We start from the raw sequence: 144,179 nt of genomic DNA, 5'->3' as shown, positions 1-144,179 counted from the left end.
CTTGCCTTTTTTGTATCTTCAGTATTTAACATGGTGCCTCGCACATATAAGGCACTAAATAAATGCTTATGGACTGACTGACTGAGTGATCAGAAGCTTAATGAGGGCAGAGTCTGTGTTTTATCTCAACTTTGTATGCCTTCCCACATTTTAGTCATTATTCTACACATGATAATAAATCATTTAGTTATTTGGAAAATAATAATGATTATTAACCCTGAATAAAGGAAGTGAAAAAGGAAAATCTCCCATTCTTATCTGAAAACATAGCAACACTGGGAACACCATGTGCATTTCTCAGAGATTTAAAAGAGCCCAGAAAGTCCAGAAAAATCACAGCTAAAGGGACTGAGGGTATGACATTAACATCCATTTAAATAGTCAAAACGTTAATCTGGAAACAAAGAGACTGAAAGGGGGAGATGAGCAAAAGTTTATAAAAATCAGAGGGGGAAAGTATAGATATCCTAAATACAACTTATTCACAAAACTCTTGGATCTCAAAACAAAAGGCTTCCATGAACAGTGAAAGAAGTCAAGTCAATTTAGAATAAATGAGGAAATGTATGCAGTCATATCCAATAATTTCAGGATGACGAGTTAAGACAGTATTTCAAAGACCTTTGATTTCATTTGGCGTGGATGTGTCTTGTAGATGGTCTTGTAGTCGCTCTGGTCCATCTGCTAGTGTTGAGCCTCTCTTTCCAAACTTGAGCTGGCCTCATTGTTGCTCGAGAGGTACCCCACTCCAGCTTTTGTTCAACTGGCTTAGTCTTTAAGAATCCAGACGTCACCTCCATGCTTTAATTAAAATCTTAGAGGAAGACTTTAGTCAAAACTTTAAGGGAAGACCTAATATTTAGGGTGTGTTACATTCCTAATATTTTTAAAGTATATATATATATATGTATATATATATATATGTATATGATTATGTGTCTGTGTGTGTGTGTGTTGTTCATCCTTCATTTCAAAGTGGACCTATGACATCATGGGGTGATATCTTAACTCACAAGCGAATTGAATTTAAGTGAAGCAGAGTTGTACAAAGTCGTCAGACTCATTCTTTCTCTTCTAGAGTCATCGAAGTCCAGTGGCAAGACAAAAGTCAGGAAAACTGGCTACAACCCGGTATACAGTGGATGACCTCGGCCTCTTTGAGCCCTAAGTGCTCTACAGCACCTATTTCAGCTGCCTTCATGGCAGGTGGACAGAATTGTGCTTATCTTCCCATTCCACTGAGGATGTCTCAACATGCTTAAATATATAGATATAGATAAACATACAGAGATATATGTATATATACATATATATATTTATATTTCTACCAGAGAAGATAATTATACCCTACTGCAGTATATCATGGGATACCATAGTAAGATGAATGTCATTGGATTTGTCCCTTTGGGATATATTATTTATTTAATCTCAATTGTCAATTTTTTTCCAAAAAAAAAGCACTCTAAATCACTATCTAATTTAGGAATAGAGGTTGGTTTGTTGAATTAAAATGCAATAAATATCAATATTGCCTTTTTAAGAAATATTATATAATATATTACATTATTATATAATATAATTCACATTATATTAGGCTAGCTAAAGGCTTAAGTTTGGTTGATCAGCTTCTAATGAGGTCCTTAGATAGGGGTTGGAAATCAATAATTGAAGAGTGTAAACAACTTAATAGTTTTAGACCTTGCACCTAGAGATAATGGGAGGTGATAATTATTATAAATTGATTCATTTAATTCCTGAGGCAAAAGAATGAATTAAGCAATTCAATTGTGTGGCTATGCTTTTACAGTATGAATTCTTCATAATAATATTTACTATGTCAGTACTCAGTGAGATAACCATTACTTGGCATATACACCAAGAAGGCCAAAGACTAAAAAAGTCATACGTGTGAGTGTGTTTATGTTCACAACAGATAAGGATTGGGCTTTTTATTGGATTATTATAAGAGAGAAGAAACTTCTACTAAATCAGGTCAACACTTCTCTACAATTTATGATCTCAGAGGGTTGCCTAAAGCAGAAATGTCACTCTCAAGTTTGGTGGAATCAGATTAAAATGTAATTGGGAAAGTAGCAAAATAAATAAAAATGCAATAAAACATAAATAATATGTTTAAATTAAGGCAATCTGCAGCCTGCATGGATTCTTATGTATGGAGTATAGAGGTCCCCATTTCTATTTGAGTTTGACACTGAGGGACAAGAGAACTAACAGGTTAAGTAACGTGTCCTTAGTCACACAATCAGTACATAAAGAATGAAATAAGTATGCAGGTGTCTCAAGTTCCAATGCCAGTTTTCTGCCATGTCATGGTGATTCTCACACTAATTCATAGAAGCACTTTCTCTGGGAGCAAAGAATTAGGACTTAAGTCAATGCCCATTGACTGGAAATGGATAAACAAATTGTGGTGCATGAATGTAATGAATTATTATTGAAGTTCTCAATACAATAGAACAGGCTGAATGAAGGCAGTTCTTGAAACTCAGCCCAGGACTGATGGTTAGACACTGTAGAGCTAAGCTTTACCTCCCACCCTGGGCTGCACAGCCTCAGCCAGATGTTACCTGGACCAGACGAAATGGTCTCCAAATGCCTGTGATGATTGATGATGGAACTATCTATTTCATGGAGAGGAAGTAGAGAAATCTGAAGAAGTTGCCAAGTAGATATATAAGCATGTAGAAAGAGTAAGTATAGGCCTTCCATCTCCTTAGGGTATGACATTCCTAAATCAGATATAACTTAGCTTGAAGTGGGGAGTGGGAGAAGAGTCATTCATCAGAAGTTGGGACAACAAGGAGAAAAGAGATCTAGCAATCACCTCCAGCAATAAACAGATCCAAATAGCAGAAATACTTCACTAATCCTACTTTCTAAATCATAATACTCATTTTATAATGTATTCACTAATTTTACAAAGTTTTCATTGAAAATCAGCTCTGATAATGTCACTCTCTTACTCAATAAATTTCAGACTCCCTGTCGCCTCTAGTATAAAATGCAAACTTCTGTGTTTGGCTTTTAAAGTCATCCTCCACCCGGTCCCTACCCATCCTTCCAGCCTGGTTGTGCCATTCTCTTCTTCCTGTTTTCTATGATTCGAACAAGTAGGCTTTTTCTTGGTTCCTTCATCCATTCATCTCATTTCCATGCCTTTGTACTGGTCATTCCACATGCCTGGAATTCATTCCCTACTCATTTCTTCTTCTTCTTTCTTCTTCTTCCTTCTTCTTCTTCTTCTTCTTCTTCTTCTTCTTCTTCTTCTTCTTCTTCTTCTTCTTCTTCTTCTTCTTCTTCTTCTTCTTCTTCTTCTTCTTCTTCTTCTTCTTCTCCTTCTCCTTCTCCTTCTCCTTCTCCTTCTCCTTCTCCTTCTCCTTCTCCTTCTCCTTCTCCTTCTCCTTCTCCTTCTTCTTCTTCTTCTTCTCCTTCTTCTCCTTCTTCTCCTTCTTCTCCTTCTTCTCCTTCTTCTCCTTCTTCTCCTTCTTCTCCTTCTTCTCCTTCTTCTCCTTCTCCTTCTCCTTCTCCTTCTCCTTCTCCTTCTTCTTCTCCTTCTTCTTCTTCTTCTTCTTCTTCTTCTTCTTCTTCTTCTTCTTCTTCTTCTTCTTCTTCTTCTTCTTCTTCTTCTTCTTCTTCTTCACCTTCTATCTTGGAATTGATATTAGATATCAGTTTCAAGGCAGAAGTGGGGTTAGGCAATTAGGGTTAAGTGAATTGCCCCGGCTCACAGAGCTAGGAAGTATCTGAGTTCATATTTGAACCCAGAATAGACTTGGCTTTCTATCCACTAAGTCACTCAACTGCCTTTACCTCTTTACTTCTGACTCAAAGTCCCTCCATCCTTCAAAATGCAGCTCAGGTACCAAGGTTTAAAGATTTGTTCCCTTTGGTTAATGTAAGAACTTCTGATGACCTCTTCGACTGAAAGGTTTTGAACCACTGTAGTGTTTAAGTGTAACGTAACAAACTTTGTAAATTCAAATTCTCTATGCTACAATAAGCTGAATAAAGCAGTTAGTCTTCACAACACTGTGAGGATGCTGTACAAAAAAGTAATATTTGAGTGAAGAAAGCAAAATTAAAAAATTAAAAAGCCTTTCTTGACCATCTCAACTGTTGGTACCTCATCTCCCTAAATATTTTGTATTAATTTGGTTTTATTCCATATGTTCATGTGGTTTCTCCTAGTAGAATCTGAGTAAATATTATTTCATGTATAGATTTCTTTAGTTACAACTAAGATTCATATGCCATTTGTCTTTTGTTCCCCTTCACTTAAAAAAAAAAAAGCTTTCCTAGTAATCAGTGGTTTAAAGGGAAACCACTGAGGGAAACCACATAAGAAGATTGGATTTGCCAAAAAAATAAAAATAAAAAACATGGGAAATCCCAATGGGCCAGAGGGAAGTGGCAACAGCTCTATTGGCCACAATAACATCTTATTTTATCAAAAGCTGAACTATTTCTCCATCCCTTCTTCTATGAAGAGCATGTCCTCTATTTCTTCCATTCCAGAGTTATAGGAAGCTTAGTTGAGTCCCATCCTTTTGGGTCATTAGCCTCCTTCACTGCTCAAGGGCTCCACTAGGCAAAGAGCCCAGATCCACCTCCATGGCGCTAGTAGCATTCTAACTCCTACCTCACTGCAATTCCTTTTAAATCCTTACCTGTTCCTTTCCCTGTCACCTTTGTTGTCAATGAAGTAGAATTCAGGGGGAGAAATAGAAGGAGCACGCTAGCATATTCTAAGGAAATATCCTCAGATTTAAATCTAGACTTTTTTTCTCTTTTTCATTTTCTTTACTGTGCCACATTGCCTTTTTATTTCATAAGATTTTAGAACTAGAAGAGTCTTAAAGATCATTTAATTCAATTCTGTCATTTTATAAATGAGGAAACTGAGGCAGGTCAAAAGATTTGCCCAAGGTCACATAAGTAGTTTAGTAGCAAAGCCAGGATTTGACCCAGGTCTTCTGAGTACAAATCACAAATTAAAAAATGTTTTGCTTATTGGTATTAACTTTATTAAATTAACCAGACTATAGTAGTAGTAAAAATTGTGTCCTATCTGTATGTGAATAACTTTGATAAAATTGAGAGCTACAAATATAAACTACCATAGGTATTAAAAAAGACTTTTTCTGCTTAATTATCAGTTTAAAAGATGACCTCTGAAGTCTTTTAACATAAATCCTACAATCATAATAATAATTAACTTTTTTGCATTTTTAATGTTTATAAAACTTTGTATATATGTACTCTCATTTGACCTTCAGAACCTTGTGAAGTATTATTTTTGTCTCCATTTTACAGATGAGGAAACTGAGGCAAATCAAGGTTAACCGACTTGCTCAGATTCACACAGCTAGTCAGTGTCTGAGACAAGATTTGGTGTTCTTGACTCTGATGAGTCCAGCACTCTTAATCACCATCACCTAGCAGCAGCCTCCAACAATCATTTCTTAATTTCAAAACCTTAGCATGAACAACAGAGGCTAGAGAAGGCTTCCTATAATAAGAGAGAAGTGGCCTGGGTTCAGAAGGATGGTAAGGAGTTGGATTATCAAGTAAGAGAATGGAGAGACATCCAGGAAGGGGTGAAACATGAGCAAAGACACAGAGAAATAGAAGAGAACCAGGTGTTCAGAAGATAATGATTCCATTCTTTTCTATTCAATTCTACAAGAACTTGTTTGTTCCTGGCTAAACAAGGGGCTTTGGGAAAGGTATTGGGGATTCAAAACTTATAGAAGCTGGAGGCTTGCTAGGTTAAAAGTGTTGGACTCGGGATCAGAAAGACCTGAGTTCAAATCCTATGTCAGATGCTAACTGCATGACCCCGAGCAAGTGATTTTCATGGATATGAAGAGAGCAAAAGAGAAAGTCATTTCACAGGTGTTATTGGAGGAAAAGAAATCCAAGTGACCTGGTATAAGAAATTTATACAGAAAAATTCCTTTCTTTTAGGAAGAAAAGGGTTTGGGGGTGAGGTGGGGGGGAAGTTATGTTTGATTCTTTGGGGTTTTGGTAGCAGTTCTCTTTGTGGTGGAAAGAACTAGAAATTCAAGGTGCATCCATCAGTTGGGGAATGGCTAAACAAGTTGTGACACATGATTGTGATAGGATATTACTGTGCTATAAGAAATGACAAACAAACTAATTTTAGAAAAACATGATATTGGGGAATGGCTAAATAAATTGTGACATATTTGTGATGGAATACTACTGAGCCAAAAGAAATGAGCAGATTAATTTTTTTTAAGTTGGAAAGAACTATGAGATAATGAAATGTGAAACAAGTAGAACCAAGGGAACATTATATACAAGTATAGATTTAATATTTGAAGAATAACTTGTGAATGTTCACCTCCAGAGAATGAACTGAAAAAATGTAAACACAAAAGACAGAATCTAAATATATTTATCTCCTTGCAAGATGATGTCTTCTATGGATTGGGGAAGTGAAGGAAGACCTGAGATATCTGGAAATAAATTATATTAATAAAGATTTTTAAAAGAATGAAAAAAGGATAATATGGAAAGATCTATATGAAATGATGAAGAGTGAAATGAGCAGGACCAAAAGAACATTATATATAGCAACAGAAATATTGTTTGAAAAATGACTTCAGTATGTCTACCTCAAAAGAAAGAACTGAGAAGTAGATATAAGCAAGACAGAGTTTATATATTTTTTAAATGATGCCATTTCTAGTGTAGGGAAAAGAGGGGGAGCAGGAAATACCTGGGAATTTTCACATAATAAAAAATTATTTAATTTTTATAAAGAAAGAGCTAGAAGTTCAGTGGATTGAGAGCTAAGCCTAGAGACAGGAGGTACTGAGTTCAAAATTGGCATCAAGCACTTCCTAAATATATGCTCCTGAACTAGTCACTTACCTCCATTGCTCAGTCTTTTCCACTCTTCTGCTGCGGAACCAATATTGATTCTAGGACAGAAGGTAAAGATTTTATTTTAAAAAAATCTCAAACAGTGCATTGGTGAGTTCGTGATCATATTTTTATATTAAATTTTTATTTTAATTACATGTAAAAACAATTTTTGACAATTGTTTTCTGACATTTTGTGATTCAGATTCTCTACCTTCTTCTATGTCCACTTCTTCCCAAGAAGGTCTTTTGTAGGTTTTATCAGTACTTTCATGTTTTATATATTTTCATATTCCCAATATCATGACTGAAGATATCTATCACATATATATAACAAAAAAACTCATAAAGGAAATAATGTAAAGGATGGCATATTTTGATCTGCAATCAAATTTCATTAGTCCCTCTTTTGCCTATGGATAGTGTTTTTTGTTTTTTAATCATGAGTCCTTTGGGGTTGTATTGATCATCATATAATACTTCTGTTACTGTATACACTGTTCTTCTGATTTTACCCACTTCACTTTGTATCACTTCATATAAATAATTCCAGGTTTTTTGGAACTCATCCTGTTCATTTCTCATGGCACAAAAGTTCTCCATTACCACCATATATCCTACAGCTTGTTCAACCATTCCCCAATAGAGGGACACTCCTAGAGTTTCCTGTTCTTTGCTACTATAAAGATAGTAGCTAAAAATACTTTTGTATAAATAGATCCCTTTCCTAATCTCTGCTATCTTTGGAATACAGACCCAGCAGTGGTATTGCTAGGTCAATGGGTATGCATAGTTTTATGACTCTTTGAGTGTGGTTCCAGATTGCTCTCCAAAAAGGCTATATCAGTTCAGAATTCCACCAATCGGGCATTAGTGTCTCAATTTTCCCACACCTCTTCCAACCTTTATCATTTTCCTTTTGGGCCATATTAGCCTCTCTGATGGGTGTAAGGTGGAATCTAAGAGTTGTTTTAATTTGCATTTCTCTAATCAATAGTTACTTGGAGCATTTCCTCATATGATTATACATAGTCTTTATTTCTTCATCAGAGAACTGTTTGTTCATATTCTTTGACCATTTATCAATTGGGGAATGCTTGTATTTTTATAAATTTGACTTAATTCTCTATATATTTGAGAAACAAGACCTTTGTCAGAGACACTTGCTATAAAAATGTTTTCTCAATTTGTTGTTTTCCTTCTAATCTTGGTTACATTGGTTTTATTTGTACATCAACTTTCTAATTCAGTGTAATCAAAATTATCTATTTCATTTTTTATAATGTTCTCTAAGTCTTGTTTCATCATAAATGTTCCATTATCCATAAATCTGACAGTCAAACTTTTCCATGTTCCCTTAATTTGTTTATATTATCTCTATTTTGAGATCAAGTATTTATTTTGACTTTATCTTGGTAGTTGTATGATTAGTTTCCGCCATATTGCTAGTTTTCCTAGAAGTTTTTGTCAAATCATGAGTTCTTCCTCCAAGAGCTTAGATCTTTCAATTTATTGAACACTGGGTTACTATAGTCATTAACTACGATGTGTTGATTTCCTAACCTAGTCTATTGATCCACTACTCTATTTTGTAGCCAGGACCAGATTCTTTTGATGATCACAGCTTTATAGCATGGTTTGAGATCTGGTATGGTTAGGCCTCCTTCCTTCACATTTTTTTTATTAATTCCCTTGATATTCTTGACCTTTTGTTCTTCCAGGGGAATTTTGTCATTATTTTTTCAAGTTCTATTCAATAATTTTGGAGTAGTTTGATTGGTATGGCACTGAATAGATGATTTAATTTAGTTAGAATTCTCATTTTTATTACATTGACTTGTCATATCCATAAGCAATCAATATTTTTCCAATTGTTAATGTCTGATTTTATTTGTGGGAAAAGTGTTTTGAAAGTTCATATACTTGTTGGGCTTATTTTGGTAAGTATATCCTTAGGTATTTTATATTGTTCATAGTGTTTGTAAATGGAATTTCCTTTTCCATCTCTTGCTGTTGTACTTTATCGGTGATAAATAGAAATGCTGAAGATTTATGTGGGTTTGTTTTGCATTCTACAACTTTGCTAACTTTGTTGTTTCTGTTAGTTTTTTTGATTGATTCTCTTAGATTCTCTATACATACCATCATATCATCTGCAAAGAGTGATAGTTTTTTTCTTCATTGCCTATTCAAATTCCTTCCATTTCTTTTCTGTTCTTATTGTTATTTCTAGCATTTCTAGCATAATATTAAATAGAAGTGGTGATAATGGACATCCTTGCTTCACCTCTGACCTTATTGAAAAGAATTCTAGTTTAGCTCCCTTATACCTAATGATTGCTCATGGTTTTAGATCGATGCCCTTTACTATTTTAAGGAAAGCTACTTTTATTCCAATGTTTTCTAGTGTTTTTAAGTGTTATATTTTGTCAAAGGCTTTTTCTGAATCTGATGAAATAATAATATATCTTCTGTTGGTATTGTTATCAATATAGTCAATTATGCTAATAGTTTTCCTAATATTGAACCAACTCTACTTTCCTAGTATAAAACCTACCTGATGATGGTGTATGATTCTTGTGATATAATACTGTAATATCTTTGCTAGTATTTTATTTAAAAATTTTGCATCAATATTCATTAGGGGAATTGGTATATAGTTTTCTTTCTCTGTTTTTGCCCTTCCCAATTTAAGTATCAATGCTGGATATGTGAGATAAAAGGAATTTGGAAAAATTCCTTCTTCCTCTATTTTTCCAAATAGTATATAGTATTGAAGTTCACTGTTTTTTGAATACTTGGTAGAATTCACTTGTGAATCCGTCACTGGCGTCTTTTTCTTAGGAAATTTTTAAATGGTTCATTCCATTTCTTTTTCTGTGATGGGGTTATTTAAGTATTTTATTTCCTCTTTTGTTAACTGAGGCAAGTTATATTTTTGTAAATAGTGTAAACCTCAAAATTTCTTAGACTTATAAATGTTGGAAATTTCACCATTGGGAAATTTCATACTTGAAAAATTTCCTATTGATAGTGGGTCTTGGCTATTGGAATGTGAACCCCATTGGCATGAGAGTTTCCCCCTCCTCCCTTCTTAAGATTACTTTAGGACAGAAACCTTTTGCTGAACAATGGAAAGGGCTTTGACCTATGCTTAAGCATAGAACAGGAATTTCTTTGAGTCATGATTGATTTTAGAATTGATACAATGGAGATACTTGGAATCAATCTCCACCCTACTCAATCCTAACAGGATTGAGGAAGGGCTGCAGCCTAGATCAAAATTTAATTATTCCAATCTCTATCCTACTCAGGTTAACAGGATTTAGGAAGGGCTGTAGCAAAGGATCAAAGATTTAATTATTTGAAAATATGACCTTCAACAGACCTTGTAGTTCTAAATTCACTTCTAACTAAAGATATACACAATATTCAATTTTCTAAGAGAAATTAGAATAGTGAGAGAGGAAATAGAAAAGAAAAGAAAGCAAAACCAATGTTTTGCTAGGCGCATTGACAGAAAGCCAATTTAGGAGCAGTCCCTTTTGGCATAAATGTGTACAGTTACAATAAATGTTCAATCAAAAGTTCAGTCCAATCAATCACATCCAAAGTTCATTCTTGATCTTCTTGATGAAGTGTAGGTTTTCGGCATCTTTCTGCAACAGTTCATTCTTTGGATATAAAAATTTCAAGCTTCTTTCTTGAAGATCTTTTCTCAAACAGAATCAAAATCTTTGAATTTTTTTTTATAAAAGTAAAATCTTAAACAAAATTCTTGGATTTTTATAAAAATACAATCTCAAACAACAAAAAAAAATTCAAAAATTCTTAGATTTTAAATTAAAATACAATCCCCCCTGAAGTAAGTATTAAAAAAAATATCAAGTTTAGCTCAGAATGCAATGTTCAGTTATGGGGGTGTATGTGTCAATTATCAAAAGAATAGAAAAATAATCAAAAACATAAGAAAAATTCAAAATAGACGTTCTATAGGTCCAGTTCAAAGTAATTTCTATCCCACAAGTATGTAGGACAGAATGCAATAATATTTCACTTAGCCATTTGTAGCCAAGACTACAGGAAGTTGCCATAATATAAGAAGAAAAGAATTAGAATTCTATTTTGATGGGGAAATGTCATTCCCTTGTCTGATTTTTTTTCCTTCAGAGATATAGGGAGCCAGCATGATAGTCAAGCTTTATACTTGTTTGAGTATTTCGAAAAGAGTGTAGATACAAGGAAGTCCTACGACTTAAACATAAGTTAAGTGTCGCAACCTCGAGTCTCACTTTAATATTTCTTGTGTGCTCTATTGGCACTATTCAGGTTTAGTCTGTGCTCCTTGTTTTTATCCCTTTTCCTGGAATCAGAAACAAACATTAATCACAGTCCTATAATATTTTATCAATAAATGGCAGGTTCCCATAGTTTAAAGCTTTTAGGCATATATTGATATTATAGCAAGAGTATATATATTAACTTGTATTACTGCAGGGAAAAATAATATTAATATTAATTATGTGTACCTTCAGTACAAAAAATGAGAAAAAAATCAAATATTCTGATCAAAAAAGAAAAGAAAAGAAATAAGAAAAATAAGAAAAAAAATCAGTAATTCAATATATTCTTGAAAAAAAAACATCCATTTGTCTATGGATTATTATCTCCAATTCATATGATAAGATAGAGTCACAATTCATATGATAGGATAGAGTCAATCAGTCTCAGCAGAAGATGCTTTCTTCACATGTGAGCAGTGAATCCAAGAGTCTCTTTCTCCAATCTTTATAGATGTTGGAGTAGTTAATAATATTTGGAATGGTCCTTCCCATGAAGGTTGAGTTGCTCCAGTTCGCTTGAAATTCTTGATATAAACTTTATCTCCTGGGTTCAGGTCATGCAGAGAAAAGTCTAATGGTCCAGCTTGTACTGCAGCTCCGGATTCATGAAGTTCACGTAGTTTGTGCTGTAACTCCTGTATATAGGAAGCAATAGTAATATCTCCCCCTAATAGCGATGTATAAGCCGGGGAGAAAGGCTTAGCCTGTATAGGCGGATGTCCAAAAAGCATCTCAAATGGTGAAATATGTAAGTCTAGGCCTGCTTCTAAGATAAAATAGGGCCAGAGGGAGAATTTCAGGCCATTTTAAATGGGTCTCAGTGCATAATTTGCCAATCATAGTCTTAAGTTCTTTATTCATCCTCTCCACTTGGCCTGAGCTCTGGGGGTGATATGGAACATGGAATTTTGGAGTTATTCCCAAGCAAGAATATATTTGATTTAAGACAGAATCGGTAAAATGACTCCCTCTATCGGAGTCAATACATGCTGGTAGGCCAAAACGAGGAATAATTTCTTTTAAAAGTATCTTTGCAACAAAATCTGCTGTGGCTCGGGTTGTAGGAAATGCTTCCGGCCATCTGGTTAGTTGATCTACAATTACTAGACAGGTCTGTTGAAGGTCATATTTTCAAATAATTAAATCTTTGATCCTTTGCTACAGCCCTTCCTAAATCCTGTTAACCTGAGTAGGATAGAGATTGGAATAATTAAATTTTGATCTAGGCTGCAGCCCTTCCTCAATCCTGTTAGGACTGAGTAGGGTGGAGATTGATTCCAAGTATCTCCATTGTATCAATTCTAAAATCAATCATGACTCAAAGAAATTCCTGTTCTATGCTTAAGCATAGGTCAAAGCCCTTTCCATTGTTCAGCAAAAGGTTTCTGTCCTAAAGTAATCTTAAGAAGGGAGGAGGGGGAAACTCTCATGCCAATGGGGTTCACATTCCAATAGCCAAGACCCACTATCAATAGGAAATTTTTCAAGTATGAAATTTCCCAATGGTGAAATTTCCAACATTTATAAGTCTAAGAAATTTTGAGGTTTACAATAGTCATCTATTTTATGTAGATTGTCAGATTTATTGACATATAGTTGGGTATAATAACTCATTAATTACTTTAATTTCTTCTTCATTGTTTATGATTTTGCCTTTTTCATTTTTGATACTAACTTGGTTTTCTTCTTTCCTTTTTTAAATCAAATTAGCCAATGGCTTATCTTTTTTTTTCCATAAAGCCAGCTCCTTGTCTTATATATTAGTTCAATGATCTTTTTACTTTTAATTTTATTTATCTCTCCTTTGATTTTCATAATTTGCAACTTAGTGCTCAATTGTGGATTTTTAATTTGTTCTTTTTCTGGTTATTTTTAGTTGCATGCACAATAGATTGATCTACTCTTTCCCTATTTTATTGATGTAAGCATTCAGAGAAATGAATTCCCCTGCTTAGTAGAACTGACTGCATCCCATGAATTCTGAAATGTTGTTTCCTCATTGTCATTCTCTTTATTAAAACTATTGATTGTTTCTATGATTTGTTCTTTGACTCGTTCTTTCTTTAGTATAAGATTATTTAGTTTCCAATTAATTTTTAGTCTTTCTGCTGCCCTTTGTTGAATGTAATATTTATTGCATTATAGTCTGAAAAGGTTGCATTAACTATTTCTGCTTTTCTGCAGTCTTTTAAAGCCCTTTGGGCATAATTCTAAATTGTCTTCCAGAATGGCTGGATTAATTAATTAATTAATTCACAACTCCACCAGCAATGCATTAGTGTCCTGATTTTGCCATATCTCCTCCAATATTATTATTTTTCTTTACTGTCATATTGGTTAATCTACTAGGTGTCAGATAATACCTCAGCATTGTTTTGATTTGTATTTCTCTAATTATGAGAGATTTAGAACACTTTTTCATGTGTTTATTAATAGTTTTGATGTCTTTATCTGAAAACTGCCTATTCATGTCCCTTGCCCATTTATCAGTTGGGGAATGGCTTGATTTTTTGTTCAATTGACTTAGTTCCTTATGAATTTGAGAAATGAGACCTTTCTCTAGAATGTCCTAGATGGTAAGACAGATATATCTTATGTGCTTCGGAAATATGCCTTATATGGCATTTCTGCTTTTAGAGCATCTACTCATAGGTTATGATTCATAGGCCTTTCACTGAGAAGATGCTCACCTTCCCACAAATGAGTCACACCCATCCACTTAGGGTACACAGACCTTCTTCCTGGGTGAGGTCACACCTTATGGAAAAACACTAGCTTATAGAGAGTTACAGAAAATAAGCTAAAAATATTGTACTCAGTTTGCTTAATAACCTATAAAATATAGTTACTATAATTCTACTAGTCACTTAATCACTTCCTTTGGCTAAATACCAATGGATTCAAATATCAGGGATTGTATTTAAAAGGATCAGGAGATTCTCATTCTCTTCAATATCAGCCCATTCTGTTCCACTTATTCCCTTACTTCCTTCTACATATAATTCCTTATGTCATAAGTGATAAAATTCTTAAGAATCTTAAGTACTTTAAGTACCTTGAATGCTCTAAGTACTTTACATGACTCAAGTATGCTATATATCTAAGTATCTTAATTATCACCTTCCCAAGTATGAATGCATTCAATTCAACCTCACTAAAATCCTTAAGGGTTTTCGTGTTTCTGTTTGCCTTTTTATGCTTTTCTTGACTGTCAAATTTGGTCAATGAATTCTCTTTTTAGCTCTGGATTTTTTTGTCAGTAATGTCTAGAAGTCTTCTATTTTTTAAATGCCACTTTTTTTCCTTAGAGAGATATTCTCAGTTTCACAGGGCATGTGATTCCTGATTGTAGGCCTATGTCTTTTGCCTTTCAGAAAATAATATTCCATGCTGTCTAGTACTTTAACGGAGAAGCTGCCAGGTCTTGTGTGTAATCCTGGCTATGGCTCCATGATATTTGAATTAATTCCTTCTGTCTGCTTATAGTACTTTTTCCTTGGTCTGGGAGTTTTTAAATTTTTCTATAATAGTCCTTGGCTATTTAATATTTGGGTCTCTTAAGTGATCAGTTGATTCTTTCAATTTCTATTTTCCTCTCTTGCTCAAGGATATCAGGACAGTTTTCCTTTATTATTTCTTAAAATATGGTGTCCAAGCTCTTTTTTTTTAATCATAGCTTTCAGGTATTCTGATGAGTCTTAAATCATCTCTCCTGAATCTATTTTTCAGGTCAGTTGTTTTTATTAGTAAGGTATTTCAGATTTTCTTCTACATTTTTTTTATTCTTTTGATTTTGTCATAGTCTCTCCTAATGCCTTACAGAGGCATTAGCTTCCATTTCTTCAGTTCTCATTTTTAGGGAGTTGTTTTCTTCAGTGGTTTCTTTTTTTTTTTGGTCCCCATTTACATTTGATCCATTCTAGTTTCCAAGTTGTTCAATCCTTCTATCATTTTTTAAATTATTTGATTTTTTAATGTCTTTCCATTTTCTTCCAAGAGGTCTTTTAGGGCCTAACATCCTTTTTCCTTTCCTTTCAGGCTTCAAATAGTTCCTTTTTGTCATTGTCCTCTTCTTGAGTTTATATTTTGATTTTCCCTGTCACTAAAGTAACTTTCTATGGTTAGATTTTTTTTTGTCTTGTGCTCATTTTTCTAGTTATTATTCTACCCCCAATCTTCATTATCTTGTCTACCTATTGAGATTCTGACCTTCTCCTGGGGTGGAGGAAGCACTGTTCCACTGTTTCTCTGGTGCTTGGGATAAGTCCAGCTGTCTGGGTCCTTCAGTGGTCACTTCCAGAGAGTAGACCAGTTGACTCCTTGTATTGAGGTTTGAAGCAGTATTTCTTAGACAGATTCTTCTTCCCCTACATTTGATTTCTGTGTTGTCTCTTGTATTGGGTTTTTCCCCACCCTGCTCTTTTCTCTCCTTAGACCCTATGGAAGCAGGCAAGGTTGGCACTGAACACCTCCCCCTCTGATATCTCATTGCCTCAGGCTGATTAGCAAAGCAACGGGTTTCTCCTAAATCTGCTTTTTTTTGTTTGTTTCTTCAGTCTCAATGGCAGCTCCTAGAGCTATTCAAAGCTGAATATTTTTGTTATTTGAGGCCTTAGTAAATTTGGTTAGATCTGCTCCCCACCTCCGCCTCAAGTTACAAGTAGGGCTCCTCATGACTTAGAAGTGCACTTTTCTCAGGCCTTCTTAGAGATAAACTTGGGCTTCTCCTTCTCTGCTGTTTTGCTTCCTCAGACCACTTGACCCAAGTAGGGTTGAGTCTCATGTACAAGCTCTCCCTATGTGCCTTTTTTAAAAATTTATTTATTTTCTTTTTTATTGTTATGCAAAACACACTTCCATACTGGTCATTGTTGTAAGAGCAAAGTCATACATAACCAAAACCCCCAGATAAAACCAAAAACCAAAAAATACACTGATATGAAAGATGACTCCAACTGTTCTTTCTCTGCTAGCATTCCCTGTCATAAGTCTTTCAGGATTGTCCCAGATCATCGCATTGCAGAAAGTAGTCAAGTTTTCATAAATAATCATCATATAATATTGTTCTTATTGTGTACAATGTTCTCCCAGTTCTGCTTATTTTTCTCTGCTTCAGTTTCCACAGATCTTTCCAGATTTTTCTGAAATCATCTTGCACATCACTTCTTATAGCACAATAGTATTCCATCACCAACATTTACTACAATTTGTTCAGCCATTTCCCAATGGATGGGCATCCCCCCAATTTCCGATTCTTTGACACTACCAAAATAGCAGCTATAAATATTTTTGTACAAGTAGGCCCTTTCCCCTTTTTTATTATCTCTGAGTTACAGATTCAGGAATGGTACTACCAGAATAAAGGATGTGCACAGTTTTATAGCCCTTTGGGTATAATTCCAAATTGCCCTCCAGAAGAGTTGGACTAATTCATGACTCCACCCCAAGCTTTCCAGGATGTAGCACTCATTGAGCTACATTTCCTTGGCATCTCAATGAGATGCCTCCATCCTGCTTTCCTTTGTTTTGAAGCATATTTTCTCTTTTTTGTGTATTTAGAGGTTTGGGGCAAGTTGAGCATCACTTACTCCACCATCATACCTCCCAGTGTGCCTCTGACCAATCATTTTATAAGTGTCTGCTGCGTCAGGAACTGAGCATGGGAAAACATTGACAAAAAAAAAGAAAAAGAAAACAGTCCTTGCCCTCCAGGAACTCACCTCTCACTGGGCCGGAGAGAAGTAAACAATGGGGAGAAGGAAGACTAAATACACACAATTAAGTAAATAAAATATATACTTAAAGTAATTTGAGGGAGAGCTTCATCAGCCTCATCACTCACAAGGGAGCAGAACTGAGGACCAGAGAAGCTGTGGCTGTCCAAGATGACAAAGCACATTAGTAGAAGAGCTGGGAATAGAATAAGGGTCTCCTGAGTCTATCTAGTATGCTCTCCACAATCCCATGCTGACTCTCCCAATTAAAGGAGAATGTCAAAAGAAGATCCTTTTCTGTCATTAGTCCCAAAAGAAAGGCAAACTGTTCTACCTTTTGCTATTAGGCAATATTTAATTGCTCCTTTCTTTGAGCTACATTAATAAAGAAGGTACATAATATTATGAGGTAATAGCACTTCCTTCTCCAGCTCCCCTATTCCTCAAGGTATGCTTGACATTTACTTTGGAAAAACACCTAGAGTCTAGAAATGTTTTATTCAGTTCTAATTATTGTGGTCTTAAGAAAACAATCCACAGAAGTCATCGACAAACACCAAGCCCATGATTAATGAATTTTAGCTATGTAGACTAGATCTGGCTCAAACAAAAGCAAGTTTGAATCTTTCACATATTTGTGGCTTCATAGACTTAGAGCTAAGGAAATCTGTTTTGCCTAAAGTCCCCCATCCAGTTTATAGAAGAGTCTGATGGTCTAATGGTTAGATTCTGCTATTTCACTTGGTGATCCAAGTTTGTTCCAAACAGAAAAGGTCTTTTGAGAGGCAAATGGTGAAATAGATTAGAGTTGAAATAGATTGCAATTGATTGATAATTAGAGATAAACAAATAAAACAATTATGAAAACAGGAGATGTTGGAAAGGATGGAGGGAAATAGTCATATTGATATAATTTGGTGAAGCTATGGACTAATCTGACTATTCTGAGAAGCAATTTGGACCTTTACCATGAAAGTTACTAATCTGTGCATACCCTCTGAACCAGTGAAAATACCACTAAGCCTATATCCCAAAGAGATCAAAGAAAGAAGAAAAGGCCCATATTTATATATCTCTTTTTTGTGATGGCAAAGAAGTGGAAACGATGGGGATGCACAATACCAGGTATATAGCTGAACAAATTATATAACATGACTATAATGGAATGTTATTTTACCATACAAAATAAGAGGGATGATTTCACAAAAACTTGGGAAGGCCTGTATAAAGCTAGTAGAGTGAAGTAATCAGAACCAGAACCAGAACAATTTATGCAGTAATAGCACCATTTTAAAGACAAGTAATTTCAAAAGACTTAAGAACATCGACCCACACAATGGCCAATCACAATTCCAGAGGACATATGATACCACCCGCCTGTTGACAGTAAGATGATCAACCCAAGGTGAAGAATGAGACATAAACCATTTGGAAATAGCCAATGTAGGGATTGGTTTTACTTGACTATGAGTATTTGCAATAAGGCTTGGTTTGTTTTTGTTGGGGGGAGGGGGTGTTCCAAGTTTGTGGGTGAGAAATTCCCTACCCTCTTTCTTAATTGTTTTATTGGTAAGAGTAAGGCTTGTTTTAACTAAATTATAAGTTTGGTATAATTAATCATTGTTAACATAGGCCTCACTTTTAGCCATAGCCTTAAACTTGCTATATCATGCACCCTCGACAATTATGGTCTTGAATTTGTAACCTTCATTAGGATTAGGCTTTTGCCTCCCCTTCACCTTGGTCACCCTAGTAAACATCATTAATTACATCATGAGGCTGAGAAAATAGGATTTAGGCTCCCAGCTCCCCCTTGTCTCTCAAGTAATATCTTCTACCACTGAGAAATACTTCTGACTGCCTCAACCAAAGAACATTTATCCAGTGTGCCTCTATTTTTAGCCAGGTATAACTATTGTCTTAGATTATTTTTAAACTGGGATATTAATTGTGATATTCTTTAGGATATAAAGGAAGGCCTCTCACAGGGCTGTGGGTCTTTGGGCTTTATTGTGAGACCTGCCCTCTCTCAATAAACTTATTTCTTTTTGGCTTGGAATTTGAGACTTTGTTTCTCTGATTTGCGTTCCTGTTGTTAGACATTAAGCCACAGTTGGGGGTTGGGAACAAAAAAAAAATAGATTTTTGTTCACTGAAGAAAATTTAATTAAATTTTAAAAATAAAAATATGAGGTCATTTTTTAGTTGTCAAAGATTTATTCATATTTTAAAATATATAAAACATTTTAAAGATACTAAAATATTATAAATTTTCACTTTATTATCCCACCACTATGCATATACCCCAGAAAAGTCAAAGATAGGAGGAAAGGCTCAACATATAGCAAAATATTTATAACAGCACTTCTTTTTATAGCAAAGAAGGTGAAACAAGATAAGTAGTCATGCACTGGAGAAGAGTTGAACAACTCATAGTTTTGTTTTTTTAATCAGAAAACTGTAGAGAATTAGGTGGCACACTAAATAGAGCTCTCAGCCTCAATTCGAGAAGTCCTAGTTCAGATCTGACCTCAGACACTAATTGTGTAATTCAAGGCAATTCACTTAACTTCTGTCTGCCTCAGTTTCCTACACAATGAAATGGGGATGATAATAGAACCTACCTTCCAAGTTGTTGTAAGGATCAAACAAGATAATAACTTTCTTATTTTTATTTTATTTTTCCTCAATTACATGTAAAAACAGTTTTTAACATTTTCAAAGATTATTGAGTCTCAAATTTTCTCTGTCCCTCTCTTCCTCCAACCCCAATCCACCCTGAGCTGGTAAGCAATCTCATTTGGATTTGCCACATACAGTGAGTTAATATTTTAAAAGCCCCTAGGGAATACTAGGCACTTAATAAATGTTTTCTTATCTTCTATTGAGCAGCAAGGAATGATAAATATAATAGCTAATATTTATATAGTGGTTTAAATTATATAAAGCACTTTATATATAGTATCTCATTTGACCCTGAATTATGGGAGGTAGATGCTATCTACCACTCATCCCACAACCAAGATAACTGAGGCTGACAGGTTAAATAAGGTGGTGCTGTAAATGGAGTACTGGACTTGGAGTCAAGAAGAACTTGGGTTCAAATATGGCTTCAGTCATTTAACTTCTATTTGCCTCTGTATTCTCAACTGTAAAATGGGAATAACAGCAACTACTCTTCAAGATTGTTTTGAGAATCAAATGAGATTATATGTGTAAAGCTCCTTGCAAATCTATACTGACCCCCAAGTCCAGTGCTCTATCTGCTTCAAAAAACAGATTTATTTTTGTCCCAAATCTGGGACTGATTTGTATGAGAAGTAAAATGATCAGAACCAGGAAAAGATACACAATGACTACAATCATGCAAATGAAAAGGTTGTTAAAAGGAAGGCAGACTTGGAGTAACAATAATAACTAACTTGGTTTGAGAAAACAGAAAATGAAACATATCTATCTGCTTCCTCTCCAAAGAGAGGAAGTAAACTTAAGGGAAGTTTGCTGCCTCCATCCTCAGATATTTGGGATTCAAAGTTTGGTTCTTTGTTGGGGAGGCAGGTTGGGGGGGAGGGATTTGCTTAAATGTTTTTCTTTTGTTACAAAGGAGGGTTAAGTTCTGGAATTAGTGACATAATATTCAAAAATCACTGCAATGTAAAAAGAAAGGGACTTGGTGAGATTAATTTGTTTGTATTTCACTGAGTGTAATTTATGTCCATGCTGGGAGCTCCCAGTGAAGAATTTCTTCTATGCCTAGGAATAGAAACCTGCTGGGCAATTTATGGTTTTAGAAAAATTCTTGAAGTAAAGTACTAAGAGCTAAAGGACATGCCCAAGGTCATACAGTCAGCATATAGCAAAGGAAGGACTTGACCCCAGGTCTCCCTGATTCTGAAGCCAGTTTTCAATGCCATGTTGCCTCATAGATAAATCATAGAAAAATAAACTATAGGCATTGGTGTAAGGTAGTCCCAAACAGAAAAAGTTGCAATGATTGCCAGCATAGACTGCTCAAAATATCCTACTACATTTCTCCTGCTTTATAAAATGGGCATCCGCACGCTCTTTGTGGTAGCAAAACATTGGAAAAAGAGGGGATACCCTCCAACTGGGGAATGGCTGAACAAATTGTGGTATTTGATGGTGATGGAATACTATTGCGCTCAAAGGAATAATAAAGTGGAGGAATTCCATGGAGACTGGAACAACCTCCAGGAAGTGAAGCAGAGTGAAAGGAGCAGAACCAGGAGAACATTGTACACAGAGACTGATACACTGTGGCACAATTAAATGTAATAGACTTTTCTATAGTAGCAATGCAATGACTCAGGACAATTCAGAGGAACTTATGAGAAAGAACGCTATCCATATCCAGAGAAAGAACTGTGGGAGTAGAAATGCAGAAGAAAAACATATGATTGATCACTGGTTTATATGAGTATATGATTTGTGGTTTTGGTCTTAAAAGATTATTCTATTATAAAAATGAATAATATGGAAATAGCTGTTGAATGATAACACATGTATAACCCAGTGCAATTGCTTGTCAGCTCTGGGAGGGGGGAAGGGAAAAGAGGAGGGAGACAACAAAAATCATGTAACCATGGAAAAATATTTAAAAATAAAAAAAATTTTAATGGGCATTTGGGGCTCATTTGAATCATACTATTTTTTACATGGAGTGGGGGAGGTGGGGTGGAATAAGCATTCATATAGCACTGATGAGTACTTTACAAATATTATTTCATTTAATCCTCACAACAGTCTTGCAAGATAGGGGCTGTTATTATCCCCCTTTTGCAGTTGAGGAAACTAAGACAGAGGATAAATGTGCACACAGCTAATAAGTTTCTGAGGCTGGATTTGAACTCAGGTCTTCCCAACTGTTAGCAAAGCTCTCTAGCCACTATGCCACCTACCTGCTTTTTGAGATATAAGGAGGGATCATTAAGCCATCTAGTGCCTAGTAGCACTTAGTTTGTTTTTATTAATTACTTAGGAGACTTCTCCTAAAACTTTTCATTGTTTTAGAAAGTGATATATAAATTCCATTTGTTGTTTAACGTGTTTAATGTTAAAAAAATAGTGTTTCTGAAATTCTTCCACAAATTCAGAGGAAAAACTAAAAACAGCTGTTGGATATATTAAGTGGTTTTCATGCTACATTATTAAGCTTCAGGTCAATTTGGAACTTAGAGCAGTTTCTTTAATCCAACCTGAAGTTGACAGTTTCCTCATCAATGGAATCATAAGCCCAGGATCTATATCTACTTCATTGGTTTCAGTTTATTTTGCAAAGAACAAGGTAGTAAAGGGCATGGTTATGAATTTATTATTTATTATGGGCTAGATACTGGGTATACAAATACAAAGTGAGAAAGTCCTTACCCTTGAGGATAATCCATTCCAATGGAGGAAACAATAAATAAAAGAAAATGGTGGCCAGGTCTAACTACTATTAAGTGATTTGTTCTGGGGTCATAGATAGTAACTGAAGCAGGATTCAAACTAAGATTTTCCTGACCCAATGTCCCATGCTCCCTCCACTATACCATGGGAATATTTGTATAAGTAGTAAAATAAATAGCACAATATCAAGTTTTGGTCAAAAGAATCACAAGGATGGTAATTGATGTATAAGTCAATCAATTGGTATGACCTCTCCAGTAACAATGGTACTACTGATTTAATTACTATTTCTAGAACCAGATGTAGAATGTGGTAAGGTGGAGGGTAGCCACACATGCAGGGTGGCAGCAAAAATGGTGAGATGCCAGGATAGGCCAAGGAATCTGGTGCATGGATGCACAGGATATGATACAGAGCAGTCATATCCACTTTTTAAAAGAAGAAACAAAGGCAACAATTATATTTGTCACAAGTTGGCATGTAGTCATCCTCATGCGTTTGATTTAATGAAAGTTTATGAACACCATTTAAGATGGCTTATTTAGCAGATTCTCCCAAGCTAAAAGCATTCTCTGTTTCTTCCAATCCTCATAAAGCATCCCTTTTGAACCTCTAACTGCCTCTATCACAGTACAGGGTTCATAGTTTGTAATTAATAAATGTTTGTTGCCTGTCTGTTTTCTGCCTGACTATGGTACAAAGAGGGCTAGATTTGGAGTGAGAGAACCAGGGTTCAAATCCCAGTTTTTCTAATAGGTCCCTATGTGACCCTGGTCAAGACACTTGGGCTTATTTCCCAAGCAGGCTTCAGTTTGCTTGATTGCACAAAGGAAAGATTGGGCAGGATGGCCTCTTGGCACCCTTTTGGCTCTAAATCTATAATCTAGGATCCATTTCCTAATAGGATGCATTTTGATGGACAGAGTTTACAGATTTCACATGAAAGGAATGTTTCTGTTTTCTGTAACTTATGAGACTAGAAAAGCAAACAGAATTTGTGGAAGTTTTCTCAACTGTGATTCATATGAAACCAGTTAAAAATAGCATCATATTGTTTTATGTAGGTTTATTTAATATATCACAATTTAGAGTAGCTTGTAAGGCAGGACAATTTCTTAAAGGACTGAATATGCCAGCCATAATTACTTTAGGAAACTCAATATTCTCTACCTCTGAAAGAAAGAATTGTGTTATCTCTTGATAGATTTCATGAATATGTCCTTCAATATGAGAATACTCCGGTCCCAGAACTGGAAAAGGAGTTGAAGATATCAATCCCAAAATCTGCTCCTGAGAGGAATCCTGACTATCTTGTACTCTCTGCTAGTTACTACCAGTTTCATGTAATTTTCTTTAAATATTTGATCTGTAGTGTTCAATACAGGATCCTTTAGAAAATGTATGTTCCGTCAAATGAGATGACCAGTAATATGCTTTGCACTGCAGAACTAGCTCTAGAAAAATCCATCTTGGGATTCCATTCTCACATACCTTGCAAATAGGCATTCATGTTTCAAAGCAATGGACTACCAGAGAGGAATTATTTTAAATTCAGTCTTATTTTCTATTTACTTCAATTTTGGGTATAAATTTAATCATAAGTTCCTTAGCAGTAGACATTGTTTCTTTGGATCTATAGCACCAATTCCTGTGGCAGGCAAATAGTAGGTGCTTAAAGCACTTGACACAATGCCTGGCACGTAGTAGGTTCTGTATAAATGCTAGCTATTATTATGATGAAGAAGAAAAAGAAGAAATGCTTATTGGTGTTCTTAGTTGATTGATAGATGATTTCACAAACAATATGGGTAAGTAATTGTTTTTAATCCATAACATCTTGACTCAGAGTTAGCTCTCTATCCACTGTACCTCTCTTCCACTAATCGCTATTAATTATAAGTATAAATATAATGTAGTTGTATATGCAGTGACCACATGAATGGTTTGCCTTAATTATTGGTATGGTAAGTAAAGTAACCCTATTCAGTCAGTTGTGTTGTATTGTTGGGTCGCTGACTGAGATTCCTAAGAAGGAAATACAAAACCCCCAGAGTCACGTAAGTAGTCAAATAACTTAAAGTCTCTGGTCCTCAGTTTCTATCTGTCAACTTCCCCAAGGAAAAGCATAAACTTTTGGACATCCCTAGATGGGAAGATTTGAACACAGGCTCCAGAACTCCTAAACTCCCATACTTTCCAATGAACCACTTTATAGAGACCTGATCACAGTACAGAACCATCTCATTTACCCTGTTCTGACTCATCCAAACTTTGGGAGTGTAGGAAGAAGGGAGAAGTGTTCTTTATCTCTGAACTATTTCTTATTTTTAGACAGTGGATTTTCACATATCCATAGACAGTCCCCATTCATTTGAGCATGCTTTGAAAAAATATATATAATTTTTCTCTACTTTGTTCTTAACATGTGGACTTACCCCCCACTTCTATACTAAAACACACTTTTTTTCTGAGTAGATATATGCCCTTTGTGTTACTTTGCATGCTACTTTTGTGAAACCCTAAGCGTCTTGCTTTCTTCTGATGTTTAGCTTGCAATAGCTCCAAAAAATTAATCAAGAAAAGGGTATTTCTCATTTTTTTAAGTAAAATGTGAACATACTTAACCCTTTTGACAATGCAACTTTAAAAAAATAGAGAATATATATAGTATATATCAGTGATGGCAAACCTTTTAGAGGGGCAGGTGATGTGAGAAATGTCCTCAGGCAAGGGGGAGGGAAGCAGTCTAGTTCCACATCCCTCTAACGTTCTAGTAATGAATACTGTACAACTCTGTGCTGGAGCAACCATTCATATGCCCATAGAGAGGGCTCTGAGTGCCCCCTATGACATGTGTACCATAGGTTTGCCATCACAGGAGTGTGGTAGATAGATAGACAGATGAACAGACAGAAATAAGTAGAGATAGAAATATATAGATATAAATATATATGGAGAAAAAGAGAGCCTGATAATATCATCTAGAATTTTATAGTACTTTATATTTTTATTTTTATAAATTTTTGTTTATAATTTTATGTTATATTTATTTTATATTATTTATAATTGTTATAATACTTTAAGGTTTAAAAATGCTATATATGTATTATTTAATTTGATTGTTATGGAAATCTTGAGAGTAGATGCTATTATTAACTCCTTTTACAGAGGAGGAAATTGAGGCAGCTCAACTAAGTTAAGTGACTTTTTCCAGGGCCATATGATTAGTAAGTTTGGAGGCTGGATTTGAACTTGGGTTTTTCCTAACTCCAAGTTTAACATTATAACTACTGTGCCCCATAGTTGGTTGTCACCCATGGGATAGTGTAAAAATTTTATATTTAAAAAAAAATTTTTAATGAAAAAATCTGGGAAAAGGATCCTCATACAAAAATGTTGGAAACCACTGATGCAGAAGAAGAAACACTGAGTTAGGCATCAGAAGACTTCTGTTCTAGCTCCATTACAAATTATTTATTTATCTTTTTTTTAACCCCTTACATTCAGTCTTAGAATTGCTACTAAGTGTTCTTGGTTCCAAGGCAGAGGAGTGGCAAGGGCTAGATAACGGGGTTAAATAACCTAACCAGTTCACATATCTAGGAAATGTCTAAGGCTAGATTTGAGTCCAGAACCTCTTGTCTTCTAGGCCTGGCTCTCAATCCCCTTAATCACCTACATGACCCTCACACTAATTACCTATCTTTAAGCAAGCCATTTCACTTCATGTGGCTCAGAACTTAATCTGTACAACAAGGATCACACATATTCCTTTTTCACAAGGTTGTTTAGAGGATGAGATAATTAAGGCTTTGAAAAGTATAATACTAAATATCTTCATCTGTAAGAGTATTCTCTCTGTCCCAGAATATATATATATATTGCTTTAGAGAAGAATTGTACAATGAATATACAATTTAAAAATGCCTAATCTCTTTAATTTATAGAGTGCAGGTATCAGTAATCTGTATACACAAATAAATTCGGTTTAATCTCTGCTCTAATGAGGGGATAAAAACAAGACAAGGAAGGCACTTCAGAAAGACCAATACTATTAGTTCCAAAGCAGAAGAATAGTAAGGACTTAGGTACTAAGGTTATGTGATTTACCCATGGCCACACCACTCTAGAAGAGGGAAGAGGAACCGGGAAAAATGAGAAAATCTGGGAAAAGATTCAGTTGACAATTTGTGCAACCCTATATACAAGATAGGGCACATGTTCCATTAAAATGTTAGCTGCTAAAGACCAGGGACTATATTTTGAGCATTTTCTTTATCTAAAGTTAGTATATTCTAATTGCACTGTACATTTTAATAACTTACTGTACATTGTGAGCTACTTGTTGTTGTTGTTGTTGTTGTTGTTCAGCTGTGCCTAACTATGATCTATGGACCATACTGTCCATGGGGTTTTCTTGGCAAAGACACAGGAGTGGTTAGCCATTTTCTTCTTCAATGGATTAAGACAAAACAGTTGTTAAGGGATTTGACCAGGGCCACACAGCTAAGTGCCTGAGACTAGATTTGGATTCAGGTCTCCCTGAAGCCAGGGCAATGCTCTATCCACTTAGCCACCAAGCTGCCTCTTATGACTTATTTTAGTTCCCTTTTTCAGTTTCCTTCTGATGCTTAGCTTGCAAATAACTCCCAAAACCTAACTGAGACATATTTAGAAGGAAACCAGTAGTCCCTTTACTGGCCAAAAGAAGAATGCAAAATGAATTGGGGGAAAAAAAAGATGCTATATCTTTATTGTCATTTTGATTTGTTAGATTGATAGGTTTGCCCATGGTAGGACCAACCAGCAAATAAGTTACTTTAAAGGGAAAGAAGAAAGAAAGAAAGAAAGAAAGAAAGGAAGGAAGGAAAGAAAGGAAAGAAAGGAAGGAAGGAAGGAAGGAAGGAAGGAAGGAAGGAAGGAAGGAAGGAAGGAAGGAAGGAAGGAAGGAAGGAAGGAAGGAAGGAAGGAAGGAAGGAAGGAAGGAAGGAAGGAAGGAAGGAAGGAAGGAAGGAAAGAAGGAAGGAAGGAAGGAAGGAAGGAAGGAAGGAAGGAAGGAAGGAAGGAAGGAAGGAAGGAAGGAAGGAAGGAAAGAAGGAAGGAAGGAAGGAAGGAAGGAAGGAAGGAAGGAAGGAAGGAAAGAGGGAGGGAGGGAGGGAGGGAGGAAGGGAGAAACGACCAAAAAAAGGCAAGAAATATTTTAATCACAGAAGATGGTAAAATGTTTTATATATGAACAAAGTCCAACAACATCAGTGCCAGTCCACAACCATAGTCACATTTCCCCAGTCCCTTACCTTACATATCTTTCCATGGCTATCATTTGTTTTTAGGCTTTATTTGACTACAAGTGGAAGGCAATAATGATTCTGATGATGCACTCATTTTTTCTCATGGGGATTCAGGGTTTTCTCCATAACTTCCATTCCCATTAATGGGAAATGAGGTTGACCATCTCTTTTAAGGGTAAAAAATCTCCTCTCTCTGAGACTTAAAATAAAAGAGATTAACCAAGGTAAAGTGGGTGGATATTGGATTTTGTTTTGTTTCCTTTTGTTTTTCTAAGAGATGAAAGGGCATACAAATTAAAAGATAAATAAGAAGCAAAAACAAAGACATAGGCCACTGTTGGCTAGCAGCAGGGGAAGAAAAATACTGTCTCTTTGTTATGTGGTTCTGTGGTCTTCTTTCCGTGTCTATATCTTCCTGTCTCTCTCTCTCTCTTTCTCTTTCCCCCTTCCACACCCCAAAACCAAGCAGAACAGAAAGAGAAAATAATTATTTAAGTCAGAGATAAGGACACTGAGAGAGGCTCCCTTTAATAAATTGGGGGACAGGGGTGAGGCTGGAAAACCAAGAAATTCCACTGCCCTGCCATTCACTCTCACCCATTACAAATCATTCAGACTCCCAGCCCCTTGGCTTGACCAAGAGGGACAAAGATTTTCTTTGTACGCTCTCCAGCATCTTGAACACCAAGGTCACTGTTAAAAATCTTAAGAACTCTAGGTAAAAGCCTGCTGAGTTGCCATAGTTACCTCTAGCATTCTGGTTCTCCCTGGCAACCAAGCTGGGACTGCACTTGGGTATCAAAAGTTTCATAAGAAACTAAATTTAATCACAAAATGCATTGATTCATCACCCATATGACTGGCAAAGCACTATGTTTGATGCTTGGAGAGTGGGAGGGTAGAGGGGGAGGGAAGAAAAGAAAAGAAAAAATCCCTTTTCTACATAGTAAAATGCATGCATCTTGAGGATGAGTACTGTGTCTACCTTTGTATTACCCATACTCAGTACAGAGGCAAACACATAGTAGATGTTTAATAAATGCTTTTCAAGTATAATTGAATTCATCTTCTGTCTTAGAATCGATAGTATGTATTGGTTCCAGGGAAGAAGAGTGGTAAAGGCTAGGCAATAGGGATTAACTGATCTGCCCAGGGTTACATGGCTAAGAAGTATCTGAGGCCAGATTTGTACCCAGGACTCCCCATCTCCAGACCCACTTTCTCTCACTGAGCCACTTCACTTCACTACAAGTGAATTTTGAGAAAGTGTTGTACAAGTCATTTGGCAGACTTTCTTTCATCTTTTCCCAAAGACTTTCAGAGTTTATGGAAAGTAATTATACAGCCAAATGAAGCTTTAAAGTTAAATCTAAGAGGTATTGCATGACTTCCAGGTCATGTAACCAACAAGACAGAAGACAATCCCCATGACCTCTCATACTTCTCCAAAATGAAGATTATGTGTCAGAGATAAAGCAACCTCAACTATCTCTACAACCCAAGGCAACACAAATAAAAAAGAAGAAAAAAATCCCATCTGACTCCTTCTACCCACAGTACTCTCCACAGCAAAGTTTTTACTACTTACCAACCCACTAACTTACAAAAAGAATTCACACTCACTTCCCAGCTTCTGCCTCCCTCCTAATTCTGTGCAATTCCAAACACAAAACTGCAGAAATTTACTATCATGGAAAGAGAACAGAAGATCTGAAGGAATGGGACATGACATAAGTCTAATAGAAAGACCAGAGAGATGAACCAGCTAAGGATAGCGACAGCTATAGAGGGACGACAAAGAGACCATTAATAAATGAACATAAGAAGCCAGGGATGAAGATAGAACTTAGGTAGAAATGATGATGGAGAGGCAGGGCTGGGGTATTATGGACTGAACATCACAACACTCTACCTTTAAGGGAAAAAATGGTTTGGGAAGGGAGTTTTGTTCATTTGTTTAAATTTTTGTTTTTAAGTAAAGATAAATCAAATATGCATATTTAAAACAGTTTTATCCCAAGTTTGCCTTTTTCCACCTTGGCAACAAAAGTCACTAATTTTGGACCTAGGATATTGCCACCCCAGCATTGGCAGATGTCATATCTGTCATTGTAAATGGTTCTGATGGTGTCCACCAGCTTTGCAAGAGTTCTTTTGTCTTAAGGTTATATCCTGTGGAAAGACAATACTTGTGCAGATTTTTCTGCTAACTAAGCCATCCAGTATAACTTTACTTTTGGTAATATGATAAGGAAGCCATATTTTTTCAGCACAAGGAAGATAGCAAGATCTAAACTAACAGAAGAGATATATTACTATGCTAATAGTAGAAAATGAGGAAAATCATAACAAAAAAAATTAGAGATAAATGGAGTAAACTATAAACCTAACTCACTACTTCAAATATGACTAGAATAAAAATTCAATAAAATGAAAAAAAGAGTAACAGAAGGAATATGAAATGAAAACTCTACACTCAATGGATTACAAGAAAAACTTTTAAAAAGACATATACAGAATAAAACTGAAGGGCTGAAGAAAAAAAAGTACTATGCATCAGGTAAATCAAAAAAAGCAGAAGTTGCAATCATGATGACAAAGCAAAACCAAACATTCAAAAAATAAAAAAGAGATAACAAGGAAACTAAATTATGCTGATAAGAACCATAAGATAACAAACCAATGTCAGTACTAAAATTATATGCTCTTGTGGATATTATTTTAGTTGTTCCAATTACTGACTTTCCTGGAGATTGGAACAAAGAACTCAAAAGACTGAATGGGCTGAATTGACTATGAATAGGTTTCACCTAGTTCCTACAATTTGCCCCTCTGCCATGAAGAAGTGAATTCATAAGAAGATATTATATTTGACTCTAAGGTATACCTCAATCACCCTAGATAAGATTAGCTGAAATAATCTAATCTCAAGTATTCTTTGTCTTCTTAGCCTCTCCAGTTGTATTTAGGTCACTCCCAAGTACCCTATACCCCCCTGACTATATCCCCTTTCCCAAGCATTTAAGTGGAGCCTAAATCTGTCTGCTTCTCAATAGATTCTTGATGTTAATTAATTAGCAGTAACTGCTCTTTTTCACATATCACTGTCCAATTGTCAGGATTTCTGAGTAGTCAGCAGTCTTTTATCACTGTTCTTTGAAATGCAAATGAGGTGATTAGCCCCTGATCACAAATCTCCCAAGTCTCTTCATCAGGAAAGCTTTAGCAACACAATTCTGAATGGAATGACCACTGCAGTAATCAATAGTGGAAGGATTATTTTCTTTCTTTTAAGTGAATACTCTTTTAAATACATCAGAAGGAACAGTTCTCCTACTTAACTTTCAGTAAGGTATAACAATTTTTCTGTAAGATATAAGCAATTTTTCTCTGGGTCCAAGTCTTACTAGTTATTTCCACCTAACAAGAATTTGTTAGTCTCTGATTATGTTGAAGGCACTGTGCTGAACACTGGGGACACAAAGATAAAGCAAAACAAAACAGCCAAAAAAACAAAACCAATCCCAATCCCTCCTAAAAACAAAATTGTACTGGGGGGGACACAACATATAAATAAATACATGCTCATTTGAGAAAGGAAAGAGCAGCAACATCTATCGAGATCAGAAAAAGAAAATTAAAGATTCTCACCGGTGGAGATGAAAAAGGAAAGCATTCTGGGAATGAGGAACAGAGGGAAAGAAGCAGAAAATCAGCCATTTCGGCTGGAATGGAGAGTGCATAAAGGAGAGTAATGTGTAATAAACCTGGGACGGTGTGCTAGAGGAAGATTTAAATGTCAAACCAATTATAGCTTATCATAGTATTAATAGGGGACAACTGAACGCCTTGGGCACAAGAATGACTTGGTTGGACTTGTGCTTCAGGAAGATTGACACCTAGATAGGAGATGGATTAGAAACAGGAGAAGTTGGAATCTGGTAATCCTATTAGAAGGTTGTTATAATAGTGCAACAAGGAGGGATGAAGTCCTGGACTGGGGTGGCATTGACATTTTTCTTCTGTTGTTAAGCCTTGCTAGTTATTTTCCAATTTGGTCTTGCAATGGCAATTAATTGGAAAGCAACTCAGTTGATATATTTCATTGTCAGGGAGATGTCCATTGACCCCCCAGGCAAGGGAAAAGTCAGTCAATCAGTAAGTATTAAGAATCTACCCTAAGGAACAGCTAGGTGGTTTCAGTGGATAGAGAGCCAGGTCTGGAGATGGAAGGTCTTGAGTTCAAATGTGACTTCAGATAATTCCTATCTATGTGACCTTGGACAAGTCATTTAACTCCATTTGCCTAGCCTTGGAATTGATATTTAGCATCAATTCTGAGACAGAAGGTAAGGGTTTAATTTTTTTTTTTTAGCAAAAACCTACTATAGTCAAATACTAAGTATGCTGTGTCAGGAATATAAAAAGAGACAAAAGACAGTTCTTATCCTCAAGGAGCTCACAATCTAATAGAGGAGACACAAAAGAAAGAAATATGTACCACCAAGCTATATATAAGGAAAATATGAACTAATTTATAGAGGGGAAGCACTATAATTGAGGAGCTGGGAAAGGCTTTCTATAAAAGGGAAAGTTTTGGGTAAAACTTGAAGAAAGCAAGAGAAATGAGAAGGTATAGCATTCTACTGAGAAAGTGAAAGGAATACTGACTATAATAATTGGTTGGATTTACTCAAGCCTTCATTCGTCCAGGGGTTTCTGATACATAACAATAATCCTTTGCTGCTATAAGCTAAGCTTGAGAAATGGGGATTTACCAGCCGAACTCTGCCCTAACTACACCAACTGGGCCTGAACGAAGAACAATCCCAGGAACCTCTCCTGGTATGATGATCATTATCTCAACAGGAAGGGCTCCAGAGATTTTCAGGTAACTCAGCCTATCCCCTCAAGACCCCAAAAGTCACTCCAAGGAGTTACCGTGAAGAATTTGCTATTTACATCCATCCCTCCAGCAATAATTTTGTTTTTTTCTTTTTTTTCCTCCCACATCTTTTGAGCAATGAAAGCTGACTAATTTCTGTATCTAAAGGGATCCTCAAAAAACACACATAAATAAATAAATAAATAAGTAAATAAATAAACAAACGAATAAATGAATGAATGACTAAATAGAATAAATAAATAAAATAAAGGGCTCCTCTACTCAGGAGAAGGGTTCCCACATGCATGCTCGTTCTGCTGAGACTACATTAAAATACCCTTTGCTTCTTCCTCAGTTTCTAGTGTCTTTTTCTAACTCAGTTCCACTCCAATCCAGTGGGGTCAGACACTCAGGAAGACAGTGGGTTGACACGAGGTATGGGGAAAATGCCCTGAGCAAATAGATAGAATGTATTGCTTCTGGAACATCAAGAAGGCCAGTGTCACTGAATGGAAGAGTATGTGCTGGGGAGTAAGGCATAAGAAAATTGGAAAGGTTTTAAGTTAGGTTAAGAAGGGCTTTGAAGACCAAATAGAGGGCTTTGTTTTTGATCCTGGTGGTAATAAAGAGCCCCTGATGATGTGATGCCCTTGCCGGTAATTGAGAGATTTGGAAGTGTTTATGGATAAAGACAATAAGTCTGGTTTTGGACTTGTTGAGTTTAAGATGTCTACTGGACATCCAATTTACCATGTATGAAAAGGCAGTTGAAAATGTGAGACTGAGGTCAACAGAGAGGTAATCAGCCACAGATTCAACCCAAGCCCAAGAGTGGGGAATAAAAAGGCTTCTCTTGTCTCTGTGAAAGTGACCCAAGGGAACAGTACAGAAGCTCTTTTTGAGCTCTTTTGGATCCACTATTCTATTTCTATTACCTGACAAACTCAACAAGATGCAGAAACAGATCTCCAAGGAGACTTTCTTCCCTGAAAATAAGGTTAGTTCTGATTTATTCTACCCTACTTCAGCCAATAGAATAGACACTCATAAGGGACATCTCTAGAGGCAAAGAAAAGATCTCACCAGGGTTAAACATAAAAGGAAAAAGAAATCTTAATTTTCTCATTTGGTATACCATTGCTATATCTCAGCATCCACAGCTTTCATCATGGCTGCTTCATTCCTAGCTCATGCTAGGAATCTAGCCTGAGGGCTGATTTAAATGAATACCCCAGTTATTACCTCTTTTGCTTATAATTGAATATATTTGCCTTGTTTAGCCCATGAACACCAAAAAATAAATATCAAGTGTTGGGTAGAGAGAAGATCTGAATTCTTAATTAGTAGCATGATAATTAATTAACATTATGCCATGTTTCATATAACATAAACAAAATTCACAAAACAATAAATTAAAAATCAATAGTACGTTTAGACTTTCATCTCATACTTCACTTTTCCATATTGAAAAGCCTGAAATTGGATAAAAAGTATACTTTTTGAGCATAAAGATAATTTTAGTAAATAATACTCAAGTAATTTGGGTTGAGTTTGGGGGAGAGGTTGGGATTTTACCTTAAAAAATAAAAACTATTCATTTTTTATTGTAAATAGCTTGGAGGATAACTTTCAGTAGCAATAATATTTCATAGCTGGGGGGGTGGGGGATAGTCTCATTTTAATTTAAAGAGCTTGCTAGGTATTTAATGAGGTCATCCTTTCACATAGCCAAGCTTCATTTTATCCTACACACACACACACACACACACACACACACACACACACAAATCTGTTGAGTCTTGTAGCAAATGCAAATGACCTTTTGTACTTGTCACAAAATATTTCTGAGTTGTGCAAGCATGCTTCAGAAATGAGAACACATTCTTCAAACTAAAGAAACTTCATTTTTAAAAATTGACTGAGCTGTTGGGTCTTGAAAAGTCTTGTTAACATATATTTAGCATTAGTTCATGAAATATCAGCTATTGTGTAGGTCTTGAAGAAAAAAATGATCTCAGGACAAACTAAAAATAATTTCATCTACAAACTAAGAAATTATTACAATTAAATCCAGGTACTATTAGGACAATGATTCATTATTAAACTCTTAAGTAAAGCACATAAGAGTTAGTTGTATGGCTGTAAGTCTAAGGAACTCCAAGGAATTGAAATTGTTGTTGTTTAGTTTTTCATGGACCCTTCTATCCTCCACAGTCTCTTGACGTCTGTCCAAGTTCGTGTTCGTTGCTTCCATGACACTATCCCTCTCCTCCTCTGCCTTCCCCTTCTCCTTTTGCCTTCAATCTTGCCCAACTTCAGGGTCTTTTCCATTGAGTCCTGTCTTTTCATTTTATGTGGTCAAAGTATTTAAGCTTCAACTTCAGCATTTGACATTCCAGTGAATAGTCTTAATTACGTTTTAACTGATATGATTTCTTTGCTGTCCAAAGGACTCTCCAAAGTCTTCTCCAGTGGCACATTTCAAAAGCATCCATTCTGCAGCACTCGGCTTTCCTTACAGTATAACTTTCACATCCACCCATTGCTATTGGAAAAACCATACCTTAAACTATATAGACCTTTGTCAGCAAAGTGATGTCTCTGCTTTTTAGTATGCTGTCCAGATTGGCCGTAGCCTTCCTTTCAAGGAACAAGCATCTTTTCATTTCATGGCTGTGGTTGCCATCTGCAATGATCTTTGAGCCCAAGCATATAAAATCTGACATTGCTTCCATTTTTTTCTCCCCCTATTTGTCAGGAAGTTACAGGACCTGTAGCCATGATCTTAGAGGTTTTTGTTGTGGTGGTTGTGGTTGTTTTTAATATTAAACTTCAAGCAAGCTTTTACATTCTCCTCATCAAAAAGCTTCTTAATTCTTTTTTATTTTCTGCCATCAGAGTGGTATATCTGTATATCTGAGACTGTTATAAAATGAGAGTGTGATGAACTCATCTATATAAAAAATATAAATTTTAAGGAGAGATCATATGAGTTAACTCTTCCTTTAACATCAATTTGAAAACATTTCACTAATCAAACAGAAATTATATATATGTAGAGTTTTGATAGAAATGTTTTTGTCTCACCTCGAGTATGAAAAATAATGTTGTAGCTCACAGAGACTTAAATTCCTCAGAATTATAGTACTATGATGAGGAAATTGATGTCATAATGCATTATCTAGAATAAGAATAAATCAACAAGCATTTCGTATGATTATTATGTGTCAGACACTGTGCTAAGCACTAGGATACAAATACAAAAATGAGACAGTCCTGCCTTCAGGGACCTTACATTCTACTGTGATACAGAGAATGCATTCTAATAACATAGTCTTAGTGAAGATACATGGTTTGGTTTTAACCCTAATTCCTGTCAGTTCAATTCAACAAACATTTAGTAATTAAATGAAATAATGTATGTAAAGCACTTTGCAAATCATGAAGCATTACATAAATGCTGGTGATGATAATAATGATGCGGCAGACAGGGTTTTAGGGATACAAAGACAAAAAAACTAAGATGGGGCTATCCTCAAGGAGCTACGTTACTGGAAGAAGCTACAGAAATCAAAATATGTAAAGTTGGGGGCAGCTGGGTGGTTCAGTAGGTAGAGTGCCAGGCCTAGAGACAGGAGGTCCAAGGTCTAATTCTGGCCTCAAACACTTCCCACCTGTGTGACCCTGGGCAAGTCACTTAACCCCAATTGCCTAGCCCTTACCACTCTTCTGCCTTGGAACCAATGCTTACTATTGATTCTCAGGTGGAAAAATACGGATTTTTATACATATGCAAAATTAAGTAGAAATTAATTTGGGGGAGAGAGGAAAACACTAAAATATGGAGGAATAAGGAAGGTAACCTGTCTCCCAGAAAGTGTGGGAAATGGCAAGTGGATAGGAAGGAAGAGGCAAGGGACATTGGAGAAGACATATCAGAAGATGATTGCCTGTAGCTCTTCTGTTGTCCCATTGGGAAGCTTTTAAAATTCAAAGAGTATCTTGTCCAGACATAGTAGCAACTTCTGCAGAACAACAGTAAATAATATGGAATAGAATCATTTTCCCAAAATATATTTATTTCATTCATGTCATCATGGTGTAGATGAGACACCTTAGTTCTCAAAGGCTACCCCAATAAGCACAAACTTGGATTATGCATGAGGGCAAGGAGGGAAGGCATGCCTAAAGAAGCTGAAAAAACTTTTTAAATTGTTCTCAGTTGACAAAAATCTATTATCTTTTCATCCACCACCATTGGAAAACCAAAACAAAACCTTTAACAAATTTGCATCATTAAATAAGCAAATTCACACATTGATCATGTCTAAATATGTAAATCTCATTCTGGACCCTGAAATGTGCATTCATCATTAGTTCTCTGGAATCATGTAGTTTGTCATTACAGTTTATAATTTCTAAATCTTTCAATGTTATAATATTTGTAATGTTGCTATTATAGAAATTATTTTCCGGGTTCTGCCCACTTTACTCTGCATCAATTCATATGTCTTCCCAGGTTTCTCTGAAATAATCCCTTTTATTATTCATTATGACATAATAGCATTCAATTATAATTCAATTATATTTTCAACCATTCCCTAATTAAGGAACAACCACTTAGTCACCATAAAAAAAGACTACTCTAAATATTTTTTGTACATATAGATCATTTTTCTCTTGGAAAGACATTTAGTACAGGCCTGATGGCAATTTAGAGACTCTCACCACCAAAAGGTTACCTGTGAAGCACCCAAATTTTTTTCTTTTTAAAGTTTTAATTTATTTTTAATTAATAAGTATTTTCTCTCCTTTCTACTACATCCCAATTTAAAAAAAACAAACAAACAAACCCTTGCCTTCCATATTAGAATCAGTACTGTATATTGATTCCAAGGCCTGAAGAATGGTAAGGGCTAGGCAATGGGGGTTAAGTGAATTAACCAGGTCACACAGCTAGAAAGTATGAGGTCACATTTGAATCTAGGACCTCCAATCTCTAGGTCTGGCTCTCAATCTACTGTGCCACCTAGCTGTACCCCCCATCCCAATTTAAAGGAAAAAAATAAATAAAAGCAAAACCTTATTAAAAATTGTGTATAACAAAACAAATATCTATATCATAAAAGTTTAAAATGAAAAAACAAAAATGAAAATTTAAAAATGGAAGTTTAAGAATGTATCTCTTTTTGCACCCTGAGTCTATCACCTATTTGTTAGGAAGTAGGTAGCCTACATCATCATCCATCAGTCCTCTAGTATTATGGTTGAGCAAGATATTGATCTTTCTAGGTCTTTCAAAATGCAACAAGTTTTTTTCCAAAAAGAAAAGCTTATGAAAAAGAGCTAATAAAAAAATTAAAATTAAAGAGGCTTCAGTTTGGAATGGAAATATCACAGATTCATCCTTCTTTTAGGAAGCATTCTTTAAGCGCCTACTATGTGTCAGGATTTATGCTAGACATTGGGGTAAGGCAGTTGTGACTGAACCAACTTATTCACAAAAGTCCCCAAACTTTTATATATTGATAAAGAAGGTTTTCCTGTGGAGAAGGACATTTTATTTAATATCAGTAATTTTTTTTAGACTAGCTAGGTGGTGCAGTGGATAGAATATAAGGCCTAAAGTCAGGAAGACTCATCTCCCTGAGTTCAAATCTAGCCTAAGATACTTCCTAACTTTGTGACCCCTAGCAAATTATTTAACCTTGTTGGCCTCAGTTACCTCATCTGTAAAATGAGCTGAAAGAGGAAATGGCAAACTACTACAATATTTTTGCCAAGAAAACCTCAAATGGGATCACCAAGAGCCAGAAACAATTAAACAAAAATAGTTAAGATTAATTAATGTTTTATTATATTTCCCAGATGGCCTTACCTTTCTCTGACCTTTGTGACAAGGAAATCACTTTAAAAGACTGATATATATTAATTTAAGGTTGCCAAGGAATTCAGCTATGTAATTCCTAAATGAAAACTCAAGTCAGCAGTCAACCTTTTATGGAGTTTAATTACAAACAGGAGGAAGAAAGGAATTAGAAATAGAGAGAGAGAGAGAGGGAGAGAGAAAGGGGAGAGAAGGGAATAGGGCTTAAATACCCCTTCTGTTTAGGCTGGGCCAAAAGGCCCAAGCCCTTAGATAGCTGGGGCAAAGAAAAGAGATCAGTCCCTATTACTCACGTGACCAAAATGGAGAAACAGTCTCAGAGGCCCCCACCTTCAGCTTCCTTCAGAGCAAGCTTCTCAGAGCACACTCCAACCACTCAGACAAACTCCTCAACCACCCCCCTTGAGTCTTCAGACCCCTCTATCTTTAAGGAAACCATCCAAGTTCCCTCCCCTCAGTTCTCACATCTACCAATCACTGTCCATCAATTTCCCTGTGCCAATGGAGGCTCTAGCTTAACCCAGGACCTCCCAGAGGTCTCTGGCTTTGCACATGTCTGTTGAAGGTCATATTTTCAAATAATTAAATCTTTGATCCTTTGCTACAGCCCTTCCTAAATCCTGTTAACCTGAGTAGGGTAGAGATTGGAATAATTAAATTTTGATCTAGGCTGCAGCCCTTCCTCAATCCTGTTAGGACTGAATAGGGTGGAGATTGATTCCAAGTATCTCCATTGTATCAATTCTAAAATCAATCATGACTCAAAGAAATTCCTGTTCTATGCTTAAGCATAGGTCAAAGTCCTTTCCATTGTTCAGCAAAAGGTTTCTGTCCTAAAGTAATCTTAAGAAGGGAGGAGGAGGAACCTCCCATGCCAATGGGGTTCACATTCCAATAGACTATCAGTAAGAAATTTTCCAAGTATGAAATTTCCCAGTGGTGAAATTTCCAACATTTATAAGTCTAAGGAATTTTAAGGTTTACACCTTGTTTTTTCATCTCCCCAAATCTTGTCCAATTCAATATCTGTACTTAAGCCTCACATCTCATTCCTTTCAAAGCTGCCCCTTGGACTTCCTCCACTATGTCCTGGCACTTCATCCTGAAGCTTTGCTGTAGCCCTGAAATTCACACCATGAAATTCACATCTCCACCTCCATAGCAATGGCTTCCTCTGAACCAAAGGCTCCTCCCATACCCTCCATATCTCATTTCTCTCTAGGCTGCCCTGCAAACTTTCTCTGCCATCATCCACCTGCTTTTTTACCTTCTTTTAAGGAATTACCCAGAGAATGCAAGCTCCTTGAAGGCAGAGACTGTCTTTATATTTGTTTTCAGTTTGCATTCTCAGCCCTTAGCACTGTGCCTGGCACATAGGAATGTATTAATAAATATTATTTTATCATAATTATTATATATTTTAAAATTATATTTTAATAAAATACATAATTATTCTAAATACTTACAATGTTAACTGACTGACATTTCTTAGCTTCCCTGCATTAACTTCTCAAAGAGGGAGTTTACTGAACTTGTCTACATTTCAGAATAATTCGATTCTCTGCAGCTGCCCCAGATATCAGGAAAGCAACAGAGGAGAGGATCAATCAGAAAACAATGGGGCCAACTGATCCAAATATTATTCTTGGACTCTGTTGCCACTACAAGAACAAGAGGAAGCAAAAGATGATGGTGAAGATGTCTGGCAGGAAGCATTTGTGGTTGAAACAACTTATTTGCAGATACTCCAGATGTAGTCCTGCTGCTTTCACTCAAGCACTTTGCTCTATCCTGGAGGTGGTGGGTTAGTTAGTGGAGAAGAGAAGTTGGAAAATTGACTTTAGAAGGAGGCACAAGGATGCCACAATGTGCCTATTTGTCACCTGTAGTTCTGGGAAGTCTCCCTGGTCCAAAACTAACTGTTTCACAGGAGGCATACATGCGCTAGTCCTGGTGCTGATAAACCAGCTGGCTTTAGCTTTTGACCTTATCCTACTCACCCAATCAATTTGGCATCTCCTGGGATAATGGAATATCTGAGCTATGCCAATTCTCATATTATGTTCTATGGTAAGTGTACAGTTCCTCTACTCCTACTCTATCATGTACTTTTCGTACAAAGATTAGCATTAGAATACCCCACAAATTGCCCCTTGTGGAAAAGTATTTGCTTTTCAACTTTCTACATATCAAGAGTTGAACCTTACAGGATTGTATTTTTTCATAATAGGGATAATTTAATACTCTGTTGGTTCTACGCTCTCCTCCCTCCTGTGAGGCAAATTACAACCTCTTTGTACCTGGCCATCTTGTATAACTTCTACCCATAGCTTTTCTTAAGTCTGCCACAGACTGAAGGACTTATGATACAGAATACTATCCACTTTCAGAGAAAGAACTGTTGGAATCAGGTGTCGATCAAAGCACACTATATTTCACATTGTTTTATTTACAGTTTTATTTGGGGGTTTGGGTTTTATATGAGTATTCTCATTCAACAGTGACCAACATGAAAGTACGTTTTGCATGATAACACAGTATAATTCAGATCAAGTTACTTACCATCTCTGAGGGGGGAGGAAAAGAAGGAAGGAGACAATTTGGATCTTATAATTTCATAAAACATATGTGGAAAATTACATGTAATTGAAAAATAAAATATTTTTAATTGTAATTTTGCTAGGGTGTCCACCCAAGAAGCTGGATGTTTTCCTAATTTTATCCTGATATTCAGAGCATCCAAATTGTATATATTACCCCTTGCTCTAGTGGAGTGGAGACAGTCCTGGTTCTGCCATGAGATGATTCGGGTTCAAATCCTACTCCTGGTTTTTGCTACTATGTGACTTTAACATGCCACAAACTCCCCAGGACTCAATTTCTCCATCTGTAAAATGAGGGAGTTGGACTATATGGCCTCTGAGTTCTCTTCTAAATCTTTGATCTTGTGACTAATCTATCTTCTTTTTTTTTATCATTTACACATACAGAAGTTGACCTTTAGCCAATCTTCCCCTCCTTCTTCTTCCACTTTCAGAATATAATCACTGGAAAGTAAAGGGCAGATAATGAGATTTTAAGCCAACTGTAAAAATTATGCTATCCCTGGTGATCTTTTTATGAAATATGAACAAAGCCTTTGACCTAATTTAAAAAGGAAGCTGATCAATGACAAGAAAATGATTGGATAATTTTTAAAATTTTAATTAAACAGGGGTAGCAAGGTGGCTCAGTAATTTGAGAACCTGGCCTAGAGATGGGAGGTTCTGGGTTCAAATTTGACTTCAAACACTTCAAAGCTATTTAATGTTCATTGCCTAGCATTTACTACTCTTCTGCCTTGGAACTAATACATATTAAGTATTATGTGGCAGTCTAGCATAAGTGTTGTTTTTTTTTTTATTAAAACCCTTACCTTTTGTCTTGGAGTCAATTCTGTGTATTGGCTCCAAAGCAGAAGAGTGGTAAGGGCTAGGCAATGGGGGGTTAAGTGACTTGCCCAGGGTCACACAGCTGGCTGAGGTCAGATCTGAACCTAGGACCTCCCATCTCTAGGCCTGGCTCTCAATCCACTGAGCTACCCAGCTGCCCCCTTTTTAAATTTTTTTAAAAACAATTAAATATATCACAAGGTCACAGAATTTTAAGTTAGAAGGAACGTCACTGCTTCCATAGTCCAACCCATACATGAAAGGAATCCCCACTATAACATAGTGGTCACTATTAAAGAGTCAGATCCAATTAGTCCAGGCTGGGAGCAGTTTTATGGAGTGTAATCCTTATACCTATTCCAGAGGGCACCATTCAAAGAGATTTCTTTCTCCTCCTCCACCATCAGTCTTGACATCTAGGAGCAGAGTCATATACCTAGTAGGATACACAATCTAGAAGTTTGAGAGTTCTTTAGTTCAAGATAATTTGGGTCACCACTGAGGAAACAAAGAAACACTCTCTAAACAGATAGAAGGGCAGAGAATTGAAAGAGGAAACAGTTAAAAAGAGTGTGATCCTTGCTGGCAGGGGGAAAAAGAGGACCTTGGATTCAAGGAAGTACTAGCCCTGGCAATTTAGAGTCTAAGTGAAGAGAGGAATAGTTCCTAAGAGCTTGGTTGAACAAGTAATCTTGAAGAAACATTGTATGCAGGAGGGAATTATCTGATGACTCCCCAAAGAAACAACTCCGAAGTCTTGTAGCATTTGAGGAGGGTATGAGCCTTATTGCCATTTTATTCTATTTGTGCCCACTCTTCCCATGGGCTCTGTATTTGTAGAAGAGTGCAACCCAGGTTTACAGGAAGAAATTTTTGTAGTTACTGTTCTAATGCCATTTTAGTTAATGGTTTTGCTAAGATTTGATGTCTATTGGCTGGCTGAAAAGATGAAGTCTACCAGTGTGGGGTTCATGAGCTATAGCGGTCACCTAAAAGATACTAGAATTTGTGGGAGTAGCAGTTGTCATCTAAGGCCCCAGACCATGAATGTGAGGTGGTATCTAGGTTACACAATGGAGAAGGATCTGGGTCTAGAGTCAGGAAGACCTGATGTCAAATCTTTCTCCAAATATTTACTAGCTATGTGACCTTGGGTAACACAAAAACCTCTCTCTGCCTCAGTTTCTTCAACTGTAAAATAGGGATAATAACAGCACCTCCCACCCAGGGCTGCTATGAGGATCAAATAAATACTTTGTAGAGCACTTAGCACAGGGCCTGCCTCATAGTAGATGCTATATAAATGCTAGCTATTATTATTTCATTATGTCTGGGAGTATCCTGGAAGGAGTGGTATACACTCCTTTCATGGCATCCTTTTACCCTGCTTCTCCTTGTATTCTCTAATTTCTTAGGTGGAATATGTAAGTCTGAAATTCTATGGGCCATTCTCCTTTCCTTCAGGTACTCTTCAAATTTAATTCTGTGGAGAATCTGATATTTCATGACTCCCTCTAAATCATCATAAAATTACCTATGTTTTATTCATGCCATTTAGACTCTGATTACCGTTTTATTGATAGCATATTATTGTTAATAACAAACATAAAAACAATATCAGATTCAATTATTAATATTACCATACCACTTCATGTTTCAATTTTATTTTGTGTTTTTCAAAGTTCTTTCACATTCATTGTTATGGTTAGAGAAATTGACTTTCGTACAATTTAAGTGACTTACCCAGAATCATAGGGCTGAGACTAGTCTCTTTACATAAAGTTCAACATGATTTCCATTCTACCTTCTCTCCACTCTTCAGTATGGTGCTAGAAATTATGGCACACATAGTGATGGAGGAGGTTTCAGCCTATCTCAAACAACTCCCATTCCCAGAGAGCTTTAACGAGCTGGTACAACTCATAATTTTAGATTATCTCCAGTTATTACCATTTCTGGGAGTATTTTTTCTGATAGGATTACTTCAAATATACCAAATTTACAAAATAATTTATATTATGCTATAGAATTTCTATTGAGATTATATTTATATAATATGCTTGTATATTTGTAATTGTAATTTGAGACTTGTAAGATTGGTTTTGCTTTCTTTCTTTCTCTCTTTACTTCTCCCTATTTCTCATATCAGCATGGTTTTCTAATAGTAAAAACAACTTTGACTAGGGAATATGAATATAAGTATAAGATAGTTATGTGTGAAAGATCCATTGGGGAGACTAGTCTCCCAAAGGATCTCAGGGGGATATGTTAAAGGGATTTTCTTAATCTCTCCCTCTGTCTAGTTTAAGAGGGAAGAGAATAGGGTTTCTCAGTGGATCAGAGAACTGACAGGTTCAGTGAGCAGTGAGCCAGAGCTGAAGATTACCAAGGAGACCAGGACACTGAGGAGAGGAAGTAGTAATTGCTTTCTGGCAGGAAGGTTGTAAACAGTTGGTCAGTGAGGAGATAAAGGAAGCAGCTACTGAGGGAAGGGGTCTTTTGCCTCTAGGACCTCTAGAGAACAGGAAGTCTCAGGCAAGCGTCTACTGGAAGTTAACTGGTGACAATTGGCTGTTTATTGTTTTAGTTGGTTAATATTTTACAAATAGAGTAGATTAGGCCTGGTGTGCCAGGCAGAAGAACCTGTCCTGAGAAGACAGAGATAGTATTAGGAAATTTTAGGTAGTTATTAAGAATTATTTATTAGTGAGACTAGTTGAGGTAGACTTATAGGATATAAGATTAATACTCTCTTTTTTCCACTTTCTATCTTTCCATTTGTACTTCTTTCTAAATTAAACAAAGTTTTTATTAAACTGCTTTCCTCACTTTGTCAAACTCCTACATTTAACCCTTACAATACTTGGCAAGCCAGGTAGGAGATACTTCTGTTGGCACATATATACAAGATCTGCAGATCAAAATATGAGAACTTCAGGAATCTGGAGCCGTGGTGCAAGCTAGACCTATAGACTTTCCTCTTCATGATTTAAATCCTGGAGACACAGTATATGTAAAGAAGGTCTATTCCAAGTACTGTTAACAATCTTGATATATTCAATTTAGGGCCTTGAATTTGTTTAATTGAATTATTAATAACTCATGTTTATATAATGCTTTAAGACTTGCAAAATGCTTTATTCACAACCTGAACAACAATATAGTGCAAGAGTACTGGAGTTAGAAAATTCATTTAAAAGTTTAATTTATTATCCTTGGGACCATATGTCTTCATTTCCTCATCCATAAATGGAAGAGATTAGACTAAGTTTGGATCTAAGATCCATTCTAATTCCAAATAATATGAAAAAAAATCATCTTTATTTTATGGATGAGAAAACTGAAGCTAGAAGAAATTTTATTGACTTACCCAAAGACATAGAACTAGTAAGTGCTGGAGATTTGTATCTTTTTACTAGACTACAGTGATTTCAGGAATTCAATAAATATATATTCATTTTGTTTTATTTTTGTTCTTTTCCCATATTCTAAATGCTTGGTGTATATATATTCAGTCTACAGTATTGTTATTGTACTGAAGTTTAAATCTTAAAAAACAACAGGAATGAGCCTGACACCAGGACCCTACAGGTTCAAGTTCAGTATTGGGATGAAGTGAAGGAACTGAGAATCATTGAACAGTTTTAAAGATGTTTACTTTACCCTAAGACAGCAAGGATTTGCAAAAGTAAACAGTGGCACTTAGTACTTCCCTCTCTACATATAGAAATATGTTTAGTCAGTAGGGTGGGTCTTTAGAAATCTAGGAAGCTACAGGCAGTGACCAATCAAGTCTCATAAATAGCTTTGTTGGCTTTTAGAGAAAATTAATCCCCGTTTCAGGGAAAACATGATCTTACCACAATACCCATTATTTTACACTATAGCCATTGTTTTTTGGTTTGGTTTTGTTTTTACTGTTTCCATGTACTTTCTAAACTTACTTCAATGAATGTGTGAGCTCATTTGTGCCATTACTTCATTTACTGGTGAGGCTTTCAACTGGTTAAAACCCTTCTTGTGTGATTTCTATTGTCTAGCCATAAGCTGTCCATAGAAGTGCTAGAGATCTTTTTCTGGTTCTTGTATTTTTTTGTGTCCCAATGAAATACTATGATTATCTATCTATTACTTCTCATTCTTGCTGCAAGCCTAGTTCATATCCCTTCCTGGTACATTATGTTCTTGATTATATACATTTTTTACATCACCTCTTATCCAAAATCATTGTTTACATATTGTCACATAGCTTTCTTATTCTATCATATCTTTCCATTGTCCTTTAGGTTGCTTGCAATTTTTTGTTTCCATGACCTCCTGGTGTTTCATAAAGCATATAGTCACATCATATTAAAAAGATGGGCTTCTGTGGGAACAAGCAGTAAGTAATTATTTTAAAAGAGTCTTTCTTCCATTAATCGTGTAATAACATGTTAACTGAATTTGGCTGGGAAGAGATTTGTAACAGTCATGTTCAATGAAATCACATTTTTGTAGACTTACCTTAGCAATCTTTTTCTCATTAAATTAACTTCCTTATGATTGTCTGGATATAAAAGACCCCCAAACTGTAGGCATTTCAAACTCAACATAACAACAACAACCAAAAAAAAAAAACCCTTTGAATACCAAACTCCTTCCTCTTTTGAATTTCCCTAATTCCACTGAAAAGATCATTATTTTTCTAGTTTCTCAAGTTCATAACCTAAAAAACCCAACCTTATTGGAGCATAGTTCTAGTCAAACTGCTTCATTTTGCAGATAAGGAAACTGAGGCCCTAAGAGGTTAAGTGATTTAGATTTAGAAGTAATTTTTATTTAGATTTAGAAGTAATATTTAAACCCAGGTCCTAACTCTAGAACCAGTATTCTTTCCTCTGTACTATACTGTCTCATTGGGAATTATTTTCAACTCTATTTTCCTTCACTGTATTTTTTAAACCCTTACTTTCTATCTTAGGAACAACTCTTAAGACAAAGGCTGGGGAAATGGGGTTAAGTGAGTTACCCAGGTTTACCTAAATAGGAAGTATCTGGGGGCCAAGGGGATATAATTGGGGATGTAGACTCTAAATCAGCAGTTCTCAACCTCTCAATTTGTAGCAATGAGAATACATAATGCATATCAGGTATTTACATTCTGAATCATAACTGTAGCAAAATTACAGTTTTGAAGTAGCCACCAAAATAATTTTTTGGTTTGGGGTCACTGAAACATGAGGAACTGTATTGCGGGGTCACGGCATTAGAAAGGTTGAGAACCACTGCTCTAAATGAACATTCTAGCTCAAACACCAACAATATGGAAATGGGTTCAAATCAAGGACAGGTGATACCCAGAGGAATTGTGCATTGGCGGGAGGGGAGGGAGGAAAAGAAAATGATTTTGTATTCAATGAATAATGTTTGAAATTGACCAAATAAAAATAATGTTTAAAATTGGAAAATAAAATAAAATGATTAATGGAGGGGGAAAAAAAGGAAGTATCTGAAACTTCAGACCTGGCTCTCTGTCCACTGTACCATCTGGCTGTCCCAACTCTCCTTCACTATTAAAATCAATGGTCAAGTCTTGGTGATTCTACCTCCACAGCATCACTTACGTGCATCATCTTCTCTCAACTCACACGGGTCAATGCTCTAGGTCAGTACCTCATTACCTGTTTTACCTGAACTAGAACAATGGTATTCTAATCAGTTTCTCTATTCACACATCTTCCTTCTCTGATCCATCTTCCATTCAAATATCAAACTGACATTTTTAAAGGATTGATCTGATGCTTGAAAAGCTCAGTGGCTCATTATAGTCTCTAGGAGAAAATGCAAACTCCTCTCTGCCTGGCATTTAAAGCCCTTGAAACTGATCACAGTTTCCTGCCTACCTTTCCAAGCATTTGGAAACATCCTCATCATTATTATTATTAAACCTTATTATAATCTGCTTCATGCATTCTAAGATTCAACAAAGAGGCCTCCCAGCCATTCTTCATATATCACTTACCATCTCTTAGGGGTGTTCAGGGAGGACCAGCACCTCTATGTGAGGGCTTTTGGAACCCTTTTGAGGGCTGCTCATCCACCTTTAGTGTCCAGCTGTCACTCAATGTGGTTCCAAGAAGCTGTAGCATGAACAGAAGCTACACTCTGGAAAAAAATGTTTTGAGTTGACAGGTTAAATCAGGCTGAAGGATAGATCTCAGATCTGTTGGGGAGTTGGGGAAATATCTACCCTGAAGACTTCCTCTGGTGGAATGGGCAGAGGAAAACAATTTGTTCCAATTGCCATGAAGGCAGCTGAAGCAGGCACTATGGGGCCCTTAGACCTTGGCCAGACAGGAAAGATGCCAAGATCATCCCCATATCTCAGGCCATCGCCAGTCATCCTGATTTTTGTCTTGATGTTAGACTTTGATGATTCTAGAAGAGAGTAAAGACAATGACTTTGAGCAACTTTGCCTTACTTAAATCCAGTTCACTTGTGTCAAGACATCACCCCAAGATGTTATCCATTCTGATCGAAAATAAAGGATAAACAACAATCATTTCTGATCTCCATGCTCTCATGCAGGCTCTCCCTCAAACTTGGAAGGTTCCCAAAAGGGCCCTTGAGGAAGTTGGTTTGAAACATTTTCTCAGAGCTTGTTTCAGGAGTAAATATTTTAAATTTGGAACAACACAGAGAAGATTAAGATGGCCCCTGAACAAGGATGACACTCAAATTTGTGAAATGTTCCATATTTTTTCTTTAAAATACTCAGGAATTAGCCAATTTGGACTATGCCCAAAGGGCTATAAAATTACATACCCTTTGATCCAGTAATACCACTTCTGAGTCTGTATCCCAAAGGGATAATAAAAAGGAGGAAAGGATCTACTTGTACAAAAATATTTATAGCAGCTCTTTTTGTAGTGGCAAAGAATTGGAAATTGAGGGGATGCCCATCAATTGGGGAATGGATAAACAAATAGTGGTACATGTTGGTGATGGAATACTACTGTGCTATAAGAAATGATAAGGGGGGGGGAAGCTGGGTGGCTCAGTGGATTGAGAGCCAGGCCCAGAGAGGGAGGTCCTAGTTTCAAATCTGGCCTCAGACACTTCCCAGCTGTGTGACCCTGAGCAAGTCACTTGACCCCCACTGCCTAACCCTTACCACTCTTCTGCATTGGAACCAATACACAGAATTGATTCCGAGATGGAAGGTAAGGGTTTTAAAAAAAAAAAGGAAAAGTAAGCAGAATGATTTCAGAAAAAACTGGAAAGCTCTGCAGGAACTGAAGCAGAGTGAAATAAGCAGGACTGGGAGAGCATTGTATGATGATTATCTGTGAAAACTTGGCTACTCAATGCACTGAGCTGGGACAGTCTTGAAAGACTTATGACAGGGAATGCTATCCACCTCCAGAGACAGAACTGTTGGAGTTGTCTTTCACGTCTGTCTATTTATGGTTTTATTTTGGGGTTTTGGTTTTGTATGAGTGTGCCCTTACAACAATGACTAATATGGCAGTATGTTTTGTATAATAATAAAATAAAATGTTAAATTTAAAAACAAAATGAAAATGAAATAAAACTCAAGAATTATGATCAACTGGGATTATCTGGGTGACTCAGTGGATTGAGAGCCAGATCTAGAGACTGGAGGTCCTTGGTTCAAAATTGGCCTCATACACTTCCTAGCTGTGTGACCCTGGGCAAGTCACTTGACCCCCATTGCCTAGCTCTTACTGCTCTTCTGCCTTGGAACCAATACACAGTATTGATTCAAAGACAGAAGGTAAGGGTTAAAAAAAAAAAGGAATTATGATCAACCAAAGACCAATCCAGAGGACCAATGATGAAGTATGATATTCACCTAACCTTAATTCAGAGTAAGACATATATTTTTGGGCAATAATATGGAAACTTGTTTTGTTTACCTAGGCATATATTATATAAAGACTTTAGATTGCATTCAATTGGGAGAGAATGGGGTATGGGGGTGGGAAAGAGAAAGGATGTCCTGAGTTCAAATATGACCTCAGATACTTCCTAGCTGTGTGACCCTGGCAAATCACTTAATTGCCTTTGCCTAGCCCTTTCCACTCTTCTGCCTTGGGACCAATAACACAATATTGTAAAGGGTTTTCTTTTTAATGAGTTAGAGAAGGAGATGATAAACCACTCTAGTACGTCTGCCCAAATAACCCCAAAAGGAGTCACAAAGAGTTAGATACAACTAAAATGACTGAACAACAACAAAATGTTCTATAAACCAGTTGAGGACTACTTGATAAAAATATGAGACAGGAACAGCCAAAGTCTTACTATTTTCAAACGGCATCTTCAAAAAAGTGATGGAAAGGTACAGAAAATACAAGTTCTAATTTTGTTTATAGTTCCTTGATTACAAAATGGCATTTGCCTTAGTGGTCCAAAATTCAGCCTTCTAGACTGTTTTCCCTCAAGATATCTCCCATGCATGTAAGAGACACACTATAAGAACTTCCACTTTACACAAACAACAAAATGGAGAACTAGATATTTTCCCTGATTCCTGTTTCTTAAACCTCTCCACAACAGCAATCATGCACCAAAGGTAAAGCAACTTCAGTTGTCTCTAAAGTTTGGAACATCCAGAATCCCCCAAAAAAGGTTAAAAAAATCCAAATCCATGAACTGATACTCACTGACCCTGAACTCATTCATTATCCCTCCCTTGTCTCCCATGCGTGCCAGAAGACCCAAGGACACAGTACAGACTTACAACAAAGCCCATCCTCACACCCTGGTTCCTCCCACCCATCCCCTCTTCTGGTGCCATGAAGACCCTGACCCTGGTCTGCAGAAATTTGCCCCTGGCTTCTAGCTTCTAGTTCCTGATTCCCAGTAACTGGAAAGTAGCTTAGGATCCAGTATTAACTACAATATTCCCAAAGGCTAAGCAGAAAGGCTTATAAAAAACATCTTCAGAGAAGCTTTAATGATGCCCATCTTCATGCCATTAACATCATGGCTCAGCAAGAAAGGCTGCTGTAAGGGTTAGGGCTACAACCCCATAGCACCAGTACTGCAAAGCTCTGAATGGCAAGTGCCAGGCTAGAGACCCAAGGAATAGAAGGAGCAGGACAGAACATCATGTGTAGGAGGGTGAGGTGGTGGTGAGTTATGTAGTACACCACTAAACTTGAGAGGAAGAGCCCAGCATCCAGCAGGGACCAATTCTGATCACTCAAAAGTCACTTGGGGCAGAGACCTAGGCTGGTGAACCATGAATTGTCTAGCATGAGAGGAGGCAGAGATGCTTGGAAATTTAGCCCACAAGGAAACTGCAGTCTGAGGGAGAGAGTCAGAAAATAAGCAATAGGGGGAAATAAAAGAGTGAAGAAAAAGGTCGAAATTACCATAAATTTTAGGAAGAAGAAAACTCAAAGTAAATCATCAATAAAAACAATAGCAACATTAGGAAATATGATCTCTAATTCTAGCAAACAAGTTCAGACATTTATAAAGGTATGAATAAATAATGCAAAACAAAGGAAAATGATCCAACATTTCAAGAGATAGGGGAATCTATGAAATTTAAGGAGAACATGAAACCACAAAATCATACTATAAGATTTTAGGCTTAGAGAAAGTCTTAAGGTTTTCAAATAGCTTTATATACATAATCTTTATTTTTATAAGTTCAATCTTCTTTGTACTTTTTAATAAAAATACAATACAGTAATTAATGAGGCAAAATTAAAGGCAGAGGGATTAAGGGTAAACATCAGGAAAAAATACATATTTAGGAGAGAGTGAGCTTGTAGTGACAGTAAGTGAGCAAAAAGTCATGATGTGACTTTTCATCAAAACAGGAAAAAAAAGTCAACCATGAATATTAAACATTTTGGATTTTCCTACAGCCTGCTCTGAATCAAACATGCTCAGTCTAGAATACATGAAAGACTTTATATCCAAATAATCATACCCTGGATTTAGGAGTCTCAGAATACAAGTACTGGTTTATGTTCTCCTAATAGTCAGCACTGGCAGGAAAAAAGCATATATAAGAGAATAATTGTCATGTAGGGGACCAACCAAAATACCTCCTTTTATTTTTTAAGGGTAAATGAGACTTTATATGTGTAATTTTGACAAGTGAACTACATGTTTTTCTTTGAGCTTGCAAAAGTAATAATTTGTAGAAACACAGGTGCCCGAGAGATGTCTTCAGGGGAAAAATAGTTCCCTCCCACACATCAACTTGTTGGGGCCCAACTAGACCATTCCACTGGCGGACAACCAAGAATAGTGGTTACAGTCTAATACTAGAAATAATAATTATTATTCACATGTTTTTTTCATTATTTCATCATTCATTTCATTATTCACATTTATGTCATAGTTTAAGGTTTAGAAAGCATTTTCCTCAACAACTCTGTGAGACTGGTAATATAATCATTATCCCATTTTACAGATGAGGAAACTGAGGCTGAATTTAACTTATGCATGAGCATATAGCAATTAATATAATTAATTATTGTAAATTTAAATCAGTTATTGTAAAATGATATAATTAATTATTATAAAACAATATGCTTATTAATGTAAACAGAATAGTTGTAAAACAATGTATTTGGGGCAACCTGGTGGCTCAGTGGATTGAGAGCGAGGCCTAGGTCCTGGATTCAAATGTGACCTCAGACATTTCCTAGCCGTGTGACCCTAGGCAAGTCACTTAATCCCAATTACCTAACCCTTACTGATCCTCTGCCTTGGAAAATTGATTCTAAGATGGAAAGGAAGTTATTTTAAAAAAACATAATAATTAACATAAACATAATTTTAGATGGTTTTGTGATAGGAATTTTACACAGCTATTTAAAAACACCAGGGTTTTTTTCCCAAGACATATTTTAGATGAGGTAGATGATCATAGTCTTACCTATTTGCTTTATTTTTATATTTATATTCTTTAAAAGTTTGTTTTATTAGCCCTAGCACATCTCAGTTGCCCTATGTGAATCAGACCCTCAAAAATGATTTCCCTTTCTAAATTTGGTTATTATTTATCAAACTCATCTTTGTTGGTTCTAGTTATGTGGCTGGCTTGTTGCAATATTTTAACCAAGTCGTTCAAAATGGAAAGCCACTGGCAAGGAATTTTCTCATTATTTATTAGAAATAATGAAAATAAGAAATTTACTAATTATAATTTAGATCAAAATTCATATAATTATGTATAATTTAGATAATAATTTTAAATTTCAGTGGCAAATCCCTCACTTTCAAAATCCTTCATGTTTGCAAGTAAAATCTCTTTAAATACCGAATTTTTCCTGATTACAGACACAGGGCAATGTCATTGACCTTTCCTAAGACAATGTAAGCAATTAAATATCTCATGACCATGGAAACATCTAGTGCTCACTTGCTAAATTTACCCTTTATTTTCCTGGATTTGGGGAAAAGGACTTTGTTGTGTACTGAGTCTGAGCCATCACTGTACAAAGAATTTTCTTTCCCTTTTTTTTCTCCAATGTATTTTAAATATTTAATTCTTTAAACACTGAAAAGCCAAACACAGTTGCAATATTTTAGAGGATGGTGTTACTGAATAGATAGCATAATAATAATAGTACTTTACTCAAAGTGATTTGACTTCTTTGTTGTGGTTTTTCTCTTAAAATACAACTTGATAAAGAATTCCATTTTAAAAGAAATATTCTAGCAGGTGTCTTCTAGCTAGATTTCTTAGAGTCATCTTCTTTCTTAAACTTGATGATGATGTTATCTAACATATGTAGAAGAACAGGATTTGCAAAGCATTTATTGCTATATCTTATTTGATTATTTCAACTACCCTGCAATAAAAGTGCTGGGTTTTTTTGTTTTTGTTTTTATTTAATTTTAATTTATTTATTTAAGTATATTTTTCCATGGTTACATGATTCATGTTCTTTCCCTCCCCTCCTCCCTCCCCCATCCTGGAGCCAAAATGCAGTTCCACTGGGTTTTACATGTATCAAAGGTATTGTTAATTATCCCCATTTAAAGATGAGATAGGGTAGCGAGGTGATGCAGTGGATAGAGGGTAGATAGAGTGGATAGTGGCCTCAAGTCTGGAAGAGTCATTTTCCTGAGTTTCAAACTGGCCTCCAAAATATTGGAAATATCCTAGCTGTGTGACCCTGGCCAAGTCACTTAATCCTGTTAGCCTCAGTTTCCTCATTTGTAAATTCAGCTAGAAAGGGAAATGGTAAGACATATCAGTCTCTTTAAGAAGAAAACCCAAAATAAGGTCACAAAGAGTCAGACACCATGGAAACAACTGAACAACAACAACAAAAGATGAGAATTCTGAGGCAGAGAAAGACTATAGGTGGTTTACCCTGAATCAGAAAATAAGTAAATATTTGAGGCAAGATTCAACCTCTGGTCTTCCTAGTTTAAAATAATCCCTATACTTATAGTCATTTCTAGGTCCACCTTTTTGTTTTTTAAAAGAATCATTCCCCTACTTCCTTATTACCTTCATTTTTCTGTGCTGAACATTCATTATTCTGTAACAAGTAAAAACAGGCATTATTTCATATCTTATAAATAATATCTAAGACAAGTAGCATCAATATGGACAAAGATATTAACAATTTAATTCATTAGACACTAATTAAGCACCTATTAGTAACTGAACAAAGATAAAAATTAAAACAGCCGCTGTCCTTATGGAGCTCACATTCTACTGGAAAGAAACAAACATACACAAGCAGAAAAAATAATTATTACAAACCAAGAATCCACAGAATAGAGCTTGGAAGAACTTCTGGAGTTTTGGACAATGCAGTCCCAATGTCCTTTGTACAGGGGCTATCTCATTTTAAAAATCTCCATTAAGAAAGATTTTCCAACCTCCCTTAGTATTCTGTTTCAATATCTGATAACCTTTATTTAGAATAATCAATCAATAAATCCTAGACATTAAACAGCTGCTATGTGTCAAGCCCTGTAGTCAGTAATTCATCTTTATATGATATAACTTAGATGGGCATCATGGCAAATACCTGTAATTCCTGCTTCTGAGGGAGGCTAAAGCTGGAGAGTTTGGAAAGGATGAAGCTGGTGGCTGCACCAATATGGCGATTTTCCTAAGAGCAGAGGATCCACAGATTGCCTGAATAAGGGGTGAACTGGACCCGTACCTGAAAAACAGAGTTAAATTAAATTTTTTGTGTCTATCAGTATTGGGTCTGTGAGTAGCCATTGTACTTCTGGGGGAGATGGGGAGTTCCAGTCTAAAAAAAAAACAAGCCCTCCCACTAAAACCCTTAAATTCATTTAATACTTCATACATTCCAAGGCATATGAATATATGTTAGCTCCTTGGTTACTCACAAAACTCTGTGAGGTAGGAAGGGCAGGTAATACTTATTTACGTTTTACAGACACAATGAAACACAGTTGAAGCAACAAAGGTCATGCAATTAATTAGTCAATGACAGATGCAATACTAGAATTCTGGTCTCTTATAGCCTAGAACAGTGCTTCGTCCCCAAAGATGAATCACAATCCTTCTCACTTAAATAATAATATTAATACTATTCTCTAATATTTATATAGTACTTTGAGGATTACAAAGTATTTTATGTATGTTATTGAATTGGTAACTATCTTCTAAACACTGAGGATAAAATCCAGAACTGGAAGGAATTTTGAACATTATCTAATCCAAATCCCTCATTTTATAGGTAAGAAAACTGAAACCCAGAAAAATTGGTGAATTGGCCAAGACCAAATAAGCAATACTAGATTTGGGGTCCAATGACCTAGAATCCTGCTGTCTTGCTGCCTCTACTCTTTTCTCTAGATTTATTTAGTTTTACAAATGCAGTTTTGAATTTTTCATTTCAGTTTTTCTCCATTTGTCTTTGGGTAAAAGATATATACAGTAATATTGAGGAGAGAGTGTCAGACTTCTATTAAGGGGTTCCTTTCCACTCTCACACAGACTCAGTCCTGGTCTCTGAAGATAGAAGTAAAGTTATTTTTTCCCCCTCATACTCTAAGGTTTTCCCCCAAAAGGGGTGTGTGTGGAAGGGACAAGAGAAAAGTACTCAATATACAATATAATTTAGATATAGGAATGCTATTTATTTTATCCTCACAAAAGAAAGATCTGGGTCAGTCAACACCATCCTGATGAAAATAAAGCTTTGGGGTTTTTTTACTCTTAAATCAGGAATTTGTAGATCATTCTGGTCAATTTTCTTCCTATGTGAGATTTTTTAAGACTATATAGATTATTTGTAATTAATGCTAAGAAAGTTACTAAAATGTCCATACCCTTTGAGTCAAAGATTCCAGGGTTAGGGTTTTATACCCTCAAGAAATCAAATGTAGAAAGAAAGGACTCATATACCAAAATATTTATAGCAACATTTTTTGTAGTGGTAAAAACCTGGAAACAAAGTAGATATCTATAGATCAAGAAAAAGCTAAACAAATATTGGTGTTTCCATAGGAAATGATAAATATGAAGAATTCATCATAGCAAGGGAAGAATTTTTTTATTTTTTTAAATCCCTACCTTCTGCTTTAGAACCAATTCTAAATATTGGATGCAAGGCAGAAGAGCAGTAAGGGGTAAGCGATTGGAGTTAAATGATTTGCCCAGGGACACACAGCTACTAGGAAGTATCTGAGGACATATCTGAACCCCTTCTCTAGGACTGAAACTCTATCTACTGAGCCACCTGGCTGCCCCCAGGGAAAGATTTCTGTGAACTATGCAGAGTAGAGTAGCAGAACCAGGAAAACAATATGCACAATGACTGTAAGAAGGTAGATGTAAAAATCAAACAAAACCAAAACTGTATACTGTAATTTTCACGATAAATCTTGACCCTCAATAAAAGAGAAAAAACTCTGCAGATTTGGGAGGTAAAGGGGATAGACAGGTTCATTGGATGTGGAGAATTGCAGATACTGTCAGATTGGTTTGATATGCTAGTTAATTTTGCTGAACTGTTTCTGGTTGGTTTTCTCTTTATTTTTCTCTTTTTCTTTTTTTCAATTACTAGGAAGGACTCTTTGGGTAAGGAAGGGCAAAAGGATACATTTGGAAATGAAAATCATGTAAAATAATTTTTAATCAATAAAACTCTTCCAAAATAGTTCAAGAAATTTTCAGAAGACATTATTTAGATTAAATTATTTTTTTAATTGGGTTCATGATTAAATAATCAATCACAGCTACACTTCCATACCATTTAGGGGTCATCATGATGTATATATTAAATAGAGCATTGGACTTGGAGTAAGGAAGATCTAAGTTCAAATCTCAACTTAGATACTTACTTTGAACCTTAGGACAAATCACTTAACCTTATACTCTGTGACTCGGTTCCTTCAGCTATGAAATGATTGGGTGGGATTCGTGCCCTTTAGGTACCTCCTGGCTCTAGATCTACAAGCCTGTCATGCTACTTCATTGAGTATAATTCTCACCTCCATGTCAGAGTGTCATAGTGGTAGTTGGAGAAAAGGAAGGAAAAAAAAATTCGAAACAAGTTATCAAAAATTTGCAAAGAGACACCAAGAGTATTTATTTCCCTGAAGGCCTAGGCACAAGATAAAGAAATGTTTTCCTCTTAGGCACAGAGAAAGTAGTTTAGCTAGTCCTGGTGCCAGTAGTTTGGGCCTAAAAACCCCTGAAGGAAAAATGGCTGGATTGTGTCCAAGATTGAACTACCAGCAAAGTAGCAGGGTTGAGTAGAAATTACACATTTCAAGATCATAGATTAAGAACTGAAAGGGATTTCAGAGGCCATGTAGTCCAACTCTTTCATGTGGAGCCAAGTTAAATAACTTTTCCAAAGGTATACAATAGCAGGATCAGAACTTGAATTCAGGTCCTTTACACTCCAAGGTGTTCTTTCCAACTGTGTCATCTTTGTTTTTCTTCCTTTATTTTTGAAGAGGACCAACAATATCATAGAGTGGTGCCTTGACATCCACAAATTGGATTTAAGTGAGGCAGAGAGGCACAGAGTTCTTGAGTTCTTAGCCTCAATTCAGAGCTAATGAATTCCAATGGCAAGACAAAAGCCAGGATAACTGGCTTTGCACTGCTTTGCAGTGGATCTTTGATACCTCTCTATTCTATTGTGCCTCCTTCAGCCCTCATCCTATCTGGGGACAGACTACTGGTACACCCTTATTAAAATTTTGTGAAAGAGAGGCACTGTGGTATAATGGTTCCAAAACAAAAACAAAAAGAACAACTATAATCATCAATCATCATCATTTTTTAAATTGGCTTTGGTTTTGCCTTTGGGAAACCTGGATTCAAATCCCATCTCTGATGATCTACTTTTGAACCTTTGGCAAATTTCTAAAGTGGGTTTCCTCATCTGTATACCATTTCCCCTATCTACCACGTTGTGAAGAAAGTGCTTTGTAACCTCACTGCATGATGTGAATATGAATTGTTTGATTACCATTAATTTAAAACATGATCCTTGCATGCCACTGAACTCAGATTAGCCAAAATGTAAATCTCAGAAAACATGACAACATATTTCTCTCCTCTAGATGGTGTCAACCTGGAAAAATACAACAAAACCACCAAAATAGTTACAAAGAATAAATCTTTAATCAGGGCAAGGGAGATGGTGCTCTTATGGCCACCACACAGTCACACACATATCACACAGAGCCAAGCTCTGAGACTCTGGGAACCATGTCTCCAAGGGAAAAAAAACACCAAGAATGGGAATTTTTTCCATGGAACTGAAGAACTTGAGTCTTATACATACTTTAGGGAATATATAACCAGAGAAACAATTGACTAGTTCTGTAGGAGCTTGGAAAAGAGGCTGTAGACCAACATTAGGGTACCTGAGAGCCACCTAAAATTCAAGAAAAAAAGAAGACAAAAAGGATAATTAAGATTTGAGCTCACTCCTCGCTAGGGGTGCTCAATGGGTGCTTGATGGTTTATTGCTCAGTCTTGGACAAGTATGGGAGTTTCCTGAAAGCAAGTTCCTATAGGACAAAGGTAAATTTGGGGTTTTGTAAAACAAAGTTATCATTGGCACAGTGGATATAGTACTGATCTTAGAATCAGTATGACCTGAATTCACATCCAATCTCAGATATTTATTAGCTATGCCACCCTGGGGAGGTCACTTAACTTCTGTTTGCCTGTAAACTGGGGCTAAGAACAGCATCTACCTCCCAGATTGATGTGAGTCCAAGGGAAACAATAATTATAAAGCATTTATCAGAGTTCCTGGCACACTGTAAGCACTATGCAAATGTTAGCTATTATTATTTAATAAATGCTTATTTCCTCTTGAGCTTATTGTGGTTTGATTTGGTGAGAACTTGATGATTTAAAATTTATAAAACATTTTAAAATCCAAGAGAAATTAAGGTGATGATAACTATGCACTTAAAAAAATATTGGAAACCAAGATCCTGACTTTGCTTTTCACAGTTTTAGAACATGGTCTACATGCAAGACTACCCAACACAGTAAAAACACCTTTAACATTTAGAGGTAATTGTGATTAGCACTTTCTCACATTTCAGCATCTAAGAATGATCTGAAGCTGAGTCAATGGCCAAAGTGTGGGGTACTATCTTATCTAGAATGCTATTAACAAGCCCTGGTGGCTGAAAGGAGGAGGAAGAAGAGGAAGTGGATTGGAGGGGAGGACAGATAAATAGATGTGCATTTTTTTTAAAAGGTAAATACAGGGCAACCATGTGACTTAGAGAATTGAGAGCCAGGCCTTAGAGACAGGAGGTCCTGGGTTCAAATGTGACCTCAGACACTTCCTAGCTGTGTGACCCTGAGTATTTAATGTCCATTGCCTAGTCCTTACTGCTCTTCTTTGGAACTGATACTTGTATTGATTATAAGATGGAAGGTAAAGTTAAAAAAAAAAAGGTAAATACTTTATGAAAAATTTGATCCCTAGGATCATCGTTTATATTGATGACACATTTTCCTTTCGGTTCATGTAGTTCAAATTTTTAGGATCTATTTGCCAAAGATGTTGTGAGACTCAAAAGAGAATGTAAAATGCTCTGCAAACTCGAAAGTTTTGTGAATGCCAGTTATTATTATTATTGTTACATATAATACACATGATGTTTCCTGAGAATAAAAATAACTGGATAATTTTTATCTTCTCCAGATTTAAAACCACTGGACACTGGGATAAGCTTAACTTCCTAATCACTTGTTCTAAATATTTCTTTCTAAGGGTCTAGTTCCTCCTTCAGAGTTCTCTCAAGTCACAACCCAGCAGGAAGATTCACAGCGTCCCACTTTCTTTATGACTTAGGGGCAGCTGGGTGGTGCACTGGACAGAGGAGTCAGTAGGACCCAAGTTCAAATCCATCCTGGGACATTTCTTACCTGTATAACCCTGGGCAAGTCCCTGAACCTCTTTTTGCCCAGGGATCCTCAACTGTAAAATGCTGATGGTCATCATAGCACCTTTCTCCCAGAAGTGTCTTGAGGATGAAATTAGAGAATTGTAAAGCACTTCGCTCTTACCTGGCCCCGCAGGTTTATTAAATGTTTATTGATTGGTTTTGATTGAAGTCTTCTCCGTCTCCTCTTAATTCCAGCACCTTCCCTTTCTTAATTATTTCCTGTTTATCTCGTCTTTATCTTGCTTTGTATTCTACAATATATTGATTTGCCTGTGTTTTTCCCCATTAGACCACCAGCGCCTGGAGAGCAAAAGCTCTTTTGCCCTTTTTTGCATCCCCAGAGCTTTACACAGTGACTGGTCTATAGCAGACATTTATTAAATATTGATTGCACGGAATGGAATTGATCGATATACATATGCATGTTCACATATACATGTAGTTTCTTCGACTGAATACTCTCTGCCTATCTTTGGGAAGCATCCAGTGTTCCACGAATTCTTCAGTAAGCAGTGCCAAGGGTCTGGGATCTCTTTTAAAGCGATTTGGAAAAGGAATACAATTGGCTGTAGGGCATGCAATGTGACCCTTCTCTACCCACCCCACTACACCCTTCGCTTGGCTCCGGATCCCGAAAGGCCCCGTGACTTCCTTAAAATAGACCCCACATTCTGCAAATGAACATTTTAAAGAGATGGGGGGATCCCCCGTCACCCCTCCTCCTGCCACCCCCCCCCCCCCCGTCCTGTATTTTAGCCCCGCCTTCCAGTGTTGGAGCTATCCAACCCTGCTGCGGGGAAAGGCTAGGAGAAGAGGAGATGACAGACAGCCCCAGGGGCCTGGGAAGCTGATGCCGCCTCGGGGTTAGGAGATGAGGCCGCGGCCCGGGCGGCAGCGGACTTTGCTCCCGGGGCTATAACCTCTAGCGCAGCACACACACCCCAGCTGCCAGGAGAAAGTGCTGAGTCACTGAGAGGAGGAGAGAGGGCGAGGGGGGGGGGCGGTCTGAGAAGGAGGCGGAGCTCCGGAGCAGTCACATGTTACGCTCTGGATAACAACAAGCGGCCGGGCATGGAGTGCTGTTTTAGCAGCCCCACGCTGGCTTCCGACTTGCGACCAAAACCTGTTCCCTGAGCATGCTCAGCTCAACTGCCAGAGGCTCCTGGCGGAGCTCAGCGCTAGGCTCCAGCGATCCGGGTTTTAGCGGTGACCTAGGAGGGAGGAAAGACTAGAGGGGCTCGCTTCTCGGCTTACTTACTTACTGCCTTACTGGCCGAGGCTCGGAAGGTGTACGGTTTTTAAGTAGAGAGGCACAGGAAACGAGAAAAAGAATTCTTTATGGAGGAATAGAAAAGCAGATACTGTAATGATTTTTAATGTAGGAAAAAAAAAAACTTTCCATGTCACTTCTAAGTAAGTCTGCCTCATTTTCCCCGTCTGTAAAAACGGGGATAATTGGTCGTCAAGCATCTATTAAACGCAGAATCTCAGCCTGGAAGCATGCTGCTTCATAAGAAGAGAAGATATATAAAGTCCTTTGTAAATCTTAATATTTAGACAAACAAGTTTTTGGAACGCCTAAATATTAAAGCACCTTAAAACTTCACGAAGATTTTATTGAGATCCGAAACTCATTAACATTAAGCAATTGAAGTTTTCAATAGCTATGTGCAAAGAAATTGCACAAAGACTTTTGGAACACCTAAATACTACAGTTTGCAAAGCACCAGCATTAAATGAGGAAAGGCTTCCTGAGGAAGGTGGAATTTTAGCTGGAATTTGAAGAAATTTTGAGCTTTAATAATTTAAGTATCTACAGCTTAAAATTGTACCAAGAAATCTGAGGGATCCAGTATGAATGTGAAGTTATTATTATTGTCTCTTTTTAGAAGTTACTAAAAATTTTCAATATAATGTTCCCTGGATCTCGGTTTCTTCACTTGTAAAATAAAAGGGTTGAATTAGAGTCAGTGTTTTTCATCAGTCTCTTTATATTCTGCTATCTTTCCAAAATCAGTGATGCAGGCTGGATTAACAAGTATTTCAACTACTTTCTCCTTCAGCCTTTAGAAAGTGGCAGGTGCCCCTAAAATACCTCCAGGCATAGGCTTAGACAAGTAGGATTTAGATTTAAAGCTGCAAAAATCTAGAAGTCATCTAGCCCAAGGGCTTCTTTGCGAATGGGGAGGCAGGCTGAAGAATTCATTGTAATAAAATTTATGATCCTAGAGAGTTGCTTTTATCTAGAAGGTTCTTGAAGGGAGGCCAAAGTGCTGTTGAACATTATTTAAAAGTCTAGTAGGTGAAGTAGAAGGTTCTCTCCTCCTAGTCATCAGGGCAAAGAACTCAGGTGTCATCCTTAACCTCACTCCTTTTGCCCCAATCAGCTGCCCAGTTCTGTTGTTTTTACCTTCCTATCATCTTTCCTAGATGAAGCTCCCTCCTCTCCTCTGCCATTGCCACTACCTTGGTGCAGAATCTCATCATCTCCTGCTCCCACAACTGCAAAAGCCTGCTGGATGGTCTTCCTGCCTCCTCTCTCCCTACTCTAGTTCATCTTCCACTCAGCTATCAAATTGATCTTCCTAAAGTACAGGTCTGGCCATATTACTCCCCCCCCCCTTTCCAATTGATAAAATTCAGTTGTTTCCCATTATTTGTAGGATCAAATATGAAATTATTTCTTTGTTCATTGTTTAAAACCCTTCAAAATATAGCCTTTCCTACCTTTCCAATCTTCTTACATGTTACTTCTCTGTATCTCCTTGTTGTTCCCCACCAAAGGAACACTATCTCTTGACTGCATGAATTTTCATTAGCTATTCCCCAAACCTGCAATTCTCTCCTCCTCATCTATATCTTGTGCCTTTGGGGCTTTCTTTCAAATCCCAGCTAAAAATTCCACGTTTTTTTTTTTAAACCCTTACCTTCCATCTTAGAATCAATACTCTGTAATGGTTCTAAGGCAGAAGAGCACTAAGGGCTAGGCAATGGGGGGTTAAGTGACTTGCCCAGGGTCACACAGCTGGGAAGTGTGTGAGGCAAGATTTGAACCTAGAAACTCCTGTCTCTAGGCCTGGCTCTCAATCCACTGAGCTAACCAGTTGCCCCCTAAAATCCCACTTAAATTTTTTTTTTAATCTTAATATCAATTTTAAGACAGAAGAGCTACAAGCACCAGGCAGATGAGGTTAAGTGACTTGCCCAGGGTTATACTACTAGAAGTGTTTGAGGTCACATTTGACCCAGATCCTCCTGACTGTAGACCTGGCACTATCCAATGTGCTACCTGGTTGTCCCTAAAGTCCTACTTTCTATAGGAAGCCTTTTTTTAACTCCCATTATACTAGGACTTTCCCTCTTTTGAATATCTTCAATTTATCATATATATGAAAAAAAAATATGTGATATAATTATATAGGATATAAATTACATATGAGATTATCTTTCTATCTTGTTTGAACAATTTTTCATATTGTCTCCTTAAGTAGACTGTGAGATCTTTCAGGGCAGAGATTCGTTTTCATTTATCACAGGGCCAGACATATAGTAGGCTCTTAATAAATGCCTCTTGACTAGAATAAATAATGGCAGGTATTTTAGCCCAAAAAGAAAATCAAGAAGAGGTGGAGAACCAACTGCAAAACTAATCAATGAAAAATGAATAGTGACAGTTGGGCCTTCAGGGCTGCAATTTTTTCCCACTGACCAGCCAAGCTGCTAAAACCTAGAGCCAAGTAAGAAATTAGAGGATATAGATGTACAAAGCAAATGTACATAATACCCAGAAGAACATCAATGAAAACTAATTTTAATGATCAGTCTTGGTCCTAGAGAACAAATAATGAACATATCTGCCTTCTTTCCACAGAGAAGTGGAGAACTAAAGGACACAGTGTAACATACACTGTCAGAGGGGTTACTGAATGGATTATTTTTGCTTAGTTGTTTTTCTCTTTCACAAGGGAGGACTCCCCTTGGGGTGGGGAACTATATCCAAAAATAACTGACATACAAACAGAGTTTTCTAATAAAATAATTTAAAATAAAAATAATTGTCTTTAAAATATTTTTAAATTTTCAGTTCCAAATGTTCTCCTTCCATCCCTCACTCACCAAGAAAGAGTTCTAGAAGTACAATACCCTTTATACATATGAAGTTATGCAAAGCATATTTCCACATTAGCCATGTTGTGGGGGGAGCGAGGAAAATAGAATTAAAAAAAGTATACTTCAATCTGCACTCAAAATTCATCAGTTTTCTTTCTGGGGGCAGATAGCATTTTTTATCATGAGTCCTTTGGAATAGTTCAGATCATTGTAATGGTCAGAGTAGTTGAGTCTTTCACAGTTGATCATCATTACAATATTTCTGTTTATTGTTCTCTTAGTTCTGCTTACTTCACTTTACATTTGCTTATATGCCTTTCCTGAGGTTTTTCTGAGGCCATTCCTCTCTTCATTTCTTACAGCACAACAGTATTCTGCCACAATCATATGCCACAAATTTATTCAACTGTTCCCCAATTAATGAGCATCCTATCAGTTTCAATTTCTTTGCTATTGTAAAAAGGTTGCTCTACCTTTTTGCTGCCATAAAAAATTGCTATAAATAGTTTTGTTTATATAAGTCCTTTTCTTTTTCTTTAAAATTTTTGTGGACACAGACCTATTAGTGGTATTAATAAGTCATAAAATAAAAATAATTTCTAAAAGACTGAGTCTGCAATAAACATCCAGGCTGCCAGTTGGCTCCTTTAATCAGATCCTTCCAAGGTTCCTAGGGGTAAATGTGCATACTGGTACTTACTCTACTTACAGAGTTTTCTGCAGGACAGGATAACAAGTGGAGGAAGGATCTATTCCTTGAGCTTGGTTCAAGACCTTATTCGTCATTCCTTACTCAGTAAACATTTATTAAACTCTTTCTTTGTTTAGAGTACTGTGTTGGCTCTAAAAGAGATAAAAAGTTTAGACAAGATACAGTCCTGACATTCAAGGAGTCTATCGATAACTAAAATACACAATATTCCATGATGATTCACTAGAAAATTTCAAAATAAGAGATATACAGGAATTGTGGGGTTAGAATGTCATTTCTCCACCACATCTTATCTACTTTGAGTTCTGGGTCCAATAAGATATCTAAGGTATCTATTTAATTTAATTTAAATTAAATTAATTTTAAATAAGTACACAATTAACCTCTTGAGTCCCATTTTCCCGATATGTAAAAAATGAAAAAAAATTTTTACTTACTTCATAGGATTACTCTGAGGAGAAAATGAAATTTATGTATTTGTCAACATTTTGAAAAGTCTAAAGTGCTTTATGAATGTAATATATGATAAATAACATAAATGTAATATGTAAAAACATAGGAATATGTGGAGAATTTTCTCTACTGTTCTAAAATACTTGTAGTTTTCTAAGTAATAAAGAGATTAGGAGATTTTCCCCAGTACTGAAATTCAGCTTTAGAGGTGGGATTTGAATCCAGTTCTTTCTTAGGTTAAGGGCAATTTGTCAACCACCATAGCACACCACTTTTCAAGGAGCATGAGAACAAACATTTTAATCATGACTAGCACAGTTCCCTCACTCCTTTTCTTTCATTATCAAGTATACTCCAGGCACACAAGTGAAAAAGAAAGCAAAATTCAGACTTTAAAACACAAGCCCTACTGGTTAGTGTGGCTAATCTATAAGGAAACATCTGCATTTCTATTCTGATTCGAGATGCTCCAAATGGGTGCATGACCCAGACATAAAGGATAACATCATAAACAAAACAGAGGAGCAAGGAACTTGTCAGATATATGGGTAGGGAAAGTTTCCAAAGCTAAACATAAGCTAGAGAGGTTCAAAGAAGGAAGAATGGTTAATTCTAATGTAAAATTAAAAAGGTTTTACACAAACAAAAACAATGCAACTAAAATTAGAAGTGAAGCAGGAAAATGGGTGGGGGGGTGTTTGCAGCAAATTTCTCAGCTAAAAATCTCATTTCTTTTTTTAAAAAGTTTTGTTGTCATCCAAAACACACTTCCATATTGGTCATTTTTATAACAGCACACTCATACATAACCCAACCCCACGAATAACCCCCCAAAGATACACTGATGTGAAAGATGACTCCAACAGTTCTTTCTCTGTAAGTGGAGAACATTCCCCATTATAAGTTAGGATTGTCCCAAATCATTGCACTGCTGAGAGAAGCCAAGTTTTCACAGATAATCATCTTCCAATATTGCTGTTATTGTGTATAATGTTCTCCCAGTTCTGCTTATTTTGTTCTACGTCAGTTCCTACAGATCTTTCCAGCTTTTTCTGAAACCATAGCACAGTGGTATTCTATCACCAACATTTACCACAATTTATTTAACCATTCCCCAACTGATGGACATTCCCTCAATTTCCAATTCTTTGTTACCACAAAAAAGCAGCTATAAATATTTTTAAATGAGTAGGTTCTTCCCCCCATTTTATTATCTCTAAAAGTCTCATTTCTAAGGCATCTAGGGAATTGATTCAAATGTATAAGAATAAAAGTCATTCCCTAATTGATAAGTGGTCAAATGTCATAAATTGGTAATTTTCAGAGGAAGAAATAAATCTAACCTACCAACAGCCAGTACCAATAGAGGCAGCTAAGTGGCCCCATAGATGGTGCACTGAGCCTGGAGACAGGAAGACCTGAGTTCATTTCAGCCACAGAAATTCATTAGCTATGCAACCACGGACATGTTATTTAATCTCTGTTTACCTCAGTTTCCTCAATTGTGTTTCTAAAGTTCTTACCACAGTATCTGGCACATAGTAGGCACTATATAAATGCTTATTCAGTCATCATATGAAAAGTGCTCTAAATCACTAATAATTAGAGAAATGAAAAATTAATATTACTCTGAGGCCATATCCACCAGATTGGTAAAAATGACACATGTTGGTATGACTAAGGGAATAAAAAGGTATTATTGGTGAAGCTATTAACTAGTCCATACATTTTGGAAAGCAATTTGGAACTGTCTCCAAAATTACTAACTTGTGCATACCCTTTGACCCAATGATAACACATTGAGATTAAAAGAGATTAAAAAAGAGGAAAGAGGCCCCAATATACATAAAAATATTTCTAGCAACTCTGTATTGGCAAAGAATTGGAAACTGAGGGGGTGTTTATCAATAATTAGCTGTTGGGGAAATAGCCAATCAAGTTATGGCATATTAATTTGATTTAATACTATTGTACCATAAAAAAATAAAGGGGGTGGTTTCAGAAAAACCCTGGGAACCAATGGACAGCACAGTGAACAAAATCAAGAGAACAATTTATATAAAGCAACAATAAAGACAACTTTGAAAAACATAAGAACTCTGATCAACACAGTGAATAACCATGATTCTAAAGGACTCATGATGAAATATGTTACTCGCCTCTGGACAGAGAGGTAATGGACTCAAAATGTAGATTGGGACATATTTGTGGGAAAACATGGTCAATGTAGGAATTTTTTTTTGCTTTATTGTAAATATTTGCAATAGGTATTTTATTTCTATTGCTTTCTCAATGGAGAAGAGGAAGGTAGAAGCGAAGGCAGATTTCCATTGATTGAAAAATCAAAGTTATTTTAAAAGAAAACTTCTGTCACTTACTCATTAGATATATTATATATGGATTGTCTAATATGTGGCTAGAATTGTATAAAATGTTCTGAAAGATACAAAAAAGATTATAGCATTTGGTATCCACCCTCATCAAGTTTAAAATTTAGCTGAGGTTACTATTATCCCTAAACCTAAATTGAGACAAGGCAATCTGGGACAGTTGTACTCCCACCATGTGTTAGCATGTACCTGAAGCTTTTACTATTTACAATACACATGCAACTCTAATTATCACAAAATAAATACCTGTTCTCCAAGGAGAGTAGAATTTTCTGCTGCTGAAAATATAAACACTCCTAAAAATTAACAAAACAAAGCAAAACAAACATGTTCCTTGTTGCCACTCTTTCTCTTTGTTGTCCCTTCAAGCAATTGTCCCAGAATAGCCTTGCCTCTCAAATGATGTCTCCTTCTTCCCTTTCCCATCAGGACTTCTGAAAGGCTAATTGAGAGTCAGAATAGAATTGATCTAAGTTAGGAGGTCCCACAGAGACCACCAAAACCCATGTGCCAGTAAGGTTCAGGATTTCAAGGAAAAGGCTAGAAATAGAGGCGATTCCCTTTGGTCATCTCTGGTGTATACTGAATAACATTCAAATAATATCAATAGATTTTCTCATAGACAATGTATACCAGAAGACTTTTACACATCTTTCTTCTATCTCACAGCCACCTACTGAGTCCGTGTCATTGTCCAGCCCAAGGAAATAAGCCCATACACTTTACTGCTTTTACAGGTAAGTTCTAGTCAGAAAATGATAGTTGAAATTCTAGAAGGTTCACAGAATCCAGGGGCTATATAATTTTATATTGAACTAGACAGAGCGAGCTAATCCTCTTTAAAAAGGCACCAAATTATGTTAAATAGATAAGGCTAACAGAGATTGGTAGCTTTCCTTTAGAGCGAAGGAGCTGCATGTATTTCTACCAGTCACTTTAGCAATCTCTACTGAAATTCCTTCTTCTTCCTCTCTGGGTGAAGGGATCTAAGCAGTTTGAAGCAATCCAGATATTTCTATTGTTTCATCTTCTTGAAGTAATCACAGCACTCACCAATTAGAGAACAATGTTAATGAGTTAGCTTTCACATTTATCTTCTTTGGATGACTGATTAATTAACTTTTGAAGAAGCTAGATGGTATAGCCTATAGATAAGCACTTCTTGACCCAGAGTGAAAAAGATCCAAGTTCAAAATCTGCCTCAAATACTGACTAGCTTAGGTAAGCCTTGGGCAAGTTATTACTTCTGTTTATATAAATTCTGACCAATATCACTGAAGGAAGAGCCACTGCCTTCTCTGAATGCCTCTACCAGTGATACTAGTACTAGAATCTCTAGATGGTGGAGATGGCACTGGTGTGATACAAAGAAGGAGATATCAAATTTGGTCCATGTCACCAAAAGGTTGTAATGTGAAGAATGTATTTTTAAATAAGGGGGAGCAAGTAAATATTGTTGGGACACAAGAAATGAAGATGGAAATTCAGAGAACACAGAAAAACTTATCTGAATAGATGTATAGTGAAGCAAGAAAACAATATACACAATGATTACAACATAAATGAAAAGAATAACAACAACAAAAAAACCTGAGCTCTGGGTAGCTGTAATTTTATTGACCTTGACTCTGAAGAAGAGAGGACATAATGTACCTTCCTCCTTTCTTTATGTAGGTTGAGGATGGTAAATGTGGAATATTGCAAATACAGTCAGACTTAGTTGATGTGTTGGTTAGTTTGACCAAAGTGCTATTTTTTTTTCTTTTTTATTCTTTGTTATAAGGAGTGAGTCCATAGAGAGGGGGTAGGAGAAAAAATATCAAAAAATAAAAAATATGAAAAGATCATATTAAAATACACACAAGATATAGTAATGCTTCTTACTTCAATGGGTTTATGATTTTAATTGTAGGTACTTCCCCAATATAAAGATGGAAATTCAGCTTTAATTCTTATCCTGTGCAATTTTTGTCCATGTCCTCCCAGACATATTCTACATAGGATTCATATATTTTTGTCGACTATAAACTTTACAAAGAACACTTGTTCTAAAGTCAAAGGATCTCAGTTCAAATCATAGCAGTGCTTTTTTACTTTCCTTGATTTCCTGAGCAAATCTCAACCTATCTGAACATGTGTCCTCATTTGTAAAATTAGGGGATTGGACTAGAAGGCCATTATGGTCTTTCCACCTCTTAAAATCTATGATTCTACAAAATATAATCTGGCAAATTCCTTAGCAACTTAATTAACCTTTCCTTCATGTCATCTATTATCTAATGGAAACAGAAATAAACCACAATACAGAACATGGGTTCTGGTCTCAAGTTCTGCCACTCACCAGCACTCTGACTTTGGATATCACTTTAATGGTCTTGGGGGAGTGCCTCCCCACTTTGAAACAGATAATATTGACTCACACAATAACCCCAGCCCAAGATTGTTAGGAAGACAACTTGAGTTAATGTTTGTAATGTTTTGCAAACTGAAAAGTAAATGTCTATTATTATTATTCTACCACCATTGACACTATCTATTTGAATTCACTTTGAAGGGCTTCAGTTTCCACATCTCTAAAAATGGGGGATGAGATGAACTAGATGGTGAAACTGAGGAATAATTTGGAGTAGCTAGATGGCTCAATGGCACCTCAAAGACCAGAGTTCAAGCCCAACCTCATACATTTATTAGTGAGGTGACCGAGGCAAGTTACTTAATCTCTATTTGCCTCAGTTTCCTTATCTGTAAACTGAGGATAATAGTGCATCTACATGCACCTCCCAGGATTACTGAGAAGATAAAATGAAATAATATTGGTAAAGGGTCTGCACATAGTAAAAGCTATATAAATGTTAGCTAGGATTATTATATTACAAAGCTGTGATCAGAAATACAGTCCCCCAACTCTAGGTGAAGCATAATTTTCATTATACACTTCTCCCTGAGACACTGTTTGATTGCGTTTTGATTTGTTTTTCATTAAATATAGTTTTTCAAAAATTGGGTTTGTTTAGGAAGAGGCCAAACACTACTGGCTTCCAGTACCATCCTCTCCCTAAACAAGCCTCCCCTCCTCTTTTTGAAGTCAATTTCAAGCTCCGCCCCATGCACCGCCCTCTCTAAGCCCCTCCCCTCCCCCCTCCCCTGTCCACTCGCCCTTCCCGCCGCCTTTAAAACACGGAGCCACGGATTCTGCACCGGAGCCTCGGTCCAACCAGGGTCGGCCACTGGGCATGCTCTGCGGCGCCGCAGGTTTTGGTCACAAGTAGGAAGCGACTTGTGCACGACAGCCGGCAAAGGGGAGAGGTTGCTGTTACTGCCGCTGTCGTCGGGACGTGAGAGGGCTTGGAGCCAGTGCGGTGGCCAGAGGAGGAGAGAGTGGGCAAGGCACAAGGAAGCCACTGAGAAAAGGGAAGGCATTCTGTCCCTGGAGTCTCCCCTTCTTCCTTCCCTCCCTCCCTCCCGTGGGTAGCCGGACGCCGGGGTCCCATCACCTGGCCGGGAGGGAGCCCAGGCCCGGAGCCCCAGAACACAGAGAAGCAGCCGCAGCGTCCAGGAGTCGCTCGGCTGGGCGCCCACCTTAAGTCCCTGCTCCGGATCGGCAGCCGCAGCCCGGGAAGAGGAGGCGGCGGCGGCGGCTGCAGCAGCAGCAGCAGCAGTAGTAGCAGTAGCAGCACCCGGAGCAGCCATGGGACTCCTGTCCCAGGGCTCTCCGCTTAGCTGGGAAGAGACCAAGCGCCACGCGGACCATGTGCGCCGGCACGGGATCCTCCAGTTTCTGCATATTTACCACGCCGTCAAGGAGCGGCACAAAGACGTCCTCAAGTGGGGCGATGAGGTGAGAGCGGCAGGGAAACCCGGGGTGGGCTCCTTCATTGAGGGTATGGACCACTCTCCGCCCTAACACCCGTCCTCCCATCCCCATGGATCACATCGAGCCCGTCTCCTACCGTCTTAAATTGGTATTCCACCTATTCCAATTCAATGCAAGAAGCATTTATTAAGTGCCTACTATATGCTTGGCACTGTGCTAGACGTCTGGGTTGGGGAAGGACACAAAGACAACAAAACCCAAGCCCTGCCCTCAAGGGCATTCAGGGGTGTGGAGAAAAGTGGCCTGTGGCTCCAGGAGGTCTAGTTCTCTGGCCACTACCACCCCTACCCGCCCTTGTTCTTATCTTCTTTGTTCTGCGGAGGTGGCATCTGTTGGCTCATGGCTCAACTCTTCCAGGGCATCTCTGAGGGTGTCACCTTGGGGCTGGGCATCCTTAAGAGGATGTAGGTGAGCCCAGCCCCTCGTCTGGTCTGTAGGATTTCAGCTACCTTCTGAGCTTTTCTGTCATGCATGTTGCTTGTGTGTACAGTTCCTCCCCTAGAAAGAGAGGGGTCTCGTATGTTCTTCCCCTACCCCTTCTTTCGGCCGCCAACTCAGCTCCTTAGGGCAAGTCCTGAAAGGCATAAGTTATCCTCCATAGAGTTGGGTTGCATAAGGTGATTAACTTTTTTTCTGAATGTGAACCTCTGTGGCCCGTAGTAAAAACCATGTGATGTGAGGATATGTTCCTTCTAAGGAGTTGCCTCTCTCTTCACACACTGCATTCAAAATGAAAACGGAGGAAAATGCTTAGCTTGGCTTTCCTATAGCCCCAGTAGAACCAGTTAACCAGTCGGGGCCAGTTAACCCCAAGAGACAACTTTGTCATGAGGTTATCTCAGGAGTCTTCTCTAAATACAAAAAAAAGGGGGCCTGATCAGACGAGTGTTATAGTAAGTAATGCCATGGATGCTGCTAAGATACCTGAAAAGGGCACTAAAGGTTATTCGGTGCCTTGAACCAGTTTATTTCTGACCCTTTTGGTAGCTTAATTATCTTTTATGTCCTTTTGTGGCAGAGTATTTCAACTTTCTCCATCCACCAAAAACCCTTTCTTTTGCCTGCCTGCCTGCCTTCCTTTTTGTTAGTTTGCCATCATTCGTGGACTCATAGAAACTGGAAAAAATAAAACCAAACTGGTTTCAGCTTTAAAAGAGGTAAAAAAATTTTTCCCCCAAAAGAGGGCCCATATTTTAAGACAGATATGACTATATGACTTCTCCCCTCTTCCCAAGAGATGAGGTACTTCCTGCCTTTAGCTTTTAAGACTTATAGTGCTTGTAAATATCAAGCTGAGTGGATTTTTCTGGGCAAACAGTATTTATCTATTAATACCAAGTATTCCACCAGTTCCTACTATAATTTCACTTCACATTTGGGAATTAACTTGACCATTCTTAGAAACTTGTTTGAGTTCATTGTCACAACCACAAGAAGTGAATTACATTCCTAACAAATAGAACTGGTTTGTCATCCTCCTGGTATGTTCAGAGTTTGTGTTCAGAATTGAAACTGTCTTGGAGTTGTACCACTTGAAATGAACTCTTTAAATTGTTTTTAAATAACCAAATGATATAATCTGATTTTTATATAGCCTTTTTGAAATGTAGCCTAGAGCCTACCAAAAAAATAGGCAATGAATCTTTCCTTTGGCTTACCCTTTGGGTTTTTTTTTTCTTTTTTAATGCTTATGCTGCCTCTTATGTTGATAGGGGATGATTTGGAACTCTTGGTGCATCAATAACCTCTTGTGACAACTGTTCCTGACTAAACCAAAAGATGGCCACTCAATGCCCCCACCTGTCTTAAACCTGTGAAACTGCCTATCGGTCAACTCAAAACAAATCTATAGTGGTTTTATTTTTAAGAAATTCTGGGTTTTAATCTATTCTTTCTGCCCTGAAGAAGAAGACAAAGTGTATTATACCAAAGTAAGCAACATAGTTATTTGCTCTTATTTGTGTGATGCTTCTTCTGAGTTGGAATGTGTCAGTGATTCCTGTGGAAAAACTAGTCTTTGTGTTTTTCATTGGGGATGAAGGAGAGAGTGAAGAGTAGTTGATATTGGAGTAATTTGAAATACTTTTAAGAGTCTTAAAAATGAGGAACGACAGTTATTGATGAATGTTTGAGAGGATAGCAAATATTTGCTAGCACAAATCTGTACCAAGTTATACATTTCTATACTTTCTTTACATGCCTCCTTTCTCCAGTGATACCAATTTAGGAAAAAACATCAGGGTGCTGAAAATGTACTTGCAAATTGTTGATTTCAAATAGTCTCTTTAGTATTGTAGTTACTGAATGGAAAAACTATTAGATTTATGATCTTTTACAAGAAAGATGTATTCTGATCTCTATTGACATTGTCATCCATCCCCCTTCCTTCCCTTACTCTACAACTTTTTCCATTAACAAACCAATTTCCTTTAGTGTGGTAAGCTTAGAGATGAACATAAATAACTTGGGTGGGGGAAGGTTAGAAGGAAAGTCTTTGTTTTGATTTAATGAGCTTCTTTACTCATTGCCAATAATAAAGCATTGTTTTAGTCACTTTCAAAATAGTATTGTTTGACTGGACTTTTCAGAGTTGGAAATCTCATCCACAGATGCATGGATGAATACATTCTACAGCCCTTCCTCCAAACCAGGGATATTCTCTGGTTGAAGAAGACCTTGGACATCTCCAAGTTAGGAAACTTAGTCAAGATGAAAATGCCTTCTATCATTTATGATTTCTGGAGTCACACAGAATGAGCCCCATCCAGTTTGGTTTTATTTTTTTCCTCTAAGACAACCCTTTAAGCACTGTTTCTGCTCTCTGCATCTCTTTCTTGTTCTCAGGGTGGTCCACTTCCTTCAACCATTCTTCATGTGACCTGGTTTTCTTACCCTCTCACTTTCTTGGTTTCCCTCTTCTGCACATACTTCATCGGTTTGTCAATATTTATAGAGTGCTGTGGCTAGAATTGTTTTGTTATCACATGTTTTCATCTATGAAGAGCATCATGGGACTCTTCAACTTCCCTTCTGGGCATTTTATTAAAGAGCATACCCAAAGTCCATGTGTAGTTAAAAATATTCTATAGATTTTTTTTAATATAAAAGTGTACTTGATGTAATTGATTTGATCCTTTTTTAAGGAGTAAAGAAATGAATTTATTTATTTTTTTAACCCTTACCCTGCATTTTAGAATCAATACTGTGTATTGGTTCTAAGGCAGAAGAGCCACAAGGGCTAGGCAAATGGGAGTTAAGTGACTTGATAAGGGTCACACAGCTAGGAGGTGTCTGAGTTCACATTTGAACCCAGGACCTCCCATCTCTAGGCCTGGCTCTCAATCTACTGAGCCACCCAGCTGCCCCCTGAATTTACTTTTTTTTTAACCCCTTACCTTCTGTCTTAGAATCAATACTGTGTATTGGTTCCAAGGCAGAAAAGTGGTAAGGGCTAGGCAATGGGGGTTAAGTGACTTGCCCAGGGTCACACAACTGGGAAATGTCTTAAGGTCAGATTCAAACCCAAGACCTCCTGTAGGCTTGGCTCTCAGTCTACTGAGCCACCCAACGCCCCCCTGAATTGACTCTTAAAATTTTTTTCCAGAAAATGAACTATGTAAAGCTAAATAGCTTTATTAACAGACAAGAAAGTGGATTATATTTTGGTTAATTCCATTTGTCTTAAAACTATTTAACAATCTGTTAAAAACTAAAATATACTTATTAAAACGTTGCTCTTTGTGCAAGAATTTTTGGTATGATCAGTGCCACAGCTGAAAAGAGCTTCAGAATATGGTTTAATATTTTCATCTGCACATGGATTTTATACAACCTAATTCTTTGTTGTCATTTGGTCATGTCTGAGCCTTTGTAAACCCATTTGGGGTTTTCTTGGCAAAGATACTAGAATGGTTTGCCATTTTACAGATGAGGAAGCTGAGGCAAACAGGATTGAGAAGTGACTTGCCCAGGCTTACAAGCTAGGAAGTGTCTGAGGCCACATTTGAAGTCAGGAAGACCCAGAACGCTATCCTTTGTGCCACCTGGCAGCCCATAAACTACTGCTGCTTCTGTTATAGTCATCTACCACTCTTACATGCTTCTCTGCTCCCACCTCCTCCCCATTGCATTACTTGTACAGTTGAATTTTTGAAGCTCATTGGAAAACTTTCCATTGATTGAGGCAAAGAAGAATATGCAGGAGATAGAGATCTGGACCTGGAATTAGGAAACCCCAGGTTCCAATCCTATCTCAGACACTTAGCTGTGGGATGTTGGACAAGGTGTGGTCTGCCTTGGTTTTCTCCTAATTATAGTACTTTTCCCTCATTTTGTTTTGAGGATCAAATGAGATTAAATTAAAAAAAAAAACAAAACCTTTGCAAATGCTATAGAGCTACCAAGAAATGCTAGCTTTTTAGGTCCTTATTAAATTTTAGTATGTTAGAACGCAATTAAGACCATTGTTCCACCCTCCTTTGAGTCTTCATTCTGGGCCATTCACCAATTTGATAAGCATGCCCTATCTAGTTTCAGGGCCTGGATGGAAATGTGGTCAAAACATTATCTATAGTCTACACTATATTTAGAAAAACTGCTAATTATGAGGCTAGACTCTAAAGAATTAGACTATTCTTTTTTTAATATTTGACAATTTTTATTTAATTAATTGATTTAGAATATCTTCCCATGGTTACATGATTCATGTTCTTTCCCTTCCCTCCCCCAATCCCCCTCCTATAGCCAACAAGCAATTCCACTGGGTTTTACATATGCCATTGATCAAGACCTATTATTGGCATTAGGATGATCATTTAGAATTAGACTCTATTCTTAAGAATCTCCTTAAGAAATCCTACTCAAGTTAGAAAAATAATACTTACTCAAATTTTCCTTGATTGGCCAGAATGAAGGATGACATCCTTTTTAAAATTCCTTTTAAATTTTTATTTTTTTAATTTAATATTTATTTTTATTTATATAATTTATTTTATTTTATTTTTATTTTCCTTTTTTCCTGATAAATCTAGGCAGCAAATCCTTCCTTTCCACAGTAGCTCACGATGATGTCGTCCTGTAGAACCTCTTTGTAGAGTTGCTTCTATTCTGTATATTTTATACATTTTTCTCCTTGATTGTCATAAAGACAGCAAGGTGGCACAGTGGCTAGAGTCGGGAAGACTCCTCTTCTTGAATAAAAATCTGGCATCTGACACTTATTAGCTGTGTGACCCTGGGCCACTTACTTCACCCTGTTTGCCTCAGTTTCCTCACGTGTAAAATGAACTGGAAAAGGAAATGGCAAAGCACTCCATTATCTCTGCCAAGATAAAGTATTAGGAAGCATGCTGGATTGGAAAGAGCACTCCATTTGGAGTCAGAGAATCTGAGCTTGAACCCAAGCTCTGCTTCTCACTGCCTATGAGCCTCTGTGTTCTCATCTGTAAAAATGAAAGAATTAGGTTATCAGGAGCTCTTAGCTTGTAGTCCAGGAACTTGTTATTAACACTCAATATATGTGTTTTGATAAATGTATTTCAACATAATTGGTTTCCTTCATAGTCATATAGATTTAATTTTATATATTTTTATAGTAGCTCTTTTTTATTTGAAAATTTTTATTTAATTAATAAATTTAGAGTATTTTTCCATGGTTACATGATTCATGTTTTTTTCCCTCCCCTTCCCCCACCAGCCAATGTGCAATTCCACTGGGTTTTACTTGTGTCATTGATCCAGACCTATTTCCATATTATTGATAATTTTGTGCATTTTAAAGCTTTCTTTTGAGGAGTCTATGACACAAAGGTCTGAATCTTGTGATTATATGCTTTGTCCAAATTATATAATCCATTTTTATTTATCCAATATATTTATAATTTTAACAAGGAAGGTTTCCTAGATAAGGTGATTTTTTTTTTTTTTGGTGGAGAAGAGAAATATTTCAAAGGTAGTATAAAGTTGGCGATGTGGGCAGTAGTTTAATTTTATTTTAATTTTTATTATATTTTTCCTTTTCAGATTACACATAGATATAATTTTTGAAACTTTATTTAGTAATTCAGTTTTTAAAATTTGGAATTCAACCATGTACTTTATTGGGAGGAGCTGCTGTTGGGAAGGAATGAGAAATGTGGTTGGTGTAAGATAAAGAACAAGAAGGCAGGTGGAGTGTGGAGTGATGGAGGGAATCCTGGAAGGGCAGGGACAGGAGGTGTTCATTGATAGGTTCAGCTGACTCTGCCTGATGATAAGAGGCTTTCCACTGGATTTTATTTTTTTTGTAGTTGTGTCAATTAAGGACCTAAAATCATATATATATAAATGACTACTAAAAGGATTTGCCACAGAGAGGGGAAGACCTGCACAACTTCACTTGGCATCAGGACAAAGCAGAGAATTTTATTTTTTGCACACATTATAGGTGATGATTAATTAGCATCAAATGTAACCAGGATAAATTGTTATTGAAATCTAAACTCAGTGATAATTGGTCATTAGCAGCTGCTAATTTTAAAAAATGATCAAGCAGCCCCCAATTTAGAAACAGGTTATGTAAGTCAGAGTTTTTGCCTTTTTTTTTTCTTTTGGAACTAGGGACTTGCTTTCCCTTAGCAACCATATTATAAGTCATGGTCATCGCTTCCAGAGTAACTTATTAACCTCAAATTTGCCAGTAGAATTTGGAAAACCTGGATATATTTCACTAGAAGAATATAAGCTTCTTGATGGCACAGACTATATTATTTTTGTCTGTATGCTTAGCAGTTTGCACATGGTAGTTGCTTAAAAAATATTTGTTCACTTGATTTCTTGGCTCTTTCATTTGCTGGCCAAGAGATCTTGGACAAGTTAATCTCTCAGTCATTTTCCTTACCTGTACATTGGAGCTTATAATAATAATAATAATAACAATAACTAACATTTTCATAGACAATGTCCTGTGCTAAGTACTTTATAATAATTATTTTCTTTGATCTTCACAACAACCCTGTGAGGTAGGAATAATTATTAGCCACATTTTACAGATGAGGAAACTGAGGCAAACAAATGGGTCAAACATCTAGTAATGTCTGATCTGGATTAGAACTCAGGTCTTCCTGACTGTAAGCCTGGTACTCTATCCAATATCTGCTTACCTGTCTTTTACTGGTTTGTTTTGAGGATAAAATAAAATATGTTAAAAAAAAGAGCTGAAAATGTTATCAAATCTAAAGTATTATGGCTTGTAAATAATAATGCTATCAATAATTTAACTATTATTAACCACTTTCTTCAGATAGTGTATCTGTCTTATAATATTCAGGAAATCCTGCCTCAGATACTTAAAAGCCATGTGAATCTGGACACTGCTTTTCTCTACCTTAGTTTCCTTATCTCTAAAAGGGGAATAATAATACCTCAGAGGGCTTCTAATAAATATAAAAATGCTTTGTTAAACCTTAAAGTGAGATATAAATGCTTGTTGTTATGATAACAAATAACAGTTTCTATGGGAAAATGTGTTTATTTTTGAAGCCAATCTGCCAAAATGTTCCTTTTTTTTTCCCCTCCATGTCATTGGGGAAGGATGTGACTCTGCCCCCCCCCCCCCCAGCTAACTTGAGATTTTTATAATTATTTTCATGGAAATTTTTCTAAAATGCATTATCCATTGTCTTTTATTGGTATTCATAAAGATGCATAATTCATAAATTATTCATATATAAAATATATATAGCATAGTTCTACATTTTTGCTTTTTGAATTTTTCTGTCTTCAATGCTATCCAGCTGTCAAGCTGCTGTTCTCACTGTTGCATTTTACTCATTTTTCTCAGTTAACGAGCCCTCTCTTCCCCAAACCTTGTTTAAACATCCAATTCTGAAATCTCAGAACGACAGAATGTTGGATTTGAAGGGGACCTGAGGAACAAAATCAAATCCCTTTAATGACACGCATTCTTCTGGCCTCTGCTTTAGGACACCCAAATAAGGGAACCCATTCCACTTTTGGACAGCTCATAGAAAGACTTGGGTGACATCAAACCTACCTGCCTCTTTGCAACTTTCATTCGTTATTCCTAATTTTGCTCTCTGGGACCAAACAAACCAGCCTGATTCTTTTACATAAAAACCCTTCAAATACTAGAATTCTGTGTTCTATTTATAGCTCATTTTGAATAAATTTATTTGCGTGTTGTCTCCTCCATTAGATTGTAAGCTCCCAGAGGGATGACAATTTTTTGCTTCTTTTTGTTGTATCCCTAGTGCCTAGGACAGTGGCTGGCCTATGGTGGATGCTTAATAAATACTGATTAATTGGTTGCTGTAGTTATCAAGCTGTTTCTTCCTCATCTTCTCTTCTCTGTGTTTTCTCTAATCCAGTCTTAATCTCCCTACCTCCTCATTCACCGGCCAAGACCTTTTCCGATTCTCCTAAACTGTGTGCCTCTGACAATGTAATTTAGCATCACATTGGCTGCTGTATCATAGAATTTATTTGAACCCAGGATTTTCCCCTCCCCCCCATCTCTAGGCCTGGCTCTCAGTCTCCTGAGCCACCTAGCTGCCCATGACATAGAACTCTTAATACTCTTTGAATTCAACCTCTCAACAAGTTCCAAATCCATCTTATTAGGGACAATAATTTGAATCAGTGGGGTCAAACTCAAGTAGAAATGGAGGTCACCGAAATCTACATAATGATCCCTGATTGAGAAAACTACTTATTAACATTATGTATATTTTATCCTCTTTTTATTTAGGTTGTCTATTTTCCAGTTACATTTTTATCAGGTTTGGGCTTGCTGTAGCATTTGACATCTCTGATTTAGACTATCTCTATATTTTTTTTCCTTCTTCATAAAAACAGAATGAGTTTCTTTGCCAAATTCTTTGAGAAAATTTGGGTAAGCTATATGCCTTACAGAGAGACGGTGGCATGATGGAGAGAGCAATGGACCTGGAGGTCTGAAGTTTAAATCTGGCCTCAGACCCATACTGGCAATGTGACCACCTGGGCAAATCATTTGACCTGTGTATAACTTAATTTGCTCATATTTAGAACTGGGATAATTGTTACAAGGATCAAATCACATAAATACAGGTAAACCTTAAAGCACTATATAAATACTGATTATAATTATAATTATTGTTAATCATTTAAATTTTTTGGATTTTTTTCTTTGATAGTCATTCTTTTTTGGCAGAAAAATCCCCACATTATAAAAATGGACCCATTCCACCTTCTCTTTCTCCTTTTTGATACTCCTCTTTCCCCTAATATCTTTTTAAAATAATTATTTTTATTGTACTTAGCTTTTCTCACCAGCTTCAGCTGATTCTAAACTTTAGCACTTCTAACACTATTTTTAAAAAGGGCTGTGCCATGGCTTTATAGTCATCCTCTGTTCGGAAGCCTTTCTTTATGTATCTTTTTTTTCCCTCCTAAATTGGTTGTCTAGTCTTTGGCTCATCCATATTGTCAAATAACTTCCATTTTATCCTCATCAGAATTGTGTTCTTTTGTGTCTCCAGGTTTACATTCTTGCATTTTCCATTCTTCCTAGACTGATTATTTTTAGAATTTTGGACCTATCTTCCTCTCTCAAACCCTTTGACATCTACTCTTCCCAAATAAAAAGTACACTGAGATTCTGCTTAGGTTTCCTTTCCTTCTCTGTTACAAATTCTTGTTGGGTCCCTTTTACCTTAGCAATATGCATTTATCTGTAAGTGAGAATCAGATCCAGAGTAGAATTTCTTCATCAACAAACTTTAAGCCCTTAGTATGCTCATGGTTCTATGGTAAGCACTGGGAGAAAGAAAGATAAACCCCCCCAAAAAACTTATATTCTACTGGACAAAGACAGCAAAGACAGTATCTAAAGTGCATGTGGGAAGGGAGAGAGGTACCCATATGGGAACACGGGAAAGAAAGAATCCAGAAAGGTAGGAGGGATGTCCAAAATGGAACAAACCAGTGAACATGGCTGGCTTCTTCCTCTAAAGAAGAGCTCCAGGAGGAAGTCTCCATTCAGAAAAAAGGGCCACAGGAGCCAAGGAATCTTGGCTCCATTCCAGGGGGAATGGAGAAGAAAGAAGTCCAGAGGGTCAGCAGTGGGACACAGGGAGAAATTGGGTTAGGTTAGTTGAATTGCTAGCCATTCTGCTTTTGACAAGAGGGAGCTCTAGTCAATGTCTAGATGGATGATGGGAATCCTTTATAAGTCAGTTTTTAAGCTTATAAACCATTTCCCCAAAAACTATTCATCTGAGCCTTCCATGTGCCAGGCACTGTGTTAAGAGCTTTACAAATATTATCTCATTTGATCTTCACCATAACCCTGGGAGGTGGATGCTGTCATTACTCCCCTTTGACAGTTGAGGAAATCCAAGGCAAATAGAGGATAAATGGCTTACCCAAGGTCACACAGCTAGTGTTTGAAGTCAAAGTCGAATTTGAATCTTTTTTATTCTAAGTCCAGTCCTTTGCCCACTGTACCACCTAAGTGCCTATGATATATTCCAAGGGTAAAATTCCTTTTATTTCTCTTGTCTTTGATTTTTCTTTCCTTCATCTAAAAGTTGTTCTGACCTGCTTTTCCTCTCTGGCTCTTAATTCCTCACATAAGGTTAACTTAATTGATAGTGCTACCTATCTTCTTTCTTTTTGTCTGACTCATTCCTTATAAATAAGGTATATTTACCCAGGTCCACATTTCAGTTTTTCATTTCAACAAAACCTATGAGAAGGTGAAATTTGGCCCCTTTGTGTTAGACCATCAAATTTTTTTGCTTGTTGTCTAAACTTTAGGTATTTGTTTATTATTTATTTATTTCTGGTTGTCTCAGGTGCTTCTCTGCTTCTCTTTTTCACCTTTACTTTATGTAGCTGGGGTCCTTACCCATTTTGTGTGTGTGTGTGTGTGTGTGTGTGTGTGTGTGTGTGTGTGTGTGTGTGTGTGTGTGTGTGAGAGAGAGAGAGAGAGAGAGAGAAACTTCTGTTTGAAATCTGTGGATTGATTCATTCTGAGAATGTTTTTAAATCTATAAGAAGCCCAGGATTTCAAATAAAACCAATTATATTGAAATAAATAGCCCTCCCACCCCCAAAATCTACCACTAACCCCTTTCATTGCAGGTCTATAGTCTCTAGCTGGGTAGTAATATTCATCCTTTTTAGTTTATAGTTTTGTCTTCTCTAGAAAGCCATTCTAAAGACTTTTGAACTTGGCACTTAGTATATGTAAGACTGGGCAAGACACTACCTTTCTAAGCCTCAATTTCTTTATCTGTATAATTGCAATAATGCTATTCCTATTTCCTGTGGCACAGAGTTCGTGTAGTGGAAGCACTAAGGTAATATAAATTGCTACTAATTTCCCTAGGTTAAATATAAAAGCAAATAGGCCCTTTCCTAGGACCCCAAAATGCTCTATTCCCACACTTCAGATGCATCTCACTGCAAAGACACTAATGTTCAGGAAGGTCTTAGGGAATCATTTAAGGGATCTGTTTATGCTTTTATTATACAGAATAAGAGATGGCCTTGACCAGGAACAGCCATGGTGATGTAGACAGCCTTGGTCAGTCTGAGTGCTCTAATGCAGCTCTTTAAGACTGTAAGTTACAGACAAGGTGCCAACCTGCACTGGTAAAGGGAATTCTTTATATGGGAGTTTCTCTGCCTGTGAAATCACAGATCTACTCTATTCCTTTTAAAGCTGTGGTTCCCACCTTTTTTTGTTCCACGAATCCCATTTTTTTCTTTTCTAGAAAAGCCACTATTTTTCATCTTAGAATCAATACTGTATATTGGTTCTGGTAGAAAAGTGGTAAGGACTAGGCAAAGGAGGCTAAATGACTTTCCTAGGGTCACACAGCTAGGAAGTGTCTGAGTTCAGATTTGAACCCAGGACTTCCCATCTCTGGGCCTGGTGCTCTATCTCCTGAGCTACCCAACTGCCCCCATGAATTGCTTTCAACAAAAACAACATATTATGAATCCTTGGGGTAATTTGGTATACTACTTGTAATATTCTTTTGAATTTATTCATTAAATGATTACATTAAGTACAATAATAACTTTTTCTAGAACAGTTCCAAATTAGTATTTATATTATATAATTAGAAAATGCAAAATTACATTCTATCTATAATTATGGGTATTTTATGTGGGACATTCTATAAGAATGATAAATTTCATTGCAAATTTTGTTTAAATAATATTTTAATGAAATAAGTTACAAGTAGGAAGGTGCTTAACATAATATAATTATATACAAACTTAATTTTAATGTTGGGCATTTTTATTTGAATAAGAGTTAACAATGTTTGGCTCAACTCCAAACAAATATGTTCTAAAATCTGATTCTGCATTGAGTTTATTTCTGTATCTTGATTTAAATTAAGAGTAAAATGAAAATGCTTGCTCATGCAAATATGTGGTGTAAAATGGTAGGAGAGTTTTATAAGTTCTCTTCCAGAGATGAAAATTCATTTTTTATTTACTAATTAAAAAAAGACTCTAAAGATGTAATGTTCTTCTTTTTGTCCGCTATATTCCCCTCTTATAAAAGCTACTGAATGAGTGACTAGTATTGCCAGCTAGTTCATTTGAGAAACTGCCAGATAGAAGAATAATAGTATAGGCAGAGGGATAAATTTAAGTAAGAAAATAACTTGTGATGGGAAACAATATAAGGTTTCTCTCTCAAGAACTCTTGTGATGATCTTAGGATGGCTTGTAACATGCATGCCCAGCAATCATGATTTCTCAAATAGCTTGACATTTGATGAAGAGGTTTGTAAAACATCTTGATTATGTGATTATTATACAACTGATGAGATATGATTCCAAGGTAACAGTGGGGAACAAGGAAGCCCCTCTACTATGGTATACAGAACACAATTCGGGTTCTAAGGAATTAAGCATTTGGAGGACAGGGTGGGGCTTAAGTGATATCTTATTCTTTGAAACATAATTTCTGTATGCTAAAATATTGACTAATTCATAATTGATTATGAAGGGCTTTAAATGCTGAACAGAGTTTGTATTCTAGTGGCAATAGGAAACTACTTGAAGCTTCTTGAGCAAAAGAGTGACTGACATAAGGGGTCAAGCCTGTGGCTTAGGGATTGTGTTGAATAATTTTATTTCATAATTGCCCCTTTTGTTAAAAAGAAGAGTGAAATTAAAATGTATTAGTAGAAATTCACACATATCATTGGGTCTGGTAGACATGAATGAAATTGTAAACACTTTTATCTGATCTGGTAGAAATGAATAGAATTATTAGCAAGGTCCCAATGGCATTGCTGTTTACTCCAGGAAGGTTTTGATTATATAAGTGTATCCTTTGTTCTACGTAAGTGTTCTTACTGGTATTGTTGCTTATGGCTTCCCTAACAATCAACCCAGGTTTATAAGGAAATCAGAGTTGGTAGTAATCCCTCACTAAGTGTGATGTTTGACACAGAATACTTCTGTAATCCCTAGTTCAAGATTCATGAGCAGAAAGACTTGGGACTATAAAAGTCAAGTTATTGAATCTCATGGTCTCGCTCAGTGCTTATTAATAAATAGTTGGGCTAATGAAAACAGTTCAGAAGTGGTCAAAAGTTCTGCCAAAGAAAAGTGAAGACAAAATGCCTACTTATGTTTTTATGGCACTTTGTGGTTTACAAAGTACTTTCTTCAGAACAACCCTTTGAGATAGGTAGAATATTATCTTCATTTTACAATGGAGGCTAATAATCAGAGGGATTAAGTCACTTTGTTCAAGTTTACCTTGATAAGTGCTGAGAAATGCAAGGATTTTCACATGTTCTTCCTGCTTTGTTAGAGAAATTTAAATTTTTGGCAAATTAAGCTGATAGATTAGAATGTCCAGTGGACAGGTCAAAAAGCACTTATTTAAAGAAAGGGGGAGACCCAGCCCCTGCTTTCAAGGAGTTCATTTCCCCTCCAATATTTTTAAGTCACCACCCCTATTTTTCTTTTAAGATGGAAGCCATGGGATAAAATAGTATTCACTTGAACAAAATAGGCACAATCTCAACTTGTATAGAATGAGTTTGTTGGTAAAAGCCAGAAGTTTCTATCCAACTGGCCAAATGCTACAGATGGAACTTCCCAAACTGTTTAAAACAAACATGCTGTATGTCTCGTGGTGCTGTGATCCTGGAGATTCTGTAGCCTTCCCGAGTGCTACCCAAAGGGAGGGAGCTAGTGTGCCTCTTCTGAGCAGGGAAGAAAATAGGCTTGAAAATGGTTAGAATGTGAAATTCCTTGTTTGAGAAGTACTTAACTATATCAACACCTCCAATAATCTGGAAGCAGTTCATCTGGCCACACAAATGAGAAACATAATAAAGAATACAAAATGTCCTGAGTAAAAGTAAGATGTCAAAGTCCATGCCCTGGAAGCTCATTTACTTGAGTCATAGACAAGAATTCTGTTCAGGTTCTTAAAGAACCTGTTAACTCTTTCCCACAGTTCCAACAGGCTTTATTGTTAAGCTTATTAAATCCTCTGCAAATTGGGGGGAGAGCACAGTGCAATCCCCAGAGAGCTGCGAATGGGGGGGAGTGTGTGGCAGGGCTGGATGGAGCTGGGCCCTACAAAAGTCAGATCTTGCAGCTCTAAGAAGAGACTTCTCAGTCTTCACCAGCAAAGGAAGAAACAAATTCTTCAGGATTCTTGGAAGGAACCTTGGATCCCACCAGTTTAATCTAGATCTGAAAAAAAAGGAACCTCTGCTACCCATTCTCTCTACAAATGACGGCATTTGAAGACATCTGGAATAAAAGGAGCTCATGAATCCCTGAGATGGCTCACTCATTCCACTTTTAGGGGAAAATTCTTATCCCCATGTGGTTCTCTCCTTGCATTATAACCCCAATCTACCTTATTCCCAACCTTTTTCTTCAGGAAAGGAGGTTCTAGGTTGCACCTGTCCATAAATTTAAATCAGTTTAGTGAAACCAAATGAATAGCCTGAAAACCAAGAGAGAGACTGTGTTCTAGCAAACCCCTTAGTTATTCTGAGCCCTCAGCACTGGGTATTCTGGACCACTAAACTTTTTTAGAAGCTTGCAGGAAACCACCTCCCCCCCCACCCCCACTTACTCTTTTCCTGCCCTCCCCACTTGGTTATATCTTCCACCCATTTTTAATACCTCTGCTCCTCAGGGCATAAACAGAACAGACAATTATTCCCTGTTTCTACCTATCCACCTCTTAAATTCTGCAAGACTTGACCAACTGTCATCAGTTAATCAACAAACATTTATTAAATGCCTACTATGTGTGAGGTACTATGCTAGCTTGCTGGGGATACACACAAGGAGTTTACAATCTAATATGCAAACAAAATATATATACAAAACAAGTTATATATAGGATAAGTTGAAAATTAACCCAAGGAAGGCACTAGAATTAAGAAGAACTGGAGAAGACTTCCTGCAAAAGTTGGGAACTTAGTTTGGTTTTAAAGAAAACCAGAGAAGTCAATAGAAGAAGCTGTGGGAGGAATAGCCAGAGAAAATGCCGAGAGATACAGTGTCTTATTTATGAAACAACCTGGAAATCAGTGCCATTGGACCCCCCCCCCCCCAACTTCTCTAAGTTAAACATCCTCCCTTCTTTCAGATCATCCTTGAATATCTTTTCACCAGTTACTTCGCCAAAGAAGATAAAATTAGAAAACTTTAGAAGAAGTCTGGTGGCTTATAGAATAGAGAGCAAATAAATAGCCCTACACTTATCCAAAGCAGAGCTCCAAAGGGCTTTCCCAGGATCACAGTGTAATGATAGTCTAATGATGACTTGATTTAAAAAAAAAGATTTACTTTCTATAGTTGAGGAAGTATGGTGGTTTTTTTTTAGAAAGATTTCTAAATATACCAATTAGAATTTTTTTTTTTTAGTTTTGATGCAAACATCTCTAAAAAAATTCATCTAACCAGAATTTCCTATGCTGAGGGCTCAAGTGAGCTAAGGGGTGTTTGCTACAACAAAAACCTCTCTTCGTTTGCAGGCTTTCTGTCTTTGCCAAATTTATTTGGCAGAATACAAAGTGAAACTCATCAAGAGATGCCCTGGAATCTCCTGTCCTGGAGTTATAGGCCAAGAATAAGATGGATGAGGTTAGTGGTACTCTTCTGTGAACGTGAAAGCCATATTTTCAGCCCATGTAGACCAAGAGAGCCAGACAACTTCTAGATATAGTATTAACATTCTAGTAGAGGGTCTAGGAGAGCTGAACTTTGCATGGAGGAGTTTGTTGTTATTCAGTCATTTCAATCCTGCCCAACTTTTCCTGACCCCACTTGGGGTTCTCTTTCTCTCTCCTCTCTCTCCCTCCCCCCCCCCTCTCTCTCTCTCCCTCTCTCTCTCTCTGTCTCTCTCTGTCCCTCTCTATCTTCTCTGTCTCTCTCCCTCTCTCCCTCTCTCTCTCTCTGTCTCTCTGTCTCTCTGTCTTTCTGTCTCCTCTCTCTCTCTCTCTCTCAATCCTTAGCCTGAGTATCTATGTGTATATATTAACGAGCACACTTTTCAGACAGTCCTAATCACTTTTAGCTCCGCTCTCCCTCTCCCCACGAATACGATGGGAGCCTCTCCTTTATCCCTTTGGCCTCTAGCAGCTCCAGCTCACTGAGGGGCCAGCAATCCTGAGAAGTCTGAGCAGTCAGAGCGGACGTTACAGAGTTCACATACTTAGTCATACAGTCTACAATTGGGAGCCTCAGGGGTTATCTGATTTCTGAATCCATGACAAATTAGAAGGAGGAGTCGGCAAAAGAAACCCAGTGAGATGCCAGAGACAGCCATACAACTGAAAAGGACACACAACGTAGCTAAAAATTAGGGCTTTCCACATTGTTGTTCAGTCGTTTCAGCCAGGTCCAACTTTTTGTGACCCCATTCTTGGAAGAGATTCTAGAGTGGTTTGCCATTTCCTTCCCTAGATGACAAATGGAGGCCAGCAGGGTTAAGTCAGTTGCCCAGGGTCCCACAACTAACTAGTAAGTTCTGAGGCCAGGTTTGAACTCTTGACTTCAGGCCTGGCACGGTAGCTGCCCCTCTCTTTTACTGTAGGGGCAATCCACCCTAGATACCTCAGTAAGTCCTGAGGATAGGACTAGATGACATGTTCCTGTTTGATGTTCTTCATGAATAAGTCATTAAAAAAGAATTACATTGTATTCTGAATATATTGCTTAAGGCAGGGAAGTGTTTAATTTTCAGACTTCCTTATGAAGTAGGTTTTTTTGGCTTGTTTTTTTTTAGGATTAAGCCTTAAGATGTACATTTTAGTAACTTAGAAAATGAACTTGTTGACTACATAATTCCTTGAAGATGCTGACTCAATAAACTCTGTTGTATCTGGGAAGTGGGAAAAAGGAAGACAAGCTCCGGTGTAGCGTTTTAGGAACTCCTAGAATGTTAGAATCAAGGAGGATCTTGGAGTCTGTCTAGTTTCAACCTCCCCACCTAACAGCAGGAGCCTCTACAGTGTGGGGGTCCCAAGAGGCATTCTTGAGTGGGAACAGAGGACAAGTGTGGCAGACGAATGTTCCAAGAGAAGAAAGCCGCAGGTGGGTAACTGTGCCAAAGCAAGGAGACCCCAGGGACGGAGCTAAGTTCCCCAGTGAGGAGGCCTCTGAGATATAGAAAGCTTTGAAATCTAGAATGTTGGGAGTAGAGCATGGAAGGGGAAGATGCTGGATTTTCGATCAGAAAACCTGGGTTCCAATCTTGGTTTCTGCCTCTTATGTACCAAGTTGACCATAGGGTCTTAGTTTCTTCAGCTTGTAAAATGGGGAGATGATCTAAGGCCCCTTTCCCCTCTAAATCTACACTCCTTTCTCTTATCCTCTGTTTTTCTAGGGGCCATTAAACCAGTTATAGTGCTAGAAAGCAAGTTCCAGGAGAAGGGAAAAAAAAGTAGAGAAGGCTAAAAAAGTTCCCAATGATGTTGTGACTTATCAAAAGAGGGATGAGTAGAATACCAGATAGACAGTTGTTTGTTTGTTTTTTTCTATTAGGAAATGCAATTTCTGTGTCTTAAAAAATAAAATGTAGAATTTGAAATTCACCACTTCTTTGATGCCCTTTCTTAACAATCCTTTTCTGGTGAATTTAGAGGATGTTAATCCCAACACTGAGCATGTTCCCTAAACTTTCTTGGTTAGCTGAATAATCTTGGTCACTTGTATAATCTGAATGAACCGCCTTAACCCTATTAAGTGGATACTAACAGCTTTTTGACAACTAGGATGAGGCTTTTTAAAATGAAAATCTAGTTGATAGTATTTGATGGTTACGTAGTCTTGGTAAAAACTCATTCTCTTGTTGGGGTAACAATTTTATCTGTCAGAAGTTTTCATTCCTCCTTCATTTCTCTAGCAGATGATTCGTTTTGCTTTTTTAAAAAACGATCAGTTTACATAGAGTGCATTCCACCCAGGATAGCGTGTACTTTAGATGGTTCACCAAGGAGACTCCATTCAGACCCCAAATGAGAACTCTTATTTGGACCAAATTTAGTTGCTCCAAAGTGGATTCTGTGTCAGTGGGTTAACCCATTTTATTTGGGTGCTTGCTCAGCATTAATTCTGTGTCCTCTGTATTTTAAATGAAGATGAAAGGGTTTTTATTTTTAAACCTTTTCTTTTTGTCTTAAATTCAGTACTAAGTATTGGTTCTTGGGCAGAAGAGTAGTAAGGCTAAGCAATGACTTATAAGCTGGAAGTGTCTGAGGTCAAATTTGAACATAGAACCTCTTGTCCCCAGGCCTAGAGAGTTGGTAATAAAAACCTTTTATTTATTATTTAAATTTAATTAAATGTTTAATTTAAAATTACAATTTTATTAAATATTTATTTGCAAATATTTTATTATTTATTTTTAAAAATTGCCAAGAGGTGGTATTAAAAACAATTAGCATCCTAGGGCTAAGGATGCTTTACTCATTCGTTCATTTCAGTTGTGTCTGACTCTTTATGACCCTAAGTGGAGTTTTCTTGATAAAGGTTTTTGAGTGGTTTGCCATTTCCTCCTCCAGGTCCTTTTACAGATGAGGAAACTGAGGCAAACAGGGTTAAGTGACTCGCCTGCCTTCATACAGCCAAGAAGTGGCCAAGGCCTGTTTTAAATTCTGGTCCTCCTGACTCCAGGCTTAGCACTCTAGCCACTTCACTATGCCTGCTGAGCTTGGTAAATGCTAAATTCTCGTGGGTTCTGTTTCAATTGATTTAGACCTGGTATATAACAATTGTTAGACAGTCATTCCATACAGGTAGCACAATCCTTAAGTTGTAACTTAAGAATTGCAATTATCTATAATGATATAAAGGAAAAGCATTATCTCATTACTGTAAACCTTAAAATTTCTTAGACTTATAAATGTTGGAAATTTCACTATTGGGAAATTTCATACTTGAAAAATTTCCTATTGATAGAGGGAACTCTATTGGAATGTGAACCCCATTGGCATGGGAGGTTCCTCCTCCTCCCTTCTTAAGATTACTTTAGGACATAAACCTTTTGCTGAACAATGGAAAGGGCTCTGACCTATGCTTAAGCATAGAACAGGAATTTCTTTGAGTCATGATTGATTTTAGAATTGATACAATAGAGATACTTGGAATGACAGAACCAGGTCTTAGAAATTACAATCTCCACCCTACTCAGTCCTAACAGGATTTAGGAAGGGCTGCAGCATAGATCAAAATTTAATTATTCCAATCTCTACCCTACTCAGGGTAACAGGATTTAGGAAGGGCTGTAGCAAAGGATCAAGATTTAATTATTTGAGAATATGACCTTCAACATACATGTGCAAAGCCACAGACCTCTGGGCGGTCCTGGGTTAAGGTAGAGCCACCATTGGCACAGGGAAGACATGGACAGTGATTGGTAGATGTGAGAACTGTAGGAGAGGGAACATTACTGCAGGAGCTCAAGGTCAACCTTATATGGGAAAGACCCTTCCTATCGGGCACCAATTGCATACATTTTATGAAACATTTTATTCAGGTGAGTTGTAGGAGTCAGATACCTTCTTAGATGTGCTACTAGTGCCACACTTTGTGCTATTTCTAACATAACTTCAAAACGCTCAGAAGAAATGTTTAAATCTCCACTTGACAAATAAAGGAACCAGAGTATTCTCTTTTTTAAAAAAAAGATCTTTTACATAATTAAAGTACATTTAAAATTTAAACTTCGTTTGCTGGATTTAAACATTGTGTATCTTTAATTTTACAAATATTTAAGAAATCATCCCTTTTTTAGAAAAATCCCATGTTGGTTTTGATGGTGCATGAATGGAAGTAGGCCTAGTTCATTGTATCTAGTTATAAGAAATCAATAAATTTTGTTTTATTAATAAAATAGAAATCACTTCACAAATTTAAGATTATGGAAACTTTGTGTAGTGTCTACTTCAAAGTTGGTCCAATAGGGGCCCTGTAAGGTTTTGTGGCCCCATTTTCTTAAATTTTTATTTAATTAATTTAGAATATTTTTCCATGGTTACATGATTGATGTTCTTTCCCTCCCCTCCTGAAGCCAATGAGCAATTCCACTGGGTTTTACATGTATCATTATTCAAAACTATTTGCAATAGAGTAATCACTTCAAGTCAAAATCCCCAATCATATCCCCATCAAACCATGTGATCAAGCAGTTGTTTTCCTTCTGTGTTTCTGCTCCCACAGTTCTTCCTCTGGATCTGGATTCTTTCTCATAAATCCCTCAGAATTGTCCTGGATCATTGCATTGCTGCTAGTAGAGAAGTCCATTACATTCGATTGTGATTCCGTGATCCCATTCTTACAGGAACTTTAATGAATGGTAGTCACATTTATTAATCAAGCCTCAATCTCTTTCTCTACACCTTCCATTCATTGTTCCTAGCTCTTAATGAAATTTCTTAATGTCCTAGTCTCTAGAACAGCAAGGAACTGTAGAGATTATTGAGTCCTTCGAAGCTAAAAATGAAGAAACAAATGGCCAGAGAGTCAGATAAAGTCACTTGTAATACAAGGGATAGCCTGGATTCAAACCCAGAAGTCTTTGACTCCAAGTACAGGCTTCTTTCAGCCACCTAAAACAGGGAATTTTGCTATCATCTATGACCTATTTTCTCTAAAAAGATACTCATTTCTTTGAATTTCAGTTTTATCTTCCCATTTAAAGATTTAGTTTATGTTTTCCTGAAGTGAAAGCCCCCAGGGTCTTTCCTATGTGGAAGGTATATTTCTATTCTACTGGGAACTGAACCCCTCTGGTTGGTATGGCTGCAGAAACTCTCAGCTCCTGCCTCGTCATTTTCTACAAATGAAGTTGTTCCTCATTTTGTCCTCAGTGACCAGGAAGACCCCCTCCAATCCCCCATCCCCACAGATAGCCTTCCCACTTCCTCTTCTCTTCTCACTCTTAAGTAAGCCAGTGTGTGTGTGTGTGTGTGTGTGTGTGTGTGTGTGTGTGTGTGTGTGTGTGTGTGTGTGTGTGTGTGTGTGTGTGTGTGTGTGTGTGTGTGTGTGTGTGTGTGTGTGCGCGCGCGCGTGTGTGTGTGCGCGCGTGTGTGTGTGTGCGCGCGCGTGTGTGTGTGTGTGTGTGTGTGCGTGCGTGCGTGCGCGCGCGCATGCTTTATAGCCACCTTCACTCCCTAGGTATTTATCCTAAATCACCAGCCTTCTCTGCCCCCACTCCTGCCCTTTCCACTGTCTCACTATCTGAGTAAGGGTCCCCCAACCTTGGAAGCCTCCATCCCACACCCTGTAAGTCCCATTTCTACAGCACCCAAACTGCCTCCTTAAGAGCTTTGTGCTCACTGGTGTGTGAGGGAGAAAGGAATTCCCTATATAGAGATATATAAAATGCTGGACCTGGAGTCAGGAAGACTCGAATTCTAATGTAACCTTAGATACCTTGGGCAAGTCATTTAATTAAACCTGTTTGCCTCCGTTTTCTCCTTGGTAAAATGAGCTAGAGAAGAAAATGGCAAATACTCCAAATTGAAAACAATGAAACAATAATTGCTGCTCGAGAGAGGATTTTCTTTGTGGGTCTTCTGAAAGGTTTTGGAAACATGAGTGAGTGATTTGGAGTTGGCATCTGGGATGGTCTTTTAAAATCTTCCATTAAGATGTCATGGGGAAAAATTAATTTGAGACAAAATTCTAGGATGAATCAATTCCATTTATGCTATTTGTATATCCTCTGAGTCCTTCGTGTTGCCTGGCTCATTTTATTCATTCTTGTCCAACTCTTCCTTCTCCAGTGGCAAACAGAAGTTAAGTGACTTGTCCAGGGTCACACCAGTGAGTGATTTAAATAAACTAAATAAGTCTTTCTTACTCTAATCCCAACACTATGTGCTGAGCCATTCACTGCCTCCAACCTGACTCATAAAGGTGCTTATTTAAATGCTTTGATTTAAAGTTTTTAAATGTTTAATTTTAAAATGTAATTGAAATTTAAAAAAATTATTGTTGGTATGCTGAAATGGATTGAAATCTTTTCCCCTTTGAAGACATAAAACAGTTTGGGAATCTGGCCTAGTCTTCATTCACCCATTTATTAAACCATGGCCATAACACTTGTGTTTCAAATTCATTTGAATGCCAGTATTTGGAGAGAAAAAAATAGACCCCTTGTTTGTGAATCCTGTCCAGACCTCCTGGTGGATGTAGTAGTGGGTGGTTGTCCTGTGAGCTGGCTCTTAAGAACTGGTAAGAAGAGAGACTCATTCCTTCAACTTCTTTAAAATACTTGTGTACAAGTAAAGATGATAAGTTTCTTGAAGGCAAGAATTAACTTGTTTTTCACCTTTACAGTTTCAATTAGCAATAATTATGCCTCCCTTAAACCTCATTGTCCATGATACAGCCCCTGCGCAGAGCTCGCCTTTATAGTTTCTGTGCCATAAATGTGAACATCTATGTCTGTCTATCTATCTATATCTCTGTAAAATGCAAGCACACGCTCAGTGTTTTATAACGGGCAGAGGTAGGAAGTCAAGATAACCATTCAGAGAACAGGCTCAAGTCTAAGGGAGCCATAGGAGATGTTTGGGAAAATAGGTTTAAAAAACTAACCTGATATCCTGACAGATGAATAGATATAAAGAGTGCGGACAAGGAAATAACATTTGAGAATTTGGGTTTTAAAAGTGTGTTAAAGGCCCGAACTATGGATAATAGTTTATAGGAATAAAAACAAGATGAGCCGCATATGTCTGATTATTTTTTAGCCTTTTAGAGAAACTAAGGTTGTTCCTTTTTACCTTGTGAGAATGAATGGGGATGAAAAACTTCTGTCTTATATGCTATACTGTGGTGATGGGGCCTTCCCAAAGCTCTAAACTCTCAGAAAGGGGAAATGTGTATTCATTTTCTCTTGTCTTGGCCTGTTCCTGGAAGATTCCTTTGGGGTAAGGTCTTCTCAACATGCAGATTACAGGTGAGTAAATGGCATTTGGGAGTTTCAGTAGCAAAAACAAAAACCTTTATCGCCCAACTGGCCTCTCCAGGTTGAACAAGGCGCATCCTTGGAAGACACACACATCCAGTTTTTCCTTGTGCCCATGCTTGGGCCTTTCTGCTTTACTGGCATATTCCTCCTTTTTTTCATGTCCCCATCCATAATCAGGGGATGAAATTGCACGGTGCCACAAAAAAGATGTGGAGCCATGCAACCTGGATGAATCCTGGTTCTTCCCTTGGTTCTTCTGGACCTCAGGTTTCCTGATCTGCAAAATGAGGAGGTTGGAGTGGCTGCTCTCCGTGGATAAGAGTAACATTTCATGTTGAATGACACTGCTGAGTCCCCAACACTCTATTAGACACTCCGGTCCTTAATTTAAAAACATTTTAATAAAATATAAATTTTTAAATAATAAATTTATTTATTTAAAATTTAAAAAATTTTTATTTTTTATTATTTTTATTTTATTATTAAAATATTTTATATATTTTAAAAAATAAATTTATTTAAAATTTATTTAAAATAATAAAATAAAATAGAAATAAAATATAAATATAAAAAAATAAAAACATAATCTTTTGGGCTAGTTTTATAGTGAGAATGGAGCTCTTCATGCTTGTCTGAGCATGCGTTTCATTACTTTAGTCGGGCTGTGTATGTCCAGGATGTCACTCCTAGCAACAGTATAATATGAGGAGCAAAGAGGGATAGGAAATGGTTTTGTATTTGCATGATATCTTCTACTCCTGCCAGCCTGTCTCTGAGACTTATTTGAGGTTTTTAAGTTGTTAGTCCCACCTGAATTAAAACACAAACCTCATTCTTATCTCAGTTTGCCTTTGATAATTTATCGATATTGTATCAATGTTTCTATGTGAAGAAAAACATCAACTGGCGAGAACCAGACGTAGTTAGAAGTGAAGTTGAGCCTGAGCTCTTCAGATGTCTGAGAAGGGTTGACATAGTCTTTGCTGAAACCTAACTACCAGGAATACCATTTTGGGGAGGGATAAAGGATTAAGGTAACTTCTACCCCTCCCCTTTGTTCAGGAATGGAAATGCTTGTTTAACTTGACTCACAAGGTTTTATGGGTGCCAGAAAAGGTTATTAGGAGATGAAAAATGGAATTTAAAAATGTTAAGTGATTTTTTTCCTTTAGAAAAGAGAATGGGAAGAGTAAATATTTGTAACAAGTGAGTGGCATTTTTTATGTGAAGTGGCCTTATGTCTCCCAGAGTTTATATCCTAAAACAGTAGAATTGTTGGGGGAAGGTAGCCCCTCAGCCCTGGAGTTAGGAAGGATTTCAGGTGATTGAGGTAGAAGAAATAGTGCAAAATAAGAGTTGTGAAGGCTAAAAGGTACTCTTCAATCATTTTTACAGAAGAAACTGAGACTCAGAGAAGTAAGGTGACCTGTCTAAAATCAGGTAGCTGAGCCTCAACCCAGCTCTTTAGATTCTCAAGACCAGGGTTCTTGGTAAGGCAGGAGCAGAGATGATGTGAGAGAGTCAAAGGAGATGCCATCGGACTGAGGAATCAAGGGACCACCCCTACCCTCTCCAAAGCAGGTCATTGGAAGCTCAAGAATTCCACAGACAAGAAACAGGAGCTATTTTTGCCGTTTGTGGTTTTTTGGTTGTCTGCCTCTTCACAATCCCATTAGATATGAACATGGTCTGCTGATCCCTTCTCCAGCTCATTTTACAGATGAGGAAACTGAGGCAAACTGGCTGAAGGGACTCCCCCAGGACCACCCAGCTAGTAAATGTCCGAGGCCATATTTCAATGCACCTGACACTATTCACTGCACCACCTAGATAGAGGAACTATGGAGGCCATCAAGTCTGGTCCAGAGAGACAGGAAAGGAGAGCAGGAGATCAGGGAGCCAGGGGAGTCGCCCCGTTTGGCAGGAAGGTAGAAGAGAATAAGAAAATGATGATGGAACATTTGATTAAAGCTGGGTTGTGGAGGCTCTGGAACATTTGTGTTTTATTTGGTAGGCAATAATACTCGGTTATCAGATCTGTGCATGACGAAAATGACCTTTGAATGAGGAACTGGCAAAATGAAAGAGATGGATGGGATCGTGGAAGACCAACACAGAGGCTAGGAATCATTGGGGGGGGGGGGTGGTGCTAGGGAATACAGACACACATAAGAAACTGCTTTCCTCGAGGAATTAATTCTAAAGATAACTAACATAGTACATCCAAAGAGAGCTCTGTACCAGGTCACCTTGCAGGGCAGTGCCTAGAGTTCTGTGGCATGCCAGAACAAACCTCAAGCTGAAAAAGGGCCAGGCTTGAGCTATATCCTGAAGGAATCCAAGGGGCAGGATGGGGAGGAGATGGCCAGGGCAAAGGCACCCAGGGAGGAGGGGTGAGGGAGGTGTAGCAAGTAGATCAGAAGGGAAGTCTTCAATGCTTCATAGGAAGCCACAAAGTTAAGGGGATGAAGAGCTTTCAGAGGCCACTGTCGATCCAAGTGGTAGTTTCCATTCTTTGTAACTTTAAGAGCCAAATGGAAGGCTTAAGATTTAACCATTGGGGCAGGCAGTTTTTTTGTGCACTAAAAGGATGAATGGAGTTCTTTGGAGAGAAATTATGGAGAAAACATAATTCTGTATTCTATATTTATAATATATAATATATTTTACATCTATAATATATCTGTGATATATTTTATATCTATAATATATCTGATATAGTTTATATCTATAATCTATTATGTTATATATTATATCTATAATCTATTATATATTATATAGTATATGTACATATATATATTTATATGGTATATATAAATATATATATACACATATACATATATACACACACACATACACACACACACACACACACATACATATAAATAAAAAGATGATCTTAAGAGGAGTGAGTCTGGAAAGAGATTATTAAGTGTGTTGGCCTGAGAGTTACCAGTATGGGCATTTGATTGTAGGGGGAGTGATTTTGTGTCTTTCTGAATGAATAAAGACTTGTATTTTTAAAGGTGTTCTGCTGTGTATTCCCTTTAATTGTTGTTTGTTCTGCACCTGAGTTTCTCATTGTCTACCAGGTCTAGCTGGAATCTGGGGGGGGGGGGGGACACTATTAGTTATAAAGGTCTTTATTGTTTTCAGAGGATCTTTTGAGGAAGCTTAAATACTAGGAGTATTTATTCATTTTTACTCCTATATTGCTTTGAAGGCCAATACTTTTTTCCCACATGATTGTTTCTCTTAGTAGACATCTGTAGTCATATCTTGAATACCTATTGTATATAAAGCATAAATACCCAAACATTTGAATTACAATTCCAGATGGATACTAAGAAAAGAACCAATTGGGTAAATATTACAGGAAATCATTCATTTTTAAAGAATTTTAGGTTTCCTTTCTTGTCCATGAAATATCTTAAAGTATCAAGATTTTCAAAAAGGCTAGGCTAGACTCATGCTTATTTATCTGAATGAAATTTTGTTGTTGGTTTTTATTTCTATTCTGAAACAGAGTTTTTCATATTAAGTGTTCTGAAATTAAAACTGATTCTAGTTTGTGTCATAATTATACCTGTTGTCTATTGCGTGCTTTTAAAGTTTGTAAGCACTTTATTATTTTGCTTGAGCTTTATAACAACCCTGTGAAATAAGTATTGTAGGTATAGTTTATTCCCCTTTTATTTACAGATGAGAAAACTGAGAATCGTAGAAGATAAGTCATTTACCAAGTCACAGTAGTAGATGGTGGGGTTTAAACTCGGATTTTTCTTAACTTCGAGGCCAACACTCTTTCCATTATACAAACCTGCCATGAAGCCGTAGACAGACAAGAGGTTTTCCTGTTTGGTTTTTTTATTTTAAAGGTTAACTATTTGACCCGTGAGCCAGTTTTGAGAAGTGTTTAAAAACAGGTAACTTCCCATTCCTACCCAGCTTATCTGGCTTTGAATTTAGGACCAGGATGATTTAGGAAAATGAAAAATATTTCTGAGTGCTGCCAAAATAGGAATCCAACCAACATTAGAATGAAGACTTCTTCCTCCTAGGGAATACAATGAGACCACATAAAATAATTTGCATGATAAATGAGAGCCTTGTAACTTACCATTCAAAATAATTTTGTCTGGGATATAGACTATGGAAATCCCCCTTCCTCCTCTGCCCACTAAAACTACCAGTACATGGATTTATTTTATATTATATTTGGGTGGGATAGGACAAAAAGGAAGATGATAACAAGGGTAAAAGTCCTTTTTTTTCCCCCCTGCTCCAGAGCCATTTGACAACTTAAAATCACTTGCCAGGGCAGTGGTTACATGCCTTTCTTAGGAGTGGTATGTTTCAGATAAGTGATTTGTTCAACAATAAGGGACTTAACATCAAAGCTAGGTTTGGGACCCAGAATGGCCTTGTTATTTTGCCTCCACATTTCAAAAAGCAGTATGGCATGTTGAGAAACTTACTAGATTGGAGTCTTCTAACTCCAGTTGGGATTCCAGTCCCAATCTTCTAATCTTTGCCACCCTCAGTATTTTGTGTCTTAAAAAAAAGGGAAATTGAATTGGGTGATCTCTAAAGTCCCTTCTAACTCAAAACCTTTCTAACAGCCAACATTAAGATGGTTGAACAAATGTCACACTTTCTAAGAATATCCTCTATACCCCCTGCATAGTCCTTCACTCCTCCTTCTTACACTATATTTTACTTGGACAGAAAAACAATTTCTCCAGTGTTTAAAAATAATTTTCCTTTTCCAAACTACATTTACTCTCCACCTCTACCTCATCCTCTGTTGGATTTCACCCATTTTTAGAAGCAATTGGAAAAAAAAACTCCAGGACAGTTATGGTTTGTGGGTCACAAAAAGTCAGATACAACTGAGTGACTGAAAGGCAACAGTGGGATAAACCACTTTGGCTCAGCAGACATTTAAAATGCAGAGAACTAGATGATTCACCTATTTTATTTATGATGTCTTCTTAATTTTGGATCTTCTAGAAGCTCAACTATTGTTTTGATCATTTTTCTGTGGAAAATGTATTTATATATTGCATGCATATGCACAGTCTTAATACTCTATTAAACTCAACTATTAAATCTACTTGTGGAGAAATATTTGGGGGTTTGCCTTTTTTAATTTATAATTTTATTATAAATATAATTATAAAAATTTAAACTATTAAATTATAACTAATAATTTAAATTAATTATAATTTAAGTGACTTGTTCAGGATCATACATATTTATCAAAAGGCAGAACTTAAACAACCAACTTGCCTTGTCTTAGAGGCTTGCCCTTTAACCATTATGTCCTAAGTCATTTAGAAAAATATTTCTGTCCAGTATTTCACTGACAGCATCTACCTGTCTGAGAACTAGCTTAGGTAAGTAAAGAGAAGATCATTAGCAGCAGATTGTCTACTAAGTGATAGATTCTTTGGCCGGGACAACCCACGAAAGAGAAAATACAAAATGGTCCTCAGCCTTATCCCTTTTCTCTTTACATCACAATGGTGCCCAAGTGGCAGTAACTGGGATTAGAGCTGTATATATATATATATACATACATATATATATATATATATATATACATACATATATATATATATATATATATATTTATAGTGAGAGAGAGAGAGAGAGAGAGAGAGAGAGAGAGAGAGAGAGAGAGAGAGAGAGAGAGACTAAATGTGAGCCCTTTCTTTAGAAGCCTACATGAAGATGAGACTATTGGAGGAAATGGAACCACATCAATAACTATATCAGATATTCATGCGGCCAACAAAACTGTAAGACAAGGACATTTTAGAACTTTGCACACTTTTAATATACACCACAACTGCTAGCTACTGCACAGTAGCATTTATGATTTTTAGCATCCTTTCCAAATTATACATTTTGGTTATTGTATGTGTCCAGCCAGCGATTAGTGGTGTAACTAGGTAAAGAATTTAAACCGTAATAAAGGAATATGTGTTTGTATATACGCATCTAAATAAATAATATAAACCACAAAAAAGACAAGCACATTTTAGGCAAGTGGAAGGTATTTTTAGAGAAGCAAATAGAGTAGATGGCAGAGTTGGTTTCATCAAACATTCTAAAGATGATTTTAAAAAAATTCTTGCCATGCTTTGATGATCTCACCTTGGAATTATCAGGCAGATTACATGCTAAAAATCTTTTGTAAAAGATGAAATGGTAAAGGTGTAGGAAGAAGTGACAAGATTCTCCAAATCAGGGCAACTTCAGCCTTGAAACCTGTTGATTTTCATAAACATAGGTAAGGAGGGCATTTAAAAAAAAGTTGCTAAATAGAGTTTAGGATTAGAAAAAACAAAATCATCCCCAGACTTTCAAGTTTACATGATTGAGATTTACCTGGATAAAGGTTTTTTAAAATCATTGTATTTATGATCAACCATGAGTTTCAGGGGAACCAACAGCATTTTGTTTTCTCAGTTCATTGGGGTATTTCTTAATGTGGAAACTTTAATTTTCTGTAAATTTACAAAATTATAGTGACTGTTAATTCATTATCCTAAGATTACTAGGACAGCCCCTGTCCCCCCCCCCCCAACCTTGAAAATGAAAAAGCACCTGGAGAGTTTGGTTGAAGTGTTTGGAAATTTTCAGCATTGTAGCAAAAGAAAGAACTGCATAGATTTGCCTCTTTTGAGGACACAACCTTAATAATACTCTAATAGAATTTTTATCTATAAACTCCTAAACGGGTCATTCTGATCAGTAAGGATTATCAGCTTTGCCTTGACAGTTAATTTTCTCATATATATTGAAGCAATTCCAGAACACGTTATCTGATAAGTCAAGATTATTATTCTTTGCATGACCAATTCCTGAAAACAGGCTAGTTTGGAGCACCTCTGCCAAAACCAGTATTCTGACCAGAATGCATAATTCTTAACACTCCCTGTTTTCACTCTGATGGCTATGAGTGGAACAAGAAGGAAGTATCTTAGAGAGTAAGACTTGTGAATATTACGTAGGGTTTTAGAAAGAGTGGTTGCCCAGGAGATAATGAAGTCAATATTTTACCTGGTCTTTTGCCCATTTTCATACTATGCAAACCAATAGGTATTCTGTCACAGAATAAACAAAGGGAAACTCCTGACTTGAGTAGTTTGCCCCTTTCCAACCTCTGTATCCCCCAGGCATTTTATTTAAATTCAGTTCAGTGAAAGAGTTAAAGAGTGCCCAGTGACCAGTATGTTGTTATTTAGTCATTAGAGATAAGGAGGAATTTTTGTGGTTCTTTTGTGCCCAACTCTTCATTTGGGGTTCTCTTGGCAGAGATCTTGGAGTGGTTGGCCATTTCCTTCTCCAGCTCACTTTACGGATCAGGAAATTGTGGCAAATGGGTTTTGATGACTTGACCAGAGTCTCTGCCTTGACTTTGACAGAATGTGAATTTCTTTCTTTTTTCACCTTTTTTTCAAATAGGTGGAATACATGTTGGTGTCTTTTGACCACCAGAATAAAAAAGCACGCGTGGTTCTGAATGGAGAGGAAATCCTAGAAGCATTGCAAGAAAAAGGAGAAAGGAAAAACCCAAAGTAAGCAGATATGTAATCAACTTGCCTAGTACTTAGAGGTACCCTTCTATAGTTGGGCTGATTTCATTGACTCCTCAACACATTACATTAATCAGTAACTTTAGACCATTTTTTTTTTATGGATACCATTGTATAGGACAGAGCTTGCCTTCTGAGGACTCATGATAAAATAAACCTCCCTTTTCTGCAGACAGATAGGTACAGAATGAAGCCTATCTTATTATACCTGTCTAAAAATATATATTGGTTTATTTTGTTTACTTTATTAAAAGGGAGGGTGACTTTTCAGAGAGAGAAGAAGTCAGGAGAGATGATTTTTATGGGGCAAATATCTCCTTTTTAAGCTCACATGGTAAGTCACTGCTCCTGAATATAAACCTATCACAACACAGAAATTATAGTGGTGAAACCTAGGTTTTTATTATGCATAATAAACACTGGTTTGGGGGCGGGGGTGTTAGAAAAATAACATTGAGCCTAGATTGGAGTTTATGTCAAATCTTTGTAAAAAAAAGAGAAATAATTCTCTTGCCTATTATAATCACATGCATTATTTTAGGTTATAAAAATTAAAAATATAAATTAATAATCCCATGCTTCCTTCAGGGTTTTAAGATTGAATAAGCTAAGTTAGAACAAATAAGTAAATAGACTTTAGTTACAGATTTAAACATTGAGTTTGCAAAAAACTATGTTTACATAACTACAAGGCTACATTTTAAAGAGGTCTCAATTGAAATAATTGGAGGGGGAAAGATTTACATGTCTTAAAACATAGCCAAAAAAGCTCAGTCAGGGAAGTGCTGCCACACATAACTTTGGGAAGCTCAGTCTCTCTTTTTGGCCTCTTGGAATATAAAAATCTTCCCCTTAGTAGTAGTATTCCATAATTTAGATTTTAGCCAGGTGAGGTTAATATTAACAGAAGACAGACTTCAGTTAACCAGATTTGCAAGAGGAATGGCATGTTAAAAATTAATAAAAGGAAAATTAGAAAAAGAAAAGTTAACACATGGTTGTTAAAAAATAGAAAATGTATCTTTTAAATAGGATAATTATAGTTGGTATTGAAGGTCAATTTGTGTAATTGGTGTTCTGATGTATATTTTTAGAGTTTTAATATTTTTCAATTAAAATTTTATAACCCTTACATAACTAAAGATCTGTGGAAAATAAACTCTGTAAAGTTTTTTTATGCTCTTTTCCTCTTGTGGCATATAATAATTCATTAGAAATATTCCTGATAAAATCAACCAGATTATATGACGAGATTAAAAACTTAAGAAATAATTTTTCTCCACCAAATAGCCATCCAACACTTTGGAGACCAGAATATGGAAGCTATATGATTGAAGGGACACCAGGACAACCATATGGAGGAACAATGTCAGAATTTAACACAGTTGAAGACAACATGAGAAAACGTAGGCAGGAGGCTTCGTCTCTTTTAAAAGAAAATGAGGCTTTATGCACTATAACATCATTTCCCAGGTAAGTTAGTTAATGTCCTAAGAGTTCCTATAGGGCCATAAGTTAAAAATCAAGGAATAAAATTATTTTTAAAATGAATGGTTTTTTAAAAGAAATTTCTAAATTTATAGAGCCCACTGTTGTAAAATGTGTCATATTTTATTTGGTTAAATAACAATCTCCCCACATGATGTTAATTAAGATTAGATAGATGGCATTCTAAATAACTCAACAAACTATTTTTGGTAAACAAAGACAAAACATAAGTGATCCAGAGAGGGGATTAAAAAAATTAGTAGAATAAACAAAAGACAAACATGGCCCAATCAACAAACAAATTAACTGTTTAAGAAAGTTTCAGCAAATAATTGTTTATCCCTTTACAACTTTCTTGGAGCAAGCAGAGACTTTGAGTCACTTCAAAGTGGGACAGTAGGTCCTTCTTAAATAATAATGGTGATACTCCCTCTAAATGGGCATTTTTGAAAGTCAAGGCTAACCCAACCTGTCTCCTCTTTAGCCTGTTCTTGTATTGTCCCTTTATTCAAAGGGTTACCAACAAACAATAAGGATTTTTTTGGGGACTGTTTTCACACTTAATTTGGAAAACCATGAAATAATTGCTTTGCCTTGGACTTTTTTAAAAAAAAGGAACTTGGAAGCAGTTCATAAAGAAAAATAAGGTGAGAATAGAATTTGACTGTTAACTAAGAAGTAGCCTCTAATCCCTGAAAGATTGAACTTCATGAACTTTATATTAATAGTGACTGTTTCAATATTTTATTATCTTTGGTGGTTATACCAAGGCCCTTCAGGTGTGAAGAATGAGACTGAGATGATCATCAGCAAATTATTTATTAAAAATTTGCAATATGCCAAACATTGCACTATGCCATGGAAATAAAAACAAAAAGAACAAAATAATCCCTACTTTCAAGAAGATTGCTTTCTAATGTAGTTGAGTAATGGGAAATGTCACACTATGGATTTAGAAGAAGGTCTCTGATTCATTTTTTGGGGACATTTTGCCAATAGGATTAAGGTGCTTGCTTCTCTAGATATTATCAGAAAGTCACCATCTTGAAATAGAAATACCAGAGGAATCTAATTACATTCTTAGATGTAATTACCTTTCCCCCCAAGAGTGGGCCTCGAGAATTGCATAAAATAGACAACAAAAATGGCACACAAGAAAGTTGGTGCCACCAGGGCTATGGAGAAAGTTGGGGCAAAGGTTAAAATTCTCTGGCATCTTTTCATCTCTTTCTAAGTCCCTCCTCTTTAACCATTTCCCCCTGTTCTTCATTATAATTATATTGCTGTGAGAGCCCCAAAGACTCATATGCATCACACTGTGCCTGCTCTGAAATTACTCATGTTGTAGGATTCTGTCATGTCTACTGCCCTCCTGTATAATCAAAACTCTTAACCTTTTGATGTTTATCCCAGCTAAGAAGCGAGGAGATTGTCTTAAATAGTTAATGTTAAGATGTAAATGACGCATCAGTAAATGTTTAAGAGCCTGCTGTGTGTCGGGTACAGTGCTAAGTGCCAGGGCTATAAAAAGGGAAAAAAAGATAGTCCCTGCCCTCAAGGAACTTGTAGTCTATTTATGTGTTTTATGCATATTATTCATATTTTCTCAAAGTTTATCCTGGAATCAAACTCTCCAATCTCCTATATTTAACTCTCCATTCTCTTGTAGATTAGGCTGTCCTGGCTTCACAGTACCTGACTACAAACCTACACCCGTTGAAGGAGGAGCTTCAAAGTCCCTGTTCTTTCCAGATGAGGCAATAAACAAACACCCCAGATTCAGGTCTGTATGCAGTCTTTGTGTTTACATACAGTTGGATATTCCAGTCCATTTCTGATCCCTCCTACCTTGCCCACCTTCTTCCATCAATCCCCTGCATTGGGCTGGCTGGCCTTCCAGTTTTTATCTTCTTCATGCCATCATGGCAGGACCAGTGTGGCACAGATGCCACCTGCCTCATCACTCATTCTTGCAAGGCTCAAATAATCGCTCACAGAGGGTTTGAGGCCACATTGCCATCCAGGTCTTCCTGACTCCCAAGTCCCTGTGCCATCTTCCAAGAAGTCAGTCAACACTCAAAATTTGAGATCATTTATTGAGTGATGCCCTTTCTCTAACTCCCTAGATCCTTGTGGGCGAAAGGCAGCATCAGATGTGGAATTGGAGGCCTTGGTTTCTCCTCCTTGCTTTGTGACTTATCACTGTCAGACTTGGGACAGGACCTCTCTTCTCTCTGCTTTAAGTTCCTCATCGAGGATGAATGGGGGCAGGACCCTAAGCTCCTCCTCCAGGAAGGGGTGTGTCAAGGATCTCCCAGCAGCCCCCATTGGCAGGCATCTTTGCTACTGCCAGGTCTACTTGGCTCTTGCCTCAGATACTCATGCCCCCCAATACCCCTTTTTTTCTTCAAAGCCTTCTAAATATATACCAATCCTGTCCAAGATCATTACAGTCTTGAAAGCCAGGGAGGAGAAAATTAGAGGAAGGAAAGAGTGGGCATCCGTTTCAAAGTGTTCCAAAGAGATCAAGGAGAAATAGGCTTGAAAAAAACTAGAATTAAATAAGAGGTTGTGTTGTTAAAACTCAAACCCTAACAAAGATACCTTTGCCTCTGCACAGTGGAGACAGGAGAGGCGAATGAATCAGGGAAGGTACAGGTTACAATAGAGAGCTGGCATCAGATGATAATTGTGGATCCTCTTCGGATAAATGAGGAAAGCAGAGGAGGCATTGGAGACTTGAAATGGAGTCCAAAGCATGAGATTAATATTAATAATAGCTGCACCTTGCTTTAAGATTTGCTAGGCATTTTACATGGAATAGCTTTTATTTGATCTGTGAGGTAGCTGCTCATTTTACAGAGGAGGAAATGGAAGATGAGAAAAATGAGGGACTTTTCTTAGGCTGCTACAAATACTGTTTTAACCAGGATTTTAACTCGGATCTTCCTGACTCCAGAGTTCTATCCACTGGGTGATGCCGTCTCCCAAACAATTATCATCGACAGTGGCGAACAGTCTATAGCACTTCTGTTTGCTCTCTAGTCTTAGAGCAGAGTTTCCTAGCTTTCTGCAGGAGCGCACCAGGTAGGAGAAAACCTCACCCTGTTAGCCCCTGTCTGTAGGGATGGATGTCCTTGAATATGAACGTTGCCGACTCCATTATGTACTCAGATACTCCTTTTCCGCTTGGTTGTTTTTTGCTGGCTCCTTTTCTATTTCTGAGGCATGACACGAAGCCTCAATGAAAGGGGCCTGTCTCTTATTTTATTTCCTCAATGTGTAACTAAATTCCAGAGTCAGGCCAATGTGTACAATACAGTGAATTGGAATAATCATTGTCAGAAACTTTGCAGGGGAAAGAAGGTTATTTCCTCTCCAGGAACCTGATCTTTTCCAATAGCAATTTCTTTTTGCTTGTTGATTGTGACTAAGGCTCATAGCCTTTAGGTTAGAGACCTCCTTCTAAGAGAGGCAGGAACAGAACCATAAAATTTTGTATTGCTATTGAAAAGAATGGGAATGAGAGCAAACAGTGAGTGTCAGGTTTAGGATTCCTGACACCTTCCTCATCTTTTTTTTTTTAACCCTTTTCTTCTATCTTAGAATTGATACTAAGTATTAGTTCCAAGCCAGAACAGTAACAGCTAGGCAGTGGGGGTTAAATGACTTGCCCAGGATCACACAGCAAGGAAGTATCTGAGACTAGGTTTGCTGAACCACCTTGCTTATCTTCTGGAGAATTCCTGTCCTCCAAGAATGCTTAGTGCACTAAAGTGTTCATTATTGACTAAAATGAGACTAGAAGGGCCACTGTAGCCAGCCAGCCATATCTTGATCTGATAAAGGAGCCCATGTTGACTGATGTTTTGAACTTTTATCTTCATGAAAAGATAAGGCAATTAAAAAGATATCCCCTTTAAGTATTTTTGATGCTGTTTGCTCTCATCCACATCCTTTTCTATGATGAACAGGATCTGTGTTGGAAGAGATCTCAAATCCAATGTAATTTAATACCTAATACCATACCTAATTAGTACCCCTGACAGGTGGACATCTTTAAGATGTCCAGTGAAGGAAACTACTTCTGGACCCTTTGGATTGTTAAAAATCTTCCTGCCACGAACAAGCCCAAGTTTGCTTCTCCACAACATCTTCCAGTTGTTCCTCCTTCTGCCAAACAGAACAAGCCAAGTCCTTCTTCTATAGGATATTTTAAAAATATCTTTTATCTAGGATATCTTTTAAATGTTTGAAGACAGCCATCCCCTCCCGAGTCCCCTCTTCTCCAGGCTAAACAGTCCTAATTTGTGACCTCTGGACATTCCCTAGTTTATCTCTTTACTTCCTAAAACATGGCGCCAGTTCAAGACTGTTCAACTATATTGGAATAGTAATTCAGTTGGACTTAAAAGCTGCATTTATTCCTTTACACCCTCATCATGACCACCTAGGAAACACAGGCTTCTTTCTCTCTGCTTCTCTGATGTATGTTTTCTTCACTTTCTTGTAGGAAATTAAAAATGTATTTCCATTTATACATTAACTTAGCCAAAAGCACAAATGGGAGATAGATGGGGAAATGAAAAGGAAACAAATTTGTGCCTTGTTCTGTAGTCAAATTTTAGATTTATTAGTCCAAGGGAACAAGTGTCATTTAATACATATTGCTTCCTGTTCAAATATACCTTTGGTACTTCGTGACTAAATCCTAGTCTATCTAAAACATTCTAGAAGATAGGAATGCCTGGGTGTGGAATTTTGGTGGTTCACCCTAATCAACAGCTTATTGACTTAATCTGATGGTGTCATCAGTGTTCTGTACACATAGGTCCCTGCCCTGCTGGTGAAGGGAAGGGGGAAACTTTCTTTGCTTCTGGCACAACTTGAGGTCTGGTGGTTTAAAACTGGGCCTGATATTTTTACCTTTATTATGATTTTGCCTGATAGAATGTTTTTCTTTCCCTTTCAGTACCTTAACAAGGAATATCCGACATAGGAGAGGAGAAAAAGTTGTTATCAATGTACCGAGTAAGTGAGAGAGAGAGAGAGAGAGAGAGAGAGTGTGTTGTGAGCCTGAGAGAGATGGGAATGATTTTAAGGAAAGAAGTTTTTCAACATTTTCATACTTATTTTTCTTAACTCTTGATTCTCAATTGTCTTCCTTTTTCAATACAGTCTTTAAGGACAAGAATACTCCATTTCCATTTATAGAAACGTTTCCTCAGGATGATGAAGCCACTCAAGCAGCTCAACCAAATCATATTTATATGGATGCTATGGGATTTGGAATGGGCAATTGCTGCCTTCAGGTATTTTAGAAATATCTGATATGTAATACACATGCTTGTCCTAATCTGTTCTAGTTTACTGACATTCTGCTTTCTTATAAACACTTCATCTTGTTTTCTTCTAAAAAACTAATTTTTTTTTGTCTAGGGCTAAATCTGAAAAACTAGTGTACCTTTCCATAAAGAAATTTCAAATTTTATATTTGTCATTACAAGTAATTTTTTTTTGTTTGAGATTTCTATAGAGATTAAAGCCAGCCATAGATTTAGTTGTATCTTAACTAAAATAACACATAATCTATAGCTTTCCTTTGGCTATAAGAAACTCGAATTTTTTTTTCTTTCCTAGACTCATAAACTTTTCCTATCAGATTTTTACTATCAGATTAGAAATTAGTTTGACCAACACTCTAATGCAAATATTAACAACATGGCAATGGGTTTGAAGCAAGAACACATGTGATACCCAGTGGAATCACGTCGGCTACAGGGGGTGGGGGGGAGGAAAAGAAAATGATCTTTGTCTTTAATGAATAATGCATGGAAATGATCAAATAAAATACTATAAAATTTAAAAAAAAGAAATTAGTTTGATACAGAATTTGGAATTGGAGGTCATGGGTTCAAATTCTGGTTCTCTCTCCTGCTACCTTAATGACCTTGGTTAATAAGTCTCAACTTCCTGGGCTCAGTTTCCTCTTTGTAAAATGGAACTAAAGGAGCTCCAAAGCTCTTTTAGCTCTAAATTTTAAAATCTATGATCCCCAAATGAGATTAAATCAATGGTAGTCTTTCTTAGTCCCTTCTTTATTCATACATTCCTTAAAAACATGAGTGAATGGAATCTGATGTGCCTTTTCTTTCTAGTAGGGGAAAAAAAGGCAATGTTCTGAAAAACTTACTTTGAAAAATGAGGGGGCAGCTGGGTGGCTCAGTGGATTGAGAACCAGGCCTAGAGATGGGAGGTCCTAAATTCAAATCTGGCCTCAGACACTTCCCAGCTGTGTGACCTTGGGCAAGTCACTTGACCCCCATTGCCTAGCCTTTACTATTCTTCTGCCTTAGAACCAATACATAGTATTTATTCTAAGACAGAAGGTAAGGGTTTCAAAAGGAAGGAAGGAAGGAAGGAAGGAAGGAAGGAAGGAAGGAAGGAAGGAAGGAAGGAAGGAAGGAAGGAAGGAAGGAAGGAAGGGAGGGAGGGAGGGAGGGAGGGAGGGAGGGAGGGAGGGAGGGAGGGAGGAAAAGAAAAGAAAAAGGACTTTTTTTTTCAACCGACTCTCCCCATTGGTACAGGGTATATGTAGAGCAGTCATTCACTGGACTAATCCCATTTACTGATTGACACAGAGTCTTTGAGCTGTTCCCTTTCTGCCCCTAATCAGTTCATGCCCTCCTTTGGCAGCCCAGTTCTCTTCCCACTATACACATGCTGCCAGAGTCTCTCCATATTGAAGCTGGAATGGGTGCCAGCACTTGATGGACGTTAGCCCTACTGCAGCTCAGAACTCCTGAACCCAGATGATCCGGCAGGAGGGCTTATAGGGGTCATCACCACCCCAGACCTGAAAGCAAATTCTGAACTAGAGCTACAACCATGGTTTGCTCTCCTGCTTGCTGGGAGACTGGCAGGGCTTTCTGAGACGAGGGGGAAAGATTCCAGACGCTTTGTGTCTAGTGATCACAGCCCATAGAAATGGCAAGTTTTAAACCTCGAAGTTTATAGACTAATACTAGATAGGCTTGTAAACAGGTACTAAAAACTTCATAGCACCCACTCACTCCCAGCCCCCTAGCTATGCCCCGAGGCACAGTAGTGAGACTTTGGGCAGATCACCTTAGCTCTGGGCTTCTGTTTCCTCTTCTGTGAAACTGACATCTCTTCCATCTCTTAAATCTTAGGAGATATTCATTTTGTATTATAGGAATAGTCTAACCCATATCTGAAAGATTAAAACGAGAGTAAATATTGCCCAGCTTGTATTTCTTTTTTTCTTTTGCTCCTATATTGGAAGTTGAATGAAATTGGTCAGGTGAATAAGGAATCATCCCACAGACTATTTTTTGTCCAGTTCCAGTCATTTCAGCTAGGTAGAAATGTCTATCTGGAAATAGGGTAATACTGCATACTCTCCCCCCTTTCCCTTCTAGTTAAAGAAAGAATAATCCATGCTGTGTGTCTGATCCCTGCCAGGAGCTGCTACAGAGCCTACTGACAACATAACTATACTTATGCCCATGAATGTGACTTGGTTTTATATTTAAAGCAATTTTAATCTAAAAAATGTAGAAGAATTAACTTCACTATCAAGATTTTCCCCTCTGCCCAATATTTAATAAGATGAGCCAGGGGTTGCAAGCGTGTAAGAGATAGTTTGAATATCATACCGGATTTAAAGTCTGATCTAAGCAAATTATTTGTGAGGCTTCCAAACACAAAACTTTGGTAAATGTTACCTTCTAAGTAAATACTCACTTCAGAAAATAGGACCTTTTTAGGGCAGAAGAATTGGAATTTCAGTCACATATTTAAAGTTTTGTATCTTGCTTCAAAAGACTTAGAGAACAGTTAAGCCCTTGAGCTTATTGGTTTTAAAATTAATTCCATGATATTGACAACGATCTCATTGCTGTTTCTCTGTTTACCATTAACTATTCTAAGGCCTTTGGCCAGTGACCACAAAATTTGGCCCTCCAACAGGAGAATAGAAGTCCAAAGCAAATGCAAATAAGCCTGCACTAATTATAGTGGGAGAAACGTTTGCCATTTACTGGGGGACAGTTTTCCATTTAGCTTAAACTTTAACATGGGCTTACAAGTAATTGTTCTCTGTTCCCTCTGACCATCCACAAATATCCCCATGTAAAAAAATATTTGTTAGGCATAGTTAATTTGTAGACTGTATGAAAAAATAAAATAAAAGTAGAGGCCTATAGTCACATCTCAGAAGTGAAATATTTGCCACTTCTTAGTAAGGCTTAAGGGAAATTAAGTCCTTACTCAAATTGATGTATTGTAGGGATTCTTGGCCTTTTTTGTGTGTCTTAGACCTCTCTGGCAGTCTAGTGAAGCCTATAGACCCTTTCTTAGAATAATGTTTTTAAATGCATAAATTAAAATATGTAAAATTATAAAGGATACTGATTGCAGGGTATCGTTGAAAAGTCTTAGTATAGTTTTAATAAACTTCGGTAGCTAAAAATAGAACTAAGGTTTTCATTTTTATAATAACTGTATATTGAAATAGTTATTAAAATATTAGGTGGAAAAGGCTCCCAGACCACGGGTTAAGAATTCCCCTATGATTTAAAATTTATCCTTGGATCCTGGCACATGATGATGGGTACTTTCAAATTACCCAAAAGATGTCTTGATCACATTGGAATTCTTGACTATTCCTGAGTATTTGAAGAAATACCATTTGCCCTGTAGACTTAATAAGCAGTGGGTGCCAAATTGTGGAATGACTTTTTAATGCTAGATTTTCTTTCCAGAGAAACAACCTGCTTTCTAAAATGTTAGATGAGTGTTGACAAAATTAAATTTTGGAGCAAAAAACACAAAGCTCCTTGATTTTTATTTCCTCCCACTATGGATTCTTCCATCTTTCCCACATGTTTCTCATTGATCATGTCTGTGTCCTTTTAGAAGCATCAGCCATGTGCAATGATACTTTAGCATGTCCTGGATTGGTGTTCCCTACAGTTCCAGCACTGCAGTAAGGTGTCACTTATTATTGGGTAGAGGAAAGGGAAATATGCTACTCTTCCTCAACTTGTTTTTTATAATGAAAATGTAAGAATTCAAAATGCTGAATAAAACAAAATTGCTTATATTCATTAGTGTTCTACTCCAGTGTTGGCATTTGGCATGCATCAACAAGTGTCAGCCTATAGCCACTTCCACTGTCCAGCATATGCAGGTTTATCTAAGAAGAGAAATTTTTTTAAAGCCATAAAATAATTACTTGATTAATGAAATGCATGTAGAGAAATACTGAATGTGCAAAGTGCTTTATCATACCAGAGATCATCTTTTGCTTTTCTGGTTGTAATCTTTTTGCAGAATTTTGTGTTATGGTTATGTCTAAGGAGTTACTTGTCAATTAATATCTACTTTCCCTTTTTATAGCCTTCAGATGCTTTTTCTTTTATTCTTTTTCTTTTATTTTTATTCTTTGCTGTTTTGAGGGCGGGGATCCATTTGGCTTATTTTCTTCCTTTCATGTTATTACCATTTTTTTCCAACCTTAAAGATACTTTATGCCATATTTTTTGCCATAACATTTTTGCCATAACAATTGTTAGTATCTGTTAGCAACACTTTGGTGTCCGCAGTTAGCTATAATGTTTGCTTTCACCGATTTGTTCACTTCTCCATATCTACCTGCCTTCTGTGTCCATATGTGTAAGTTATATTTGTGTCCATTTTGTTGTCATTTAACTTTTATTAAAGAAACTTGAAGCGTTAAGGCTGGGGGTCAGAAAATATGTATGTGTGTGAGTCCAAGGGTCATTTTCTTTTTGTTTTCTATTATTATTAGAACCATCTACATAATTTCCTTAAACTGTCATTTAACCTCTGGAGACAGAAATGTAGTAATGAGGGAAAAGATTCACTAGTATGTTCTGTAGATCCTTTATAAAAGTAGAGCTTAGAGGAAGGGAAACAGGAAAATCTTTATATTATTCTAAGTAGAGTTTCAGTGTAACTAACTTAAGTAATATAAGAATGTGAATAGACAGAAGTACAATGTAGTACTCAATGAAATATTATTTTTAAAGCCTATAAATAATATAGACTTAACCAGAAATGGAAGAATTAGTGACCTAATATTTGCTTAATCACTAGGAAAGAAGCATACCTGGAATTTTCACCTTCATCATCATAAACACCATTAGGTCTCTTTCTCAGAACTGATAGTAAATGAAGGTTTGAGAGCTATCTAATGAATTTGGGGCAGTATAACTAACAATTGGTGGGAAGGGGGATTGAATGGGAGTTTAGGAATCTGTTTTGGCCTCACTTATTTGATCATTATAATTACTTAGTCCTGATTAGTTCTGGCTAGGAATAAAGGGTCATAATTATCCAAGTGTCTTTGCTACCCAAATTCATTGGGAAATTTTCAGTTCTACCTTGTTATCCAAGAACTTTCTGTTCTTTCTCTTTTCTCACTACTCTCATTAAAAAATTAAAAAAAAGTAATACCACGTGTTAAGATTTTGCACTGGGTAAGGTGGCACCATTGGGGATGAGTAGGACAGTAATAAAATTTGGATTGGTATTAAAGAATAAAATATATTTCATGGACAAACATCTAAAATATGGATTAAGTATATTGGTGTTTTGATTAAGTAAATAACAAACTAAATTTTTTACCCTAAAAACTAGTTTAGCAGTAACAATTTAGTTCATGAATCAAAGCTTTTAAGTAATCTAACCTAATTAAAATGCAAACTAAGTTATTCTTGATATTTAAAGCTTGAAAAGGATGTCATTAGAATAGTGGAAACTGTTCTATCCTGGATTATTTTGAATAAACAGTCACCATTCCTGCTGGAAAAGGATGCCCTGAGCAAAACGATTCTTTGCCACCTTTCAGTTACTCCTCAAGCACCCTGCCATGTGGTACTATTAGCTTGTTTCTTATATGGAGACACTTATTTGGTTCAAGTTAAAGGTCAAGCCAGTTAGCACAGAAAAGGACTGGAGCAAGACACAGGTCTTGTTAACATTCTGGTAAATGAGATCCTTTGGAGAAAAGGGATGTTGGATGTGGGTGGCTCGAGACAAACCTGTCCCCACATCGGAAGGGAGGAAAAACCAGTAACATAAATGTTCTATTCAGGGACCTTTTTCAGAGCTAACTTGATGATAGCTTAAATCTAATTTTGCCTTCTTGTATCTTCTCTTTACTTGAGATGATAGCATCTTCCCAAAAGTCAGTTTCTTATTTACCTATTAGTCAGGGTACTAACCTAAGTGGAATGTTCTGTGCCCTTTGTACTGAATTCAGAAGGTCATGCTGAATTCTAACTGCTAGGGCAGTTGGACCGGGATAAAATTGTAGTTGAGAAAGTATTTTTTGATACCTAGGCTTTCTTTTTTTACACCCTTTTCTCCCATTCATGGTCCTTCCTCTTATCCCCCAGTATCCAATAACCTTGTAGTCTGCCCCTAAAACCTACTGTCATGAACATATCCAGAAAATGTCCTTTTAATTATGGTGCACATGGCTTGGAAAGCCTAGTGTGAAGCCTGTTTCAGAGGAAATTTGCATTTTAATGTTCTGACAGAGCCTTAAGTCCAAGATAGAAATTACAGTTTCAAGCATCATCAACCTTGGTGTGGGCAGTCTTTTTAATTTTTTTAAATTAGACCAAGTGAACCCTGGCTGCCCCAAAAAAGTAGTAAACTTGAGTGAACCATTCACTCTGATTCTTATCATCAATTATACTTGTTTAATTCTTGGGCATTACAGATAAACTAGCTAGTTTATAATCCTGCTTTCAAAAGTTAATTTGTGGTAATCTTAGTATTGAAAGGAAATTTTCTTCCAAAATAAAATATTAAAATCTACTTCAAGTTGTAATCAAGAGAAAGAAAGCAGATCATATTTTGAATCTCCTTCCCATTTCAATGAGACCATTACAGCTAAGGTTAATTCTGAGTTTAAATATGAACACAGGCATGAGGAGATATTTTGAGTGATGAGATATTGAGCTTGTAGCAAGAGGATAGTTTTCTCTACCCTCCTCTGCATCCTCCCTCCCTGCCATATATAGCTGAAATTGTGATCCTAACTTCCTTCTCTCTCTTCTTCCCCATGAGTGTGTGTTCACACACACACATACACATATACACACACATCTTTTTAAAATGTAAAATTTGAAATTTCTCTGTAAATATACCTTTTTTCTTTCCATCTAGGAATAATTGTAGTTACCAATTAATATGAAAATAAATTAAAATCAGAATCAATTTGGAAGGAACCTCAGGGGCCTTGAACCTCATACCTAAAAGACTCATACCTGATGAGTGACCATCCACCCTTTGCTTAAAGACCTTTATGAAGGGGAAAACACTATCTCTTGGTTGTCTGTAATTATTAGGACTTTTTCCCCCCCAAACAGGGAAGCCTAGATTTATTTATTTGAAGCTTCCTTCTGTTGTTCCTAGTTCTTCCCTCTGGAGCCGACTAGAAAAAAATATGTTTCCTCTTCTAAGTGATAGTTCTTTAAATTCTTGAAATTAGTAATCATCACATCCACTCATGTCTTTTTTTATCCAAGTAAAATGTCTTTAAACCTTTCAGACAGTTTTCATATGATATGACATATAGAAGTCCTTTGCCATCCTGGTTCCCTTGATCTGGGTGCTTTCTAACTTATTGTATTTTTCAAATATGGTACCCACACAGTACACAGTACACAGTATTCCAGATGTTCTCAGATTTAGGTAGAGGACAGCAAGACTGTCAGTCCCTTTGTCATGGGCCCTAAGATTGCATTAGATTTCTCGACTGCTATATTGCATTAACTCCTTTTTGAGTAATCCTCTTACACTTCCTCGTACCCACCCCAACAAGCTGTGTCTATCCTATCTTAGAGTTGTGACATTCACTTTCTTAGCCCAAGTAAGACTTCTATTTATCCTTATTAAAGTTTATCTTACTTAATTTGGACCCCCAAATCTAGCCTACCAAGATCTTTTTTAATCTAGACTGTCTTGAATTTAGGCATCTCCTCTTCTCCGTTGCATTAGCAACATCACCTGCCTATTTGTGCAATCTATGCCTTTGTCCAAGTCATCCTTAAGCAGCTCAGGACCATGCATAGATCCTTGTCTAGCCACTTAACCCATGAATTCCTCCCCTAATTTATATCTTTCCATCTTTTCTGCACGAGTAGAGGCTTTGTCAGAAGCTTTTGCTATAATCCAAAGAAACTTATCTATAGTATATTCCCAGACCTACTATCTAGTGACCCTGTCAAAAAGAGAGGAACTAAAGTTAGACTGACAAAAACTTGCTTTTGTTCCTGGAGACTTCTTCATCCTTTATGGCCCTTGTGTTCTTTTCTAGATATTCACTCTCTCTTTAGTAGTAAGTTCTAGAATTTTCTCAGGGAGCAGTTAAGCTTCCTGGTTGCAGATCTACTCCATCCTCTTCCTTTTACAAAAAAATTATCATTAGAAATTTTATCATTCTCCATGTCTTTAGTACCTCTCCCATTCTCAAAGACAACAAATGTTGGTTCAGCATTCACGTCTACCAGTTCTTTTAGTTTACTGGAATTTAGAACTTTTGGACCTTGGTGACGTGAACTCCTCCTTTTGAGGATCAACTCTATTAGCTTTTACTATTGTGCTTCTTGCTGTTCAAAGGTTGTTTTCCTTGACAGAGAAAACAAGTAAAATAAGGGTTAAGTAGCTCAGCCTTCTGTAGTTGGTTATTTGCCTCAAGCAACAGTCCTGTCTCTTCTTTAATTCTCTCCTTTCCCCCATTATCACTTTTTTTAAAAAGAAAAAACAATTCACTTCATTGTCCTTGAAGACTTTACCAGCTTCAGATTGTTCTGAAATTTAACACTTTTGACACTCATATAAAATTATATCAATCCTTCTCTCTCTCTTTCTCCCCTTTCTATTTCCCTTTTCTCTTTTCCCCCTTTTCTCCCCCCCTCTCCTCTTCTCCCCTTGTCTCCCCCCTCTCCCCTTCTCTCTTCCCCCTCATCTATCCATATGTGCTGGGAGCCATCAAAGACCACGCTGTTTGACATAGTCCACATGGAAACCAGGGACTGCAAAGCAGCCCCTCCAGGAAGGATGGAAACACTCACTGAAACCCCCCCCAAAGTGACTTTCACTATTAACATCCCCGGAATTGCTATGATTATTATTCTTACTTAACCCCAGGAAAATAGATGAGAGCAACATGCTTGCAGAGTTAATGCAGATGTCCACTCTGTCCCCCCAGGATATTACCAGGAGAGCCCACTTACAAAATTAAACCTAAGGATTCTTATATACCCACTTAGATAGGACCCTCTTTTCTAGGCATAAAAACTTCTGGCAAATCTGTGTTCCCTAACCTATATCTGGGTCATATTGATTCTACCCACTGATCCTGCCCTTAGCAACAATGTTTCATTAACTCTCTCACTAGGCTTCCTGTCTGTTGTTAGGTTCCATGGAAACATGTATGTTAAGAATGAAACTGTGTGCCAAGTAGATGTGTGATCATAAGGGTATAAAATAAAGTTAGGCCTCAGCCAAGGTGGAGCAGTTTATCCTGTGAAACCTATGCTGTGGGTTGAATGCGAAAGCTGTGTCCCATCCATCATTTTGCCAACACTGTCCCATCTCCAAGATCCCATCCCCTGTGGGAGACTGGCCCACCCCACAGCACACATACATATATTGAGAAATCTAGCTAACTAGCTTTATCAGTCCATCCTATATGCTACTGTTTATAGGAATGAATGAATATATATAGATAAATATAGATTTTAAAATCTTAATAGGAGAGGCCAGCTAGGTGGCTCAGTGGATTGAAAACCAGACCTGGAGATGAGAGATCCTAGGTTCAAATCTGGCCTCATACACTTACTAGCTGTCTGACCTTAGGCAAATTGCATCTCTTATTGCTCTTTTGCCTTAGAACCAATAAGTCGACTCTTAAGACAGAAGATAAAGTTGTTTTTGGGGTGTGTTTGTGAACACTCTTAAATAGGGCAGTAAAACACTGTACATTTCTCTAAGTATTTTTAGACAACACCTCATTTTTCTTTTAATGAGAATTGTTTTTCTTTTGCGTCAGAATTTTATCCTTGAGTTTCCCATCTCCAATCCCCTACTTCCTCTATAAAATCTTAGTCCAGAATTTCTAGATTCCTTTTAGGAACCCTATTTAAAAAGCTCCCCTCCAACACATGTAAAACCCAGTGGAATTGCGTGTCAACTATGGAAAGGGTGGGGGGAGGGAAAGGAAGGAAAGAATATGATTCTTGTAACCAAGGAATAATGTTCTAAATTGACTAAATAAAATTAAAAAAAAAAAAGCTCAAGATTCCCATTCTCCCCCCCTGCAACCACCTCTTCCTTTGCAGTAAGAATCAGATCTGGAAAAGAATGTGCCCTTTAGTATCATCCTTTAGCTTCCTCTTCTGATTTGGGAGGAAGTAGGTGGTTCTGTGCGTATGCCCCAGTGCTGCCAGCTCATTCTTCTGGACCAGCCTTATCCTCTGTATCCCAGGATTTTTCTAGAACTCTCTCTCTTTTTGTCAAGATGCTCCAACCCATCCTGAGGACGGTTCCTCTTGGATTTCAGCCTGATCTTTCAGACTGTTTCCCTCTGGTTCCTGGGTTTCTAGCGACTGGATATACAGTGTTAATTTGTGTTGCCTCCCCCCAGAGTGTGCTTTGGAAACATTACTGGAGCCTGAGTTCCCTGGCTTTGGAACCAGGAGTCTATATCTTTTGTGCCAGGCTATGGCAAGCCCTTAATAACTGAAAACAGGTATAAAAGTGGGATATTATCAGCATGCAGCTCCAGGTAGTTTGGGAAACATGGGAGTCTTGAGAACTGAAATCCCCCCCAACAATCAAGAAGGATTTAGAATTTAGAGAGGGGGAGAGGCAGGCAGGCATTAGTTTCAACTCTCCAAATCTTGATATTCATGGAATAGTTTTTAGGTATTCCCAAAAGGATACAAAACAAGTTCAGGGAATCAGTTATTCCTTCTATGTGAATCAACATAACCAGTTTGACTTTGGATGAACTAATCTGGCATTGTCCACTGCCAAAGGGCCAGAGGTTTTCATTAGGTTGGGGGCAGGGGCTGAGATGGTATATGTGTCTAAATTTTGTGTGTGTGTCTAAAAATGAAACTTAACCTACCTTTCCTGCATAACATAGTTCTAGTTTCCTAACAGCCTTTTAATTTCACAGAACCTGTACCATTTAGACATTTCCAAACCCCTTGCAGAATAGAATTTTTCATGGCCAATTAACTGGAAAGAGAGCCAGACTATTTCAAGTCAGTATGTTGACAGAAGAGAATTTTCCTGGGCAATATAACCAGGTTGTATTTCTGAAAATTTCATGGACTCTTGATTCAACTTAGGTAGAAATGACAGGTTATCTATTAGGGCAGGGGCATGTCTGGTTTTCTATCCAATCTTCTAAATCAGCTTCTAAAATTCTGTTTCATCTCTATGATTTTTATTTAGCCTTATGACATGACCCTGATCCCTTGTCCCTCCTTCCCTTCATGACTCTTATTTTGGGGTTTTTTGAAGATATTAGTAATTTTCTGCTTTCCTTACAGGTGACATTCCAGGCTTGCAGTATATCAGAAGCCAGATACCTTTATGATCAGCTGGCTACTATTTGTCCAATTGTAGTAAGTAGAAAAAAGATTTTCCTAGAATGCATTTCGTTGGGTCTACCGGGAAGATTTTGCATGGGCAAAACGACTGTCAGTGTGTTCTTTGTCTGCTCGTGGGCCTCTGTCAAAATTAGCCTTGCCTAAATTATGTGCAGTTATTAGAGTGATATTCAGAGGTTATGGATAAGAAAAGTTTAAAGGGATCAATGATAACTAAGCCAGCGGATGGTGTTCCCACCAGCTGACTTTTGAGGTTTAGCTTAACTTTCTGACATCTTCTTGCTCACTTCATTTCATCAATTAAAAGAAATATTTCCTTTACAGAAAAACTGAGTTTATTTGAATGAAAGTAAAATCATAAGCTATACCAAATCTACCTCCATTTCAAGAATTTGGGGGACTGCAGGTCTTTTTCCCTGTAGGAGAAGGGTGGGAAGGATGAGTTGGAAAGTCAGTCCATTTCCAGGGGGTTGGATAAGCACTAATCCTGTGTTTTAGCCTCGCTGACAAAAAAACAGATTGCATGAAGCTTCTTAGAACACACATGAACAGCTATTGAAACAGCATCCACAGAAGCTAATTTTTGTTTGTTTTTAGATGGCTTTGAGTGCTTCGTCTCCTTTCTACCGAGGCTATGTGTCAGATATTGATTGTCGCTGGGGAGTAATATCTGCCTCGGTAGATGATAGAACCCGGGAGGAGAGAGGATTGGAGGTGTGAATGCTTTTTTTAATAGCCTATTTAAATTAAGCAGGTAAAATTGGGATATTGTTTCAAGCAATATTCAAAACTTGTTTGAATTTTTTATATCTTGGGTAGCTATTGACAAGTCTGTCTTTTTATGGGTTAGACCCTCCTATGTATGTTTGGGGTCTCTGATTTCAAAGGTGGCATTTTTCCCTAATGGGAGGGGAATGCTGGACTGTCGCAAGTCTGAAGCTGGAGCTTGCTTCCTTAGGAACAGCAGCCAAAATAACCCTAAATTAAGTTCTGGTGGAAAGAGGGAGGGATATGGTTTTCTAATCTTGATCATTTTGTAAAAACCGTACTTGTCTTAGCTACCTACTTAAGATACTTATCAGTTTTTAACATGTACTTATGTTCTGTATTTTACAGTCATAGCTTTTTTTTTTTAAACCAGGTGTTTTTATGATAATACAGGGTCAGTTCTCTTGTATGATGCTTTTTGCTTTAAAAGATACATAATTTCTTTCCAACCCTTCATCACTATTATTTTTTAATCTTTTTATTCATTTCATTAAATATATCCCAATTATATATTTTAACTTAAAATATACTTTTTTAATTTTAAAAGTTTTTTAAATACTTTTTTTTACAAATTTTAAAGTTCTAAATTCTCTCTTCCCTTATTCTTTGAGAAGGCATGCAATATAATATTGATTATACTTGTCTTCACCATTATTATTGTTGAATACTAACATAAAGAAGATTGTAGTCTGTGGTGTGTTTGTTAGTCTATAACATCTGTTTAAACTAAATGCCCATCAAATTGAGTAGTGTTACATTGCATGGTGATAATAATTTTTTTGTGCCAGTGAAACTATGTTTCTAAAGTGTATAGTTTGTGGGCTTTTTTTTTTTAAACTCTTCTATTCCATCTTAGAATCAATGCAAAGTATTCCAAAGCAGAAGAGTGATAAGGGCTTGGCAGTTGGGGTGAAGTTACTTGCTCAGAGTTTCACAGTTAAGCAAGCGTCTGACTCCAAATTTGAACTCAGGACCTCTTGTCTCTGGGCCTGGCTTCTCATTCCACTAGCAGGGCCCCCCAGTATAAAGTCTTTGCTTCCAAAGTTGGCTTTTTCCTGCCCTGTTTTCATAAAGACAGAAGGGTCTGTGGGAATTATGATGTGGGAAGCACTCTACTCAGAACATCCTAGAAAACAATCACCTGCTGTTTTTTTTTTCTTTAATATTTTAGATTTTATGACTTAGAAATGTTTCTTGGTATCAATGAGCTTTTTGTTTACCTTAAGTTTTATTCTTAACTTTTTCAGTTAAGGAATTTTAAAAGTCCTGTTTATATGGCATATTTGTAATAAAGTATCTTCTATTTTAGCCTCTGAAGAACAACAGCTATAGGATTAGCAAATCCCGATATGATTCAATAGACAGTTATTTGTCCAAATGTGGTGAAAAATACAATGATATTGACTTGACAAAAGATAAAGAAATCTATGAACGCCTATTAAAGGAAGGTGAGTGCCTGATCCTGGTATTCAAATGTAATGCTGAGTTTGTGGTTCTTCAAAACTCATTTTCTTCCATGTTTGCTAACTAGTTTTTATTAGTAGTATTGAAGTCTGTAGTGACTCTTAAAAGGTTTCTTAGCTGTATGTCTCAGATACTGAGCAGCTGTGAAATTCTCTCCATTTTGAGTAAGAATATTCTGAAATTTTTTCCCTCTGAATCTAATATCAGCTCTCCAAGAGATAGAACATTTTCATATACAAATTAAAGCAGAAAAAAATTCATATATAAAACTATGAATCCCTACTACATTCAGCTTGCTTTAAAAAAAATACACATAATGAATTCAATATGTTACTCTAAAAGATATGCTTGTTTTGTATTTCCCTAAAAACATATTTTTTCTAGGCCTAGGTCAGATCCGCAAGCTGAGTGGATAAAAGTTTGCCTTTGAATCAGAAGCACTCCAGTGTACAAAACAAGAAAGGGAGAACTTAACCCAGCCCCAGAAAATTGAATTCCTCTCCCCCAAAATCCCACTCTCAGGTGAATTTCCAAGTGAATTCTATCAGATATTCAAAAAAACATTTAATTACAATATTACATAAGCTGTTTGCAAAAATAGGAACAGAAAAGAACTTTAAAAATTCCTTCAATGATACAAATATGGTCTTGATCCCTAAACTAAGAGGAATTGAAACAGAAAGAAAACTATAGACTAATAAGTTCTGATGAATCAACACAGACTTTAAATAAGATATCAGCAGGAAGCTATTGCAATATATAAGAAAGATTAAAAGATTACATATAGTAAACCAGGTTGGATTTATATCAGGAATTTAGGGTTGGTTTAGTAATAAGAAAAGTATAAACATAATTGATCATATTAATAAAAAGAATAAAAACACCTTCATGATTATTTTAATGGATCAGAAAAATACTCATTTATTTTTTTTTTAAACCACTAAAAAAGGAATAAAGGGAAAAGGAACTTTTCCTTAAGATGATTAATTTGCATTTCTGTCGTGTCCAGCACTTTGTGATCCCCCCCATTTGGGGTTTTCTTGGCATAGATACTGGATTAGTTTGCCATTTTCCTTCCCTAGTTCATTTTACAGATAAAAAAACTTGCTTAGGGTCACCTAGCTAGTAAGAGACTGAGGTCAGATTCCAACTCAGGAAGCCTAATCTTCTTGACTCCAGGCCCAGCCCTCTATCCTCTGTCCCACCTAGTTGCTCCGTTAGGATAGATACTATCTTTCTAAAAACAAGAGCTGGCATTGTATGTCATGGAAATAAACTAGAGACCTTCCCAGTAGGATGAACAACAAAATCAAAGATGTCCATTATCATCCCTGTTATTTGATACAGTTCTAGAAATGTTAGCTATGGCAATAAGACAAGAAAAAGAAATTGAGAGAATAAGCCCAAGTAGAGAGGAAATAAAATTATTTATAGCAGATGATAGGATGACTTAGTTAAAGAAGCAACTAAAAATCATTTGAAAAAAATAACTTAAGCAAATTTGCAGGATATAAATCCACCAGCAAGAAGAGGAAGAAAGTCTATTCAAAATAACTACCCAATGTCTAAAATATTTGAGTCTACTTATTGGTATATCTATGAAAATTAAATAACTACAGCTACACAAAAGGGTACATATAGTGCAAATATGAAAGTGCAAAATACTATTGACAGAAATAAAGACAGTTCTAAATGATTGGAGAAACGTTCATTGCCCTGGGAAAGATGAGCCAATACAATAAAAATGACAGGACTAACCTAATTAATTTATTTTTTCAGGTCCATACAAATCAAATTACCAAGGGATTACTTTATAGAGCCACAATAAAAATAACAACCCATTTGTAGGAATGAAAGGACAAGAAACTCAGGAAAATAATGGGGGGGGGCAAAGTGTGAAGGCAAGGGGCCTTACCATTACTAGGTCTAAAAACTTTTACAAAACAGTAAGCATCAAAACAATGAAATACTGGTTAAAAAAATAGAGATTCATCTGTGGAACGGATAAGATTTTTACAGAAGCAAACAAGCCTAGTAGTCTTGTTGCTATTCACTTGTTTCAGTCATGACTGACTCTCGATCACCCCATTTGGGGTTTTCCTTAACGTTAATGGGACAGTTTGCCATTTCCTTGTCTAGCTCGTTTGACAGATGAGGAAACTGAGACAAATGGGGTGAAATGACTTGGCCAGGGACACATAGCCAGTAAGTGTCTGAGGCTGGATTTGAACCTGGGTCTTCTTGACTCCAGGCCTGGGGCTCACTCCACTGTGCCTCATGTTTGATAAGCCCCAGCTCTTGAAGTCAGAGCTCAGCATTTGACTAAAACTACTGAAAACATGAAAAAGCCCTTTGGGTTTCTGTTTGTTTCTTTTAAACGGTTCCCTCCTGCCTCAGAACCAATACTGAGTCCCCATTCCAAGGCAGGAGAGCAGGAAGGGCTGGACCATGGGGGTAAGGCCTAAGGTGAAGCCCAACCCTCTGACCCCCCCCTCAGGCCCTGAGACCCCAAGGAATGTCTCCTCCTGTGGCCAGTGTGTGCAGGGTCACGCCCACCTTGGGCAGGCTCCCCACAGGGAGTCCTTTGCTTAGGCCCGTTGGTCATGAGGGGCCTGGGCTGGGGAAGGGCAGGTAGAAGGGCCGGGGTGGGGGCATGGCAGACTGGCCGCTGTTCTGCATGTTGGGGCAGAAAGGCAGCTGGGTGCCGGGCCTCCTCCCGGGCCCGATCTGTGACGTGAGCTTCCCATCCTCTTCTGCAGGGATCGACCATCTCCTGGCCCAGCATATTGCCCATCTCTTCATTCGGGACCCCCTGACGTTGTTCGAAGAGAAGATACACCTAGACGATGCCAATGAGTCTGACCATTTTGAGGTACCCCTTGCCTTTTTTGTTTTTAAACCTTTCCTTCATCTCAGAATCAATACTGTGGATTGGTTCCAAGGTAGAAAAGCGGTATAGGTTAGGCAGTGGGGGTTAAGTGACTTGTCCAGGGTCACACAGCCGGGAAGTGTCTGAGGCCATATTTGAACCCAAGACCTCCCATTTCTAGGCCAGACTCTTCATCCATGGAGCCAGCTAACTGCCCCCCGCCCCATTTTTAATATTAACATAATATATAACAATTTAATATTACTATATTGTAGAATATATAAATACTAATCATACAATAATTTAATATTAATATAATGTAACAATTTAATATTACTATATTATGGAATATATAAATACTATACAATATATAATAATTTAATATTAATATACTTTAGAATAGATAAATACTATAATCAGAATTATTTAATGTTAATATATAATTTAGTAATTTAATGTTGATATAGGATATATAAATAATATACTTTGGAATAGATAAATACTATAATCATAATTATTTAATGTTAATATAATATATAATTTAGTAATTTAATATTGATATAAAATATATAAATAATATACTTTAGAATGGATAAATACTATAATCAGAATTATTTAATGTTAATATAACATATAATTTAGTAATTTAACGTTGATATAGAATATATAAATAATATACTTTAGAATAGATAAATACTATAATCATAATTATTTAATGTTAATATAATATATAATTTAGTAATTTAATGTTGATATAGAATATATAAATAATAGTGTATAATCCTAAAATTTCATATTAATATATTATATGCTATACATAATATAATGATAATAACAAACTTATTTTCTCTGTATGTTTTCTGTGAGACAGTCCCAGCCATCCACCCTTCCATGGTGGTAGGCATTTGTAGTTCCTTAATCAGCGTGGTAAGAGTCTGAGGGATTTAAATCCGAAGTAATCCTGATAAAAGGGCTGAGGGCACCCCTGTGCCACACGGACTGCTTGCTCAGACCCCCACCACTCCAGGAGCGTCCTCACTGCCCTTTAGCCAGGAACCAGGCTGTGTAGATGTCCCCACACTAAGCCCATCAGACAGCCAGCGGGGCTGTATTTTCAGGGTCTCCCTATGGCCTAGGCACACAGATTTCATTATCCAATCAGTACTGATGATGACATTCACGTACACATCTTTGCGGATGTGTATAGCTACAATCCCACAGATACGCACACGCACGCTCACATTTTCATCCTGCCTCTCCCGTCAGACACTGTACTCTGTGAGCCAGGCCCCAGAGGCCCGGAGACAAAGCTTTCGAGCAGTCCCTGCCCTCGAGGAGCTCGAGTTCTGGGGGGGGGGGGGGGGGGTTGGGGGGGGAGATGCGGCTTGTCAATGAAGAGGGTGAACACTATTAACTGCAGAATCAGGAAGGATTTCCGGAGGAGGGGCCTGTGAAAAGAAGCAGAAGGGAGAAGGCAAGGCATTCTGGGAACGAGGTCTTTGTAAGAGGAGTAAACTGCGCTCTGAACTTCATAACGACGCTCCTTCCCTTCTTACCATATATCCACACGTCTGCTCGTTTTCTGTGTTTAGCTGCCTTTGTGTTAGCCTGGACGGTGGAAGATTTATCAGCGATAAAGTAGAGCTACCTACAGGATCATTTTTGTACTTATCAAACAAAACTTCACGCATTTCCTTCATGAATTGTTGAGTGCATTTTCTTTGTCGTGTGCTGATTCTTACAGAATATTCAGTCTACAAATTGGCAGACCATGAGATTTAAACCTCCTCCTCCAAATTCGGATATTGGATGGAGGGTAGAATTTCGGCCCATGGAGGTAAGACCATTGCCGAGTTAGGTCAATGGGAGTTGGAAGCTTGAATAATGCCCAGGGGTTAATTTTGGAGATTGGAGATCTAAATAATGTCTGTGCAAGAGCTGAGTAATTTTTAGAATCTAAAAGATCAGGGATTCTGAACCTATCTATGGCTTTAAAAAAATAATATTCATAACTGTATTTCAACAGAATTGATTTCCTTTGTAATCCTATGATTTTTTTTTTAATTTTAACTTTTAAAAACATTATTCTTAGAAGGGCTTCATGACACTGTTTTAAATGGTCTTCAAACCATATGGGTTTTCTTAGGACATTTTTTTTTTTGTAAACCCTTACCTTCAGTTTTGGAATCAATACTGTATATTGGCTCCAAGGCAGAAGAGTGGTAAGGACTAGGCAGTGGGGGTCAAGTGACTTGCCCAGGGTCACACAGCTGGGAAGTGTCTGAAGCCAGAATTGAACCCAGGACCTCCTGCCTCTAGGCCTGGCTCTCAATCCACTGAGCGGCCCAGTTGCCCCCTTCTTAGGAAATCTGATTGTTAATATTAAGTAGGTCACCATATTAACAACCATAGAAGTACAGTGGTTTGTTGGCTAGAGCACAGAATTAGGAGTCAGACCCCAGGATCAGTCCTGACTTTGCACGGCTGTGGGTTACCAGCACCTCTTTCTGCCTCAATTATTTGTTTCTTACATGAGGAGAATGTAACCCACCCTACTTGTTCTCAGATTAAAATGAGAATATAGTCTTAAAGAGCTTTCAGAAAGTAAAAGAGCCCTGCAAATGTGAGGCAGCACTGTGAGTTACAATTATTTGTGCCTAGAGGGGAATCCTATCTCTGTCCATTTTTTCTTTTCTTTGGTCAAGATCTAAAAACTTATGGACATTTTACTGTCTAGGTTCAATTAACAGACTTTGAGAACTCTGCCTATGTGGTATTTGTGGTCCTGCTAACCAGAGTGATCCTTTCGTACAAACTGGATTTTCTCATTCCCCTGTCAAAGGTAAGGGTAAATTTCTTTTTTTTTTAATATAATTTTTATTTTCTTTTTAAAAAATATTTTTCCATGATTCCATGGCTCATGTTCTCTCCCTCCCCCTTCCTGGAACTGATAAGCAATTCCACTGGGCACTGGGTTATATGTGTATTATCACTAAGAGTGAATTTCTTAACAAACTGATGTCTAAATCTATACTCCCCCCCCCCCCCCCCCCAAGTTTGAGACTTCTTTATTTTTATTTATTTTAAACTCTTACTTTCTGTTTTAGAATCAATACTATGTACTGGTTCCAAGGCAGAAGCGCAGCAAGGGCTAGGCAGTGGCTTGTCCAAGGTCCCACAGCTAAGAAGTCTCTGAGATCACATTCGAACCCAGGACCTTCCGTCTCCAGGCCTGGCTAAGACTTCTCTTTTGCTTGGCAGTTTGCAAAAGAGTATGACAAACTTGTTAGAATTCCTTAGAATGAAAGTGCTTTTATGTTTTAATTCTCCCAGATAGTGTCTTCTCATCAGCATTTTCTGGTCTAGAATCTGATGCTTCATTATTGAAGAAAGATCTTTGAGCCAGAAGCTTTTTTGGTAGGTCTTTACGTTAACTTTTGGTAGGTCTTTACGTTAACTTTTTGGAGTACACAAAACAAAGAAATACTATTTATTACAGAGCCTTTTAGTCCTTTTTTTTTACAAAAATATAAAATCATTGAAATTTCAGAGTAGGAAGGTGAGGAATAGAGAGGCTATTAGCCCTAGGAATTCCCTCTCCAAGAAGAATTGGGGGCGGTTCTTTTTCAGTGTTATATATTTAATAAGCATGAAAAATATTTAGAAACACAAGACCACATGAATAAGCACAAGTGAATATTGCTCAAACTCTAGATAGTTGGAGTCTTGAAGTAGGTATTTACCTATAGGAAATAGGACCATTTAAACAAATTTTAAAATTATATTCTAGTATTTATAAGGACCTTTGATACATCTGATAAATGTAACACCTCATTTTCAGAGTCAGACCTTCTTTTTTTTAAATTTAATTTAATTAAAAACATTCTTTTTCATGGTTACATGATTCTTATCTCCCCCCCCTCCCCCTTTTCCCCTCCTGGAGTTGACAAGCAATTCCACTGGGTTTTACTCATATTATCACTCAAAACCTATTTCTATATTATTCATTTTTGTAGTAGAATAATCTTTTAAAACCAAAACCCCAAATCCTCTACCCATATAAACAAGCAATAAATCATGTGTTTTCTTCTGAATTTCTACTCCCAGAATTCTTTCCCTAGATGTGGACAGCATCCTTTCTCATAAGTCAAGACCCTCTTTATTGAGGACTTCATACAATGAAAGACCTGGGGGGGGGGGGGAATAAAAAAAAAAAACACTTTAAAGTCAGTCACATTAACATATGATGAATAGAAAGAACAGGGAGGAGGGTAACCAGTTTGCTCAGTGGTTGGAGAGCCAGGCCCAGAGATGGGAGGTCCTGGGTTCAAATCTGGCACCAGACACTTCCCAACTATGTGACCCTAGGCAAGTCTCTTAACCCCTATCATCTAGGCCTTACCACTCTTCTGCCTTGAAATTGATACTTAATATTGCTTCTAAGACAAAAGGTAAAGAGTTTTTTAAAAAAGAAAGAACAGTGAGGGGTGGCAGGCATGATTTCTATAACAGTTAGTAGCTCAGAGGACAGAGTACTAATCAAATGAAATAATACTTGAAAAAGTACTTAGCACAGTGCCAGGCACATGGTAAGTATTTAATCCATGTTGTTTCCTTTCCTCCCCTGGCACTGACTCTCTGGGAGACCTCAAGCAGGTCACTTAATCTCTCTAGACCTGTTTCCCATCAAGATGAGAAAGGTGAAAGAAGGTGTTATTTTGTTTGTTTGTTTTGTTTGAATTATACATATTTAAAAACAACAAATATAAAACCTTTAAACGGATGTCTCAGATTGTAAGTGGACAAATTCATGACAGCAAAGCCCTTCACATGCTGGGAAACTCGTGGAGTTTTGTAGGGGGGGTTCCTACCCAAGAGATTCCTTTTACACTTCATACCCAGTAGTATTGAGTTACAATTGTATTTGTCATCCTTCTCAGATGAACAAATCACTTATCATCTCTGTTCCCAACTTGTGAAGCAGTTAGTGGGTGGTAGCCCTGTATTGTGTTCGCCTTACAGGGCTTATTGTGGAAAGTATCCACAGGATCCTGACAATATGTTTTTGTGGCCTGGATCTCCAAAGGAACTTCTATAGAAGGTTGATCTTATTTTCAGAAGAACCTAGGATGAGAGAGGCATGCACAAGTCACCTAATGGATAGTAGAGTGTTGAGTGAACCAGAAAGCAGTGGCAAATGCAAAATAATTTTTTTGCACGCTTTTAAATGTTTTTTAACGTTTAAAAATTTTTTTGAGCTCTAAATTCTTGCCCTTCTCATCTATTTAGTAGACAAGCACTTATGATATCATTTATATATGTGAAATCATACAAAGCATTTCTGTATTAGCCAAATTGCCATAGGTAAAAAAAGAGGGGGGGGGCAAGAAAAATAAAGTGAAAAAAAATTCACTTGAGTTTTGCACAGTCATGCATTCACATGCACACCGTTTTGCACACAGTCATGCAGGTAGATAGCAGTTTTTCATTATGAGTACCTTAGAGCATTGTTTTGATCAGCTAACTCTTTATAGTTGTTCATTCTTAAAGTATTGCTGTTACGGTGTACAATGTTCTCCTGGTTCTGCTCGTTTTGCTCTGCCTCAGTTCAGGTCTTTCCAGGTGTTTCTGAAAGCATCCCCCTCATTCCTTACAGGACAATATCTTGCATTCCATCCCAACCCTACATCACATCTTGTTCAGCCATTCCCCCATAGATGGTCATCTTCAGTTTCCAATTCTTTGCTGCCACAAAAAGAGCTGTTATCAATATTTTTGTACATAGGGATCCTTCTCCTTTTCTCTGATCTCTGGGATACAGACCTCAGCGTGGGAATGCCAGATCAAGAGTATTCACCGTTTTTATAGCCTTTTGAATATAGTTCCAGATCGTTATCCAGAATAGTTAGAACGGATCACAACTCCACCAGCAATTCAATAATGTCTCTACTTTTCCACCTCCCCTCTGCCACGAATGCTCAATTCTTAAGGAAGACTTTAATTCTCACATCCTAAGAAATTTCTGACTTTGCCTGATTTGGTCATTTTTTAAATTTTACTCTTCCTTTTCTCTTAGGTTGATGAAAACATGAAAGTGGCTCAGAAACGAGACGCTGTCTTACATGGACTCTTTTATTTCCGGAAAGATATTTGCAAAGGTTCAAAACCTTTTTCTAGTAAGTTTAGACTTTTTTAGGTTCATTTTACAATAAGGATGAGGGACTTAATTTTCTCCTCTCTACCTGTTCCTTTTCCTTAGGTGGCACTGCTGTAGTGGATGGCTGTAGTACAGCCCAGAATGGTACAGAGACAGACACCGAAGAATTCACTTTAATGAGCATAGATACAATCATCAACGGGAAGGTAGTTGACTCAGCCACAAATTCCGTGTCAACTTATGTTATCAAGAAAAAAAAAATTTGAATCATGTAATAACTTTCTTTTTTAATAGGAAGGTGCCTTTCCTGGCCTGATACCAATTCTAAACTCTTACTTGGAAAATATGGAAGTGGATGTAGACACGAGATGCAGCATACTTAATTACTTGAAGTTAATTAAGAAAAGAGCATCAGGTATGTATGGCATTCTTTTTTTCACCTATCTTATCACAGGGGTGCAGTGGATAGAGCACTGGGCTTGAAATGAGTAAGACTCATCTCCCTGAGTTCAAATCTAGGCTCATACACTTACTAGCTGTGTGACCCTGGCCAAGTCACTTAACCTTGCCTCAGTTTCCTTATCTGTGAAATGAGCTGGAGAAGGAAGTGGCAAACCACTCCAGTATTTTCCCAGAAAACCCCAAATGTGGTCATGAAGAGTTGAACATGACTAAAAAATGACTGAATGACACACAAAAAAAGACCTTGATATAAGTGTTCATTTCTTTTTGTTTGTTTTAAGTTTTGTCCTATTCATGTTAAAAAACTCTCCTTGTTTGGAAATTTCAGACCTGTTAATATCTTTAAGTAGATTCTGATGAACAGTATTAAATAGCCTATGCCAGTCCCAAAATGCATTGTGTAAATTTAGTGGCTTGTTTTTTTTTTTTCTGTGAATGTGTAAATAACAATTATGCTTTTGATTAACATGCCAAGTAAGAAATATTCCTCTTTTAGGATGTATAATTGTAAATTTTCCACACATTTTTCAGATCATTACAGGATAAGTCATGGAAAATCATATAATAAACATCTGGATTCTATTTGGAGGGGAGAGGTTGGGTTTTTTCTCTTTCTTCCTCTTGGGATGTAAGGTTTAAAAATAATCAGCTGCAGACCTGCCTTTTAATTCAATCATACATATTTATTTAGCACTTGATGTATACCAGGCACTGTTCTAAGTGCTGGCATTGCAAAATGAGCAGAAGATTGTCCCTGTGCTCAAAGAGCTTACAGTCTACTGGGGGCAGGCAGCTTGCAAACTGCTATCTAGAAAGTGAGCTGTCCACGGATACATAGGAAATGATGAGAGGAGGAAAGGTGCTGGGATGAGGGGGGCTTGGGGAAGGCTTACGGAGAAGCTAGAATGTTGGGAGAGACTTCAAGGAAGCCAGGGAGCTCAGGAGTTGGCCAGGAGGGAGAGAGACAGCCTGGAGGCCGGAGTCCCTGACGCATACAGGGGGATGAGGCTGGTAGGGAGGAGGGAGCTAGGCAAGGAAGAACTTTGAGGACCAAACCTGGGGAAGCTCCTGGCATTGGTGCGTAGAGGGAGGGAATGCATGATCAGACTCGGTTGGGTCACATTATCTTGTTGGGCGGAACGTCTCCCTGTCACCAGAACCTCACTTGAGTCACTCCAGCACTGTTTCCCACCTGCTCTAGACTGCAGCTTGTGGTCATTCTCTGTTGCTTCCCAGTAAGGAAGAAAAACTAGAAACACTGTAATATGGAGTCACATGAGTCACTATCTCTTCTACTCTTCTTTTTTAAACTCCTACCTGTAAAAATTAAAAATTTAATCTCTAATAATAAAATATCATATTTTAGGAGGTTTATTATAGATCATTAGAAATCAAGGAATAATGGAGGATACAAATAAAAACCATATGCCCATGGCTGGTTAGCCATTTTTTAAATCCCTACTCACTACCATCACTGCTGGCTGCAAGCCCAAGAAGAGGTGGGACTCTCCCTGTCCTCGCATTATAGCCTCTGCCTACAGGAAGTACATAACAACAGGAAGTCAGTGGGCTCACGGGAAATGTAGTTCTTTTTTAGGGTAACAGATTTTCTCTAGGCAAAGGGGGTTAAGTGACTTGCCCAGGGTCACATAGCTGGGAAGTGTCTGAGGCCATATTTGAACCCAGGGCCTCCTGTCTCTAGGCCTGGCTCTCCATCCATTGAGCCACCTAACTGCCTCCATTTCTATTCATCTTAATAGAACTTTACAGAGGAAAAAACTTGTGTTTCCTACCAAATTTGTCTTTGAATTTAAAACAGAAAAGTTGGGTCACCCTCTGAATGAGCCGAGCCTCTAGTTTCCAGATTCTCCCATTCGGTATTTCTCCGATACTTGGCTCATGCTGTACTTGTTTGCACCTTCCTCGGCATGGTGCTTAGACCTAATGACATGGCCCTAATGACAAAGGAGCACCTTGCCAGGACAGCCATGAGAGCCAGGTGAAAGCATGTCATTGTGCTGCTTCAGCCTCACCTGGAGAAATCATGACTGGATTCGCTCCTCTTTTCTATGACGCCAAACCCCCGAGGGAACATTGATCTGTGGTTTATGTCCCCTCATCCGTCCACTAGTCAGATTATCTGAGAAGTCTGACTATCAGGCGAGACTCCCCTTAGGCTGGCTGTCCTCGTTCTCCTCCCTGCCTTCTAGTTCCAGCCCTTTCCAAAAACGAGGAGCTTGAGAAAGCAAGGACATCTCCTTACAGCACACACCTGGAGGATGTCTTCTTGAGAAATCTAGCCTGCATCTGCCATCCTGCGCTCATTTCCCCAGAGATCTGCCTTCCCCATGACCATAAAGGAAAGGAAAAGCTTTTATTGAGCCCCTCCTCTCCAAGAGCTCTCATTGCCAACCCTCTGTTTTAAGGGGATGAGTTATATTTTTATTGACTGAAATAATGACCTATAGAAGACTTTGCCAGTTTCACAAAATAAAGTTTTGTGAATTTTACCAATTTTTAGCCCCAAAATTCCTTAACACTTATCCAAAATTTTATACAACTTCTACCTGCCATGTCAGATAATTTCTGATACAATTTTTTTCATTATTTTAACTTACTTTGCTTTTAACTTTTAAAAGAATGTCAGAAATTAGTATTAATTTGCATAAAAAGTCTCAACTATATATCCGTTTAAGCTTCCTAATTCATGTGAAGTTCAAACAGTTGGCCTTGTGTAATAGTTGAAGCATTTGTGCACAAAGCTGATTTCTAAACACTTGAGTGTTTTTTTAACAACTCAATTTTTTTAACAACTCAATACCAGACATGGCAAATTATCAAGTGACATTGTGTACCCCAACTTATCAACTCATTCCCTCTTACATACCTTCACAGCTTTGAAGTCAAAGGTCAGCAGTAAAGCTCAGTAAGCACCTGCGTGGTGACCTCATCTCTATCACCTTGTCTCACTTGGAAATGATTTCCAGTTTATTAACTATGCAATAGACATTCATCCTTTTATATTCAGCTAGTTTTTGTTTAATGTGCCACTGCTTTTTCTTCCTGTTACATATGCAATATTTTGATTTCCTTACAATATATTTGAATTCCTTACAATGGCTGTGCCATTTTTATTTTTTTTTTGGCTGGTTGAATAAACTCACGACACTTTAAAAAAAAAAAAAGAGCTCTCATTGCAATCAGGGGAGGCAGTCTGTAAATAAGAGTTTGGCGTTCATGTTTATTTAGTTCCTCACAGATGGAAATACCAGGCCTGATTGGCTCTGTGGGGACAATAGCGAGAGAGACAGCAAAGGCTCCCCACCTTGCTTGCCTTCTAAGAGGATAAAGGGCCTGAGGGCTAGAGGGAATGAGTGTCTGAGATGGCTCTAGCAAAGGAAAGGATGAGGAGGTATTCATAGCCAACCTTTGTGGTCGCTTATTGAAAAAAGTTTGATTGGTGCTTTTTTTTTTGACACATTTTATCTCTTATACCTTCTTTTCCCACTTCCTGTATTCATAGATTTAGAGGATCCAGAAAGGGACCTCAGAAGCCATCTAACCCATTTTACAAATAAAGAAACTGAGGCCAAAGAAAACTAAATGACTGCCTAAAAGCTCAAAGGCAGGATTTGAACCCAGATCCTCTGACAGCAGGAATACAACAGTCCTTTCCCCTTTCCTCCTTTTTTTTAGTTAATTAATTTTTTCTTTTCCCCCAATTAACATGTAAAAACTGTTTCCATCATTTCTCAAAGAATATTGAGTCTCGAATTCTCTCCCTCCTTACCAACCCTGACCCTGCCACCCCCATTAAGATGGGAAGCAATCTTATATAGATTTTATATGTATAGTCATATAAAACATTTTTCCATAGTAATCCTTTTGTGGAAGGAAACTCAAATAGAAAAAAAAAATTAGGTGAAAAACAGTTTGCTTTGGTCTGAATTCAGATTTTGTGTTTCTTTTTCCCTGGAAACAGATGGCATTTTTCATCATGAGTCCTTTGAAATGATTCTGGATCATTGTATTGCAGAGTATAGCTGTCGTTGACAGTTGTTCATTGTACATTATTCTTATCACTGAGTATAATGTTGTCCTGGTTCTGCTCATTTCATTCTGCTTCAGTTCACTAAAGTAAGACTTTCTGGGTTTTTCCAAGCTCTTCCTGCTTGTCATTTCTTACAGCAAAATAGTATTCCATTGCAATCATTTACTGTAACTTACTCGGCCATTCCCTAATTGATGGGCATCCCCTCACTTTCCAATTCTTTGTACCCCAAAAAGAGCCATTTTAAATATTTTTGTGCATCTAGGGCCTTCCTCCTCTTTTTTTTTTAATCTCTTTGGGATATACACCTAGTAATGATATTGCCGGGTCAAAGGTTATATACTGTTTTATAACCTTTGGGCATAGGTTCAAATTGCTCTCCTCCAAGTTCTGTCATTTTCCTTTCTGTCATAGTAGCCAATCTGATAAGTGTGGGTGATACCTCAGAGTAATTAAGAGTGATTTAGAGCATTTTTTTGTACGACTAGAGAGTTTTTAATTACTTTGTCTGAGAACTACCTGTTCTTATCCTTTGACCATCAAAACAAATGATCAATTTGGGAATGATTTGTATTCTTATATATTCAATTCATTTCTCTATGTATTTGAGAAATTGGGAACTTTATTAGAGAGACTTATAAAAATATTTTGCACCATTATGATTACTGTGTATTACTCTCCATTCTAATTTTCCATGGTTTAATTTCTGATCTCCAGCTTCCCCAGTTTGTCTCTTTTCTGTTGGCTTCATTCCCCTTCTCGTATCTCCTTCCCCTCCTACTGTTTGTAGGATAAAATATCTTTCTATACCCAATTGATTGTGTATGTTCTTCCTTCACTCTTCATTGAGCTAATTCTGATGAGAGTAAGGTTCACGTTCTCCCCTCCCACTTGCCCCATCTTCCCTTCCACTGTGAAGGCTCGTTCGTGTCCTTTTATATGTGATAATACTCCCCATTCTATTTTTTCCTTCTCTCTCGTCCCAATGCATTTCTCTTTCTCATGCCTTAAATTTATTTTTTATGTCATCCCATCATATTCAACTCACACCCTTGACCCTCCTCTATCTATGTATACTTCTTTTTGCCCTAATAATGACAAAGATCTTTGGAGTTACAAGAATCATCTCCTTATGTAGGGGTGTATATAGTTTAAACTTATTGAGTGTCTTTTAATTTCTCTTTCTTTCCTGTTTACCTTTTTATTCCTCTCTTGAGTTTTATGTTTGAGGTTGAAATTTTCCATTCAACTTTGGTCTTATCATCAGAAATGTTTGAAAGTCCTCTATTTCATTGGATATTCATTTTCATCCCCTGAAGGATTATGCTCAGTTTTGTGGGATAAATGATTCTTTTTGGTTGAAATCCTAACTCCTTTGCCCCCTGGAACATTATATTCCAAGCCTTCAGGGTCTTAACTGCTTTCATGATACTTGAATTGTTTCTTTTTGGCTGCTTTGCTATTTTCTCCTTAACCTGAGAGCCCTGGAATTTGCCTTTAATATTCCTGGAAGTTATCCTTTTGGAATTTCCTTCAGGAGGTGATTGATTAACTTTCATTCTCTCTTTAGCCCTCTGATTCTAGAATATCAGGACAGTTTTCCTTGATAATTTCTTGAAAGAGAATGTCCAAGCTCCTTTTTTCATCACAGCCTTCAAGTATTTTTTATATATAAATATATACACATATATGTTATTTCCAGAATTCTTAGATTATCTCTCCTGGGTTTATTTTTCAGGTCAGTTGTTTTTCCAGTGATTTCATATTTTCTTCTATTTTTTTCCCTTCTTTTGACTTTCTTTGATGGCTTCTTAATGTGTCCTAGAGTCATTAGCTTCCATTTGCCCAATTCTAAGTCTTAGGACATGATTTTCTTGAGTGAGCTTTTGTACCTCCTTTTCTATTTGGAAAATTTTACTTTGTAAAGAGTTCTTTCTCAGTAAAATTTTTTAATATCTTTTTTCCAGTTGACCAATTCTACTTTTTCAAAAGTTCTTCTCTTTATTGGCTTTTTGTGCCTCTTTTACCATTTGGTTTTTTAAGGTATAAATTTCTTGAGTATTTTTTTGTACTTCCTTTACCAAGCTATTGACTTTTTTTTCAGGATTTCCCTGTATCACTCTCGTTTCTTCTCCCATTTTTTCTTCTGTCTCGCTTATATGATTTTTAAAATCCTTTTTTTACCTCCATTCATTAATTTTGGACGTAAGAGAAATTAATAATTTTCTTGGAGGCTTTGGACTGAACAGTATTGACTTTGATGTCCTCTTCTGAATGTGTTTTGGTTTTTCTTATGATCAAAATAACTTTATATGTTGTGTTTCATTTTTTTGTTATTTTCTCATTTTCCAACCTTTTTCTTATCTCTTAGTATTAAAAAAATCCAAAAAACAAAAAAACAACCACTGTTAAAGTTGGGCTCTGAGGGGGCAGCTGAGTCGCTCAGTGGATAGAGAGGGGAGGTCCTGGGTTCAGATCTGGCTTTGGACACTTCCCAGCTGGGTGACCCTGGGCAAGTCACTTAACCCCCATTGCCTAGCCCTTACTGCTCTTCTGCCTTGGAGCCAATATACAGTATTGACTCCAAGACAGAAGGTAAGGGTTTATTTAAAAAAAAAAAAAGTTGGGCTCTGTTCCTGTGGTGAAAGGAGCACTCTTCCAAGCTTCAGGTTCTTTGTGCAGCTCTCTTCAGAGCTGGCTCTGGGCATCCATCTGCTTTCAGTTCTTCCAAGGTGGTATGATGTAAGGGGAGGTGTCTAATCTTCTCCCACCTGTGCTCTGATCTGTGAGTCACCCCATGCACTCTTCCTCACCTTGGGACGGTGACCAGGGTCTCCCGTGGCCACAGTGTTGGTGTCTGCTGGTGCCCTTCCTCCCCTTGAGATCACGCCTCCAGGCAGCAGAGGGACCTTCGTCATCTCCTTTGGAGCCGCCGTCTGACCCTTCTAACAGTCTGTGGCTGCTTCAGGCAGGCCCTGGGCCGGGTGCCTCCATGGGGCCTGCCCTGGCCCGCTGAGCTCCACGCCACCCTGGTGCCAGCCACCGGTTCCCGCGTGCCAGCCTTCTGAGTCGTTTTTGGCTGAAGAATGACTTCGCCGCGTCCTTTGGTGGCTTACGCTGCTCTGAGGCGTTGTATCGTAGCGTTTTGGAGGGTGATTTGGTGACGGCCAGGTGAGGTTTTTGCCTTCCCGCCATCTGGAAAGCAGTTAAGCCCATGTTTAAAGCCCACAGACGTGGGGGATTGCCCCGCCAGAGCCCTGCGCCTCGTGGCTAAGGGTGTACTTCATCGTGGGCGCTCTAGTCCAAGATTACTTTCTATTGTGTATAAATTGGACCACTTTTTAACATTTTCTTTGTCGTCTTTACAGTAGTGTGTATGTTGTTTTTTGTCCAGGTCTGCTTGTCTGAATCAAATTCCCATGGGTCTTCTACTCTTCTAAATTATGTAGCTGTTGACATTTAGATCCAGATGACCCCTTTTTGTGTAATTCCTCTTCTTTATTTGGCAATATTTCTCCAGGAGAACTGATGACAGCTGCACGATGGATGAGGGAGTTTGTTTCGAAGCACCCCGACTACAAGCAAGACAGTGTCATCACTGATGAAATCAATTATAGCCTTCTTTGGGAATGTAACAAGATTGCAAATGAATTAAGCGAATGCCCAGAGCTGCTTGGCTCAGGATTTAAGAAAGCAAAATATAGTGGAAATAAAACGGGCTCTTCCAGTTAAGTATTTTGCTGCCAAAAAAAAAATTTATATGTATAGAACATCTGAGTTATGTCATTTGAGAATTAGCTACAGGACCATGACTCTCGGCCCATTGGCGTGGTGCGAAGACCAAAATAATGGTACTGTGCTCTCAGATGGGCCTGGGAGCCTGAAATTCACTTAAAGGCTTCCGAATGGATATAGAGTTTATATAGTATACATGTACATAGTGAAATATTTTTATGATCAACAATGTATTTTAATAACATTATATCTAAAGTCTTTGTGAACTGGCTTGTACATTAAAAAATAAACCCTTACTCTGGGAGGAGCTGCTGTCCAAAACAGTTTTGTAAATGTAATGTACTGGTATCCCTACATTATATATGCATTCCAGAGGTTGAGATGTTTACTGTACATTTTTTTTTTTGTTCTAAAGAATCTACCTTGTTTTAAAAAAACAAAAAAACAAAAAAAATTCATCCTTAGGACCTGATTCACTGAAATTCTCCTATGTCACTTTAACAAAGTCCAGGCTTTCCCTTCTTAATTGCTTCCTGAGTCAATTCTTTTGTTGTGCACATTAAATAATATAATTCTATTGAAGAGGCTTTACTTATAACTTTGCTTTCCAGCACCTTATGTACTATGCTTCTTTTTTAAAGGGAATAGTTAAGCCAAGTGGTCACCCTTGACCCAAACTTTTGAAAAAACTAAATGTAATCCCACCATGGACTAATAACATTTATAAAGGAACAATCAATGCCCCCCCCCCTTTTTCAAGATTTCCAATCATTTAAAGGCTTTATGAATTTAAATTAGATAAACAAAACTGTATCAACTTGTTTTTTCCTGGATAATAGAACTTTCTAAAAATATTACCCTCAAGCTTTTTTTTCCTCCTCTCTGTAAATACTAAGAAGATTGGAATTTACAGTTGGGGCTGCCAAATAATTCTGGCTCTGATTTATTTGCTCTGAATGCCCATCTTCAAGTTGTTCCTCTCTATTTTGCCAATCAGATAAAGCAATCAATCCAATTGAAGGACCAGAATTCATCATTTAACATTGGATTTCTTGATTCTTGTCTCCCTCTTTTCCCTTCCCCATTCCACACTGGTCCCATTTTCCAGTAAGCATGTAGACAAAGCTTTGCCTTCGAAAAGCCATTGCCCCACAGTTTAGCTGGGGAAACACTATGCACTGCTTACTTTCTGGAGGAATCTTCTAAAAAAATCATGGAATGCACTAGGTTTGTGAATCAGGACCCTAAATGTTAAATTGTAAATAATTAAAATTTAAGATAATTGTTAGTTGTCATTAGTTTATTGTGGGGATTTTTTAAAATATAGTTAAAATTCAGAATTGCTTCTAAAAATGACAATGTATTGTAGATTATGCATATCTTAATACTGCATAACTATTTAAGTCCTAATGCTAATTTTAAAAGAAATTACAGGAAGCTGCTTCTGGTAAAGCTGTGTATGTATAAATATTTGGATCTGTGCTCTATCCATTGGTGTATTGTAGAGGATTAACATGGTTCTCATTTTCTTTTGCAACTGGCTTGTGCTAATCAGGTTGTAAATGATAGATATGTTTGTGGAAATAAAAGAATGGAATTTGCATTTTGTTGTATGACTCTAAATCAGGTATCTAAATGATGGATGGTGGGCTAAAAGAAGAAAATTGTTGTCATTCAGTCCTGTCTGACTATGTGGCAGGGAACTTTCTTGGCAAAGACACAGGAATGATTTGCCATTTCCTTTTCCAGTAGAGGTTAAGTGACTGGCCCACCAACACATAGCTAGTAAGTGGATGAGACTGAATTTGAACTCTGGTCTTCCTGACTCCAAGCCCAGTGTATTTTCCCCTGAACCAGGAAAAGAACTTCTAAACTCTTTAAAAGCCATTTCCCTACTAATAAGAAAAGGACTCCCATTTTAACATTTTATAAAGGGAAAATTTAATTGAAAATTTTGTTTCATTTTTTAATATGCTATAGTACTTTATTTTTCCCAATTACTTGTAAAAACAACTTTTTTTTTAAACTCTCACCTCCTGTTTACACTTGATCTTAGCCAAAAGGCCAAGAAATGATTCACCTCCTGTTTAGAATGAATACTATGTATTGGTTCCAAGAATGGTGAATGGTCAGGGCTAGGAACTGGGGGTTAAGTGACTCACCCAGGGTCACAGCTAGGAAGTGTCTGCAGCCAGATTTGGACTCAGATCTTCCTGTTTCTAGGTCTGGCTCCCAATCCTCTGAGCCACCTGGCTCCAAAAAACAATTTTTCATTTTTAAAAAATTTTAAGTTCCAAATTCTCTTCCCCCCCTCCCTCCCCTTCCTATTCCCTGAGATAGTAAGCAATTTGACCTAAGTTTCTGCATATGTTAACATGCAAAGCATTAATGAAAAATGTTTTACAAAAATGGGAATTATTTGGGAAACATTGTGGTGTCAACATCACATAGAATCTGACCAGTGTACAAAAATAGAGCCCCAAAGTTATTCCAGTCCTGTGAATTTCCACAACATAGACGGGGAGCCAACAAACACTAAGTGCCTGCTAGGGGCAGCTGGGTGGGGGGTGGGGAGAGATAAAGCGTTGGGTTGTATCAGGAAGATGCCTAAAAACTCAGGCTTAGGGAGCATCTGGGTGGTTCAGTGGATAGAACCAAGCCCAGAGACAGGAGATCCAGGTTCAAATTTGGCCTCAGACACTTCTTAGCTGTGTGACCCTGGGCAAGTCACTTAACCCCCATTGCCTAGCCCTTACCGTCCTACCTTGGAATAGTGCACAATATTGATTCTAAGATAAAAGGTAAGAGTTAAAAAAAAAAAAGTCAGATATTTACTAGCTGTGTGACCCTAGACAAGCCACTTAGCCTCTGCCTGCCTCAGTTTCCTCAACTGTAAAACAGGGATAATAGCGCCCAACTCCCTCGATTGTGAGGATATCAAACGGAATAAAAAACATTTAGCATAGCGCCTGGTACATAAGTGCTGCATAAATGTCAGCCGGTGTTGGCGTTCTTATTACAAGTGCCGGGGAAAGAGAAGCAAAGGGAGATCCTTGCTTTCAAGGAGACAATGGCAAACACCAGGAACAAGCAGGGTGCCGTCCCTCAGTTTCAGAGAAGACCAAAGAGGTCGCACGGAGGGATGTCTTGACTCAGGAGCGGGTTGGATGTTAGTGAAGTAGCGTGAACAAAATCGGCCGCCTTACTCTCTGCCAGTCACCCAAGTCCTGCGGCTAGACAAAAGGGACAACGGAGGACAGCCTGGGCTGACCGTGGCACCTTCCATGCCTGACTGAGCTCTAAACGCTCCCCAGTGACCTCTCCAGCCGCCTTCGTGGCAGTTGGAACAAACTGTTCTGGTCTGCCCCGTCCATGAGGAGATGCCTCTAAGGGCTTCCCCTAGACGACACCCCCCTCTTCCCAGCACCCGCAGCAACCCCCAACCGGGTTTAGCCCTTCTGCAGAGAGAGCTCTACTGGAGGGCGGACCCCAAAGGTGGAGGAGCATCCCTGAAAAGGGCTTGGGTAGCCCTCATACACCGCAGATGGATGCGAGAACGGAAGGGAAAGACGTCCCGCCTTCTACAAGAAGCCTAGA

General features: G+C 37.3%; 1 protein-coding gene and 1 non-coding gene across 3 annotated transcripts; both read left to right on the top strand.

The window, feature by feature from the left end:
* The first annotated feature begins 48,511 nt into the window (after positions 1–48,511).
* On the top strand, positions 48,512–48,614 carry LOC130457663 (U6 spliceosomal RNA). The gene has a single exon (XR_008916955.1). It is a non-coding gene; the product is annotated as a U6 spliceosomal RNA (small nuclear RNA).
* A 22,512-nt stretch (positions 48,615–71,126) lies between these two features.
* Positions 71,127–142,185, top strand: GCLC (glutamate-cysteine ligase catalytic subunit). 2 transcript variants are annotated; one of them, XM_056818405.1, is made up of 17 exons: positions 71,653–71,787; positions 87,849–87,957; positions 102,773–102,885; positions 104,194–104,376; positions 106,061–106,174; positions 109,364–109,422; positions 109,570–109,703; positions 121,017–121,091; positions 121,674–121,790; positions 123,154–123,292; positions 126,068–126,180; positions 127,922–128,014; positions 128,915–129,019; positions 132,254–132,335; positions 132,437–132,540; positions 132,629–132,749; positions 140,368–142,185. In XM_056818405.1, exons 2-17 carry the CDS (start codon positions 87,949–87,951, stop codon positions 140,577–140,579), a joined length of 1,773 nt encoding a protein of 590 aa, XP_056674383.1. In that variant the 5' UTR covers positions 71,653–71,787; positions 87,849–87,948; the 3' UTR covers positions 140,580–142,185. The 2 variants fall into 2 exon arrangements, with proteins under 2 accessions (XP_001364496.1, XP_056674383.1); XM_001364459.4 differs by lacking the exon at positions 87,849–87,957 and having other exon boundaries at positions 71,127–71,787.
* The last annotated feature ends 1,994 nt before the right edge of the window (positions 142,186–144,179 follow it).

This window comes from Monodelphis domestica, chromosome 2, assembly GCF_027887165.1.
Source record: "Monodelphis domestica isolate mMonDom1 chromosome 2, mMonDom1.pri, whole genome shotgun sequence".
NCBI classification, from domain to species: domain Eukaryota; kingdom Metazoa; phylum Chordata; class Mammalia; order Didelphimorphia; family Didelphidae; genus Monodelphis; species Monodelphis domestica.
Note: the sequence above shows the minus strand (reverse complement) of the source record. Positions and strands in the feature narration are given on the sequence as shown.

Coding starts and splice junctions, on each gene's coding strand:
- GCLC (XM_001364459.4), top strand. CDS start 71,638: ATGGGACTCCTGTCCCAGGGCTCTCCGCTTAGCTGGGAAGAGACCAAG. Junction 102,886..104,193: donor GGAGAAAGGAAAAACCCAAA/GTAAGCAGATAT, acceptor TCCACCAAATAG/CCATCCAACACTTTGGAGAC. Junction 109,423..109,569: donor AGTTGTTATCAATGTACCGA/GTAAGTGAGAGA, acceptor TTTTCAATACAG/TCTTTAAGGACAAGAATACT.